The sequence below is a fragment of the Schistocerca gregaria genome, chromosome 3 (genome assembly GCF_023897955.1).
Source record: "Schistocerca gregaria isolate iqSchGreg1 chromosome 3, iqSchGreg1.2, whole genome shotgun sequence".
NCBI lineage: Eukaryota > Metazoa > Arthropoda > Insecta > Orthoptera > Acrididae > Schistocerca > Schistocerca gregaria.
The window spans coordinates 408443879-408567057 of NC_064922.1; the positions used below are offsets into that span (position 1 = coordinate 408443879).

General features: G+C 43.7%; 1 protein-coding gene across 2 annotated transcripts; it reads right to left on the minus strand.

The window, feature by feature from the left end:
- Nucleotides 1-1430: 1430 nt before the first annotated feature.
- Nucleotides 1431-83061, minus strand: LOC126354278 (uncharacterized). Of its 2 annotated transcripts, XM_050003819.1 has the most exons (3): nucleotides 82542-83061; nucleotides 74459-74554; nucleotides 1431-1598 (listed from the first exon to the last, which is right to left on the minus strand). In XM_050003819.1, the coding sequence occupies exons 1-2, from the start codon at nucleotides 82847-82849 to the stop codon at nucleotides 74461-74463; spliced, it is 402 nt and encodes a 133-aa protein (XP_049859776.1). In that variant the 5' UTR covers nucleotides 82850-83061; the 3' UTR covers nucleotides 1431-1598; nucleotides 74459-74460. The 2 variants fall into 2 exon arrangements, with proteins under 2 accessions (XP_049859776.1, XP_049859777.1); XM_050003820.1 differs by lacking the exon at nucleotides 74459-74554 and having other exon boundaries at nucleotides 82542-82950.
- Between the last annotated feature and the right edge of the window lie 40118 nt (nucleotides 83062-123179).

Genomic DNA, 123179 nt, shown 5'->3' on the forward strand with positions numbered 1-123179 from the left:
ATATTTATTCGTGAGAGTTATCCCGAGTTACTGTGATGTTAACTGAGCACAGACGTAATGAATTCAAACAAGAAGCGTACAGAATCCTTACGCACCAAAAATGAGACATCGATCTCTGTGAAATCTTGGCAAACCCTCCGTTGACTCAGGGAGAAAATCTTTGAAGGAGTTATCTCCAACAACATGTATAATAATATATACTATTGAAACGGTACAGTAGTTTCCGCTCCATAAGCAGCAAGTTTCGCTGCTAGCTCGCACCGGGAAATACAAACGGAGGCGGCTCCGCCGCCAATTTTATTACACGACGCGGCCGGCCGCAGGTGCAACTGAACCCACGTGGACGGGTGGAAAGAAATGTGCCAGGCTTCATTATACGTATTTATTTGTGGCGTGTATTATGCATTTCTTGTACGTGAATGTGAATCTGCATATGAACTTTCCTAATCCTCTTCACACCTTTCCGTAAAGCGTGGCCTAATATTAATTGGGAAGTAGTTATGTAGTATAGTAGTGCCAAACTTACTCCTGGGTAGGGAATCATAGAGATATCACAGGCAGGTAAAAGTCGAAGACGTTCCAGTGTCACAAGATTTGGGGTAGAGAGGTTGGTCACGCCAAAGTGATTCGACCATCCCTTCCACCGGGCCACAGGAAGACCTCTGGGTGCCCGCCATATTCGTGGAGTGTTACAGAAGACGGGTAAGTGAGCAGACGTGCCCTCAGTGCGTCTGTCTCAATGTTCACGCATGGAAGAGAGGTATTTGAAAATTTGTACTAATTCTTTTATTTCCAGCTTTGGATTGTGTAAGGAAATGAATGTTCTCGTTCAATTTCGGAAATTTGACCCCCTGTGTTAATGTATCTGGTCCCCAGTTTGCCTGTTATACTCCTCACATAGTGGATGTCCTATGTAAAATATTGGGAGACTTTGGTGGTATACATTTCGCCAACGCAATTCCGTCTTGCCCGTAGAAATGTGCGTGCAGATTAGTATATAATATACCCGAGCTATAAGTTGTAAAATTTCAATATCTGTAAACTGGAACAATTGCTGCAATCGCTGTAAAGTCGAGAGATAACGTTTAAAATAAATAGGTAATTAATTGTCATAAATCTTTTAACATACCTTAAAAATCACAAATAAGTCAAATTAAAGTAATTCATTTAAAATAAATTATACAGAATGCAGGGACCCACACATCAGCGTGTGAGCCCTCCAGCCCCTTGGCTAGTATCGTACAGAAAGGGCACGCTCTCTAGGTAGCGCTCTCAAGCTCCCTTCCCCAGTTATCCGTTGCGCAATTTTCATTCAGGGCTTGACGACATCAACTTTCATCTGGCGTCCCTAGGCAAGGAGGTTTGACGGTAATCTTTCACTATTATTGTCACTTTAAAAACAGAATTTAAAAAAGTCAATGAACATAATATGTGTTTCTGTTAGTATTTATTAAAACATCGACAAAGACTAATGACAGCGTTACATAGTTTTCTTAAAAGCTACGTAAATTAATTTTCCATTAAGTTTAACGATGAGATATCTAACAGCACATCTCCAAACTCCATGTAGGTTCTACCGCCTTGGCTTGGAGCTGTTCCTGCAAAAGATAATAACACATAGCATAAGAAAATTAATTCATTTCCTTATCCCACGCACACACACACTCACTCACATACACGAGAGCGCGCGGACACGAGCACGCACAAACCAATACACAAACACAAAAAAGGCATATATTCTCTGAAGGGCAAAACATCATGATCACGAAATAAATTTTTATTTGTTGGACAACGGCAACTTTCTTTCAACATTTTCATGGCAGACAAATCCGCACATAATTGTAAAATGCTTTCACTGAGCGAAGTCTTACACGACAGAAGTCACTGAACACTACCACGGTCCTCTTGCCGGAACCACACGGGTCACAGCCTGCTGTATCCGCATTCGACTGCATGCAGTCCCGGTGGCAATTTTCGGACAAGAGGCTGTTTCCCAGGGCGGTCTTCATAGTCGGGATTATTTCCAGCCACAATCTGCGATGCTGTTATGACAGACCAACTGCGGTAGACGTTTGCCTACTAGTTGTTCGGGCATGGGCATGACGTTGTAATGATTCTTTATTTACGTTACCATTATGGCACTCCACCCCCGTTCTCGATACCAGTAATATCGAACTACTTTTCTGCGAAGTAACAGACATATTTTTGGGACAATATTCACATTTGGTTTTATTAATGTATAGGTACTCCGATGTATCGATATATTACAGTGATAAGGTTCTTGTGTGCATTTTCTTTTGTGACACTGTTATAATCTTTGACTTACTTGTAATCGTTTTGGAGTGAGGGCGCACAGAGAAGTCTTTATTTCACTTCGCAGAAGTTATGTTGTTATTTCGCATTTTAAAAGAACAGTCAAGTCATGTGTTTGGCTAAAGTGGAAATTAAATATGTGAAGATTGATACAAAACTGTTTTCTTGATGATGAGACAATTAATAAGAAGTATATGTGAATTTACAAGAAGTTTATTAAAAATGTGGATCGTGAACACCAAGTCAAAAATTATTTCTATCATGCCATTGTTCCGGTCTGGGATTGTTTGATCATTAAGAATTTCCTGAAAAACGCATTTGTTAGTCGTCAAATGTTGCTACAACACAGATCCGGACCCTCTAGCAGCCAAAGTGGAATCACCCTAGAATCAACAAGATGAGACATAACGACTTCGACGAAATCTACGTGGGAATCCATTCAAGATAAGTGCCAAATTAATGACTTCTTTACAGTGACCTCATTATTTCAATTCTGACGATACCATCCACAGTCAATAGTTTTGTTGTTGCCTGATAAAACGAATATATGCTGAGTGAGCAACATTATTAATCTGATTTATAATCTACTTTGCAAGTGGTGGTATTGTTAGAACGTTCTACTACTGCTAGATTTCAGATGTACCTGATGGTGGGGCTGAGACCCAGAAACCATGGTAGTATTAAGCCACCTCTGTCGTGTAAGACTTCGGTCAATAAAAGCATTTTGCAGTTGTGGAGGATTGGCTTACCACTGCCCACTAAAAGCCTGAGGGTAGGTCAAGCGGTAGGGAAAATAAGCCTATAAGTGGAGCAGAGACGAGTGACGAATCAGCCTAGTGCTCATACAAATGGGGAAATATGAGCAACTTTGACGAAGTACGGATTGTTATAACTCGGCGACTGCGAACGAGCATTTTGGAAATGGTGAAGCTGATCATCTGTAGTGATCATCTATGGAAAATGGCAGAAGGACGGCGATACTGCAAGTAGCTGACGAGATGTTGGGCGCCCACACCTCATAACGAAACGTGCAGGTCGGATACGTGCCGCGCTATAAAGCAAGATGGGCGGAGATTTGTAGCAGATCTGTCGGTTCGGTGTTGATCCAACGTCAAGGTCAATTACTATTGAAGTAATCATGGAGTGTTCGAGACTGGACAGTGGATCAATGGAAATGTGTCACCTGTTGGAAGGAATCACGTTTTTTGTTATAGTAGGACGATAGCCGTGTCCCGATATGCCGACATCCAGCGAACGGAGCTCAAAATACGAACCTCACTACGAGGACATTCTTTTGGACTTCCATGAAACCTGTGGTAGAAAACAAAGGCACAAGACAGCTGTCGACTACGTGAACATTATTGCGGACCACCTGGATGCTTTCATGCTTGATGTCTTCCCCGCCGGCGATGGCATCTTCGAACAGGATAACTGCAGTGCAACCGAGCCAGCGATTTGAGGAACTTCACAGCGAACTCGCTTTGTGCCACCTGCAGTGTTGGAAACTGCGGACACTTTCGTTGGAGCTGATCACAATCCAGCACCTCGCTACTCAGCTGGACGACTCTGTTGGTAGTGCTGACATACTCGTTCCATAATTGGGGTGCTCAAAGGTGTGTGCCTTCTGGGGCCTTCGGCCCTAAAAGAAGACCATAAAGATCAACGAAGGACCTTCAATGTCGATTTGCTTGCGCGTTACGAGGCTGATCGTAAAATTTTTTTGTAAACATCGTCACAGGTGGTGAGGTATCAGTACATCAATGCGAATCGGAAGCAAAACTGCAATCCACGGAGTACCGCCAAACTACCTTTCCCCTGGAGAAAAAGTTCAAAGTCGCACCTTCAGCCAATAAGTCAGGATGACGCTCTTCCGGGACTTTGGAAGTATTATTGTGTTTCATATCCTCCATCCTTGTGCAACAATCAATTCTGAAGTGTACTGTGCTACACTCAGGTAACTATCTAGTCGACTTCAGCGTGAAAAAATGCAAATGAACTTCTCCTTCTCCATTACAACGCCTCACAAGTCTACACACCCAATAGGGTCTCATAAAACTTCATCCTCATCCATCCTTCAGCCCCAGTCTCACATCTTCCGACTTCAGTCTGTTTGGCCCAATGAAGGATGCACTTTGTGGGAAGCAGTACGTGGATGTTGGCTAGGGTTATTGATACAGGAAGAAGCTAGCTCCGATTGTGACCAGTAGACTTGTATTATGAGGTCATATAGGCCCTCCCAGTAAGGTAGAGTGTGGCGGTCGCATTGAACGGAGATTACGTTGAAAGGTAGGGTTTTGTAGCCAACGTGATGGGAAATAATTTGATGCTTTGGATTCTGTATAAAACCAGCCTGCTTTCAGAAAAAAATGTGTTGCATTACTTCTTGAATGTCACTCGTAATTTCTGCTGCTTCAGTGACAGTGAAGCGGTAGAAGTCATTTCATATGTCTATTTTTTATGAATGCGGCAATTTGTTCAGATGCACGCGTTCTCGTCAACCTTTGTAACCACTTCGCGACGTTAGGCCTCTGCATATCGGACAAAACTTAGTCAGCTCCAAGACACATGACGCTAATACCGCGTGCCATTGTCTCTAGCCTTGATAATGGCCTCAAACTGGCGAGAAAGAAAGCCCAGAAATTTCTTCATGTGTGTCGTATCTATGTGAAGCCAGTCATTGGTGATCAAGTCCCATACAGCCATGAAATCGTAGGAGCGTTGATTGCTACAATTCACCCGCTGATGACAGGAGTCACAAGGATGGTGAATGGAATTAATTAGCGGACCAGTGGAAGTTATGTATAATGCCTGTGTGCTCGTCAAATAAGGAATGCATGCATGCAATTCTCTGAATACGGCTGTTGTCTTCTTGAATAATTAGACTGTCCACAGCATGCTCATAATGAAGATGTAGAAGAAAGGCATCACTAGATCGCCCACAGCGTTGAAATAAGTGTCATGCTCATCTGAATGAGTGGAGGCAAGTCATGGTACAAAAAACCACCAAAACAACACAGAACCACCTCCAATCTCTGAGGGTTAAACTCCTTATTCGACAGATGGTACGTTCAAAGGTGTGTATCAATTCAAGAATGTAAATATTACATCTTATCTAGTCACACAATGGGGCCCCAGTCAGCTTGTGTCCAGGTTTTTTATTCTAAATTTAAGTGCCGCTATGAAGAATGGTCTTTTTGCAAGGTACCCGTCACCTAGTGTCCATCGCATGCAGTTCCCTTCGCAATGTTTGCCCGAAAACTGATTAAGGTGTACGTGCCTTCAAAGACAGCTGTGGTTCATGTCGGGTTTGAAATCGATTATCATAAAAAAGGCGCGAGATTCGTCTTCCGCCGATGTTGATTTGAATCTTTTTTACGACCGAAAGAACGGCCACCGCATATAGGGAAATAATTCAGACGAGCCGGTCAATGATCTCTTCAGTGCAGACGCACACCGGGGTCAAACTCTTACGAGAATCAGTGAAGTGCTGGGAGCATAATGGGCAAGGGGCACTGCATTATTAGTGTGTGCATAAGTTGAGAATTTGGGTCTGAAAGGAGGACAACGATCACTATCCCAGGATGGCTGGTCAGAGAATCTGCCTACTAAGCAGTAGAAACGGGTTCGAATCCCGGTCAGGCATAAATTTTCAGCTTTCACCTTGATTTCAATCAATGCCCGCTCACAGCCAATGTATGTAATTCCTTACTGTCTTACCGTACTCAATGCTGATAGTCATGGACATACAAACACACCGTCGTTGGAGAGTAAAGCTAGATTTAAACGACAAGAAGAGTACCCGTTAATCGTGAACCTTCTTTATCAAAATAACGGCAACGGTGCACTTTAGTTATTGAAACTATAGTGTACAAAAGGACTATGGAAGGCCTTATTTAGTAACTGCATTCATCACGTAATGAATGCACTATGAGAAACTGGAAAAATTTGTTCCCCCGGGATTAGACCAGCGACCAATTGTTACCCGTGTAGTTGACGAAAGATCTGTAGCTACGGCATGTAACACTAGTGCAGCTATCGAATGGTAAGTAGTGTGCAAATTATATCCGTTGCTTGGCAAAGCGGCAACAGTAGAGTATCAATGGAAATAACCATATACTTTTGACTTCATTAAGGCAATGCTAAATGTTGAAACGCAAGTATAGGACAAGTTCATTAGACCAGCCCACTAGATTCCTGACATGTTACTTACTGACATTTGTTGCTACTGAATTACTGTACAGACATATTCGGTCTAAAACATCGATTTGCTAGTACTAATCTTTGGAAATATGCAGATACGTATAAATTTACTGTGTTAGAAAAAATTAGCTAACTGCGTCACAGTTGGCTCGAAGACCTTGAGTTAAGTGGAAGCGACAGTACGTATAAACCTTTAGTTTTACCTCAGCTAAGTTTATTGCTATATGATAAATATGGAAGAAGAAACGATGAACCCCACAGCTTGATACAAGGTGTCTCAAAAGGTATACCACAACTTCAGATTCAGACTAATTAAGATATTCACGCGATGTTAGGTTTATGTGACAGATAAACTCACAAATGTTTGTCGTGAGTGAAGCATTATCACACAGTTCAAAAAAAGATTCAGTGTGCGGAATGGTTTATACAGACAAAATCGGATACGCAAGTTGAATGAAACATTCAAAGTATAGGAAGCAACCACCCTCGCAGACGTCGATACACCGTAAGTACAGAAATTTTATGGAGACTGGCGTTGTTGTGAAGCATCGTAATGGACGAACTGGAACAAGTGAAGCCGACGCAGAAGAGATACGGCTGACTTTTCAGCGCTCACCGCAAGACGCCTGTTAGAAAGCGTCGCAAGAGCTGCGTATCCCTAGGACGAGTGTGCACCGGATCCTTCGGAAACGTTGAGATGTGTCCGAGCTGTTGCACGCAGTGAAACCAGGCGACAAGCCACAACGTTTGCTATTTGCTGCGGAAGTTCTTCGAAGTTTAGAGGCGGAAGGAAATTTTGTATACAATCTCGCATTTTCTGACGAAGCAATATTCCACGTGTTTGATAAGGTAAACAGACCCAATGTATATATAGGGGCACAAGCAGTCTTCATATTGTGACGGAAAAGATACGTGATACCCGAAAGTCAATGTGTTGTGTTTGATGGTTGATCGCATTGTTGTACCATTCCTTTCTTAGAAAAAAGGAAGTCTAATAGTCACCTTTACATGCTGTAGCTGTTTGGGCCGCCAAGACACAGACGTTTGCCAACAAGATGGTGCACCATCACAATAGGTTCAGACTGTGCGAGATGTTCTAGAACAGTTGATTCTGGATCGCTGGATTGGCAGGGTGGATCAATTCCCTGGACCTCTAGATCGCCTGACATTGAACCGAAGGGCTTCTTTCTGTGAGGATGTGCGAAGGACAGAGCCTACCGAACGCCTGTCAACCATATTAATGATTTAAAGAACCTAACCGTTCCTGCCACGGCCACAGTTGAAGATGTTGCGCCGAGTGTGAATAGATCTTGAATACAGGCGGGATATTGTGCGTACCAGTAAAGGCGCACATGTTAAAATCAACTGAATGCCACGTGTCACATAAGCTACACAAGAAGTAAATATCTTCATTAGTTTGAATGCTGTAACAGGCTAAAGTTGCACTATACATTTTCAGATACACTATAATATTTAGTTTTGTGAGCTTCAAAAATATTTTTTTGATCACGGACGAGCGAATTCCAGAGATATATGGACTGCAGAGTTTTCTAGAGAATTGCGGATTCACCTTCGCCATGTAGTTTCAGCATTCTTCCCTCAGGACAATGGAAGGTCTCTCTCGAACTAACGGTGCCCGCAAATCTCTGTTTTGAAGCCGTCATGCCCAAATCTTTTCCGACACCATCATTACATGAGGGGCCTCCTTCGCGCATTCAGTATTTATTAACACCCAGCAACCCGCCCCGGCTTTGCACGGTTAGCAGTAAGTATCTACGGCCGAACTACTTGCTTATAACAACCTTCGTCAGGGCTCACCCTGTTTATTAGTAAACACCATATCAAAATCCCTACAGTAGTTCCTAATATTTGCTCGAACATATAGACAGAAATAGCATTGGGAGGCGATTTTAATTTAGGATATGGTTTGGTACTATGTCGTCAGCCGTTGAATATACTGATGCCACCATCACACCATGAGTAGCTATGTCAGTATTTTCATCTGGAGACGCGATTTCAGGAAGAAAACAATTATGCGTTAGTTGCTACTTCATCAACATTTACTGTCAAAAACACAATAACAAAACAGCAGACACGTGAGTGATTGAGGAAAAAGAACGACACACTCATATTTCCTCTATGAAATTGATGTCTCTTGTAGCTTCCGAAAATTATTAACGATGTCAAGGACAGAATTGAGAAAGAAAACATGATAATTCCAGAGTAAACTGCAGTTGAAGGAAAGTTATGAGTAAGTGAATTTTAAGGCGACAGGAAGTTTATTTGAGCGATGTTTCGTATTGTAATATCAGCAGACGCCAGCAGTATAGTCGCCGTGAAAACCTGCAAAGCAGTTATATCTATCGTGAACACCGTTTTCGGTAAATTAAAAGAAAGTAAAGAAACTATGTTTTTGTGTTTTGTGATTATTATTTCGTCTGGCATGAAAGCAGTGCAATTGTACAGTAAAATGCAGGCATAAACAAATAGGAACAAAAACTGAAGTATATTGAGATTTAGATTTTAATCAGCACGTAACTAGGTATTGCTACAACTGATTGCTCATAGTCCTTCATGGTTCGCTATAGTTTCGTGAGACTGACATGTATTTGACAAACTACCAGTTTCTGCATAATGTTGGTTTCGGAAGCAGTTGTCTATACCTGCAATGTGGAATACTGCTGTGACTTTATTCCACAAGTTAAAACTGTGTTCTGGTGTTTAAAGTCAAAGCAATGTTCCAGATAGTCATTTGTAACCAACATTACGAAGTATTAAACATAATTATTATTTCACAATCTTATGCCACTTAAGAATTTTGTGTTAAAATACTAATCAAAAAATCCATCTTATGATGTAGGTTTTAGTTCCTTTTTTATGATGTGTAGTACGAAAACACGCATGGATACTTATTCAGAGGCCAAAAAATGTTTCCTGCTCGTTCATAAACTAGAAAACATGGACTGTTTTTCAACAATTTGCCTTTTTCATGTTATACAGTACCATGCCCTGACTGGCTTAAGAACCAAAGTAAGCACTCCGCTTATCTGCGTGTTCGCGTATCTTCGGCCACCAGTGTGAGGGTCACTGAAAAATGATGTCGCCACAAATGGAGATATAGTTCGTTTGGTTCATGCAAGAAGGAGGAATCGATTGATATGTTGATGAGGGGTGACACAGCCAGTTTGCAAATAACAGCGATCCAAAATTTGATAATACGAAAAAAAACAAAAACGATCTATGATCGCAACTATTTGTTTTATTCAATGACCTTTTCCAGTCTAATGGTCATCTTCAGAGACATCTAGAAAATAATTGGAGAGTTGTGGTAAGTACCTGTGCGACCAAACTGCTGAGGTCATTGGTTCCTAGGCTTACACACTACTTAATCTAACTGAAACTAACTTACTGTAAGGACAATACACACACCAATGCCCGAGGGAAGACTCGAACCTCCGACGGGGTGAGCCGCGCGAACTGTGGCAAGGCGCCCAAGACCTCACGGCTAGCCCGCACGGCTAGAAAATAATGTATATATTTCCGAGCAATAGCTATATACTGACCCTATGACTTACCTTAGAAGCTAGATTACGATAAGGCAAACCTACGTTTCTAGCATTTGTAGACTTGGAGAAATCTTTTGACAATGTTGACTGGAATACTCTCTTTCAAATTCTAAAAGTGGCAGGGGTAAACTACAGGGAACGAAAAGCTATTTACAGTTTGTACAGAAACCAGATGGCAGTTTTAAGAGTCGACGACCATAAAAGGGAAGAAGTGGTTGGGAAGGGAGTGAGAAAGGGTTGTAGCCTCTCCCCGATGTTATTCAATCTGTATATTGAGCAAGCAGTAAAGGAAACAAAAGAAAAGTTCGGAGCAGGTATTAAAATCCATGGAGAAGAAATAAAAAGTTTGACGTAAGCCGACGACTTTTTAATTCTGTCAGAGACAGCAAAGGACTTGGAAGAGCAGTTGAACGGAATGGACAGTGTCTTGAAGAGAGGATATAAGATGAACATCAACAAAAGCAAAACGAGGATAATGGAATGTAGTCGAATTAAGTCGGGTGATGCTGAGGGAATTAGATTAGGAAATGAGACACTTAAAGTAGTAAAGGAGTTTTGCTATTTGGGGAGCAAAATAACTGATGATGGCCGAAGTAGAGGGGATGTAAAATGTAGACTGGCAATGGCAAGGAAAGCGTGCTGAAGAAGATAAATTTGTTAACATCGAGTATAGATTTAAGAGTCAGGAAGTTGTTTCTGAAAATATTTGTATGGAGTGTAGCCATGTATGGTAGTGAAACGTGAACGATAAATAGTTTGGACAAGTATAGAATAGAAGCTTTGGAAATGTGGTGCTACAGAAGAATCCTGAAGATTAAATGGGTAGATCACATAACTAATGAGGAGGTACTGAATAGGATTGGGGAGGAGTTTGTGGCACCACTTGAGAAGAAGAAGGGATCGGTTGGTAGGACATGTTCTGAGGCATCAAGGAATCACCAATTTAGTATTGGAGGGTAGCGTGGAGGGTAAAAATCGTAGAGGGAGACCAAGAGATGAATACACTAAGCAGATTCAGAAGGATGTAGGTTGCAGTAGTTACTGGGAGATGTAGGAGCTTGCACAGGACAGAGTAACATGGAGAGTCTTAGGACTGAAGACCACAACAACAGCTGTATGCAAGTTAACGCAATTAAAAGTAGTAGTGTGATTCACGGTGTCTGAGGAGGAACCAATAAATATATCCATGTTCTTGATCTTAACAAAAGAGGCTAATAAACTATACAGCCGTGCCTGACATCGTCACAGGGTATAATAACATAATAAAATTATTGTAAACACTCATGGTCCGTAACAGCTGGGTGCAAGGGGCGGGCGAGAGTTAGGGGGGGGGGGGGGGGGGAGGGCGTGTTGACAGCCATGAGCCATGTGTCGTTGACGGTAAGCACTGTTTACAATGGCTTGCTGTAAACTCAGAGGTACGATATTTAACACTCTAGATGAATCAGGATAAGATCCAGTTAAAAAAAGAGTTGAAATTTTAACATTGATGCATTGAAAAATGTTAGATGAAATGCAATTAAAAAAGACCTACGGTTTTTGTATGCATTCCAAAACTAACTTTACCACCAAATTAGAGACAAATAACGCTCACAAGTAGTTAGTCTTAACGGTAGATAAATCTGCAGCAGACATACGTGCTGCAGTTATAGAAAAATCTATATTCACAGATAACATTATTCGTGCCAACTCTTGTCGCGTACTGCGCTACCAAAGAATCTTTTTTACCTTCCTGATTTACAGACACATTCGCTTACCGTTATTAAGCCAAGTAAAACGTAAATAACTAAACGTATTAAAGGAAATAGCCCTCACAAAACGGTAACGGAGAATTTTGCCTTGCGACCATAAGAATAAAATAAACGAAGAACAAAAACACTCAGGAGCAAAGGAAGCAAACGAAAAGTAACAAAAATTTTGTTCTTGTGTCATATTATGGAAAAAAATTGTCAGCTGCTAGAGAAACAACTGAAAAAGACAACCGGCAGATTTGGGTTTCAAATGGATAATACTCTGAAGCTGCCACTGAGACACGAGGTACGCGAAAAACGTAATTTTCAAATTCTGGCGTCTATAAGATACGTTGCGATGTTTGTAAGAACTTTTACTTTTGGGAAGAGGCAAGAATTTTAATATTAGTCTTAGAGAACATCCACGTCCACAAAACAAAGCTGCATGTCGGCAACGTCTGACAGGGCACAAGGATATTGTAAGCAACATAGATTACAACATGCAAGCCGTACACGCAGTACCAAAGGGCTGCATATATACCCGTTTCGTAGTAGTACAGATCTGCGGGAATAGGAAACGTCCTCCCAAAAATTTCTGAATGAACAAACCGAATTTACACTTAGCGCCTATTTCTCGTTGTGTGACAGGCTGTGTACTTCTTGCACCTACATGTATTGTGATTTTTTTCTTTTATCTGCCCACGCACTCGGCCGCGCATGTTTTTTTGGCCCTGTCTTTGCAAGCCCGCTGTGTTTGTGCTTTTTTCGTTTTTTGAGGTTCTACTCCCGTTAACTTTATTGTGTACTTTATACGTCGCAGACACCTGTTTGAGAGCTACCGTTTCTAATTTTAACTAGCGTTTTACTGTAGACGTATGTTGAAGCATTTTAGCATTCTCACAAACATTTTACAGTGAATCCATGTTTAAGCTCGAGCTATTTTTACATTTTAGCTTATCTTGTTTTTATTCATGTAGAATGTTAAACATCATATCCCTGAATTTGGAATACGCTACTGTAAACATACCTCGGTCAGTAACAACTAGCGGCCAAGCTTCGTCAGCTGTTCGTACTGCAGCTGAAAGCACAGAGTGTTAACGACGACGCAGCATTACGTGCTTTGCGTATTTATCACAAGTTTATTATGGTTTTATAGTATGTGACGATGCATCTCATAGCTGGAGATTTTATTTGTCTCTTTTGATAACTCCTCAGACAATGTGAATCAAACTACTAGTCGTAACTGTGTAAACTTACCATAATACTGTTATTCAGAAGCAAGCATATTCTTTTTTTTTTAGATCAATCTGTAGATAATCGTTATGACTGAAACAAGTCACTGAAAAAAAAAACAAATAATTACGATCATAGACTGTTGTGGATTTTAGAGGTTATTATGTTGTTGGAGAACCACACCAGTGTCTTTCTGAATGTGAATTTGTAAACTGCTTCCCAGAAACGTGCTCAGAGTCCAAAAAATGGCTTGCTTCCAGTAAATCTGCTCCAGATAAGGAGAAGACGGTCAATTATCGGGAAAAGTTATGGCGACGATTTTTTATTTATATCCATCATGCTCAGATTTCAAGAAGAATATAATAATTCCAATTCCAAAGAAATCAGGTGCTGACAGATGTGAAAATTACCGAACTATCAGTTTAATGAATCACGGATGCAAAATACAAACGCGAATTCTTTACAGACGAATGGAAAAACTGGTAGAAGCTAACCTCGGGGAAGATCAGTTTGGATTCCGTAGAACTGTTGGAACACGTGAGACAATACTGACCCTACGAGTTAGCTTAGAAACTAGAGTAAGGAAAGTCAAAACTACGTTTCTAGCATTTGTAGACTTAGATAAAGCTTTTGACAATGTTGACTGAAATACCACTCTGAAGGTGGCAGGGGTAAAATACAGGGAGCGAAAGGCTATTTATAATTTGTACAGAAACCAGATGGCAGTTATAAGAGTCGAGGAGCATGAAAAGCAATGACATCTACATCTACATCTACATCCATACTCCGCAAGCCACCTGACGGTGTGTGGCGGAGGGTACCCTGAGTACCTCTATCGGTTCTCCCTTCTATTCCAGTCTCGTATTGTTCGTGGAAAGAAGGATTGTCGGTATGCTTCTGTGCGGGCTCTAATCTCTCTGATTTTATCCTCATGGTCTCTTCGCGAGATATACGTAGGAGGGAGCAATATACTGCTTGACGGTTCGGTGAAGGTATGTTCTCAAAACTTTAACAAAAGCCCGTACCGAGCTACTGAGCGTCTCTCCTGCAGAGTCTTCCACTGGAGTTTATCTATCATCTCCGTAACGCTTTCGCGATTACTAAATGAAGCAGTGGTTGGGAAGGAAGTGAGACAGGGTTGTAGCCTCTCACCGATGTTATTCGTCTGTATATTGAGCAAGCAGTGAAGGAAACAAAAGAAAAATTCGGAATAGGTATTAAAATCCATGGAGAGGAAATAAAAACTTTGAGGTTCGCCGATGACATTGTAATTCTGTCAGAGACAGCAAACGACTTAGAAAAGCAGTTGAACGGAATGAACAGTGTCTTGAAAGGAGGATATAAAATATAGACTGGCAATGGCAAGGAAAGCGTTTCTGAAGAAGAGAAATTTTTGTAACTTCGAGTATAGATTTAAGTGTCAGAAAGTCGCTTCTGAAAGTATTTGTATGGAGCGTAGCCATGTATAGAAATGAAACATGGACGATAACTAGTTTGGACAAAAAGAGAATAGAAGCTTTCGAAATGTGGTGCTACAGAAGAATGCTGAAGATTAGATGGGTAGATCATATAACTAATGAGGAGGTATTGAATAGGATTGGGGAGAAGAGGTGTTTGTGACACAACTTGACTAGTAGAAGAGATCGGTTGGTAGGACGTGTTCTGAAGCATCAAGGGCTCACCAATTTAGTATTGGAGGGCAGCGTGGAGGGTAAAAATGGTAGAGGAAGACCAAGAGATGAATACACTAAACAGATTCAGGAGGATGTAGGTTGCAGTAGGTACTGGGAGATGAAGAAGCTTGCACAGGTTAGAGTAGCATGGAGAGCTGCATCAAACCAGTCTCAGGACTGAAGACCACAACAACAACAATCCATCACACTCACAAGTATGTTAGAAATCGAAAAACAACCACTGGGCTACTTTGCAGTACGCTATTGACCGCCTCGACCAGGTACAGAAGAAAAAATCCGGAAAAGTGCAAGTACGACTCGCGAAGCTGGGGTTCCGTACTAACTTAATTATGTGTACAGACAGTTCATCCATACTGGGAATCTCGACGACTTTTGTTGCTATCGATATAGGTCCCGCAAGATATCGGTCCCGGGAATTCGAAGTTTTTCGAAAAGAGAAAAAATTTTTCGCACGTGATATAGTTATAAATCAATCATTTTCGGATTTTTTTCCTTTAGTTGAACAATGAATCTCTGCGTCATGCCAAATTTCATGATTATAGGTCAACGGTAAGTACCCTATAGGTTTTGATGAGTGAATGTGCAAATATGAAAATATATGACATAAATGGCCGTAACTTTTTACTACATTGTCTTAAAAGCTTATATTTACAGCATCGTCAAGGGGCCATAGACCTTTGTATGTCACACAAATTTTAACTTGATAAGTCAACCCTTTTCTGAGAAAAACTCATCTTAATTGACAGGGACTGTCGGATTAAATTTTTTTTTTTCGTTTGATATAATTCCAGCGTAAAAATGTCGGATTTTCCATTCATTTATGCTGTGAAGCTTTGCATCTTGTCAAATTTCAGTTTTCTAGGTCAACGGAAAGTTCCCTATAGATTTTGTTGAGTGTGCTTGTATAAAATATGTGATATAAATTTGTCTTAGATCGTCAAAGGAGAAAAGGGACCCACTTGCAATGTAGGGAATATACCGTATACCATGCACATGCGGAAAAGTTTATTTCGCAATGACTGGACGATCAATCGACACCAGGATGAAAGAACATAAGCGACATTGTAGGTTGGGGCTGGTGGAGAAATCGGCTGTGGCAGAGCACGCACTGAATGAGACCGACCACGTAATAAAATTCGCCGACACGAAAGTTCGGGCTGTAGAGAAGCACTATCACACGCGCTTGTTCAGAGAAGCTGTAGAAATACAAAAACACGCAAACAGCTTCAACAAGAAAGAGGCAAGTCTTAAGGTAAACGGATCGTGGCTTCCCGTTCTACAGCGAACGACCATCGCAGGCAGCAAGAGGAGAACCTCACCGGAAATGACGGAGGAGAAGCCCTCGGACGTAGGCGCGCCAGGTACATATAGTCTGCGGCCGCTAGCTCGGCTCCAGTTCACCACCGGCAATGGAGGGTGAATCTTTGATAATGCCGGCCACTCGTGCTGGCGAAACGTCAGTAAAATCATTAAATGAACGTCGGCCGAAGAACCAGAGACAGAAGCCAATAGGCAGTTTGTCAGATTTTAGTATATTACATAATTTCAACTTGGTACACTCACCCTTTCCTGAGACAAAGGGGTCTTCACAGACGGGCAGGCAGTATAACAAATGAGAAAAAAGTTTTTTCATGTGGTATACTTACGAATTAACTATTATCAGATTGCTCCCGTTACTTTTACAGCAAAAGTTTCCTGCTTACCAAATTTCATGATTCTAGGTCACCGGGAGGTACTCTAGTAGGTTGTGATGAGTGAGTTTGCGAGTATAAAAATATGTGACATAAATGGCCGAATCTTTCAATTGCATTGACTTAGAACTTTACATTTACTGCAGCGCTAAGGTAATAACAAACCTTAGTTTGTGCGTGAGCAACTATAACACTCAGATAACTCAAAATACACCTTTTTAACCGAATATTGCTTTTTGCTGTATCTACGAAACATGTTGCACGTCTCATTTGAAAGCCCGCTGCATTATGTTGGTTTGTTAGCTTTAGTGGCCCACTACGTTACGTTAGTTTTAGTGTCCCACTGTAACTTACTCGTTACTGAGCGAAAATTGACAAGTTATTTACAAAATTATAATTGAAGCATACAAAATTTCGTATCGCTTGCGTTCGGTTGACTTTTGAGGTTTAGTCATTCAGTTTTCTTCTGGTTCTCAGTTTCCGGAAAGTCAAAGCTTCGGTGTAGAAAAATGAATTTGCTCGTACGTAGTCTAATAACATATCAATTGATTTCAGCCCCTCGATGTGCGTGGTAACTGATTCCTGATCTAGAATGAGATTTTCACTCTATAGCGGAGTGTGCGCTGATATGAAACTTCCTGCCAGATTGAAACTGTGTACCGAACCGAGACTCGAACTCGGGACCTTTGCCTTTCGCTGGCAAGTGCTCTACCAACTGAGCTACCGAAGCACGACTCACGCCCGTCCTCAGAGCTGTAATTCCACCAGTACTCGTCTCCTACCTTCCAAACTTCACACAAGCTCTCCTGCGAAACTTGCAGAACTAGCACATCTGGAAGAAAGGATATTGTGAAGACATGGCTTAGCCACAGCCTGGAGGATGTTTCTAGAATGAAGTTTTCACTTTATAGCGGAGTGTGCGCTGATATGAAACTTCCTTGCAGATTAAAACTGTGTGGCGAACCGAGACTCGGACTCGGGACCTTTGTCTTTCGCGGGCAAGTGCTCTACCAACTGAGCTATCCAAGCATGACTCACGTCCCGTCCTCATATCAGCGCACACTCCGCTGTAGAATGGAAACTTCATTCTAGGAACATCCCCCAGGCTGTGGCTAAGCCATGTCTCCGCAATATCCTTTCTTCTAGATGCGCTAGTTCTGCAAGGTTCGCAGGAGAGGTTCTGTGAAGTTTGGAAGGCAGGAGACGAAGTACTGGCGGAATTAAAGCTGTGAGGACAGGGTGTGAGTCATGCTTGTGTAGCTCAGTTGGTAGAGCGCTTGCCGGCGAAAGGCAAAGGTCCCGAGTCTCGGTTCAGCATACAGTTTTAATCTGCCAGGAAGTTACGGTTCCCTGGTCGTCTAATCTTCCTCGGACAAGAAACCTGCCGCGGACATGTTACAATGGCCGGCTGGAGTGGCCGATCGGTTCTAGGCGCTTCAGTCTGGAACCGCGCGACCGCTACGGTAGCAGGTTCGAATCCAGCCTCCGGCATGGATGTGTGTGATATCCATAGGTTAGTTAATTTTAAGTAGTTCTATGTTCTATGGGACTGATGACTTCACAAGTTAAGTCCCATGGTGCTCAGAGCCAGTTGAACCATTTACCTGAAGAGAAAATGGGAAACAACGGAGACCAGTGGGATTGAGGTCCGCATTGTCTTCCCGCAGTAAAAGAAGGGTGACAGACATGACAGTTTATTCTAATCCGAAATATTAGTTCTAATTAGAGTGTGACACGTAATGCTTCGTTCTTATTTTTTCAAAAATAACCGAACTTTACACGAGTAAACGGCAAACCAGGTTTCCTGCAGCCAGATAATTCTGAAGTTGCTTCGTTCCTAATACGAGAACGTATTGAATAGCGGTCGTATAATCAAAATGTTGGGATTTAACAGCAAAGGATTTTACAGTGGCAGGAACACGAGTTCTCTGCTTGTTCTGCCGCAGTGATATGAGTTTGCACAGCACAAACCTGTAGACTTTACGGCACCGTTCCTTGAAGAACCAGTGGCCAGGAGGGCAGTGCGGCCTCCTCTGCCTCACGTTCAGAATCCTGGCGCCATCAACCTCCGGAAGCGCTGGTCTGTGCGTTGTCGGACGTCGTGTGACGGGCCAGAAACGACGCACGCCCACAACGTTAACTGCTCTCTGAGGAGCTACTATTGACAGGACGACTAGGACCACAGCTGCGAACCACATGTGGAGCCGCATCTTTACGGCCTGCCGATGGCACAAACACTGAGCGAAAAATCTCCCTGGCTCTCTCCGCACATGCGGCACTCTGCGTATGCGATAAGCAGTGTTTATATCGCTAGCACTGAATGTGTGTGTGTATATATATGTATGCATGAATGCGTGTTTGTATGTGTGTGTGTGTGTGTGTGTGTGTGTGTGCGTGTGTGTGTGTGCGTGGGCGCTCGCGCGTGTGGGCGGACGGGCGTATTTGATTACCCGAAAGAGACCGCTCAGGCAACGGCTTCTGTACGAGTCGCTTTGCGCCATTTATCTCCGTAATTAAAAGGACTCCAGGCGCACAGGCTCGGTGTCTGTATGAAAACAACAAGCCTCCACTGCAGAATGTTACACTCATATCAGCTCATCTACTTGTTCCTCTCAGTCAACAGCCTTTTCATTGATTTGCTGCCGGACTTTTTCAGAAAGTGCTAGCGCTGCGCGCCTAACGTGTGCATCCAGCTGTGCTTCACATTTGACCTTCGCCCTCCTCCGACATTTTTGGCCTTGAATTGCTCCTTTCATTTCAGAACCAACTACTTCTAGGTCCTCGGCAGCTTTCCAGGGGTCAGTATGACTGTGGTTTTACAGAAGGGACACCTCAATTTCTACTACATAAATTATATTTGTCTTCTAAAAAAGGATATTTTCGTCGTCGTTACTTCAGCGATGAGACGTCATTCATCTCAGAAACGATCAACTATGCGCCGTTGTGAACTACACTCGGTGTGGCTTTCTCGAGATGTAGAACTGGTAACTGAACAAGACGTATCGAATGAACTAGAAAAAATTGGCATCGAGTCCCAATTGTGCGCGAGTTGGCGCAGTGGTAGAGTTGCAGTTCAGATCTTCGTCCCATCACTCAAAATACACTACCTGATCAAAAGTATCCGGGACATAATAGTGAAGATTATAATGTGACCTCTCAAATGTTCGCCATTACGACAGCTTCAAGTCTGCTGGGGACACTTTTACTGAAGTGTGTGACTGTCAACTGTGGAGTGGTATTCCATTCTTCCTCAAGAGCCCAAACCAGTTAAGGTCGTGATGTACGCTGGAGTATGGAGCGAAATCGATGTTCTAAATCAACGGAAAGGTGTTCCATTGGGTTCAAGTCGGGACACTGCGCAGGTCATTCCATTTTAGGAATGTTAATCTCTGACAGATGCTGCCTTGCGGCCGGTTTCGTCGTCATGCTGGTGCAGCCAGTCATCGTTTCCGAAGTCAGCCTCTATTCTGCGCAGAATACATTGCTATAAAATGTTTTCATCCTTCCACATTTACCGCTTTCGTAATGACAGGTGAAGTTCTCCACCATTCGCCAAACCAGATCCTTCCAATCTCCGAATCAGTCGTTTCCAGTCATCCACTAGCCACTGGCGTCACTCTCTACACCACCTTAAGAGTAGCTTAGCACTGATTACACAAATGTGGGTCATTGAATCCAAGCTGGCCTAAGTGGCAGAGCGGTTCTAGGCGCTACAGTCTGGAACCGCACGACCGCTACGGTCGAAGGTTCGAATCCTGCCTCGGGCATGGATGTGTGTAGAACGCAATACACTCCCCCTCCGTTTATACTAATGGATCCACCTCTCGTGATACTTAGTGGTCAGGTCTGCATTACATATAGATTTTCCGTAGTTTCACTAAATCACTTGGGCATAAGCCGGAGTCGGCTCTTTGTAATGGACAGGACGGATTTCCTTCCCTGATTCAAGTTTGTAAATTGTCTGTAATGCCACAGTCTGTAAAGACCATAATCCTCCTCCCAATAAGAAGATTATGAGAGTCTGGAGCCAAAAATCCAAATGTGAATGATCTTCTTCCCAGTCTTTTCCCAATCTGTTCAAATGGCTCTGAGCAGTGTGGGACTTAACTTCTGAGGTCATCAGTCCCCTAGAACTTAGAACTACCTAAACCTAACTAACCTAAGTACATCACACACATCCATGCTCGAGGCAGGATTCGAACCTGCGACCGTAGTGGTCGCACAGTTCCAGACTGTAGCGCCTAGAACCGCTCCTCCACCCCGGCCGACTCCCAATTTCCGTTTGGGTTCCGTCTCTAGTGACCTCGTCAACGACGGAACGTTAATATTGCTTCCCAATCTGCCTTCGAATTTGAAGAGGAGTTTCTAAGAATCTGGTTGAGGACACATGAAGAATGTTGTTGTTGTTGTGGTCTTCAATCGGAAGTGTGATTTGCTGCAACGCTGTACATTAGTTCATCATGTGCTTTTCTCGAGATCCCTGTATAACTACTGGAGCCTGCATACACATGGACTTGTTTCATCCTTGACAGCCATTCTTGCTGAATCTCGTACAATATTCTGACTTCAAATGTAATGCGCTAACTCGAACAGAATGACCTCCTCCATGTCAAGCAACACGGTTTCAAAAAACGTCGATTACGTGTAAGATAACTGGCACTTTTCTCACATGACATCCAGAAAGCCGTGTATCACTGCACATAGATAGATGCCGTGTTTCTTGACTTCCAAAACGCATTTCCCCCAGTTTCATACGTACGCATATTATCGGAAGTACTTTCATATGACGTAATAAGCGAGATTTGTGGCAGGATTCAGGATTATGCCCCAGTGAAGTGCTGTAATTCCCTTGCAGAAAATATTAATAGTAACCTCTGTCTTTTCGAAGATGACACAGATATCTATAGTTAAGCCCCGTCTGAGAAAATCTAAACTTATATTCAGTCAGACGCTGATAGTATTTTGAAGTGTTGCAAAGACTGGAAATTCACTTCAAATTTACATAAATGGGAAATTGTGGATTCCACAAAACGAAAAGTCGTGGTATCCTCTGACTGCAGTATCAGGTGAGTCATATTTGAAATCTGTGAACTCATACATATATCTGGGTGTTTTAGCTGGAAGTGATATGAAGTGGAATGATCACGTAGGCTCAGTCATAGGTAAAGCAGATGGTACACTGCGGTTCATTGAGAGAATGCTAGGGAAATGAAATCAGTGTGCAAAGGAGATTGTATACAAAACTTCCGTGCAACCTGTTCTAGAATAATGCTGAGGTGTGTGTGGTCAGTATGAAGTAGGGCTGACAGGGGATACTGTACGGATAAAAAGAAGGCAGTACGGATGGTCAAAGATATGTGTGACGCACGGGAGAGGGTCGCGAAGACGCATACATGTTGAAAGAACTGATCTGACGGATGCTTTGACTAGCCCGTGAAAGCCTACTTGGAGAGTTTCTAGAGCTAACTTTATGTGAGACTCTAGGAATATACTACTGCTGCCATAAGGATCGCGAAAACAAGATTAGACTAGATACGGCGCGCACAGAGGCGTTTAAGGAATCATTCTTCCGGCGCTCCGTACGTGAATGGAACAGAAAGAAACCGTAATAAGTGGTACAGTGGGACGTACACTCTACAGTGCACTTGACAATGATTTGCAGAGTATAGATGTGGATGTAGTGGTCTTAGTCTCCCTCCACAAGTTGTACCAGCTATACGTCTCTCGATTATCAAATTAATTGTATCGTTATGCCTCAGGAGCATCCTATTAATTTATTCCTTCTTTTAGTTACGATACGCCAGAAATTAATGTCCTCCATGATCCAGTGTAATACCTCTTCATCATTTATACGAGACACCCACATAATTGTCAGCATTTTTCTGTACCGCCACGTTTCGAAAGCTCCTACTGTCTTGTCTGTATTCTTTATCGTACACGTTCTTCCTACGTGTAACACTGCATTGGAGGAAAGTAAATTTTAAAAAAGTCGTCCAAAGACTTAAATTTAACTTCAGTGTTTTCTCTTTTCCATTTTTGCATTTATATCCTTTCCACATCTGCCATCGTCAGTTATTTTACAGCCCAAGTAACAAACTTCGTGTTCTACTTCTAGTGTTTCAATTCCTAACCTAATTTCCCCAACATTGCTTGATTTAATTCGACTACATTCTTCTGCCCTTTTTGATTTTCATTGAATTTCATGGTTTAATTTCTTTATAATATAGAGATCAACCGGTCTACCAAACCATTTGTCGTCTCTGACAAAATTACAATATCAGCAGCAAACTTTGAAGTTTTTATATGTTCTAACTGAACTTCAATAACATCCCTAACTTTCAATAGCATCCCTAACTTTGTTTTTATTCCAGTTACACCGTCGCATCTCAAATCTATCACATTCAAAATAAAGCTTTAAAATAGTATGTAGGAAGATTATCTGAAATTATGTCTATGTGTGTTTTGCGTATATGACACTTAATTACAAAAATAATGATCTTCCGACTATAACCGCTGGGCCGAAGGAGTCAGATTACTCCCACGTCGTTGTAGATTTCGAGAAAAATTTTGACGACATACACTCGAGCGAAGTCTTTCAAATTCTGTAGGTAGTGGGGGTAAAACACAGGACGCGAAATGTTATTTACAAAATCTAGACAGCTGTTAGAAGAGTCGAAAGGCATGAAAGGGAAGCAGTGGTTGGGAAGGGAGTGAGACGGGGTTGTAGCCTATCCCCGATGTTATTCAATCTGTACACTGATCAAATACTAAAGGAAACAAGGAGGAATTTGAAAATGGAATTAAAGTTCACGGAGAAGAAATAAAAACTTTGCGGTTTGACGATGGCATTATAATTCTAACGGAGGCAGCAGTTGAACGGAATGGATAGCATCTTGAAAGGAGAATGTAAGATGAATATGAACAAAAACACAATAAGGATAATGGAATTTACTCGAATTAATTTAGGTGAAAATTGGAAATTTGTGATAAGTTCCTATGGGACCAAACTGCTGAGGTCATCGGTCCCTAGGCTTACACACACTACTTGATCTAATTTAAACTAACTTACGCTAAGGACAACACACACACACACACACACACACACACACACACACACATTCTCGAAGGGGTCTAGAACCTCCGGCGGCTCAGACCGCGAAGCTAATTTAGGTGATGTTGAGAGAATAAGGTTAACAAAATGAAATGGCTCTGAGCACTATGGGACTTAACTTCTGAGGTCATCATTCCCCTAGAACTTAGAACTACTTAAACCTAACTAGCCTAAGCACATCACACACATTCATGCCCGAGGCAGGATTCGAACCTGCGACCGTAACGGTCGCGCAGTTCCAGACTGTAGCGCCTAGAACCGCTCGGCCACCCCGGCCGGCTAAGTTTAACAAATGAGCTACTAAAACTAACAGATGAGTTTAGATATTTAGGTAGAAAAATAAATGGCAATAGCAAGTAAAGCGTTTCTGAAAAACGGATCGGTTGACAGGACACATTCTGAGGCATCATGGAATCGTCACTATGGTATTGGAGAGCAGTGTCAAGGATAAAAAAAAGTCTAGAGGGAGATCAATACAGTAGGTAGAGTCCTTTGGTTATAGGTTGCAGTCGTCACATAGAGACCGAACAGACTTGCACAGCTTAGATTAGCGTGTGGAGCTGCATCGAAACAGTCTTCGGACTGAAGACACTGTCAACAACAACATTCGCAAATGAAGCAATTCGATAACGAATCAGATGTTGGCTTACTAAAGGAACCACATTGTGTTCGACTGGTATGGTTTAAACTGAGGTGACAGAAGTCATGGGATACCTCCTAATATCGTGTCGGACATCCTCTTAACCGGAGTAGTGCAGCAACCTGGCGTGGCATGGACTCAACAAGTCGTCAGCCATGCTGTCTCCATAGCCGTCCATAATTGCGAAAGTGGTGCCGGTGCAGGATTTTGTGCACAAACTGAGCTCTCGATTACATGCTACAGGTGTTCGGTGGTATTCGTGTCGGGCGATCTGGGTGGCCAAATCATTAGCTCGGTCCAGAATGTTATTCAAAACAGTCGCGAACAACTGTGGCCCAGTGACATGATGCATTTCCATTCATAACATGAAATCCATGAAAGCTTGCAAATGATCTCCAAGTAGTCAAACATAATCATTTACAGTGAGTGGTCGGTTCAGTTGGACCAGTGGCCCCAGTTAATTACATGTGAACACAGGCCACACATTTATAGAACCACCACCAGTTTGAACAATGCCTTGCTGACAACTTGGGACTATGGCTTCGTGGGGTCTACGCCACACTCGAACCCCACCCTCAGCTCTTACCAACTGAGATCGGGACTCATCTCGCCAGCCCGTGGTTTTCCAATCGTCTAGAAGCCAACCGACATGGTTACGATTCCAGGAGAGCCACTGCAGGCGATGGCACTCACGTCGGTCAACTGTTGCAATAGCCCATTAACGCCAAATGTAGCCTTAGTTCCCTAACGGATACGTTCGCATTACGTCTCGTATTTATTTCTGTGGTTTTTTCACGCAGCACTGCTTGTCTGTTAGCACTTCCAATTCTAAGAAAACGCCGCTGCCCTCGTTCATTAAGTGACGGTCGGCGGCCACTGAGTTCTTCTTCGTGAGAGGTAATGCTTGAAATTTGGTATTCTCGTGACACTCTTAACCCTACGGCTCGCAGAATGTTGAATTCACTAATTATTTGTGAAATGGAACGTCCCATGCTTCTAGCTCCATCTACGATTCCGTGTTCAAAATCTGTTAATTCCCGTCGTGAGTCCTTATTCATGTCCGAAACCTTTCACATGAATCACCTGAGGACAAATGACAGCCCCTCCAATGCACTGCCCCTTCATACCTTGTGTACGCTATACTACCGCCATATATACACTGAAGCGCCACAGAAACTGGTTTAGCCAGGCGTATTCAAATACAGAAATATGTACACAGGCAGAATACGGCGCTGCGGTCGGCAACGCCTGTATAACACGGCAGGTGTCTGGCGCAGTTGTTAGATCGGTCCCTGTTGCTACAATGACAGGTTATCAAGATTTCAATTAGTTTGAACGTGGTCGGCGCAGGAGCTATACGATACAGCATCTCCGAGGTAACGATGAAGTGGGGATTTACCCATACGATCATTTCACGAGTCTTCCGTGAAGGTCAGGAATTCGGTAAAATATCAAATCTCCAATATCGCTGCGACTGGAAAAGGATCCTCAACAACGGGGCCAACGACAATTGAAGATAATCGTTCAACGTGACAGAAGTGCAACCTTTCCGAAAATTGCTGCAGATTTCAATGCTGGGCGATCAACAATAGTCAACGTGCGAAAAATTTAACGAAACATCGTCGATACAGTCCTTCGCAGTCAAAGGCCAACTCGTGTACCCTCGATGACCGCACGCCACAAAGCTTTGCGCCTCTTCTGGGCCTGTCAACACCGACATTGGACTGTTGATGACTTCAACCATATTACCTGGTCGGACGAGTCTCGTGTCAAATTGCATCGAGCGGATGGACGTGTACGGGTATGGCGACAATCTCATGACTTGATGGACCGTGCATGTCAGCAGGGGACTGTTCAAGCTGGTGAAACCTGTGTAATGGTATGGGGCCTGTACAGTTGAAGTGATATGGAACTCCTGTTAGGTCTAGATACGACTCTGACAGGCGACACGTACGAAAGCATCATGTCTGATCATCTGCATCCATTCATGTCCATTGTGCATTACGACGGACTTGGGCCATTCTAGCAGAACAATTCGATACCCCATTCGTCCAGAATTGCTACAGAGTGTCTCCAGGAACACTCTTCTGAGTTTAAGCACTTCCGCTGGCCACCAAACTCCCCAGACATGAACGTTATTGAGTATGTCTGGGATGCCTTGAAAAGTGCTGTTCAGAAGAGATCTCCACCCCCTCGTACACCTACGTATATATGGACTACTGTGCACGATTCATGGTGTCAATTCCCTCTAGCACTACTTCAGACTTTAGTCGAGCCCCTTTCCACGTAGTGCTCGCTGGGCCCCCCATACAAAAATGGTTCAAATGGCACTGAGCACTATGGGACTTAACTTCTGAGGTCATCCGTCCCCTGGAACTTAGAACTACTTAAACCTATCTAACCTAAGGACATCACACACATCCATGCCCGAGGCAGGATTCGAACCTGCGACCGTAGCGGTCTCGCGGTTCCAGACTGTAGCGTCTAGAACCGCTCGGCCACTCCGGCCGCCCCCCCCCCCCCCCCCCCCACCCTACATGGCTCTTCAGTGTATACTACTATCCAATTACTCCTGTCACAGGTGTGCAACAGAAATGTTAACCTACGATTGTATGTTTTCCTTTCCTGTTTTCGTTCCTCGTTTTTGTCCCATCCTATTTTCTGAATATGAAGGGAAATTCGGATTTATCATCCCTTCGATGACGAGATCATTAGAGACGGTGCAAAAGCTTACTTTGGGGGAGTACGGAGAGGGAACTCGGTCATGTACGTTTCAAACCAATCATCCTGGAATTTGGTTTGAGTAATTTACGGAAGACAGAGAAAACGTAAACCCCTCTCCGCCCGAATTCAGTCCAGTGTGCTAACCACTGTAGCACCCCGCACATCTTCGATGATTGGTCGTCGATTCTACCCTAGGATCCAGTCCTCATTAATTTCCTCCTTTCCAACAGAGCAAGACATTAATGTTGTCATCTGCAGACTACGTGACTCAGTACCACAACGTACCTGCTCTATCAGTCGATATGGAGAGGTGGAATTAAATAGATAAATAAAACAAAACGCGAGATGAAAAGGTTAAGCGAACCAAAAAAGGTCGTTTCCTACAATAATAACTAACATTTAGTACGTAAATGGTAACATATTTTTAACTTCAATATTTTATCTGAAACTGCTATCATTGTCTTAGATAATAGTTCTGAGAACGATGTTTATATTTACACTCTATTGAATAGAATTGCAACACCCACAAACAATCTTCCAAGTCGTTCATGAGCCCATCTTTTATTTTTAGATCGTTTTATGGCTTTTGTGATCGGTACTGATAAACACTCCAGTCTTATTAAACACTGATGCCTCTGCACGTCCCTTAAGAAGTAAACTAAATAATCTACCCATTGTCAGGATATTTAGTACACTAATTAATGTAGGGAGAGGTGAGAAGGGGACAACCACCTCATCAGGACCTTAAAACCCGCCCGATGGTTTTTTTCTTTTTGCAGGCCGACGACAAGGTCGTTAGAAACGGCTGAAAAGCTTACTTTGGGGAAGCACGGAGAGGGAACTCGGCCGTGTGAGTTTCAAAGCAACCATCCTGACAGGTGACACGTATGTAAGCATCCTTTCTGATAATCTGCATCCACTCATGTTCATTGTGCACTCCGATAGTCTTGGGCAATTCCAGCAGGGCAATGCAAACCCCAATTCCAGCAGGACAATGCGAACCCCACGCGTCTAGAACTGCTACAGAGTGGCTCCAGGAACTCTTCTGAGTTTAAACCCTTCCGCTGACCACCAAACTCCCCGAACATGAACGTTCTGAGCATGTCTGGGATACCTCGGAACGCGCTGTTCAGAAGAGATCTAAACCCCCTATCTATCCTAAGTTTATGGAACCATAAACACGAGGAACATACCAGCGTGAACATTAAAACGTGAATGGTTTTCTTGGCTCATGGGGAGCCCTTAGATACAGGCAAGTGGTCAGACCCTAATCTCATAATGTTAAGAAAACGAAATTAAAAAAAGAGGTGTCTTCTGTGATTAATAACATACGAAAATAGAAAAGCACTGATGTCTAACATCTAACTCGTTTATAAAGAAATAAATTTAATGCTACAAATAGAGGCTAACGACTACGTGAGTGGTTTTCATGCCAAGAGAAGTTTGCGAGAACAGTGAACTTGCTTTTCTTTGTTTAATTAATATAGGCTATTATCCCCCGACACTTCGAGTGAAATTTATACACACCATTGAAGAATTATTAATATAACTTGAGCCTCACTCAGTTCTCTTCATTACAGTTAATAATGAGATTGAAAATGATCCAAAGACAAGACTGAATGAGCTACGTAAAGTAAACCCTATATTTTGAATTATCGAACAAATAGGTTGACCGGCCGTCGTCAGTGGGGAAGCTTCAGTGACGTCGCACGCTGGTTCTCGTAACATTATTTATCGTTTTCGAGGATGTTGTACGTGCAGACATTACAGAACAAAATGTTTTCGTCAAGAAAAAATTACAGAGGAAGAGATGTAGAGTTACGGAAATGTCGACAGACAGTATGTAATCAAAACTATCCGGACAGCCCCAAAAACATACGTTTTTCATATTAGGTGCATTGTGCTGCCACCTACTGTCAGGTACCTCATATCAGTGACCTCAGTAGTCATTAGACGTCGTGAGAGACCAGAATGGGGCGCTCCGCGGAACTCACGGACTCCGTACGTGGTCAAGTTATTGGGTGTCACTTGTGTCATTCGTCTGTACGCGAGATTTCCACACTCCTAAAGATTCCTAGGTGCACTCTTTTCGATGTGACAGTGAAGTGGAAATGTGAAGCGACACGTACAGCACAAAACCGTACGGTCCGACCTCGTCTGATGGCTGACAACAGACCGCCGACAGTTGAAAAGGGTCGTAATGTGTAATAGACAGACATCTATACCGACCATCACATAGAAATCGCAAACTGCATCAGGATCCACTGCAAGTACTATGACAGTTAGGAGGAAGGTGAGAAAACTTGGATTTCGTGGTCGAGCAGCTGCCCATAAGCTACATATCACTCCTGTAAATGCCAAATGACGCCTCGCTTGATGCAAGGAGAAAAAACACTGGACGACTGAACAGTAGAAAAACGTTGTGTGGAGTGATGAATTACGGGAATCACGGTACCCAATGTGACCATACGATGGCAGGGTGCGGTATGGTGAATGTCCGGTGAACACCATCTGCCAGAGTGTTTAGTGCCATCAGTAAAATTCGGAGGCGTTGGTGTTATGGTGTGGTCGTGTAGTTCATGGAGGGGGTTTGAAACCCTTGTTGTTTTGCGTGGCACTATCACAGCACAGATCTACATTGCTTTTTTAAGCACCTTCTTGCTTTCCACTGTAGAAGAGCAATTTTGGGATGACGATTGCATCTTTCAACACGATCGACCACCTGTTCATAATGCACAGCCTGTGGCGGAGTGGTTACACGACAATAACATCCCTGTAATGGACTGGCCTGCACAGGGTCCTGACCTGAATCCGATAGAACACCAGTAAGATGTTTTGAAACGCCGACTTCGTGCCAGGTCTCACCCACCGACATCTATACCTCTCTTAAGTGCAGCACTTCGTGAAGAATGGGCTGCCATTCCCCAGGAAATCTTCCAGTACCTGATTCAACATATGCCTGCGAGAGTGGAAGCTGTCATCTAGGCTAAGGGTGGGCCAACACCATAGTGAATTCCTACACTACCGATGGAGGACGCCACGTACTTCTAAGTCATTTTCAGCCAGGTGTCCGGATACTTTTGATCACAAAGTGTACCATTCCATCATTGAAACAATGTAAAGTAGCCACAAAACAACAGCAGAAGAAAGCAAAACACGTGAGAATCACACATGGAACAGATGTTGGTTTGCTGGTTCGTCATGAATTTATTCCCCAAGGCGCCATTTTCAGCAGGAATTACTACTTTCAGCTGCTAGAACAATTGCCGGCTGGGGTGGCAGAGTGGTTCTAGGCGCTACAGTCTGGAACCGCGCGACAGCTACTGTCACAGGTTCGAATCCTGTTTCGGGCATGGATGTGTGTGATGTCCGTAGGTTAGTTAGGTTTAAGTAGTTCTAAGTTCTAGGGGACTGATGACCTCAGAAGTTAAGTCCCATAGTGCTCAGAGCCATTTGAACCATTTGCTAGAATGATTCAGTAACGTACTGCGGAAAAAAACGACTTTTATTGTGACAATTTAAGGAATAATTTTTCAATTGATCTTCACTAATATTTACTTATTTTTACTTCAAATTACTTCAGAGTAAAAACAAAAATATTTATATTGCAGGAGAGGCTCCAGGACGCTGTTATTCAGTAATTGTTTGAACCCTGCAAGACATGGGGTATGAAGCGCAATGTTTCAGACAAGTTTTAGACAATAACAAAATTTTTGCAGCTGTCCTGCTAGCCGAATTTGGTCGCCTGTTACTTTTTCTAGTTCCTTACGAGTATATTTTACGGCTGAAAGCAAGGGGAAACTACGGCCGTAATCATTCCCGAGGGCATGCAGCATTACTGTATGATTAAATGATGATGGCGTCCTCTTGGGTAAAATATTCCGGAGGTAAAATAGTCCCCCATTCGGATCTCCGGGCGGGGACTACTCAAGAGGATGTAGTTATCAGGAGAAAGAAAACTGGCGTTCTACGGATCGGAGCGTGGAATGTCAGATCCCTTAATCGGGCAGGTAGGTTAGAAAATTTAAAAGGTAAATGGATAGGTTAAAGTTAGATATAGTGGGAATTAGTGAAGTGCGGTGGCAGAAGGAACAAGACTTTTGGTCAGGTGACTACAGGGTTATAAACACAAAATCAAATAGGGGTAATGCAGGAGTAGGTTTAATAATGAATAGGAAAATAGGAATGCGGGTAAGCTACTTCAAACAGCATAGTGAACGCATTATTGTGGCCAAGATAGATACGAAGCCCACACCTACTACAGTAGTACAGGTTTATATGCCAACTAGCTCTGCAGATGACGAAGAAATTGAAGAAATGTATGATCAAATAAAAGACATTATTCAGATAGTGAAGGGTAACGAAAATTTAATAGTCATGGGTGACTGGAATTCGGTAGTAGGAAAAGGGAGAGAAGGAAACGTAGTATGTGAATATGGACTGGGGCTAAGAAATGAAAGACGAAGCCGCCTGGTAGAATTTTGCACAGAGCATAACTTAATCATAGCTAACACTTGGTTCAAGAACCACAAAAGAAGGCTGTATACATGGAAGAAGCCTGGAGATACTGACAGGTTTCAGATAGATTATATAATGGTAAGACAGAGATTTAGGAACCAGGTTTTAATTTGTAAGACATTTCCAGGGGCATATGTGGACTCTGACCCCAATCTCTTGATTATGATCTGTAGATTAAAACTAAAGAAACTGCAAAAAGGTGGGAATTTAAGGAGATGGGACCTGGATAAACTAAAAAACCAGAGGTTGTACAGAGTTTCAGGGAGAGCATAAGGGAACAATTGACAGGAATGGGGGAATGAAATACGATAGAAAAAGAATGGGTAGCTTTGAGGGATGAAGTAGTGAAGGCAGCAGAGGACCAAGTAGGTAAAAACATGAAGGCTAGTAGAAATCTATGGGTAACACAAGAAATATTGAATTTAATTGATGAAAGGAGAACATATAAAAATGCAGTAAATGATGCAGGCAAAAAGGAGTATAGACGTCTCAAAAATGAGATCGACAGGAAGTGCAAAATGGCTAAGCAGGGATGGCTAGAGGATAAATGTAAGGATGTAGAGGCTTATCTCACTAGGAATAAGATACTGCCTACAGGAAAATTAAAGAGACCTTTGGAGATAAGAGAACCACTTGTATGAACATCAAGAGCTCAGATGGAAACCCAGTTCTAAGCAAAGAAGGGAAAGCAGAAAGGTGGAAGGAGTATATAGAGCGTCTATACAAGGGCGATGTACTTGAGGACAATATTATGGAAATGGGCGATGTACTTGAGGACAATGTTATGGAAATGGAAGAGGATGTAGATGAAGATGAAATGGGACACTGACTGCGTGAAGAGTTTGACAGAGCACTGAAAGACCTGAGTCGAAACAAGGCCCTAGGAGTAGACAACATTCCATTGGAACTACTGACGGCCTTGGGAGAGCCAGTCCTGACAAAACTCTACCATCTGGTGAGCAAGATGTATGAGACAGGCGAAATACCCTCAGACTTCAAGAAGAATATAATAAATCCAATCCCAAAGAAAGCAGGTGTTGACACATGTGAAAATTACCGAACTATCAGTTTAATAAGTCACAGCTGCAAAATACTAACGCGAATTCTTTACAGACGAATGGAAAAACTAGTAGAAGCCGACCTCGGGGAAGATCAGTTTGGATTCCGTAGAAATATTGGAACACGTGAGGCAATACTGACCCTACGACGTATCTTAGAAGCTAGATTAAGGAAAGCTTTTGACAATGTTGATTGGAATACTCTCTTTCAAATTCTGAAGGTAGCAGGGGTAAAATACAGGGAGCGAAAGGCTATTCACAATTTGTACAGAAACCAGACGGCAGTTATAAGAGTCGAGGGGCATGAAAGGGAAGCAGCGGTTGGGAAGGGAGTGAGACAGGGTTGTAGCCTCTCCCCGATGTTATTCAATCTGTATATTGAGCAAGCAGTAAACGAAACAAAAGAAAAATTCGGAGTAGGTATTAAAGTCCATGGAGAAGAAATAAAAATGTTGAGGTTCGCTGATGACAACGTAATTCTGTCAGAGACAGCAAAGGACTTGGAAGAGCAGTTGAACGGAATGGATAGTGTCTTGAAAGGAGGATATAAGATGAACATCAACAAAAGCAAAACGAGGATAATGGAATGTAGTCGAATAAAGTCGGGTGATGCTGAGGGAATTAGATTAGGAAATGAGACAATTAAAGTAGTAAAGAAGTTTTGCTATTTGGGGAGCAAAATAACTGATGATGGTCGAAGTAGAGAGGATATAAAATGTAGACTGGCAATGGCAAGGAAAGCGTTTCTGAAGAAGACAAATTTGTTAACATCAAGTATAGATTAAAGTGTCAGGAAGTCGTTTCTGAAAGTATTTGTATGGAGTGTAGTCCTGTATGGAAGTGAAACATGGACGATAACTAGTTTGGACAAGAAGAGAATAGAAGTTTTCGAAATGTGATGTTACAGAAGAATGCTGAAGAATAGATGGGTAGATCACATATCTAATGTTGAAGTATTCAATAGGATTGGAGAGGAGAGAAGTTTGTGGCATAACTTGACCAGAAGAAGGGATCGGTTGGTAGGACATGTTCTGAGGCATCAAGGGATCACCAATTTAGTATTAGAGGGCAGCGTGGAAGGTAAAAATCGTAGAGGGAGACCAAGAGATGAATACACTAAGCAGATACAGAAGGATGTAGGTTGCAGTAGGTACTGGGAGATGAAGAAGCTTGCACAAGATAGAGTAGCATGGAGAGCTGCATCAAACCAGTCTCAGGACTGAAGACCACAACAACACGAGTATATTTAACCTAAAAGGTAAGCTTTTTCAGGACAAATAAGGAATCCCATGAACTTCATGTAAGCACATTGTTCTCTGATGTCCGTAAATGCGAACTGGACGGAAACAGGAAAATACGTGTACAAAAACAAGTACTCTGACCTAACTGATGATCTCGCTTGGATTACAGTTATAGTAGTGGCTCCCAACCGGAGAAAGGCCCTCTGAGAGCAAGAAAGAAATTATACTACTTACGAGTTTCCTCCATAAAGGACACGTAGAAAAGAAATTGCTACCTTGAAAGCAAAATTACGCATGTCGGAACAAGTACAAGAAGCATATTACCATAGAAAAAGATTGAATTCCTCTCTAAAGGAAACCTTGTGGTATTAAGTATAGGTGTTAAATTGAGAAAGACATTTCTGAAAATGTACATCTGGAGCAGACCATTGTGCTGTACTGAAACATAGACTGTGGGAAAACCGGAACAGAAGAACATCGAATCATTTGAGAGGTGATGCTACAGAATAATGTTAAAAATTATATGGACTAATAAGGCAAGGAATGACGAGCTTTTCCGCAGAATCGCCTGTCAATGGAATGCGCGAAGAAACCTGAGAAGAAGAAAGGACAGGATGAAAGGACGTGTTAAGAGATAACATCCTTGGTATTATGAGAAGCTATAGAGGGTGAAAACTGTTCGGATTTACTTCAAAATTTGTACACTTTTATTAGTTCGTTAGGACAACATAACGTGCAAGTAATAGAGTGTAGTACTTACACGCTTTCAAGAAAATCATACGAGAAGCTTTACGCGTCAATAATGTACCGGTGGGTTGCGACTCTCAGAACAGCAGGTGGCGAACATGTGGTTAGCGTTAAACCTCCGCAGTCCGTGGATCGCTGGATCGAGTCTTGCTCATCTTTTTTTTTTTCTTAAATTTTTTCAACACTAATCTTATTATTTCGTACAAGTTACATTTCAAAGGTAGTATAATTAAAAGACACGAGCATGTTCATGAACTTTTAGAGAACATGCAATGTTATTTGGCTGTTTATTAATTTTTATTATTACAATAATATATTATGCGTCTTTTATTTCTATAGGCAAGTTGAAAACTTTGTCAAGGACCTTCAGACTGGTTCATATTTGATTGACAACAAACAATAAATTGCTTCTTTTAAACATGCTGGTAAAATACATCCAATCATACATAGCAGATTTTCGGCACCGACATTTTCGAAAATGTTGCGTTACTTACGATTTGATTCAAAATTGTCGGAAGAAAGAAAATTTTTTTTCAGTGTGTCAACGAGCTTTGCTCAAAAACGGTATACATTCGATGTAGTAGATGCTGTGTTATTCTGTTTTCTGTGCCTGTATTAAAAATATTATCCTGCAACCTGTAATGTCGGAAGCAAGTACGACCATTAATCATATATTTCCCTCTTATTCTGGCATATTTTTACTCATTGTATTACTCAATATAATTATTTACACCTTTATTTATCGATGTTTCACTTGCTCTTTCCAAATCTGTCCCCCGTCCTTGAAACCTGTGTCTACAGATCGAATCGTCCAGGTGCAAAGCAGTTCTCGATACCTTACTCACTGCAGATGTAAGATGTTTCGCTAATCACGACAGGCACACATTTTCAGGAAAACTCCATGCGTTTGGTGGTTTACTTGTCGACAGTTATCAATATGACATTTGTTGCGATAGTAAAAAGTATCAAACAATCAAGTAACATTGGACATTCAATGAAAGTTCATGCACGTCCCTTTTCATCATATTGCCTTTCAAATATATATGAAATAATACTACTAATGTTAAAAAACATAAATAAAAGAACTTCTGAGCAGGACGCGATCCAACGACCCACCAATTACGGTGGTTGAACGCTAATCACATGACCGCCACCAGCTTGTACTCAAGGACGTAACTCACCGCTATATTACTTATGTGTAAAACTTCTTTTGCGATTTTCCCGATATCGCGTAAGTATTGCGCCTTACTACTTTCACATTATGTTGTCCCAATGCACTACTAAAAGTTTGAAGGAAATCCGTGATTCTAACGTGTTGGCCTCCCCTTGTGAGGTGAAGAGGATGTCACAGTACAGGAAGTCGTAGTGAGCGCCACCATACCCGTCCTAAAACGAAAGCCAAAATAGCTCTGTTCCGCTTTCTGCCCTGATATCGGTGGCGAAAATTTCTTGCACCATCAGGATTCGAACCAGTGACTTACAGCCGACTCAACCCCACTGCTGAGCAATAGCTCTCTCGCCCGTGTAATAGAGTACGTTAAAAGAAGAAAACTCTGAACTTATAATCTAACCAACGTGACAATTCAAAATGGTATCTACAGTGGTGAAGCGTCACCGAGGAGTGACTTGTTATGTAAGTATATTTTATGATGCTGTAACTAAGTCTGCAGCAAGAGAAAACCTATGGTAGGACCAGCGGCTGCGCACACACCTGATGACTACGCGGCACTTGCCCTTCAGGAACCTCTGACCATCTGGGCAGGTGGGATTCCTCGGTCTTACATTGATGATCTGCGATATTTTCGGAGTCGTCGAATTCAACGCCGGCGTCGTAGTCGTCTGTCGATAACCTCGCACAGTCACAACGTTGGCAGCCCTGTTCGAGGTTATCAGCGCGAACACAATCGCCGCCACTGCTGTCAACACACACCACAAGCGCATCTCTGCTTCACCGTCGCGGCGTCCGAGTCGCACTGGGAGAGAGGCCGTCTTGTCTGTGGACTGCGTGTGTCTCGGGTCGCTCGGAGATAAGCACAACAAGCTTCGCAGGAAGTGTGTGTGTCGATGTGATTACAGCTTGCATCCGCTCACATGGCGCCTTTATGAGTTTGTTATGTTGTTTCTGGTTTCTATCATAACAGTGTCAGTGAGGCGTATAGATTGCCAACAGATGTGACGATACTGACATCTGTTGGCAGCAAGCGCAGTATGCTGAGCATAAATTAACTCCGAATGTGTTTCGGATTCCGGGACACGTCAGTCAGTGGATACTGCTTTGCTTAACCTTTCGTCTGGACCCCCGACATGAAGCAATAGTCTCGAACACGTCACAGCAGCCTTGTATGCGCTTTCGTAACAAATGCACTGCAAATTATCGGAAATATCCAAATTTATATACTATACGTTTACCACGATTTTAGGCCGCGTGGGATTAGCCGAGCGGTCTGGGGTACTGCAGTCATGAACTGAACGGCTGATCCCGGCGGTGGTTCGAGTCCTCCCTCGGGCATGGGTGTGTGTGTTTGTCCTTAGGATAATTTAGGTTAAGTAGTGTGTAAGCCTAGGGACTGATGACCTTAGCAGTTAAGTCTCATAAGATTGCACACACATTTGAAAATTTTTTTAACACGATTTTTTACACTATTTATCTCCAATACAGTTCATTTGTCTACATTTGAGCGGAGCTACCATACACCAGATATTCAGTTCCTAAGTAGTGTGAGATATCAATGCCTTCTGGCAGTCGAAATTGCAACAACGTGAACGATTATCGCAGGTCGCATCAAACAGTGATTTCGGAGAAGAGTAGAACATGTAAATACTTCGCATAACACACTTATAGGACAGGTGTCGAAAAAGAATTGACATATGAATCACATTTATAAAGGATAACTGAAATATGTCTCATCTACGGTAGTAAACGTTCTACCAGAAATCACTGAACCTCTTATATAGGCATATAGACATACGGATTATAAACGAGACAACTGTTTTATTTTCTGGATTACCGTCAATGTTGGACTGCAAACCGATAAAGAACGTAGAACATATTTCAGGTTTGGGCACAAAGATGTACAGGATGATTGTAATTAAAGCTAAACTTTCAAAAAGCTGAAGAAATAACACCAACTGGTCAGAATGACGTCAAATTGGAAAAGAATAATACAGATTTACAAGCAGAGCGCGATCGTACATCGAGACAGACATGGCAAACGTCATGGACGAGAAAGGAGGTAAAGCGGTGTACCCGCCGTGTTTGTATCAACGTTCAGTGGGTCGTGCGCATGGCAGGTGTTCTCATTAAATGTCGTGTGCCTAGGGCCTCCCGTCGGGTAGACCGTTCGCCGAGTGTCAGTCTTTCGATCTGACGCCGCTTCGGCGACTTGGGCGCCGATGGGGATGACATGATGATGATTAGGACAACACAACACCTAATCCCTCAGCGGAGAAAATCTCCGACCGAGCCGGGAATCGAACCCGGGCACTCAAGATTGATATTCTGTCGCGCTGACCACTCAGCTACCGGGGGCGTACGATGTTTTCATTTACGTATTCTGACACACAGAGCGCCATCTATTGATCAGTTTCCACACTTTTCTTTCTTCTCCGATAATATTTCGTTGCAATTCGACGTCATTCTGACCAGTGGTGTTATTTCTACAGCTTTTTGAAAGTTTAGCTTTAAATATCATGACCCTGTAGATCTGCCACAGGTGTTATGTCTGTCATTTCTCATTCAACCGTATACAATTACGACATCATTTATTTCCTTATAGAGTTCCGTTTATCAATTGGTAAAGACGGAACCCTTATAAGATCAATTCGCTGTCCGTCTGTCTGTCTCTCCATCCACCTGTTAAGACCCCTTTTTCTCAGGAACGAGTAGAGAATGGTTCAAATGGCTCTGAGCGCTATGGGACTTAACATCTGAGGTCATCAGTCCCCTAGAACTTAGAACTACTTAAACCTAACTAACCTAAGGACATCACACACATCCATGCCAGAGGCAGGATTCGAACCTGCGACCGTAGCAGCCTCGTGTTTAACGGTTAGAGATATCTAGTTAAAATTATGTCACATACTAAGCTCTACGGTCCCTTGGCAGTGTAAGAGAGTCAAGCTTCTAAGTCAATACAACCAAAAGATGTGACCGTTTTCCATTTGTCGTTCCTCTGTCTAACCGTGCATCAGTTAAGACCTATATTATCAGGAACGGGTAGAGGTATCTAGTTGAAATTTATCTCAAACACTAAGTTCTACGATCCCTTGGCAGTATAAATAATTTAAGCTTTTAAGTCAATGCAGCCGAAGGATACGGTCATATGTATAACAAATTTTGAAAAAGTCGAAAACCTATAGATAAACTATATAAGTATATCTCGGTCCTGGTGTTCTAGGAGTAAAACCGAGTGCCTCGAAATTAAAAGATTCCGCATCGAATCTCTGTCGGATCACGGGTTTATCAACCTTCGTTTTAACGTAGCCCTCACCTCTCAATGACACGAGAAGCCTCCAGAAACGACATGTGGTTTGTATTCCACCTTGAATTGTAGGTCCCTCTTCCAAGTTGGAGTAAGTAGGGTAGGTTAGGGGCACACAAGTCGCTAAAGTGGCGTCCAATAGAAAGCCACACCTAAAATTATTGTCGTCTATGTTCATAATTAAGAGTGTACTGAATTCACAGAGCGCAAGTCCAACTCGCTCTTGACCAGTTTTTTTCTTTTCTGTTTTACGTGTCTTTCCACTGGTTTCACCCCATCCTCCGTCTTTTCCTGTCCTGGGCTAGTTGTTTTATCTCTACGTAACTGATACATCCAAATCTACATTACTAAATGGCTAACCCGGTACACGATGCACAGCTCCAGTTTCAGGTTGCATAGCGAACGGCGTCCAGTAGCCAAACAATTGATTTTCAGTATTTCATATAATTACTGACCGAACTTAAAAATATAAAATGCTATCATAATCTGTTCATTAAGAGATACACTGGTATGTCACATGGCAACGGCCTTGCCGCAGTGAATACACCGGTTCCCGTGAGATCATCGAAGTTATGCGCTGCCGGGCGTGGTCTGCACTTGGATGGGTGACCATCCAGCCGCCATGCGCTGTTGCCATTTTTCGGGGTGCACTCAGCCTCGTGATGCCAACTGAGGAGCTACTCGACCGAATAGTAGCGGCTCCAGTGACAGAAAACCATCATGACGGCTCGAGAGCGGTGTGCTGACCGCACGCCCCTCCTATCCGCATCCTCAGCTGAGGATGACTCGGCGGTCGGATGGTCCAAAGGGGCTACTTGTGGCCTGAAGACGGAGTGTTGACTGTCACATCAATGTTAATACTTACCAAAATCTAAATACCCTCTTTTAAAGCGTTTACCAGTGAGAGACGTGCAGGAAAACAGTCAATGAGGGTTTGGAAGGCACCGATAGGGATCTGTAACCATGCCGACTCCATTGTCGTGGCCAGCAACGCTAGGTTTCTCGGCTGAGAATTCACTGCGCGAACAGCCCGATCAAAGCAGTCCCACAGATTTTCTATCGGGGCAAAACACGGTGGGTTTGGTGGCCAGGTGAGAATAGTAGACTCATCGTGGTGCACTTCGAACCACGCACTTAAACGGCGAGCTGTGTGTTACTTTGCATTGTCCTGCTGGTAGCTGGAATTTTGCCGAGAAAAAACTGGCTGCTTATAGGGGTGGCCGTGGTCCCCAAGGAAAGATGCATAATTGTGTTGATCCATTGTGCCTTCTAGAATTAAGAGATCACCCAGGGAATGCCACGAAAACATTCCACATACCGCCGGCCGTAGTGGCCGAGTGGTTCTAGGCGCTACAGTCTGGAACCGCGCGACCGCTACAGTCGCAGGTTCGAATCATGCCTCGGGCATGGATGTGTGTGATGTCCTTAGGTTAGTTAGGTTTAAGTAGTTCTAAGTTCTAGGGGACTGATGACCTCAGAAGTTAAGTCCTATAGTGCTCAGAGCCAGCCCTCCTCCAGCCTGGACAGTTCCGACGACTGTTGCAGATCCGTACACGCCAATAGCCACCTGTCAGTTGGAAAATAAAACGTGATTCATCCGAAAAGACCACCTACTGCGACTCAGTGGACGCCTAGTTACGATTCGGCGTACTTTGGCATACTTTGTTGCTGGTGAACAGCAACCAGCACGGATCCATAAATCAGGCCCCTGTTATTAGCCCCTTCGGCCATTTGAGCAGCCAGTGGCTCAACAATTGCACATCTATTCGCCCGTACACATCTCTGGATTGAATGGCTCTGAGCACTATGGGACTTAATATCTGAGGTCATGAGTCCCCTAAAACTTAGAACTACTTAAGCCTAACTAACCTAAGGATATCACACACATTCATGTCCGAGGCAGGATTCGAACCTGCGACCGTAGCAGTCGCTCGGTTCCGGACTGAAGCACATAGAACTGCTCGGCCACAGCGGCCGATCTTACACAGGAGGGAAGGTCCCTGGTATCAGTGCCATTCGATCATTCCACTCCTCATAATTTTGTGTGTGTGTTTGTTGGGGGGGGGGGGGGGGGGGCACGGAGAAAAAGTTTCGTAACGGTTTGTAGTTATATGTACAGTTTGTTGGAGGTGTTCTCATTCTCAAGGGCTGAATGAAAATATTTCATGTAATTTGTCACTATGAATAACAACAACTGAAGTCGTACACCATGTTGCTAACTAATACCAGTCTTTCTGTGTTAAGCTTTTAACGTAAGATTATACACGGTCTAGTCGCATTAATTTGACCACCGCCTATGTTAGACGTTAACGTGCAATAGCCACTCACGAACGGCAGGTGGCAACACTAGCAGTGGAGAGTATACAGAGCTTGTCACGGGTGACGGGGGGGGGGGGGGGGGGGGGAGAGAGAGGGGCGGACGCGGATAACAGTGCAGTCCTTGTCGTAATGCAAAAACGGAGTGATTTGCCTAATGTCCAAAACGGCATCATCATTGGGTTTCCGGCCTAGGGTGGAAGCATTTCCAATACGGCTAAGTTCGCAAACTGTTCGCGTTCCGCCTTGAATAAAGTGTATTGTGCATTTTTTAAGATCGGCCGCCGAGGTGTAATTCTTCTCAGTTGACGAGACATTGGGCAGCTTGCGTGTCGACGATGATAAAGATAACACAAACCCAGTCTCCGAGTGGAGACCATCCCCGGTGCGGCTGGGAATGGAAGTGGAGCCCGCTGCCTGGGAATCATACACGCTGACCACGCAGGTAAGGTGAACGGCATGTACTAAAACTTCAGCATCAGGAATGACGAGTTAATTGATTGCTTCCTTATTGTCATCTCTATTTGAAACACGTTTTCCAGCCAGTAGCCATGTGTACCAGAGAATGTACTTGCAAAGTTATATCATTGTACGTAATGTGCTTCAGCAGGTATGGTGTCATAAACATTGAGATTCGGGGAAACTACTTACGCTTGGAACGGAGCTCACATTATCCACACAATACACATCCAGTATCAGATGAGACCACGTTGCTACTTCTAACAAACGTTAAACGTATTTTCAGACCTTTTGTAAACTTTACCTCGCTTACATGCTCAATATCAAATATGTATCACATCGACTCAGTTGTAATGCTATCAGACGTTTGGAGCTCCTTTATACACAGGAGTAAGATTCTTTAAAGAACAAGGGGTGGGAGGCTTAAGGGTCCTCCATAATCCGCTTTGCATGTTTCAGTCTCAGTCTGCCTCTACTATTGTCCCCCTCTGGTGCTCATTCCAGCACAAAGTTAAATCCCTGCAAGTCGTAGCGGCTGTCTCCCTAACCTGTCCCTACCGTTGGTAAGTAAGGTTTTGGCGTCACTTATTCTATGTCACACTTCTTCGTGTATTACTTTTTCTACCCACTTAATTCTTAACGTTCTTCAATAGCGCTGCATTTCAATTGCTTCCTTTTTCTTCTTCCCGATATTTATGATGGTTCAAATTCATTTCCACACAATCCTGGTATTCCATGACAATATCTGTTATCAGGACAGCCCTTTTATAGCAAAGACTGTCGGGAATTGCCACGTGATCTGAGGCAGCTTGCCAAATTTTGCTCGCCCCCTCCCCCGTCGGAGGTTCGAGTCCTCTCTCCGGGCCTGGGTGTGCATGTTGTCCTAAGTTTAAGTTAGTTTAAGTTAGATTAAGTAGTGTGTAAGCCTAGGGACCGTTGACCTCATCATGTGCTAAGTAAGCTGTCCATTCCTTTCGACAGTTCTTCTAAATCTTATTTAGAGTCGATCAGAAGGGCCACGTCGTCTTCAAATCTCTGCAATAGTGTCCCTTACCCTTCATCTTTGATTCTTCCTTCATTTCTCTTCAGCCTACAAGTTGAACATACGTGGATTGTGTGTGTATGTGTCTTTGACCCTGAGGCTAAACTAAGGACAGTATCCTTTGCACAGATAGTTTGCCAGTCTTTTTGTCCCGTTGATGCACCTCGTGCTACACAGTTGGCAGAGTGCGGTAATACGAAAGGATTGCCTATCATAACGACGAGGTAAATCGCTGGGCCGTCGAGTGGGAAAAGTTTGAGTAGGGTACAGTAGTACCCTCCTATCAACACACTCTTAACGTTGATACTATAGTCATTGCAAACGGTGTTGAAAATATCTTTCCTCCATTTTAAATATGGGCATATATGTCCAAGTACTCGTCTGTAGTTTCATTGGTCACCCCCTCGCTTGTCCTCCCTTCAGCGATTCATGTTTGGACTCGGGCCACAACTGTACCCCAGTAAATACTACCGGGGAAAGGTGACCTACATTTTAACATGGAATACACAACATGTGTCGTTCTCGGCGAATTTCCACGCCACTAAGAGGTGCAACCTGGTTTAAAGGCTGAGCGAAATATTCTGTAGAAGAACGTGGATTCCATAAAGCGACTACTCTCGTTTCTAGGCACACACTTTACCACTGCACCTGCATCCGATGAAAAACTTCCTTATGCTGCAGCACACTTAAGACAGAAAAAAGTATTTATTACTTTATAAGTATTTATTACTATATCGCACCCCGGTCGTGCAAAACAATCAATAAAAGCAAGAAAAAGTATCTAGCGTTTAGGGAGGTGAGTTCTAATTCGTACTGCCTTTTAAAAAGTGGCCAAATTTTGTTGCTCTGCGTCGTATATGGGTCAAGCTGTGTGTTCTCGTGCAGAGTGTTGTGTATGACTATTTATACAACACGGCAGTTGGCGGCGAGTACTGGCAGAGTACACATGTAGGACAACGTCTGCTATCCGCCCCAGTGACGCCCTGTAGTCCCGATAAGCCGAGATCGCGTTACATAAAGCGGGCGTTGTCCCTTTCACGCTTCAGACACATGTTCAGTTGTTCGACACAGCGTTGTACATCAGCCGCTTCCTTTATAGGGCGTTGGATGCAAAGCAAACAAGCTCCGAAAAGGAGATGCCTCGAACATCCTTGATTTTGGGCTCAGTTTGGTGACGTGAATCGTCTCTGGGATTATTATTGAAGCTTCTAAGGCATACTAACATGTTCTTTACAGTGAAGACCATATTACGATACGTTCTTTTTAATATGCACACACTCGAGAAGTAATTTCTCTAACAACTGTTCCTGCAGGAAGATACTGCCTGTCAGGAGACGCTATTTCATGAGAGATACATTTTTGTTCTTGTGGTTTCAGTCAAAATCAGGGTTTGGTGTGACTCTCCACGTTGGTGTATTGTGCGCGACCCCTCCATTTCTGCCTATGTAATGAAGTGACAAAAGTCATTGGATAGCGATATTCACAAATACAGAGCGCAGTAGTATCGCGTGCAAAAGTTACAAATCGGCAGAGCATTGGCAGAGTTCTCATTTGTATTCAGGCGATTCATATGAAAAAGTTTCCAACATGATTACTATTATAATTATTATTGTGGTGTCACCGCCGGACACCACACTTGCTAGGTGGTAGCCTTTAAATCGGCCTCGGTCCGGTAGTTTACGTCGGACCCGGGTGTCGCCACTATCAGTGATTGCAGACCGAGCGCCACCACACGGCAGGTCTAGCTTCCTAGCACTCGCCCCAGTTGTACAGCCGACTTTGCTAGCGATGGTTCACTGACTTCCACGCTCTCATTTGCCGAGACGATAGTTAGCATTGCCTTCAGCTACGTTAATTGCTGCGACCTAGCAAGGCGCCATTATCAGTTACCATTGATATTATGAATTATGTACTGTCACGAGCGACGTGCATCATTAATGGATTAAAGTTAAGTATTCCACCAGCTGCGTCCTTTTTTCTCAATTATAATTCCCTTGTCATGTTCCAGACCTGCGTGAGCTAAAACTCGTGCATTTCGGCCTCCTTTAGTAACACGGGGTTGGCTCTCCTGCCAACCACAACAATTATGTATATTATAAAGTTATAAATCGACAGTGCATTGTCAGAGTTCTCATTTGTATTCAGGTGATTCATATGAAAAGGTTTCCTACATGATTATTATTATAATTATTATGAAGGTTATAAAAGCTTTCCGACATGATTATGGTTGCACAACAAGAATTGACAGACTCTGAATGTGGAATACTAGTTGGAGCTAGATGCATGGGACATTCATTTTCGGAAATTGTTAGGGAACACAATATTCTGAGATCAACACTGTCAAAAATGTGGCGAGAATATCAAATTTCAGGCATTACCGCTCACCACGGATAACATAGTGGCAAACGGCCTTCACTTAACGACCAACAGCAGCGGCATTTGAATGGAGTTGTCAGTGCTAACAGACAAGCAACACTGCGTAAAATAACCGCACAAATGCATGTGGGACGTACCACGGACGTATCCATTGGGACACTGGGGCGAAATTTGGCGTTAATTGGCTATGACAGCAGTCGATCTCCGCGAGTGCCTTTGCTAACTACACTACATCGCCTGCAGCGCCTCACCTGCTCTCGTGACCGTATCTGCTGGACCTTGCATGATTAGAAAACCATGGCCTGGTCAGATAAATTGCAATTTCAGGTCGTAAGAGCCTCACGACTTGTCAACAAGCCAGTGTGCAAGCCGAGCGGTTCTAGGCGCCACAGTCTGGAACCGCGTTACCGCTACGGTCGCAGGTTCTAATCCTGCCTCGGGCATGGATGTGTGTGATGTCGTTAGGTTAGTTAGGTTTAAGTAGTTCTAAGTTCTAGGAGACTGATGGCCTCAGAAGTCCCATAGTGCTCAGAGCCATTTCAACCATTTCAACCAGTGCGCAAGCTGGTGGTGGCTCCGTAATAGTGTGTGTGCTTGTGTGGAATTGATTGGGTCCTTGGGTCCAACTGAACCGGTTATGGAATATAAATGGTTATTTACATCTACTTGGAGACCATCCACAGCCTTTCGTGAACTTCACGTTCGCAAACAACAACGGAATTTTCGTGGATGATAGCGCGCATGTCGCCGGGCCATAATCGTTCGTACTGGTTTGAAGGACATTCTGGACATTTCGGGCAAATGATTCGACCACCCAGATCACCCGGCATGAACCCCATCGAACGTTTATGGGACATACTCGAGACTTCAATTGGTGTAGAAAATCCTGCACCGGCAACAATTTCGCAATTATGGACGGCTACAGAGGCGGCATGGCTCAGTATTTCTGCAGGGGACTTCCAACGACCTGTTGGGTCCACGCCATGTCGAGCTGCTGCAATGCGCAGGGCAAAAGAAGGTCCGACACGATATTATGAGGTATCCCATGACTTTTGTCTCCTCAGTGTAAATCCCTATGAACTTTCTCGCTGCAGTGAGGTCTCTCTCTACAAAATAACGATCTAAGGAGGCGTCCTATCAGCGATGCTCCAATAAAGTAGCGGAAAAATTATTTTTCCCCCAATCGATGTAAGCATCATATATGGAAAGCTTATATTCTCTTCTTGTCTAAACTGTTTGTCGTTCACGTTTCACTTCCGTATAAGACTACATTTAGAAAAAATTTTCAGAAAAGATTTTAGGACTTAAATTTGTATTCGACATTGACTAATTTCTCGATTTTCAGAAACACATATCTGCATTTTACATCCTCTATACGTCGATCATGATATTACTTTGCTACCCCAGTAGCAATACTCAACTTCTGTCTTTAGTTCGTCGTTTTTTAGTGTAATTCCACCACAACTGCCCTGCTCTGATTAGACTACGTTCGTCTATAGTTGTTTTGCTTTTGTTTGACGTTCGCCTAATAACTTTTTCAAGACACTATCAATTCCATTCAACTGATCTTCCACATATTTAGTCGTCTCTGACAAAATTATAACATCTCTCCATCTTCTCCTTTTCTTCTCGCACAATATACGCATTGAAGAATATCGGAGATAGGCTACAACACGGTATTTCTCCCTCCTCAACTACTACCTATCCTTCATGTTCTTTTACTCCCATAACGCCAGTTTGATTCTTGTAGAAATTGGAGATAACCTTCCACTTTCTGTATTTTATCCCTGATATCTTAAGAATTGTAGAGAGTGTATTGCAGTGAACAACATCAAAACCTTCCTCTGAAACTACAAATTCTGTAAATACTCGTATGTGTCGTAAGATAGGTGGAAAGGTCAGTACTGCGTCGGAATCCCTGGAACTCAAAGTCTTCTTCTACCAGTCTTTCTATTATCTTGTAAATAATTCGCATTTGTATTTTGCAATCAGGACTTATCAATCTGGTGTTTCGGTAATATATACACCTTTGGTGCAACGGCCACCTGATTTCGCCCACGTCCAAACTCAAAGTTTCACTGTGATTCATGTTCACGATTATGATGCCCGAAAACAAGTATCAGAATTAGTACACCTGTATATGGGGCACTTTTACTATTATGGAACAGAGTCAGTGAAGAGACATGTACACGGTGTTAAACGAAGTACGAATGTTTTGAGGGACGGGTGATTTCATCGGAAGAAGAGTAACATGTGACAGCCTTGGGCTCGAAATCACGTGCTTTTTGAGATCTGAACAGTTGTTCATAGAATGAGCTGGGAGACTTTTGGTAGTTGATACGAGGACAGTCGCTGCTTTGGCGTTCCTTCAACTGGGTCGACTGAGTATTCAGATATCTTTATCACAGTGCTGTAGACACAGGTATGTCTGAGTCAGGTAGCCTGCAGTCAGTTGTGCGGTACAAATTGTATTATGTTTCATTTATATTTTATTTATAATAGCGTGTGTTAATATAGAGTAAACTACTCGCAACTCTCAGTAGACATATGGTCCCTAACCTTCTTACACAGGTGTCTTCATTTTTGTGATTACTAGTATTGTGCTGTTTGTACATACGAATATTCCTGTATTTTTCTTTGCTCGTTCGTGCCTCTCGTTACAAAGAGAAGCCAACTGATTGCTCAGTCACGATTCTCAGTTAGAATTCAACAAACGGAAGTAATCAGAGACGCCATGTCTTCTAAATGAAAAAAATATCGAGTGGAAGGATGCCATGCGATAAGTTGCTCGGCCGACTTTCCCAGCGTCTTATGAAAACAAGTCCACTTACAGACCGAAAACTAAATAACGGAAAGGCTGGCTTATTGTGCGCGTATGGGACAGAGGAACTAACTCTACACTTAGTGTGTGACGACTGACAGCACCGAAATGTCTGACTCGTTCCCTTTTCTAAGCAGTACTTCATGGACGATGCGAGATTCCTTACGGCGAAGGACAGAAGTATACTGACGTAACATCGACTAACTTCTATAAGCAAATGTTATGAATGGACGTCGTATAAATGCATGTTGATATCTAAGATAGTATGTGTTTCTGGACTCATGTTTATTTGACTTGTTTTCTCGTTTCAATGAGTATTAGCATCTTTCAAAATATTGGACTCAGACTTACACAGCACTGTGATAAAGATATCTAAACACTCAGTTGACCCTGTTGAAGGAACGCCAAAGCAACGACTGTCATATCCACAACCAAAAGTCTCCCATTTCACCGTATGAATAATTGTTCAGAATGTTCATACCTCAGAAAGTACACTGTTTCGGGCCCAAGGTTGTCACATTCTTCTCTTGTTCCGATGAAAAGCACCTTCTCTCAAGATATTCGTACTGTATTTAACACCCTAGATGTGAAATGAATTAAATACACAGCGTTGAGGGTAAAAATCGTAGAGGGAGGCTAAGGGATGAATACACTAAGCAGATTGAATAGGATGTAGGTTGTAGTAAGTACTGGGAGATGAAGAAGCTTGCACAGGATAGGGTAGCATGGAGAGCTGCATCAAACCAGCCTCAGGACTGAAGACAACAACAACAATGAATGGTACTACTGCTTATCCAGTGGTAGGTGGGTGTTGTTCATACACTGATCAGCCAGAATATTAGGATTACCTATCTAACAGCCGGTATGTCCACCTCTGGCACGGATAATAACGGCGACACCTCGTGGCGTGGAAGCAGTGACGCCTTGGTAAGTCCCTGGAGGGAGTTGGCACCACATCTGACCACACGAGTTCCTAATTCCCGGGCAGAGGAGTGACAAGCTCTGACTCCCCGTTCAGTTACATCCCCGATGTATTCTATCGGGTTCAGATGTGGCAAGTTGTGGGGCAGTACAGCAATCGGAAATCGCCACTGTGTTCCTCGAACCACTCCGTCACACTCCTGGCCTTGGTACGTGGCACATTGTCTGGATGAAAAATGTCACTGCCGTCGGGAAACGTGATCATCATGAAGGGGTGTACGTGGTTTGCAACCAGTGTACGATACTCCTCGGCCGTCATAGTGCCTTGCAGGAGCTCCACTCGATCCATGAATGCTCACTTGAATGTTTCCCAGAGCTAAATGGAGCCGCCGCGAGCTTGTCCCCGTCAAGGAGTTGTTCCCCTGGATGGTGGACTGGCGCCCACCCATTGGCATGATGGAGAAGATGTCGGGACTTATCAGATTATACAACGGTCTACCACTGCGCCCTTATCAGATTATACAACGGTCTACCACTGCGCCAACCTCCAATGCCGATGGTCACGTGCCCACTTTAGTCTCAGTTGCCGATGCGGTGTTGACATTGGCCATGCATGTGTCGTCGTCTGCTGAGGTCAATCGTTAGGAGTGTTCGACGAACTGTGTGTTCGGAGGAACTTGTTCTCTGCCCAGCATTAAAGTGTGATGTTGGTTCCGCCACAGTGCACCGCCTCTCCTCTTTTAGCGGTCTGCCCGGCCTACGGCGTCTGACATCTATAATGTGGGGTGGCCGCCGAACCCCATGACGTCTGGGCGTGGTACACCCTTGGTTTTGCCACGTGTTGAAGGCACTCACCACCGCACTCTTCGAATACCAGACAAGTCGTGCAGCTTGCAAATGCGCTTGCCGAGCCTCCAGGCCATCACAATCTACCGTTGATCAAACTCAGATAGCTCGACTTTCTCATTCTACAAATCGATAGCACGCACACTGATTCTACAAGCGCCGTGCGTGTCTCACTAGAAGCCATTCCTCGCCAGTTTACACCTATATCGCTTGGACGAGTTTATATCGATATTAGGTCAGTGTTCATAATATTCTGGCTGATCAATAGGTATTGTTCTTTAGAACTAACTTTAATTTCCTAGTAAATCGATGCCCTGCTTGAGACGGTTAGCTCTGTTCTGACGCAGTTCGGGAAAGATGGACTTGAATTTCAATGCTCACCGAACATAACCGAACAGCTTTGTAACAGGTCGTCATTACCATCAGCGATTTGATGTCCGTTGCTGTGTAAACGCCACCTCTCGACTCTTCAATGTATTACGGTGCTCAGATATACATGTCCCAGTTGGTCCTGCTTATTTTCAAATGTGATGCACCCCTCTCCCACTACGTTTAGTTTCGGTTTTTTCTTCTGACTGAAATCTGGAAGAGAACTCATTCGGTATATTTTAAATCCAAATGCGGTGTTACTTGTCCCGGCCACCTCCTTTACATTTTCACTGCAGTCGTAGATACTTCTTATAGTCCAGGCTATTCCTCGATCAGTTTATTTGCTTTCCTATCTCCTATCATGCCTCTCTGTTTATCACTCAGCTACTTTAAGTTTTTGAATTTTTTTCACTAAAATACAACATCCTATTTTCATACGTCAAAACTGACAGTGCACGTTGCTTGCGAACTTTCCGTTTTACAAGAGAGGCATACAGCCAGCGGGACACCAGTTTTGCTCAGTTTTCGCACTTTTGTATCGGGGGATACAGGGGTAAGTTGTCGATGTTAACGGGTGACCACCTTTAACAAATTCAATTTTGGAGTCTGGGTTCCTTTGCAGGTATTCATAAAGTGGTCGTTTATGGTACTGCACCTACATGTATTGCTTCTTATTTTAATACAATCAGGATTATTCTGCCGATTTTAAAACCTAATGTAAAAGTCATTTAGCACGCAACATACAAATGTGAATAATGTTATGCACAGCTGTGCGCTTCGGAGGTCGAGCTTCCACCTTCTATCTACATTCAACTCTTTATACACAAGCACTTTAAAAAAGCAAAATATAGTCGTAGTTATGAAATAAAATAAAATGAAATAAGGGTACTAGGACATAGTTCTCGTCTTACCTTAAAATGTGCAACACCTTATACTCTATTTACTTCTTCATACCAGCGCTCTTTCTCACTTGCTTACGGTGGTAACATCGACTGCATCTGCTTAACATCACACCAGGTGCTTCCCTGTTACTACACGGCTCCAGCTGACGACACTGAGCCAAGGCTATGTTCTTTCTTCATGTCCCCTCGGACATCTGTGGGTTAAGCTGGAACGGATTCTGGTTCAGTGTAGTCAGTTGGAGGCGTGTATTTGTGTACAGAACAGGAAGGCAGCTGGTGAGATGTTAAACAGATACGACCGATGTAACCATTACGTAAAAGGAAGATATTTGTCGAACTGGTAACAGTACAAAGAAGCAAAATAGAGCCGATTTTAAAGTAAGACGACGACTTTATGTCCGACTATCGCTATGACGTTTTATTTTATTTCATCACTATGTTGTGCTTTTTTAAATGCATGTGAAAAGTTGAGTGCAGAGAAACAGATGGTGGGAGCTTGGCTCTCGAAGCGCCTAGCTGCGGATAGTATGCCTCACATTTTCATATAGTATTCTAAATAACGACAAAGGTTATCTTCATAACCACCGCCTCCAATCGTTAAGGACTAAAATATTATAATCTAGAAGTGTAAGAAATACACTAATTAATTAAACACTGCGGTAGCGTTCTCGCTTCCCGCGCCCGTGTTCCCGGGTTCGATTCCCGGCGGGGTCAGGAGTTTTCTCTGCCTCGTGATGGCTGGGTGTTGTGTGATGTCCTTAGGTTAGTTAGGTTTAAGTAGTTCTGAGTTCTAGGGGACTGATGACCATAGATGTTAAGTCCCATAGTGCTCAGAGCCATTTGAACCATTTTAATTAAACACTCTTATGTACTTCCTATTGAATGGTATTTAGTGAAATAATTATTGTGTTCAAAATTAACATAAATTCAGGTTAGATTTTTACAGTAAAAAGTCACACACGAATTTTCCTCCTTTTTAAAGTCTGAGCAGTCCTTATCCCACCTATCTTGTCTTGGGTTCACTTGCAGAACATTGTACTATACCTACGTCGTTTTAAATATCCACGTTCGACCTTGTGTGCTTCATTGTCGGTCAAAATCATTTATTATGGCTGACCTTATTAAAACTTTTGAACTTTGCACACTGTAACTTTTCATGTTTTTCGAACATTTCTTTTCTTTAGGCAATGGCCTAAACTAGAAAGCACTTCGGCAGCAGTTTGGCGTAATGCGAGGAGCATTTGTTGTTCATTTAGCCCCGGCTGATGCTGAACAGAAGATTTATTTCGAGTTCCTATGTTTTGCTCTTTAAGTCCTGCAGCCTGAGCGGAAGAATTTTCAGCTTCAGCATGAGTCGTGACAAGAACACGATTTGTGTTATAAGAGCCAATCTCACATTCTTTTAACGTACAAAAGGACGGTGTTAGTCTGTAGTGGAGACGCAATGGTGACTGATACTGTGATCTGTATTTTGAAATCGTTAACGGCCCATAACACTTGCTGCGACGACTTTCTAGATCTGAAGATGGCCTGCACTGGCGGAAACCGACCATAGAAAACAAATTTGTGACCTAGACTGTGCTGTTCAAGCTGAAAAGTTAACGAAGTTGTCAACTTGCAGCAGTTAATAGCATCAGTCGGCTGTATTAAAATTCTGTAAACTTTGTAGTAGCATTAACAAGAATCAGACATGTATAGTGACAGTTAAACGCATTTTATCTGTTTGTTCGTCTGTAGCAAAGAATCACCAAATATCAGTTGTTTCGCTAGAGCTTGTGTTGAATGCCTTCAAAATTATAACATCTCTGGCAATGTACTTGACATTTATCTCACGGATTCTGAACTGGCGGCCGCGGTTTTGCTGTGATAGTTTATAATGTATCACCGTGTGAGCGTCTGTCGTATCCGTACGGTGCGGCTACCTAGAACTATGAATTTAAACTAAGGAAAGTCCGGGAGAGTAGGAGCAATTTTTTATTCAGTATAAGATTCTTCTATTTTCAATTTTTTTTTACTTCCGGCAGCATGTTCATATCGAGTGTAAGTACAATATATTTATGAGAGATAGAGATATGACAAAATGAAAATGTACATATAACATAGATGTTGTTGTTGTTATGGTCTTCAGTCCTGAGACTGGTTTGATGCAGCTCTCCATGCTACTCTATCTTGTGAAAGCTTCTTCATCCCCCAGTACCTACTGCAACCTACATCCATCTGAATCTGCATACTGTGTTCATCTCTTGGTTTCCCTCTACGATTTTTAGCCACCACACTGCCCTCCAAAGCTAAATTTGTGATCCCTTGATGCCTCAGAACATGTCCTACCAACCGATCCCCTCTTCTAGTCAAGTCGTGCCACAAAATCCTCTTCTTCCCAATCCTATTCAACACCTCCTCATTAGTTATGTGATCTACCCATCTAATCTTCAGATTTCTTCTGTACCACCAAATTTCGAAAGCTTCTATTCTCTTCTTGTCCAAACTATTTATCGTCCATGCGACCGTGAACAGGAAACACACCTAATCCAAGCGACATTTTTATTAATTCCATAACAGGTTTCAAAACACCCAACACATTCATATTTATATAGATATAATACATAATATACTGAGAAAGGTGGACAGTATAAAATGACTATACTTTAAGAAAAGGGTCAATTAAAATTACATATTCTTATCTGTAATATGTTTTAATGAATACAGAATTATAGTATTAAATATTTTAGTCCAAAACAATTTTATCACCTTATTATTATTTAATTTTGATTGAACATTGGCTTTTCTAATGAGATCTTCTTTTCGTCTAAGTATTAGATCATTTTTCTCGCATCGCAGCAATTATTCTTATTGCCAAATGTTCAACAACATACATGTAACCGTCGTGAAAAGAAAACACACTTAATCCAAGCTACATTTTTATTAGTTCCATGACAGGTTTCAAAACACCCAACTATTTCATATTCATTCCATTCATTCACGTAATTTTCGTAATCTTGTACAGTGTCTGCATCTGATGAACGTGGTGAGCTATTTAAAGTACATTCCTTTTTCAGCTTCTTCAGTCTGTTTTTCTCTTCATTACTTTTTTTCTTTGATGATCTGTTTGTGTCTTTTTTTCTGTTTCCTTCCTTTTCTTTTTCATTGCATTTCCAATATTTTCAGCAGAGTTTAGCACTTTTGATGCAGTTGCTGCCTTGCTCTTAAAATTCATCGTCTTATAGTAGAAGGAACAGGTGATATTTCTTCCAAAAGTCTTGCCTCTGTTGGCTTAGGAGTGGCAAGTTTTCAAGTGGTATTCTTGGAAGTTTTAGGTTTAGATGGTGTGGAGTCCAAAGGTGTGTCAGTGAAGAAACTTGTGCAAATAAATCTGTCCTTTAGATGTGCTTGGGATCACTTAATCCTTTGAAAAGCTTTGAAGTGGTTGGTTGGCCTGTGTGTGAGATTCTTCTCTGCCATTAGTTGGCGCAGACATATCTTCCTAGTAATAAGTTTAGTCTTTGAGTACAGTCGTCTTCAGTGGGATTACTTCACATTCCCGGAAGCTAAATTTAATTGCATTTCGTCTCTTCCAAATTAAAACACGTGTTCCATCTGTGCCATATAACAATGGTCCGCCTCTACTGATTGTCTGAGAAAGTGGATCACCGCGACTTCTGTCTGGAGGTAGCGAATTCGGTGGCCATTTCGGGTCTAGTTTCACACCTACACATTCTTCAAGCTTCCAGTAGGAAAACTGCGTCAATATTCTGCGAACTATGTGACTACACGATAATACTTTTCGGCTTGCCAGAATATAGAATGAGATTTTTCTTCAAACTAACACGAAGATAACAGCCACATTGTTGCACTACTCTCAAGTAGCGAGCGCTGCTGTCTAATGGTGCATTTGTGAAGTACGCCTCTGGTTCGTCTCAGCCAATCTTCTATCTCTCCCAGACTTACTCTAAGTCTACTTTTACCTTGCTCGTCAATTTGCCTCAGTCTCCCATTCACACTTAAATGTAACTATGGCTGCTATAATATTGTTTGCTCATCACGCGTTTTCGAGAAACCGAGATTCAAAGTTTTATGACACAGTTGAAGACCATACGAGAGCGCCAGCTGCCTAGCATAGGCCTAAGTGCAACCGTCTGAGGCGGCAGGCCACATTTCTGCCCATTACTGCCTTTCAGCGTTCTCAGCTCCCTTTTTATTTCTAATCTTACGCGAAACACTTGTATCGCTACAGCGAATCATGTTTCTTTCGAAAAGAACAAGAATTAAATGATCGTATTGCACTATCGGCCGGGAAACCTCGGCCGCGATAGTTAAGCCTCCTCGAACAAGTATTTCTATTCGACGCCATTTCGGCAATCTGCACATCGAAGAAAACAAGTTGAAATGGTGAGAACAACACTAATACCACATCCCTAAGCGAGGAATATCTCCTGTCCGGCCGAGAATCGAACCCGGCTACATAAAATGTTGAAATAAACATCGTGATTCAGGTAGGCGGTCGTTAGTTAGTTAGCTAGTTAGTTACATGTTCCGTACATCATTTTAACGATTCTTTTATCCAAATGATGTGGAGTGAGCCAGTTTACAGGATATTTATAGCTACATGATTAGTGCTAACATTAATGAACACATTATAAACTAAGTGATCAAAAGTATCCGGACACCCCCAAAAACATACTTTTTTCGTATTAGGTGCATTGTGCTGCCGTATACTGCCACGTACTTCATATCACCTACCTCAGTAGTCATTGGACATCGTGAGAGAGCCGAAGGGGGCTCTCCGTGGAACTCACGGACTTCGAACGTGGTCAGGTGATTGGGTGTCACTTGTGTCATACGTCTGTACGCGAGATTTCCACACTCCTAAACATCCCTTGGTGCACTGTTTCCGATGTTAGAATGAAGTGGAAACGTGAAGGGACACGTACAGCACAAAAGCGTACAGTCCGAGCTCGTCTGTTGACTGACAGAGACCGCCGACAGTTAAAGATGGTCGTAATGTGTAATAGGCAGACGTCTATCCAGACCATGACACAGGAATTTCAAACTGTATCAGGATCCACTGCAAATACTATGACAGTTAGGCGGGAGGTGAGGAAACTTGGATTTCATGATCGAGCGGCTGCTCATAATCTACATATCCTGCCGGTAAATGCCAAACGACACCTCGCCTGGTGCAAGAAGTATAAACACAGGATGATTGAACAGTGGAAAAACGTTGTGTTGAGTGACGAATCACGGTACACAACGTGGCCATGCGATGGCAGGATGTGGGTAAAGAGAATGCCCGGTGAACGTCATCTGCCAGCATGTGTAGTGCCAACAGTAAAATTCGGAGGCGGTGGTGTTCTGGTATGGTCGTGTTTCTCATGGAGGGGGTTCGCAACCCTTGTTGTTTTGCGTGCCACCATCACAGCTCTGGCCTACAATGATGTTTTAAGCACCTTCCGGCTTCCCACTGTTGAAGAGCAATTCGGGTAAGGCGATTGCATCTTTCAACACGATCGAGCACATGCTCCTAATGCACGGCTTGTGGCGGAGTAGTTACACGACAATAACATCGCTGTAATGAACTGGCCTGCACAGAGTCCTGACCTGACCCTATAGAATACTTTTGGGATGTTTTGGAACGCCGACTTCGTGTCAGGCCTCACCTACCGAAATCGCTACCTCTCCTCAGTGCAGCACTCCGTGAAGACTAGGCTGCCACTCACTAAGAAACCTTCCAGCGCCAGATTGAACGTATGGCTGCGACAGTGGAAGCTGTCATCAATGCTAGGGTGGGCCAATACCATATTGAATTACTGCATTACCGGTGGAGGACGCCACGTACTTGTAAGTCAGTTTCAGCCAGGTGTCCAGATATTTTTGATCACATAGTGTAATTACTTCTACTGATGCAACTACACTTTTTTTACTGGCTACCAGATACCAAGTAGAGATTCGTCAAAGGAATAGAAGGCTTTGTCTGGGATTTTAAATTAGATTTAAACCTTGTCACACATTTTACGTTATTTGCCGTATATTGAACTCCTTTCTCGGCTGTTGAAGGCTTTAGCAATGGATAATAAGGGTTATTTTTCGGTCTAGTGTTGATGGTATGGACATGACTGTTCTTGACACATAGTGATGGATTATTTATGACGAATTTCATTTGCAAATATATGTGTTGCGACGGCGCTGTTACAATGGCTAGCTCCTTGGAAATAAACCTATATTACCTATGTGGGTGAACACCTCATATTATTCTTACTCCTCGCTTTTGTGCAGTCGTTACTGTCTTCCTAAGTGATGAATTACCCAAGAAAATTATTCCCTTAGACTTTATTGAGTGGTAATGTGCAAAATATATCATGATATTGATATTTTTGTTTTCAAGACTAGTAATTACATGAGAAACAAAAGCAGCTTTACTTAATTGTTTGAGCAGCTGACTTTTATGTTTCTCGTTTTCATCTATATGTACACTTAGAAGTTCAGAGCATTCTACCCTATTTACTGTCTCCTGCTCCTGTTCTACAGCAATTACTGGTGTGACTCTATTTGTTGTTCAGAACTGAATTTAGTGTTTCTTTTTCACAATTTAGGGAGAGGCCATTTTCAGCGAACCACTTAGTAATTCTTTGGCAAATACCATTCTTGTTTCCTCCTGTGCAATGGGATTTACTATAACACTAGTATCGTCTGCAAAAGGGGACATTTTTGTTTGTTGAATGTTAAGTGGGATCTCATTCACATAAATACGGATTAGAAGTGGGTCCAAAATTGAACCCTATGAGACTCTGTGATTTCTCTCCAGTCACAAAAATTTTCTAACTTTTCTAACTTCTTCTCTGAATTATTCAGCACAATTATTTGCTTTCCGGTTGTTATGTATAATCCGAACCAGTTGAGTGTAAAGCCATCGATTACATGAAACTTGTATTTTTCTTAGACAGTAGCACGATCTACACAATCCAACGCCTGGAATGATCACAAAAAATACCAACCACCTATGTATTATCATTTAAGGCTTGTTCCATCTTATGACTAAATGTATAAATATCTTTCTCAGTCGAGCAATCCTTCTGAAATTCAAAATGTGACATGTTAAGGAAATTGCTTCCACTTAAGTATGGTACTGTTTTTGAGTTCATTACTTTTCGAATATTTTGGAAAAAAGATGTTAGTTAGGAAACTGGACGATAATTGTATAAGTCTGTCTTGTCACCTTTCTTATGAAGAGGTTTGACAGTTGCATGTTTTAACACGACCTGGTGTGAGCGGGCCCAAGCCGCGGTACGATAAACACGGCAAAACATACCAACACCACTTGCGCCTTGAAGTGCGCGCTCCACAGACTCCGGGTGAAGCTCCTTCCAGGTCTGTCAGAACTCTCGACACCTTGCAGCTTTTGAAAAGAAGCAATATTGCGACTCGCCGATTCGCACTACTCTCCCCTGATCAGCTATTGTGTAGGTCTCTGTCACACTGAAGACGTGCAACAGTATGTGACGCTTGAGCGACGACCTCTTGTCGCGTCCTTCATTCCATATGTCCATCACGTGCTTAGTAACATGCATTCACAATCTAATGTACCTGCATTCACTGACAACAGCAATTTCTGTCAAGTTTGGAATAGGTGTGTTGATATTTTTAAAAATATCGGTAGTCCGATATATCGATATTTAAGGAAATACAGCTAAATGGCATCGATGTATCGAAAAGAATGTGTCGGTATACGAACGAAACAATATAGACGTACCGGCCTATAAAAGCGTCGGCTGCACATTGTAAATGTACTGCCAAGCATTGATTTATTATTAGATATTCTGTACATCAACAAGCTAACTGCCTGCTTATCCCCGTTAGACAAAGAATTGAAAGGAAAACGATGTACGTTCACGCTTGACGATAACCACTTTGCTAACAATGGTAACTGTACATAAGTGGCACAATAAAAGGTGTCCGACGGGGTCCGTCGTTCAGTTTCGTCACATAGTGGATTTGTTTGGAACACTTCGTGTCGAATTTCCTGTTTTTTCCATTTCTGCAAACGCCAGCGACCTAGTAGCTGTAGTGTCAAAATTGCGTGGTAAAGTTAAACGTTGCAGTTTCTGTTAGTAGCGCCGAGCGCCAATTACGTCAGCATGTCCCCTCACGCTTACGTCAGCATATCCCCCCACGCGTACGTCAGCATTGCTTTTTTAACGCAACAGGCGTGCTCTGTCTCCACATCGGAAATCTTGTTATTCCATTCACACCGCCACCCCCATGCTGACTTCTTCGTTGTGCCACATATACTTGCTTCACACAGTCAAAGATAAAGAATGGACGTGATATGAGCTCAAAAATGTAGTAAGACTGCTTCACACAGTGAAAGTAACAGTATCTCCTACTACAGTGTCATAAGAAAAATATCATATATTTACGGAAAACTGCCAAAAATAAAAAAAATAAATATTGAAAAATATCGACATTCTATATGGCGATTTCGACATCGATATATCGGTGAAAGCTGACGCCCCTGTATATAGATATATTTTGGATAAAATGTCGATATATTGACATTTTATCAACAGCCCCAGTTTGAACCTGGCTGCCAGTGACAAGGCGGTACACTCAGACAACTTAATTCACGGTCGATAGTGGACACATCCAAACACGATAGATTCTTTGTGTCGTTATATTACCCTTCGCCGCTTAGCCATCTTACAGCGCCGATTCCATGAAACTGGCTGGCCCATATACACCACTTCGCTGCCACGATGTACATCAGCAATGAAGTGTCACACGACTACCTGCTACCAGTCATACACCACCTAATGAGCTCCAAACCGACCAGTGTGGTCTACTAACAGATGTTGAATACATACTAGCTGAAGATATTGTTCCTCATCACTGAAGATGGAAAGTAACTGATCAGACTTGGGTCCTTACTACCTGAAATCTGTATTACTAAAACTCTATCCCAGAACCCGGTACCAGTTGCAGAGTAGGGACAACATAAATCCGATTTTCAGCAGCTTGCATAATTATTGACAGAATTTAAAAATTTATAATGCTCTCATAATCTACTCATTAATAAGTAAAATATTATGTTAGAAGTTTAACACAATAAGAAAATATTAGAGTTAGAAACAAGGGGTTTTCATTAATATTTCTTTACTACAAACGCTATTCGCAATTCAGTTTGAAGACAGTATCCACCTATACTAATGAATTTACCTGCAAAATTATATCATTGTACAACTTTTAGTTCAGTAGATATGATGCCATAAACACTTAGATGCATGAAAAATGAGCTTTCGCTTAAATTGCAGTGCAAATTACCGCACTATATTTGCTCGATGGCTGACAATGAGCGCATCTACCGATCTCCAGCAAATATCAAACATAATTCCCAACATATTCTAAATTTTTCCTCGCTTACAAACTGAACGCCATACATTTAACACATTAACTCATTTGATTTCGATTCTTTAAAGAATCGAGGGTTTGCTGGTGATATCTCAAGGCAACATTATGGAATGTGTTACCAAATGTTTTATAATCAGTTTCGATTTGGTTAAGGATTAGAACATGATTGAAAAAAGTGACATCATCAAAGAATGGGTGGTATGTTCTCACATCGCACCCTTGTGAGAAAAGTGCCAAAATTAAAAAAAAGAACGTCGGTTTTTTAGATTAGGTCACTGGAAAATACGTGTGAAGCACTCCAACGTGCATCTCTGTCTTACAATTTTTCCACTCCAGGGCAGTTGTGCCAGTTTTGTTGCAGGCTATTTCATGATTCGTCACGATAAGAACCGTCTCATTTCAGGGTTGCAAATGGGAGGTGTGCATGGGTCATTCAAGAAGAATGGTACATTCTGAGTTGTGACATTTTTTATGTACAAGAGAGTTGAATGCACATTCGGATATCTTTCATTATTACAATGGCTGTGATTATACAGTGTCTTTATAGTGCATTGCGGTGTACTTCAGACAAGTTTGGGTGTCAGTAGAAACATGCGCTGTTTTGAGGATTCCAGCTGTTGTAAATATCACGACATTTCGTGCTTCTCAACGCGCACGAAAGAAACGGAAATTTTTACTATAAATAAAGTTTACTGAGTCGGCCGGTGTGGCCGAGCGGTTTTGGGCGCTTCAGTCCGGAACCGCGCGGTTGCTACGCAGGTTCGAATCCTGCTTCGGGCATTGATGTGTGTGATGTCCTTAGTTTAGTTAGGTTTAAGTAGTTCAAAGTTCTAGGGGACTGATGACGTCAGATGTTTCGTCCCATAGTGCTCAGAGCCAAAATTTACTGAACTCTTTTTGTCGGCGGGAAGTATTCCTACATTATGTAAGTTCATTTATGATTCTATTTTTCCGTAAATCGTGTTCCTTAAATTGTATCTAGTTGATGACCCTCCTTAAATTTTATTGATCTTCAGAAATTATAACTTTTTCATTGTTTATTTTTTATAATAAAACAATTTCAACTTGTTTTTATATTTTTCATTCTAAATTAAGTGTTAATTTTGTCTGATGGAGGTTCGAACGTCGTATTATATTACTGTAAGTAAAAGTGATAGATATTGTTTGGGATAGAAAAGCGGAAAAAGTATTACATGAGGAGTCGTAAAAAAAACAAAAAAGCTTTTGAAAAAGCAAAAAAAGTGACACAATTCAAAGAACTAATTAATAATATCCTGATGAAACCTCACATTCGACGAGAACAGAACTACATGTCCATATTACTGTAGTATAGAACATAAGCGAATTTATTGCCAAGAATGCTCATTTGAAATTGAAAGGATGCTTATACTATTTCAATATAAGTTTTATAGAATACATCAGGTTATTTTTCTCAAGTATTGCATTTTTGAGTTGTCCCTGTTCCTGCCGGGATGCGATATGACAACATGAACTGCGATGCGCGTGTGTACGGGCCACTTGTTGCTCGCTGACGCAATCCGTCCCTCTGGAACTGCGACAAGCAACAGGTGGCGGACCGTCCCTTGACAGCCGAGGGCATTAACGCAATTCTGGAATAATCTTCAGCGATCAGTGGCGACACAGAACTAATAGTCCGCCGTGCCCTCCCTGTTACTGACTGCGAAATTCTCGTCAGAAGGCACTGAAACCTAGATTTGTTACCCAAGCCATCTTCACCGAGTGCGTTTCGAAAATAAGGGGTAATGTTAGGAATTACCGCCGTGGTTGTACCAACACATCCCGCCTTCGTATGCACATTTCCACACCCTATCAAAACGAAGCTTGACCACCTCCTGCTACATCATCACATCTTCCCACATTTTTAATGCTTCCAGTTTCACCAGAATACCCATCTACCTTTCCATGATAGGTTACTATTCTCCGCACATTTCTGCCTCTCCTGTCAGCGTTCATACCATATTTTCTGTACCATTTCCCTTCAGAAATACTGTAAGACAAAATCCCTCATCACTTACCGCTCACTTTCTACACTGAAGAGCCGAAGAAACTGGTACACCTGCCTAATATCGTGTAGGGCCCCCGCGAGCACGCAGTAGTGCAGCAATACGATGTGGCATGGGCTCGAATAATGTCTGATGTAATGCTGGAGGGGACTGAGACCATGAATCCTGCAGGGCTGCCCATCAATCTGTAAGAGTGCGAGGGGGTGGAAATCTCTTCAAACCAGCACTTTGCAAGGCATCCCAGATATGCTCCATAATAACTCAGAAGAGTGTACTTGAGGCACTCTGTAGCAATTCTGGATGTGTGGGGTGCCGCATTGTCCTGCTGGAAGTGGCCAATGCCGTCGGAATGCGCAACGGACATGAATGGATGGAGTTCATCTACATCTACATCTACATTTATACTCCGCAAGCCACCCAACGGTGTGTGGCAGAGGGTACTTTACGTGCCACTGTCATTATCTCCCTTTCCTGTTCCAGTCGCGTATGGTTCGCGGGAAGAACGACTGCCGGAAAGACTCCGTGCGCGCTCAAATCTCTCTAATTTTGCATTCGTGATCTCCTCTGGAGGTATAAGTAGGGGGAAGCAATATTTTCCATACCTCATCCACAAACGCACCTTCTCGAAACCTGGACAGCAAGCTGCACCGCAATGCAGAGCGCCTCTCTTGCAGAGTCTGACACTTGAGTTTGCTAAACATATCCGTAACGCTATTACTCTTACCAAATAACCCTGTGACGAAACGCGCCGCTCTTCTTTTGATCTTCTCTATCTCCTCTGTCAACCCGACCTGGTATGGATCCCACACTGATGAGCAATACTCACGTTTAGGTCAAACGAGTGTTTTGTAACCCACCTCCTTTGTTGATGGACTACATTTTCTAAGGACTCTCCCAATGAATCTCAACCGGGCACCCGCCTTACCAGCAATTAATTTTATATGATCATTCCACTTCAAATCGTTCCGCACTCATATTCCCAGATATTTTACAGAAGTAACTGCTACCAGTGTTTGTTCCGCTATCATATAATCATACATAAAGGATTCTTCTTTCTATGTATTCGCAATACATTACATTTGTCTATGATAATGGCCAAGTGCTGTATCCTCTGCAGATCTTCTTGGATTTCGTTGCAATTTTTTAAAGCTGCAACTTCTTTGTATACTACATCATCATCCGCGAAAAGCCACATGGAACTTCCGACGCTATCTACTAGGTCATTTATATATATTGTCAAAAGCAATGGTTCCATAACACTCCCCTGTGGCACACCTGAGGTTACTTTAACGTCTGTAGACGTCTCTCCATTGAGAACAACATGATGTGTTCTGTTTGCTAAAAACTCTTCAATCCAGCCACAGAGCTGGTCTGATATTCCGTAGGCTCTTACTTTGTTTATCAGGTGACAGTGTGGAACTGTAGCGAACGCCTTCCGGAAGGCAAGGAAAATGGCACCTACCTGGGAGCCTGTATCTAATATTTTCTGGGTCTCATGAACAAATAAAGCGAGATGGGTCTCATACGATCGCTGTTTCCGGAATCCATGTTGATTCCTACAGAGTAGATTCTGGGTTTCCAGAAATGACATGATTCGTGAGCAAAAAACATGTTCTAAAATTCTGCAACAGATCGAGGTCAGAGATATAGGCCTACAGTTTTGCGCATCTGCTCGACGACCCTTCTTGAAGACAGGGACTACCTGTGCTCTTTTCCAATCATTGATCAGACACGAAGCTTACGTACGTGTCATCTGTCAGAGTTATATCTAGACGTATCAGTGGTCCCATAGCACTCCAACTGCACACACCCAACACCATTACAGAGCGTCCACGAGCTTGAACAGTCCCTTGCTGACATGCAGGGTCCATGGATTCATGAGTTTGTCTCCATATCCGCTCGCGTCCATTCCCTCAATACAATCTCAAACGAGACTCGTCCTACCAGGCAACATGTTTCCAGTCATCAACAGTACAATCGTTGTTAACGAACCCAGACAGGCGTGAAGCTTTGTGTCGTTAATGGCTCGCACGCTGACACTTGTTGATGGCCCAGCATTGAAATCTGCAGGAATTTGCGGAAACGTCGCATTTCTGTCACGTTGAGCGATTCTCTTTATTCGTCATTGGTCCCGATCTTGCAGGAGCTTTCCCCGACCGCGGCGATGTCAGAGATTTGGTGTTTTACATGATTCCTGATCTTCACGGTACCCTCGTGAAATGCTCGGACGGGAAGATCTCCATTTCATCGCTACCTCGGAGATGCTGTGTCTCATCGCTCGTGCGCCGACTATAGCATCACGTTGAAACTCACTCAAATCTTTATAACCTGCCATTGTAGCAGCATTAGCCGATCTAACAACAGCGCCACACACTTGTGGTGTTATATAGGCGCTTTCGACCGCAGCGCTGTATTCTACCTGTTTACGTATATCTTTATTTGAATAGGCGTGCCTATACCAGTTTCTTTGGCGCTTCAGTGTATAAGTTCACTTTTCTTATTGAGACTTCCATAAATTTTGGAATTTTAAAACATTTCATTTTTAAACCTTTCAATGTATCGCACAAGTGCCAAATTTATTAATTTTATAAACTTGCACATTTTTCATCTTTCGAATGTTATTGAAAATAGAAATCAAAGTATGGGAGAAAAGCAGGGAATGCCTTAATAAAGTGGATAAATGCGAATAGGACTCGCACTCTGTCGCTTCCATACAAACATAGTTACGCATATAGCTAATAATTTCCTGTGGCATCGTCCAAGTTGGTTGAAGGCCACTTCGGCGACTTGCCGTTCCTAGCCTACGCTAGTTATCCGACAGGGGGAAGGGGACCTGCAGTTTAACGTGGAATCCGAATCACGTGTTGTTTCTGGCGACTCCACATATCGTTGACCGATGAAAGCTAGGTTAAAACGAAGACTGGAAAATCCGAGGAACACCCGCGATTTCTTCATGTCCTGGCACGCACTTTACCGCCAGATCAACAGTCGTGATATGTATATAGGTAGTTCATCTATAGGTTTTTGATGTGTGAGTTTGTGAGTATCGAAATATGTGACGTAACAGGCCCTGTCTTCTGGCTGAATTGACTTGGAAGCCTAAATTTTTCACACCGCCAAGAGACGGTTGACAGCAATATGTTACATACATCTCCGCTTGATACCTCTAACCGTTCTTAAGAAAAAGATTTATTGACAGTCGGACAGAGAGAGGGACGGACGACAAAATGGTCGTATAACGCAGGGTCGGCCACAGCGTGCCAAGCTTCGCGTGTGCTGGATGTGCGGGCCGCATGCGGACCAAGGTCCTGCCTGTCGGCTTTGGTCGTTCCTTCCCGGAAGTACTCGGTACAGCACCGTATTTCATTTAATATTCCGCTGTAGCGTTCATCAGTCGCCACAACTCTCTTCAGTTCGGCATGGTCGTAGTGTCAGGGCTCTTTACTCTTCGCTGTTGTTCGTGGTATGAGATACAGTCACAGGTCAAGAGGCAGCTTGAACAAAAAAAAAAAAAAAAATCACAGGCAGTCTAGCCATCTATACTGACAAATCTTTAAAAAGGAATGGCAAAGAAGAGAGAGATGAGGGTTCTCAGTATATATGATACGGTCGTATAAGCGACGGGTGATGCAAATCTACTATAAAAGGTATAATAATACCATGCAGAAAGAATTTAAAGATTTAGCTGTCAGTGAAAGATCAAAAAATTACAACAATTGACAGGCAGGAGTCATTGTTTTGAAGCACTTTCTGCTTAATTTGCAGGCATGCAGCTTGCGAAGGAAATGGTGGTATGAATAATAAAATTTCTGAAGTTACATGCCTTAGTGCACTGTCATTTGCAACAGTTTTTGGTAGCACTGATCGAAGAGTATGGAGATTTTATATATTACCGCGAAGTACTCTGGTTCAGTCAAAGGGCGTACCTGGAACGATTTTCAGGTTTGCAACTAGCTATTGTTGCATTTACGAGGGAAAAACGAATGCAGGAATGAGAAGTAGAACATGCGGAATGGACTGCAGACCTCGCATTTTAAGTGGACGCAGTGGCACAATGTCCACAGTAAGACACTGTAACTTCAGAACCAACGTCTTTCTGATTTGAAGAAGATGCGATTAAAAAGAAAATAACGTTTTAGAAGGGGTACTTTCTGACAAGCACCAGTACAGCTCACCGCTGTTAAAGACAACATGAGTTCTGACGAATTCGTTGTAGCCTTGAAAGTATTACAAGGATAGTTTTCTAAACGTTTTGAGGTCACTGTCAATCTTACATCTGTTTTCGAGCTGTTTTCGACACGGTTCGCCATTTGAGTTGCAAGTGCACCTGTGCATGTGCAGATGTAACTGAATGACCTGCAAGGTAGTTCTCATATTATTGACAAATCCTTTTATATTAAAGGTATCCAGGATTTCTATATTGCTTCCCTTGAGTAGAGCTTCCACGTCTCCATAATGAGGCTGCAAAGGTGCTACAATATTTCGACCAACCTATTTGTGTGGAAGATCCTTTTTCGACTATGAAGCTAAATACATCACAGTTCCATGGCACCATGAGTGCGAAAGTCTGTCCATACCCCGACAGTTTCTACCAGATAAAAATTGTCTTCAGTGCGTTAAAAATTATTAAATAATATTGAAAATTTGTTTCGTTCGTGGCATATGTTGCTGCGAAATGTGAAATATAAGACGAAGTCGTACACTGTTCGCAATTTCCTCTCACCCCCCCTCCCCCCCACCGCCCCCCCCCCACCCTTACCACAATGTGTGGAGAGGGGGGGGGCGGTAGGGGAAGTGCTATAGCACTCATGCCAGGACACGTTTCGGAAGCTGAATTCTTGGCCACCACTGCTATAAGGGCTCAGTTTTTACCGGATGATATATGGAAACCTAAAATGATTTCGTTTATTCACAGAGAGCAACATATACGTTTTAAGCTTGCGCTGTAAAATATTCATCCCCTTTCTTTCGGCATTTGCAGTTCAGTTATATGATGTGGACGCCGCCTTTTTGCAGAAAGGTGGAAACCATATTCTATAAGTGCGCTTTAAAGAGTGGGTACTATGTGGTAAGATTCATCCTTCATTTGTGCGTCTTCCATTACTAGCAATATACATTTTACCAAACTTAAATACAGAATACACTCTAAGAAAAAAAGACGCCGCTTGACGGAGTTATCCAAATGGAACGGAAGTCGGTAAGTGTGATATACACGTACAAAGAAATGATTCATTCAAGACAACGAGCTCCACAAAGCGAACAAGTGAATAACGCGTTGGTCCACCTCTGGCCCTTAGGCAAGCAGTTATCGGCTCGGCATTGATTGACTGTGTTGCTGGATGTCGTTCTGAGGGATATTGTGCCACATTCTGGCCAGCTGGTGCCTTAGATCATCGGAATCCCGTGCTGGCTGGAGACCCTGCCCATAATACCCCAAATGTTCCCAACTGGGGAGAGATCCGGCAACCTTGCTAAGATAGTCTTTGGCGAGCACAAAAACAAGTAGTACAAACTCTGACTGCTGTGTGCGGGCGAACATTATGTCGCTGAAAGATGAACCCAGGATGGCTTGCGACGAAGGCCAACGAAATGGGTCATAAAATATCTCCAAAGTAGCAATGTGATGTAAGGATGCCAGAGATGACACCCAACCGGTTCCTGTCATGAAAATAAATGGCATCCCAGACCATCATGCATGGTTGTCAGCCCAAATGGCAAGCGACAGTCAGGTAAATATCCCACCGCAATCCGTGGCACTTCCAGACAAGTCTTCGGCCTGGAATTTCATTGGCTGGAGTACAGTTGTCTTCAGTGATGCGTCCCGCCTCGAACTGAGCCCCTCTGACCAGGGCTCGCCAACCAGCTAGGTTTTTTTTACGATCTAAAGCCCCAATTGGACAAAATTTGGCACAATATCCTTCAGGAGGCTATCCAACAATTTGTCAGTCAATTCAAAGCCCAAATACTCTTTGCATAAGGGCCCGAGATGTACCAAGGCGTTATTCACATACCTAATTTGTGAAGCTCTTTGTCATGAATAAATCATCCAATTTTTCTTTAATGGTAGTCATTTTTTTGTCTGCACATGTACATCACATAACACCAATTTCCGTCTCTTTCGTATAATTCCTTCGTGTTGCGCCTTTCTCTCTCTCTATCTCTCTCTTCTCTCTCTCTCTCTCTCTCTCTCTCTCTCTCTCTCTCTCTCTCTCTCTCTCTCTCTCTCTCTTTTGAGCGTGTTTGGTTTGTTCGTTTACCAGATATACACTTATTCTGTTTACAATCTACATCTGGTTCAATTCCTTCCCTTTTGCTTGATCTGCGTTGCTCGTAAATTTCTTTTGGGCTGTATTCGTAGTGATTAATTTATTAAAAGTATTATTGTCTTCCTATTTCATTCAGTCTCGAATAACACGCAGTTGCACATGACGCGGTTACTTGTGCTGTAGGTATGTCTTTAGTGCCCATCTAACTATGACGAATGGCGAACGAAAACTACAGCACACACAACGAAAACAGGTGAACTGCAGCACAACTGATATTCTGTGACAAGTTAAGAACCGGGTTCCAAACCTCATTCCCGTATTTGCCAGTCAGCGCTTCCCGGACACCCTGTCTGAGCTTCCAGCATGGAGCGTCAGAAAGCTTAAATTTGTCGAGTGGTCCTCCCCAGTCTCCATCACGCAGATTTTAACTTGCTGTACACTGTATTTGTTAAGTGCATTCGACATAGAGTAAGACAGTTCAGTTCCACTAGTAAACTGCTCAAAATATTTTACACTAGCTCCATGATTTTAAGTTTTCTTTATGATTCCGTACCTCAGCCCATAAAAAAGGATCATACATAACGTCATTTTGATGTCCGTGTTTCCGACTGTCTGTCTGCCTAACCGACTGTTCAAAACCCTTCTCCCCAGGAAGGCCCGATAGACGTATCAAGCTCAATTTTATGCCACATTCTGAAGTCTATGACCCCATGGCTGTGTAATAAACGTTAGCTGCTAAGTCAGAGCAATCAAAAGATGCGGCCATCTACGTCATATAGTCCGATACTCGCAAACTCACGCATCAAAACCTATAGGGCATTTCCTCATGGTCTAGAATCATGAAATGTGGCTAAAAGAAAGGTTTCACCGTAAAAATACACTCCTGGAAACTGAAATAAGAACACCGTAAATTCATTGTTCCAGGAAGGGGAAACTTTATTGACACATTCCTGGGGTCAGCTACATCACATGATCACACTGACAGAACCACAGGCACATAGACACAGGCAACAGAGCATGCACAATGTCGGCACTAGTACAGTGTATATCCACTTTTCGCAGCAATGCAGGCTGCTATTCTCCCATGGAGACGATCGTAGAGATGCTGGATGTAGTCCTGTGGAACGGCTTACCATGCCATTTCCACCTGGCGCCTCAGTTGGACCAGCGTTCGTGCTGGACGTGCAGACCGCGTGAGACGACGCTTCATCCAGTCCCAAACATGCTCAATGGGGGACAGATCCGGAGATCTTGCTGGCCAGGGTAGTTGACTTACACCTTCTAGAGCACGTTGGGTGGCACGGGATACATGCGGACGTGCATTTTCCTGTTGGAACAGCAAGTTCCCTTGCCGGTCTAGGAATGGTAGAACGATGGGTTCGTTGACGGTTTGGATGTACCGTGCACTATTTAGTGTCCCCTCGACGATCACCAGAGGTGTACGGCCAGTGTAGGAGATCGCTCCCCACACCATGATGCCGGGTGTTGGCCCTGTGTGCCTCGGTCGTATGAAGTCCTGATTGTGGCGCTCACCTGCACCGCGCCAAACACGCATACGACCATCATTGGCACCAAGGCAGAAGCGACTCTCATCGCTGAAGACGACACGTCTCCATTCGTCCCTCCATTCACGCCTGTCGCGACACCACTGGAGGCGGGCTGCACGATGTTGGGGCGTGAGCGGAAGACGGCCTAACGGTGTGCGGGACCGTAGCCCAGCTTCATGGAGACGGTTGCGAATGGTCCTCGCCGATACCCCAGGAGCAACAGTGTCCCTAATTTGGTGGGAAGTGACGGTGCGGTCCCCTACGGCACTGCGTAGGATCCTACGGTCTTGGCGTGCATCCGTGCGTCGCTGCGGTCCGGTCCCAGGTCGACGGGCACGTGCACCTTCCGCCGACCACTGGCGACAACATCGATGTACTGTGGAGACGTCACGCCCCACGTGTTGAGCAATTCGGCGGTACGTCCACCCGGCCTCCCGCATGCCCACTATACGCCCTCGCTCAAAGTCCGTCAACTGCACATACGGTTCACGTCCACGCTGTCGCAGCATGCTACCAGTGTTAAAGACTGCGATGGAGCTCCGTATGCCACGGCAAACTGGCTGACACTGACGGCGGCGGTGCACAAATGCTGCGCAGCTAGCGCCATTCGACGTCCAACACCGCGGTTCCTGGTGTGTCCGCTGTGCTGTGGGTGTGATCATTGCTTGTACAGCCCTCTCGCAGTGTCCGGAGCAAGTATGGTGGGTCTGACACACCGGTGTCAATGTGTTCTTTTTTCCATTTCCAGGAGTGTATAAGAAAACATCTGAAAATTGCTGACTTGTAATTAATTCACACGAAAAAAATATTTTTTTGCTCATTTGTGATCAGACTATCTGTCTCTCTATCAGTCTGTTAAGCCCCCTTTTCTCAGGAACGGGTAGACGTATCAGGCTGAAATTTATGATACACGCTGAGGGCTACAGTCCTTTGGTAATGTAAACACGATACGCTTTTAAATCAATGCAACCAAAAGTTACGGTCATTTATGTCACATATTCTGATACTCGCAGACTCACTCATTACAACCTATAGGGTACTTCACGTTGACGTAGAATCATTAAGTTTGGCAAGAAGAAAGGTTACACAGTACACCTAAAATAAAAAATTTGAAAATTGTTAATTAGTAATTGTATCACACGAAACAACTATTTGCTTTGCGATTTCTTATTCATGGACGATAAATAATTTGGACAAGAAGAGAATAGAAGCTTTCGAAATGTGGTGCTACAGAAGAATGCTGAAGATTAGATGGGTAGATCACATAACTAATGTGGAAGTATTGAATCTGATTGGGGAGAAGAGAAGTTTGTGGCACAACTTGACCAGAAGAAGGGATCGGTTGGTAGGACATGTTCTGAGGCATCAAGGGTTCACCAATTTAGTATTGGAGGGCACTGTGGAGGGTAAAAATCGTAGAGGGAGACCAAGAGATGAATACACTAAGCAGATTCAGAAGAATGTAGGTTGCAGTAAGTACTGCGAGATGAAGAAGCTTGCACAGGATAGAGTAGCATGGAGAGCTGCACCAAACCAGTTTCAGGACTGAAGATCACAACAACAATTCAACTTGAAACTGGAAATTACAACATTCTCCCAAGTCTTGGAATCACTGTGACCGATATCTAGCCAATGTCTAGAACAGGCAAAAATCGTCGAAATCCTCCATTCCCGGAGTGGATTGAACTGTCTCTATACGTAATTAAGTTTTTACGGGACCCTCAGAACTCGAGTCCTTCTTCCACCTGGTCAACATTTTTTCGTTGGTAGGCTAATCTCTACTACCATAGAACTTTTTTATCGCACGAAATCGTTACAACTTGCAGCTTTCTAAAGGAATTAGAAGAAGGCATAAATTCTCAGTTCAGTTGTCGAGCATGCTGTTTCTTGAATCGTGAACAACACGGCTGCAGTACACTGCTCAGTCCAATATGGCTCGAGGGTCAGTGTGCGCTCATTGCCACTTTACAGTAGAAAGAGGCAGCTGCATAGCAAGTTCACCACCGATTTGGCGTGTGTCACTCTGGTCGTCCGTGGTTAACAATACCAGTTGATCACCGCTATTTACTAATTTTGGCTCGAAGGTATCCCAAAGAGAAATAAGCAAGGCTACGAGGAGCCTGTGTGAAGGAATCTGGGAGAGGTGTCTCTGCCCAGACAGTACGTTACCGTCTACTCGCGGTCAGTTAGCCTGTAAGCGATCATTGCGATCAACAGTAGAAATTTCCCGGAACTTTGGGGCATGAACAAGGTGGACCAAGGAATGTGTTGAACTAAACCCCGATTCACCTGCGTTGCGTTCTCTTCACCGACGAATTTCAGATTTTTTAACACATGATAACAGTCGTGGAAGGGCGTAGAGACGACCAGTTACCAAAGTGTGTCTTGTGTATGCATTCCCACAGATTCACCATGAACTTGGTTAGTCAAATAAAGCCGCAATTCATGTCGGAAGCGTCTCATTACTGTCGAGGATAATTTGAGGGGGTTGGGGGCGCTTCTACTGTCAACATCTCTGCGACGATTGCGCACGAGCGTTTTCGACAGTGAGCAAAATTCAACCGAATGGGATGGCCTACTGTATCTGCAGACATGAAACTGGTCCAGTCTGCTTGGGGTGAGCTGAAACTTGCAGTGCACTGTCGCAGGAACACTCTTCACACACTGAATGAGCCCAGAGGGATATGGAGGGAGGAGGGAAGACACGCTAGTGTAGCACCGTCTCGACAACTTTGAGGACAAAATGTCAAGAAGGTTACAAGGATGTTATGCTGCACGAGGTGGAGCAATGCGCTACAGAATATCACCCAGATTTTGATTTACAAATGTGGCACGATATGGATTTAACAGAAGATTTCCTTTTTTTGGTTGTTGATTGGTTTTTATTTCACAGAAAAGCTTGTTGTTCGTAAACCTTATTGTTTCATTCCCTGCTCTACTTGAAACTAAGCCCACATACATTATCTGATCAAAAGCATTCGGATACCTAATAAAGGACATTAAGATGGGGTGCTTTTATGAAGTCTTGAAACCAGCTGAGTACACGTAAAATGGCGTGTCCAAATGTCTATGGAGGAACGGTAGCCAGTTCTTCCTCAAGAGCAGAAACCAGAGAAGGTAACGAAGTTCGATCGGTGGGCCTGCAGCGAAGTTGGCGCTCTAACACATCCCACGAGTGTTCCATTGGGTTGGGGTCTGCACTTTGGGAAGCTCAGTCCTTTCCAGCACTGTTATTGTCAACGAAACATTGCCTCATAGAAGCTGCTTTACGAAAGGGTGCGCTGTCATGCTGATACAAACAAATCATCCACTGTTCCTCTACAGTACGCGGTACACATTCCAGTAAAATGTGTTCATATCTTTCCACACTTAGCGTTTTCTTAAGCTCCATGAGGGGACAACACGCCAATCACGAAACACAACCCCATACCTTAACACCACCTCCTCCGTGCTTCCGTGTTGGCACCACACATGACGGCAAGTAAAGTTCACCAAGCATTCGTAAAACCCGTACACTTCATTAGGATTATCAAAGGATATTGCATGATCCAACACTCAAAGTCACTCATTTCCAGTCCTTCTCTGTCCAGTGGCGTCTCCCTTTACACCACCCCAAGTGTCGCTTAACAGCGACTACAGATATGTTCTGCTTACGAGGAGCTGTTTGGCCATTCTACTGCATTCTTTTTAAGCTAGCTGGACTGGTGGTGGAACTCATGACTGATTTCTTCTACTGATTTCATGTGATTTCTTACAACTATCCTCTTCAGTGCTTGACAGTCCGTGTGCATCAGTACATGGCGTCTGCGTGGTCTCTGTGTAGTTGTGGTTGTTCCTTCACTCCTTCACGATTCTGCTTCACAGTCATGTAACCGAAAGTAGATTTGGGAAGATTTAGAAGGATAGTAAAGCCCCTGATGCATTTGTCACTCAGCTGGCGTCCAGTGAGTAGTCTACGTCCAAAGTCACTGAGCTCTCCTGACCAACGCACTCTGCAGTTACTGTTTCTCTAGTGGCAAACGAGCACTCTCTGTCTCATTTCATACTGGTCGGTACGCCTCTTGTGACATTTAGTGGTCAATTCCGCATTACATAGGGTGTCCGGATACTTTGATCAGGTAACGTACGTTCGTAAATATGCGAATGATTTAAAAACTTTTTAAGGTGTTTGTAATGACGTATATAAAAATGTATTGTTACCAGTAATAATTTATTGTTGTTACCATTACCGGCTCCTGGGAGGGTACCGCCAGCTCTGTGCAGCAGCGAACGAGTTGAAAGGTCGTAGGAAGGTAACAGCAAACCACCTCCAGTACGACCTTGAGCAGAACAGCAAACGGTATAGCTAATAATGAGGCGAAAATACATTACTGTAAATGGAGCTTGCTATGCGTCAAACACATGCGCCACAGCTAGAACAGTTTGCTCTACGGAATTTATAAAACGGGAAGTCTGACTATCTCGGTCGCAACGTCTAAGACTGCGGCGAAGTCAGATTCTCCCTTGCAGCAAGGCGTGTACTATGCCATTTCCCTGAAGGTCTCAGCTTTTGGGAGAAACAGAATCGATGGCTCCAACCTGTGTTTACTGACTCTTGGTAATTCCTTTTCTTCCACCCCCGTAGTGAAGACAATATTTGGTGTGTGTAGGGGGGGGGGGGGGGGGGTGGATTTAATATCTTCTATAAAGCTCTGCATATTTTCACTGCCTTCCCTTCATCGATGTGTTGGTCCGGAGGAAGGAAAATGGTACTAACACTTACTTGTACTTTCAGACTGACAGCTGTCAACAGCCTGCGCAGCTTGAAGTGGTACTTTGTACTTCATGCGACCCATGTTATCTTCGGATAGAAAGTTTGTCAGCTCGGTTAGCCCACATTCAGGTTAACTTACCTTTGACTCGAATGGGTATCGCGCGAGAGAAATCAGATGCGCATTGCGTAATCGACCAACTCCACTACTGGCCATTAAAATTGCTTCACCAAGAAGAAATGCAGATAATAAGCGGGTATTCATTGGACAAATATACACTCCTGGAAATGGAAAAAAGAACACATTGACACCGGTGTGTCAGACCCACCATACTTGCTCCGGACACTGCGAGAGGGCTGTACAAGCAATGATCACACGCACGGCACAGCGGACACACCAGGAACCGCGGTGTTGGCCCGTCGAATGGCGCTAGCTGCGCAGCATTTGTGCACCGCCGCCGTCAGTGTCAGCCAGTTTGCCGTGGCATACGGAGCTCCATCGCAGTCTTTAACACTGGTAGCATGCCGCGACAGCGTGAACGTGAACCGTATGTGCAGTTCACGGACTTTGAGCGAGAGCGTATAGTGGGCATGCGGGAGGCCGGGTGGACGTACCGCCGATTAGCTCAACACGTGGGGCGTGAGGTCTCCACAGTACATCGATGTTGTCGCCAGTGGTCGGCGGAAGGTGCACGTGCCCGTCGACCTGGGACCGGACCGCAGCGACGCACGGATGCACGCCAAGACCGTAGGATCCTACTCAGTGCCGTAGGGGACCGCACCGCCACTTCCCACCAAATTAGGGACACTGTTGCTCCTGGGGTATCGGCGAGGACCATTCACAACCGTCTCCACGAAGCTGGGCTACGGTCCCGCACACCGTTAGGCCGTCTTCCGCTCACGCCTCAACATCGTGCAGCCCGTCTCCAGTGGTTTCGCGACAGGCGTGAATGGAGGGACGAATGGAGACGTGTCGTCTTCAGCGATGAGAGTCGCTTCTGCCTTGGTGCCAATGATGGTCGGATGCGTGTTTGGCGCCGTGCAGGTGAGCGCCACAATCAGGACTGCATACGACCGAGGCACACAGAGCCAACACCCGGCATCATGGTGTGGGGAGCGATCTCCTACACTGGCCGTACACCTCTGGTGATCGTCGAGGGGACACTGAATAGTGCGCGGTACATCGAAACCGTCATCGAACCCATCGTTCTACCATTCCTAGACCGGCAAGGGAACTTGATGTTCCAACAGGACAATGCACGTCCGCATGTATCCCGTGCCACCCAACGTGCTCTAGAAGGTGTAAGTCAACTACCCTGGCCAGCAAGATCTCCGGATCTGTCCCCCATTGAGCATGTTTGGGACTGGATGAAGCGTCGTCTCACGCGGTCTGCACGTCCAGCACGAACGCTGGTCCAACTGAGGCGCCAGGTGGAAGTGGCATGGCAAGCCGTTCCACAGGACTACGTCCAGCATCTCTACGATCGTCTCCTTGGGAGAATAGCAGCCTGCATTGCTGCGAAAGGTGGATATACACTGTACTAGTGCCGACATTGTGCATGCTCTGTTGCCTGTGTCTATGTGCCTGTGGTTCTGTCAGTGTGATCATGTGATGTATCTGACCCCAGGAATGTGTCAATTAAGTTTCCCCTTCCTGGGACAATGAATTCACGGTGTTCTTATTTCAATTTCCAGGAGTGTATTATACTAGAACTGACAGGTGATTATATTTTCACGACATTTGGGTGCATAGATCCTGAGAAATCAGTACTCAGAACAACCACTTCTAGCCGTTATAACGGCCTTGATACGCTGTACAGGTGCAGCTGCTCATGCAGCTTCATCACGATACCACAATTCATCAAGAGTAGTGACTGGCGTATTGTGACGAGCCAGTTGCTCGGCCACCATTGACCAGACGTTTTCCATTGGTGAGACATCTGGAGAAAGAGCTGGCCAGGGCAGCAGTCGAACATTTTCTGCATTCGGAAAGGCCCATACAGGACCTGCAACATGCGGTCGTGCATTATCCTGCTGAAATGTAGGGTTTCACAGGGATCGAATGAAGGATAGAGCCACGGGTCGTTACACATCTGAAATGTAACGTCCTTTGTTCAATGTGCCGTCAATGCGAACAGGAGGTTACCGAGACGCGTAACCAATGGCACCTCATATCATCACGCTGGATGATACGCCAGTATGGCGATGACAAATTCACGCTTCCAATGTGCGTTCACCGCGATGTCGCCAAACACGGATGCGACCATTATGATGCTATAAACAGAACCTGGATTCATCCGAAAAAATGACGTTTTGCCATTCGTGCACCCACGTTCATCGTTGAGTACACCTTCGCAGGCGTTCCTGTCTGTGATTCAGCGTCAATGGTAACGGCAGCCATGGTCTCCGAGTTGATAGTCCATGGTGCTGCAAACGTCGCCGAACTGTTCGTGCAGATGATTATTGTCTTGCAAACGTCCCCATTGTTGACTCAGGGATCGAGACGTGGCAGCACGATCTGTTACAGCCATACAGATAAGATGCCTGTCATCTCGACTGCTAGTGATACGAGGCCGTTGGGATCCAGCACGGCGTTCCGTATTACCCTCCTGAACTCACCGATTCCATATTCTGCTAACAGTCATTGGATCTCGACCAACGCGAGCAGCATGGCGCGATACGACACACAACAATCGCGATAGGCTTAACTCCGACGTTTACCAAACTCGGAAACGTGATGGTACGCATTTTTCCTCCTTACACGAGGCATCACAACAACGTTTCACCAGTCAACGCCGGTCAACTGCTGTTTGTGTATGAGAAATAGATTGGAAACTTTCCTCCTGTCAGCACCTTGTAGGCCATTGGCGCCACCCTTGGGTGAATGCTCTGAGAAGCTAATCATTTGCATATCACAGCATCATCTTCCTGTCGATTAAATTTCGCGTCTGTAGCACGTCAACTTCGTGGTATAGCAAATTTTAACTGCCATTAGTGTAATATTGATGGTGATATTATTAGCAGCAGTAGCAGAATAGTAATACTGTACTAATGTTTGATGTACATTTAATCATAGAGTTGTTATTTATTTTTAATGAAGAAGCATTATTGTAGACAGCATATATAGCCTATTGTAAAACAAACAAACCAATAGTCTGACAGCCAACATAGTAGCTGTTACAGAAGTTTAATATCGTATGGGTCGTTCCGAAAATAATGTCTGCAATTTGTTTTCATGGGAACTACAACAGGTAGAGAAAGCGCAACAGATTTAAACAGAACCAGATTTCGACTGTCATCCACACATCCATTACGCATTTTTGCCAACGATGAACAAGGGCGTGCAATCCAGTCTCGTAAAAACCCGAACCACCTGAGGCTAGCCACTGTATTGCAGCTTTCACAATAGTTCCTGCGTCTAGATAACTCTTGGGCACGTTTTTCATCCTTCATAGAACCATAAAGGTGTAAGTAGTATGAATGTTCTGAATTAGGAATGTACTACAAGGGCATAGGCCAAAGCCAGTGTCCATTGCCGTTTCAAGGGCGTTAGCTGCAGCTAGCCGATGCAGCGTTTTAGACATACCTCCCGCTTCCTCCATTACGACCCAGTTTTCCGAACAGTAACCAGCCTTCATGGAGTTTCAAAGGCCCTGAAGTACACGACTGTACTCGTCATCCGTATTAGCTAAGGAATGTGGCGGCGCTGAAAATATGTGGTAGTGCCTGTCTTCGAAGTGACAAGGCCACTCTGTCGAAATATTAAGGGGCCTTACGAGAAGATCATGAGCGCGGCATAGCCGGGAGTTGGTGACGAACTGCTGACGTAGATATCTTCGTCGCAGCTTAGCTGCGAGTGAACTGTTACCGTCACGTGACCAACGCTCTGCCGCCGTCTCCACGACACCATCTGCCCTGGTTCCTGCCGCCATCTCACGCTCTGAGTCCATGCCAGTTGTGGAGGTATAGTACAGTAAAAATTATCTTTTTTAGAAACATTTGAAATTATGAATTATTTGGCACTCTTAAAATTTCTATTGTTAATTACGCAATCTAGTACTGTTTAGTATGGTTATTTCTGGATTCATTTATGAAACAATAATCGAAATTAACAGAAATTCCTTTCTCAAGAAAATTGTAAACCCTTTGAAATTTGGTTATTACTCGTAGAGTGAAGAAGTAGCAAGCATGCCACTGATGTGATCAGACGTATTCCTGTATTTTGGGCGAACCATCTAATTTCCGCAATGTTAATGTGAAAATTCGTAAGACTGATGATGTACTAAAATGTGGCAAAATATATTAACGTAACCACAAAAATTCTGCACAACAATCTTCGGATTTACGGGGGTTGTCCAGAAAGTAAGTTTCGATCGGTCGCGAAATGGAAACCAATGCGAAAACCCGGTAAAGCTCTGCACAGATGCGTTGGCAGTGTCTCTAGTATTCCCGTCGATCGTGTCGCATCGCTCTTTTCAGTTTTGAGTGAACAGTGAGCACGTAAAGATGCATAGGGAACAGCATCTCTCGCCAAGTACGAGGCCCTGGTCAGAGATTTCGCCTGTGTAATGCAGCCCACATAACACAACTGTCGAGCAGTTCCTTCTTCATGCCAGTTCTCGGCCGCACACTGCAGGGGCAACGAAGACGCTCCTGCAGCGTTCCCGATGAGAAGTGTTTGACCACCCACAATACAGTCCGTAATTGGCTCCCCCTGAGTCTCATCTCTGCTCACATGAACCGCTGGCTATGAAGACATACTTTTCCCACAGACACCGAGCTGCAGACCAGTACAGATAACTGGCCGAAAGCACAGGCGGCTACTTTCTGTGACGAGGATATTGGAAAGTTGATACAACACTACGACAAAACTTGGAGCGGTGACCATGTAGAGAAGCAGGTGGGAGGCGTACCTAACCGCTGCAAATAAAACGTTTCTGGGTTTCACTGTGGTTTCCATTTCGCGACCGATCGGAACTTACTTTCCGAACAATGGGTCTTGATCAAACCACCGGTGATGATCGGTGGATTACGGCAGAGGAATCGTCTGCACATCTGAATATCGACTTTACTGCCTTAGACGAGATGTTACCCGGCCTCCGTGTGTGTTCCAGACGGGATCCTCGTGTTTAGATCAATTCAACCATGATGACCTAAAATGGGAGAATTTCAGCTTCAAGAATCAGAGTCATAGTCAAGAAGAACTCTACACGAAAATCTAAGTAAACTAGAAAGTTTATTGTAATCTTCATTCCTCTCTACTTTTCCATGAAAGACTTTGCTTATTGTGGATAATAACTTGAATTAGGAAGGGGGGAGGGGCGAGATTACACTCTCCACCTACCTCCAGCGGAGAGCCTTTCGCCCACTCCGTTCATCCCGAGAACTATAACAGTTCGATGTATGCGGTAGAACAGCCGAGCCAAATTTGGCAAGAGTTCCACGGTCACGAAACTGTTGTGTGGCGTTGCATTATCTTGTTGCAAGCAGAATGGTGTCTTCTTCTCTGGCCTGACTCTAGAAATTTGTCCTTACAGCCTAGTTAGTGTCGTCTTGTAGCCTTCTGAATTGGCAGTTACTTTATGCTTCAAGACATCCAAAAGAACCATACCCTGCCTACCCCAGAACGCTATACACACCACTTCGTCTGCAGATGGCCGTTTTTTGAACCTATTCTTCGTTAGAAGATATGCGTAACACATTTCCAAACATTGTTTTTTGCATTTCTGCTCGTGGATGGTGTTCAGAAAACTGTCGTCTCAAGCCTCAACACACCCGAAGGGCCTGACACATATCCATTCCACATCTGCATAAATATCCGAAAGGCCCGTCTGAAACACACCGAGCTCGCGTAACATCTCGTCATAGGCAGTACAGTCGATATTCAGATTTGCAGACGATTCCTCTGCCGTAATAATCCACAGATCATCGCGGATGATTTGATCGAGACTCATTTGTTAGGAGGGATGGCAGCTGAGCAGCAGCGACCGGGGCATTCCTTGTCTTCGCTATTTTTCAGTTCTACTGAAACGCCTCACTTCATTCACATCTACTGTATCATCTCCATGTTTACTTACCAAGCGTCGACAGATTACAATTGGCGTAATTTGTTGCGCAGTGAGGAACTAAATGACACACGTCTGTTTCCTACGCTCTTCGATGAAAGACGCCATTTTGCAACGCTCTCTTGCTGCTGCTGTTTACATCTTCGTCTACATCAAAACTCTTCAAACCATTGTGAAGAGCATGGCAGAGGGTGCTTCCCGTTTTTTTTTTTTTTCACATCCTAAGGCTTTCTGCCGTTCCATTCAAGTATAGAGTGCGGGAAAACGACGGCGTAAACACTCCTGTGCACTCTGCGATTTTTCTAATCTTGCCTTTGCGATCCATGCAGGAGCGATCCGTTGAGTTTTTGGTACACTTTTGTTATTTATTATTTAATTTTGGTTCCTGAAAATTACTAAGTAGGTCTACACAGGATAGTTTGCGTCGATCTTGAGGCGTTTGTCAGTTTAGTTTGCTTCAGCATGTCCGTCACGCACTCCAGTAGGTCAAACGAAGCTGTGACTGTTCTTGCTGCCGTTGTTTCCCCCCCCTCCCCTTTTTTAAAGAAAACTGGATTTCGGTTCGTGACCGTACAACCGTCTCAACAGTGGAAGGTCAATTATGACGATACGAACCAAAGGACAACACAACATCTAGTCCCATGGTGGAGAAAAATTCTTGTTGCCTTCGTTGTACACATTCAGTGTCCTCCGTGAGTCACATTTGGTACGCGTCTCAAAAACGTGAGCATTAATCTAAAATGAGCTCACAAATGATTTGTAATCAATCTCCTTTGTGAAGTGACTGCATTTCCCTAGTATTCTACCGATGAACCGAAGTCTGTTATCTGCTTTACCTTCTACTGAGTCTATGCGATCGTTCCTTTTTATATCCCTACAAACTGTTACATCCAACTTTACCTCACTGGTACTGTAGTCACAGAATAGTACTGGGGTACTTTTTCATTTTGAGAAGTGCAATATTTTGCACTCCTGAGTATTTAAAGTAAGTTTCCAATATTTGCGCATCTTTGAAATGTTATGACTGAATATTTGTACAACGTTTGTCAAACAGTATTTCATTTCAGATAACTGCATCATCTACGACAAGCCAGGGTTTACTACTCAAAATGTCCACCTGCCGCCGCGCGGGATTAGCCGAGCGGTCTTGGGTGCAGCAGTCATGGACTGTGCGCCTGGTCCCGGCGGAGGTTCGAGTCTTCCCTCGGGAATGGGTGTGTGTGTTTGTCCTTAGGATAATTTAGGTTAGGTAGTGTATAAGCTTAGGGAACAATGACCTTAGCAGTTAAGTCCCATAAGATTTCACACACTTTTTTTTGGTCCACCTGCCGCAGGACAACGAAACTAAGAGTACATTAGAAGATTCAAAAATTAGCACTACATCAGAAGAATCTGGACCGGGCATCATCACGGGAAAATAAGAGTGATTATTTTCGGAATGACCCTAGTAGAAGGAAGGAACTTGAAACGCGCCGCGTCCGATGAGTTTACCTATCTTTGTGCAGAGCAGTGGTCGCGACCCCGGCGCCGGCAGGCTTGCACCTCACGACACGGCGGCATCGGCCCTTGATCCACGCGGAGCCCGGGGGGCAGCGAGGCCGCGCGCGAATCACGTTGGCCAATAGGACGGCGGGTGTCGGCTGATGCTCTTCGCTACTGTCTTGCGCCTCCACCGCCGTCGCGATTTCCTCGACCGGAACGCAGTCGGCGTCGGGCTGCCTCACCGTCACCACGTTGGCAGCACTGCAGCACGTGGCGACCACCCACACCAGCGCCGTCAACGCCGCCAGCCGCTGCATCTCTGCTACGCCCACACTTTGATTCGGCCGGCGCAGATGAGCCAGGCGCACAGCTTACGCGACTCGGAGCGACCACGTGTGCGTCCCCACTCGTATCTCTCGTTCTCCGAAAAAACGTCGCCGCAGATAGGTGCGGTGACGTTATCACCGGATGCAAACTTCCGCCACTGGTGGCTGACTAACTCCTTGAAAGTCAGCTTCTCGCAGCTTCGGATGACGAAACGCTCTTCCAGGAATATAATCGTCAGGAAGCTTAATGTATCAATACGAACAGTGTTCTCCACTCGCTGTCGGTTGTGACTGCTCGCTGTCAAGTACATACACATAATAACCCTTAGTTTCTTTCATCTCTAAAATACAATTTTTTATTATAACACTGAACTGAGTGCACTTCACGCAATTTCGCACATAAATTAAAAGCACTCCGTCTTGAGGCCACAAGTGACCCATCGGGACCATCCGACCGCCGTGTCATCCTCAGTTGAGGATGCGGATAGGAGAGGCGTGTGGTCAGCACACTGTTCTCCCGGTCGTTTTGATGGTTTTCTTTGACCGGAGCCGCTACTATTCGGTCGAGTAGCTCCGAAATTGGCATCACGCGCCTGAGAGCCCCGCGAAAAATGGCAACAGCGCATGGCGGCCCGGATGGTCAGCAATCCAAGTGCTGCCACTCCCGACAGCGCTTAACTTCGGTGATCTCACGGGAACCGGTGTATCCACTGCGGCAAGGCCGTTGCCTCGCACGCAAATTAGATACACAAAATTATGCAAATTCGCGGTATAAACACCTTTTACAGGGTTTAAACAGTAACTGTTCACCACATACCACAGAGGTCTGTGGGAAGTGCAGGCGAACAGTTAGATGTAGGATGGTGGAGGTCTATCAAGCCGGGAGACAGCCTCAAATTGACTTACAAACGCAACCTAAGCTGCAGCACATGTACGCCACGCGAGATCCTTAATATCATTGTGAAATATATTTCCAAACTATGAATACAATTATACAACAGCTATTCAATTTGTAATACATATGAAAATTTGTTGATGTTCATCTAATACCCTCCTTTCAAGACACTCTCCATTCCGTTCAAATGCTCTTTTAAGTCTATTGCTGTCTCTGACAGAATTACAATGTCATCGGCAAACCTCAAAGTAGTAAAGGAGTTCTGCTATTTGGGGAGCAAAATAAGTGATGATGGTCTAAGTAGAAAGGATATAAAATGTAGACTGGCAATGGCAAGGAAGCGTTTCTGAGGAAGAGAAATTTGTTAACATCGAGTACTGATTTGTCAGGAAGTCGTTTCTGAAAGTATTTGTTTGAAGTCCAGCCATGTATGCAAGTGAAACATGGACGATAAATAGTTTAGACAAGAAGAGAATAGAAGCTTTCGAAATGTGGTGCTACAGAAGAATGCTGAAGATGAGATGGGTAAATCACATAACTAATGAGGAGGTGTTGAATAGAATTGGGGAGAAGAGGAGTTTGTGACACAACTTGACTAGAAGAATTGATCGGTTGGTAGGACATGTTCTGAGGCATCAAGGGGTCACGAATATGGTACTGGAGGACAGCGTGGAGGGTAAAAACCGTATAGGGACACCAAGAGATGAATACACTAAGCAGATTCAGAAGGATGTAGGATCCAGTAGGTACTGGGAGATGAAGAAGCTTGCACAGGATAGAGTGGCATGGAGAGCTGCATCAAACCAGTTTCAGGACTGAAGACCACAACAACAACAATGAAAATTTGTGTCGAAGCGGGACTCACAATTATCGCAGTCGGTCGCATAAACAACTTCGGCTATCCGAGCTCCCTTCTAGGACCCACTCAAACCTAGTACCTACGTCCCATTGCCCTCGCACGCAAAATATTTGATTCTCACTTAGGGAGAGACGTTCTTATTCGCATCAGATTGTCTTCCTTCGGTATTGTAAATTTGTGGTAAGGTCTTATGGGCCGAAAGTGCTTAGGTCATCGGTCCCTAAGCTTACACATTACTTAACCTAACTTACGCTGTGGACAACAACAGACACACCCATGCCCGAGAGAGGACTCGAACCCACGACGGGGGGAGCCGCGCGGACCGTGACAAGACGCCTGAGACCGCGCGGCTACCCCGCGCAGCTCCTTTGGTATGAAGCACAGTAGTGCAATGTCTGTACTTTACAATGTCTGCACAATTCTGTACAGACCCTGTAAAATACAAACACTGCACGACTAGATTTTAAATATCCTCTCGCTCTCTAACGCCACCGACTTATTCGGCTATTAGGTAATGTAAGAAAAAACATTTGTAAACGTTACGTAAAGAGTAATTACTTTTACTATTCGGTTAAACTTAACTCTTACAAGCATAGCAGTTTCATTGTAAGAAAGCCAGAGAAACTAAACAATTAAATTGTTAATTTTAAGCTGTTAAAATGCACAATGTTTTGAGAAAAAATTTACACAAACGTCAGTCTTACATTTTGTAAGTGGAAGAGCGAGGAATTACTACCATTAAAGGATGATTTTAGCCAAAAGCTCGTGCAGCGCACTTGCGCTGGAGCTTAGATGGCTACTGTAGCCGAATTTGAGGCTGAATCACTGCTTGATCCACAAAAGTAAATTTGTTCTTTTCGACTACACCTACATGTCCGTGGTACGTTGTAAACAGTTATCGTTTACACCCGGCATATAACTACGCGTATTGTAAAACGAATACCCGTGCTTCTATAAACTTTTTGTGATCTAGAGATAGCGTCATTGACTACCCAACGAAAATTCTTCTGTATCCCGTTTGATCCCAGACAGTTTAGTTTACGGATAAAATTATCACTTATGGCGGCCGAAAATTGCCCACGGCCTAGTCAATTACGACGGACATGAAGACAGAGTTTCAGGGCACTTTCTTTCCCCAGGATAAGGAGAGTCAGCAATGCGTAGAGAAGAAATAGACACTGTAGCATTAAATACAAATAGTGTGTATATGTTGGACATTTGGCTTGTACCTGAAAGTTTCAAGATCATATCTCCACTGGTAAAGGATTTCGATTTAGTTCACTATTCTTATATCCGGCAAGGGACGTCTGGATGTACATCATATCTCGGATGAAGGAAGTGAAGCGGCAAGTAGGTAACGATTTCTGATCAGACGAATATAGGGAAATTTGAAAAGCAGCAGAAATATGTTGCGTCTGGGATAGAATCGTTATAAAAAGGAAGACAGGATAAACGTTGACGTACTGTGAAAGTTCAGTATTAGGATTATTCTTATTAGAATCGAATCCAAACCAACGGTAACATTTGAAACCTACATACACACAACAAAAAAACTTTTGCATCACCTAGGTTCCGAGAGTTCCGTAACCTGTATAGAATATTGGAATAGAGATAAACACAAGCATCATTTTCGTTCTTTTTATTGCTCATGAAAACCATGCATTGCATAGTGTACCACCATACTGCGAGAACTTCAGAGGTCGTGGTCCAGACTGCTGTACACACCGGTACCTGTAATACCCAGTACCACATCCTCTTGGATTGATGCACGCCTGTATTCGTCGTGGCATGCTATCCACAAGCTCATCAAGTCACTCTTGGTCCAGATTGTCCCACTCCTCAACGGCGATTCGGGGTAGATCCCTCAGAGTTGTTGGTGACCCACGTCGTCCATAAACAGCCCTGTTCTATCTATCCCAGGCATGTTCGCTAGGGTTCATGTCCGGGGAACATGCTGGACGCTCTAGTCAAGCAATGTTGTTAATCTGAAGGAAGAGTCATTCACATGACGTGCGGGAATCATCATCCATGAGGACGAATGCCTCGCCAATATGCTGCCGATATTGTTGCACTATCTGTCGGAGGATGGCATTCACATAGCGTACAGTTGTTACGGCGACTTCCATGACGACCAGCCGTGTATGTCGGCCCCACATAATGCCAACCCGAAACAGCAGGTAACCTCCACCTTGCTGCATTCGCTGGACAGTGTGTCTGAGGCGTTAAGCCTGACCGGGGTGCTTCCAAACACGTCTACAACGATTGTCTGCTTGAAGGGATACGCCACACTCATCGGCGAAGAGAATGTGATGCCAAAACTGGGCGGTACATTCGGCATGTTGTTGAGTCCATCTGTACCAGGCTGCATGGTGTCGTGGTTGCAAAGATGGACCTCGCCATGGACTCCGGGAGTGAGGTTAAGCATCATGCAGCCGATAGCGCACAGTTTGAGTCGTAACACGACGTCCTATGGCTGAAAAAGAATTATTCAACATGGTGATGTTGCTGCCAGCGTTCCTCCAAGCCATAATCCGTAGGTAGCGATCATCCACTGCAGTCATAGCCCTTGGGCGGCCTGAGCGAGGCATGTCATTGACAGATCCTGTTTCTCTCTATCTCCTCCATGTCCGAACAACATCGCTTTGGTTCACTCCGAGACGCCTGGACACTTACCTTGTTGAGAGCCCTTCCTGGCACAGACTAATAATACGGACGCGATCGAACCGCGGTATTGACCGTCTAGGCATGGCTGAACTACAGACAACATGAGTCGTATACCTTTTTTATGGTGGAATGACTGGAACTTCTGTGCTGTAGGACCCCCTCCGTGTAATAGGCGCTGCTCGTTCATGCTTGTTTACGTCTTTGGGCGTGTTAAGTGTCATCTCTGTGAGCCGTGGAAAAAATTTGCTGTTTTGAAGAGCGCGCCGTAGCACGTTGTGTGAATCAGTCGTCCTCCGTTTTTGGCGGTGGCGCCGCTGTGGCAATCGCAGCTTTGGTGCCTCCATCTGGTGGGAAAGGGGATAGGTAGCCTGCTCACGTCCATTTAAGGTGCGCTATGAACTTGCTAGGAGGCGAGTCTAGTCAGTTGGTCAGCCGGGTCTGTCGTCCGGAGTGCTAGTATGTGTTATGCCGCCAGTCTGCTCGAGTTTGTTCAGGCAATAGACATTGACGGTTGGATTGATCGGTAGGTCGGTCTCTTCCCGAGGCAGGGATGTCGCGTAGCCTGAGGGCATGTTTCCTCTGCAGGGGTGGATCCGACCGAATGTGTCGCTTAGTCAATGTCGGTCTGCCGTCTGGAGTGCCAGGATGTCTGTCGTTCGGATCGACCTTAAGGCCGGTTGGTTCGATCGGTTGGTCGGTCGTGCACTGAGACACAAGATGACTTGTCCGTCTTGAGCGTCGGCGCATGCGAGGTTGCCACGCCATATAGTGATGAGTAGTGGCTTCGCGGCCGACACGACAGCAACAGGAGTCAACCCACGACATCGGTTTGGCCGGCGCGAGCTGCGACGCCGTTATACGGGAGATCGGAGCGCCTTCCTGCGTCCATTGAAGCGGCTGGCGGCGGACGGTTCGGGAGAGCGTTTTGGGGGTGCTGCGCCAGGTCTACGCCAGAAATCGCAGTTTATTAGTAGTTAATGATTGGAGATATGTTGTTTCATCTACTTGTTAAATTCTACTTGTTTTCTTGGCGAGGTCACCAGCCGCTTTGTTTGGGGGTCGTCGCACCATTCTCCTCCGTTTGCCACCCGCGGGAAGGTTGTTACTTGTGAATTGGGTGGTCTGTTATCCCCTTGTGGAATTGGGGAGTTTTAGCGCAATCTGCGGTTCGCCCGTCAGTCTGCCATACGTTGATAGCTCCCTCTGTCGTGTTTGTCGGATTCGGTGTTAACGAATTTATTGCTTAAAGGCCGAATCCTTGAAATATGTTTTTATCTTACCAATCATCTTGCGAGGTGTTATATGTGTAATCTAGTGCATGTTGTACATTTTATGTAAGTCTGCATTTATGGGTTTCATTTAAATAGTCATTTTAGGTTATAAGTTTGCCACCCTCCTACCGTAAGAGGCCTTAAAAAATGCTCTTTCGGTGGGAAATAATTTGAGTGTTGTACCATTTCCATCCCTTTTACGGGATGCATAGTTTACGTGTTTGTGTGAGTCGTAAAAATTTTTTTTTTAGTTTAAAGTAATCTGGTGTGTTGCAGATTTGCACTAGTGTACTCTTTCAGAGGTTGTTGTGAGCGCCGGCAGGAGTGGCCTTGCGGTTCTAGGCTCTACAGTCTGGAGCCGAGCGACCGCTACGGTCGCAGGTTCGAATCCTGTCTCGGGCATGGATGTGTGTGATGTCCTTAGATTGGTTAGGTTTAATTAGTTCTAAGTTCTAGGAGACTGATGGCCTCAGAAGTTAAATCGCATAGTGCTCAGAGCCATTTGAACCATTTTGTTGCTGTGAGCGGTCATGACTACGGCCGTGTTGAAAGGGAGCAGGCAAGCTTTTCAGCCCGAAGGCTCATACTGTTAATATTGTTTTTTTCTGCTTCTAAATAAAATTGTAACTTGATATTTCGAGGGTGCTTTCTGCTTATAAATTTTAACCTGTTTTGAAAAGGCTTTTATGAATAAAACTCCCATTTGTTAAAGGTAATTTCATTTTCATCAGTTACTCCCTGGCAACTACTTCCACGCTCACCTAGTGTGATTAAATGTGTTAATGTTCTCGATGTAAATAATGTAAATTCTTTAAGAAAAGATTTTGAAAGTAAATTCACGGTTCACTCTCAACAGAGAAAGGGACTGTGTCTGTGATACAGTATCCACAGTCAACCTCTATCTTCAGGAGTTCTGGGAATCGGGGTGATGTGTGTATGTAAAAGGCAATGTCCTGAATGACTGACTCATCATCGTCCTGTCCACATCGCAAAGGACAGAAATTCGAAATTTGAGGAGAGTGTTAGTCTTATTGTGCAGGCGTCGTTAAAAGACGAGATTTTTTTAAATTCCCCAACTAACGGGGTGAAATACAGGATGAGAGGTTTTTTGAAAAGATGCCCTATTAAGGCAGTTGTGAAGATAGACCTACGAAATTGGTATTTGGTTTCTGGGTCGAATGTAAATAAATACGTGCTTCAGCATTTTTGAAAATTCCGGTGTGAACTGATGGGTGAATTATTTTAAATAAATTGTTATTACAGAATGACTAAAGTGTTTTTAAATGTACATATATATAAATTGATTCTCTGTAAGACATAAAAATACATATGTTTTAGTGTTTTTGAAAATTCGCTTTCTAAAGTGGTGAAATAGGGGATGGAATGTTTCATGAACTTTGTCATTCTGAAAGCAATTTAAAAGATAAATATAGGAAAATTTGGATTTGGTTTCTCGGTTATAATTTTAAAAAAAATCATGTTCTAGTGTTTTTCGAAAATCCAACCCCTTTTGGAGTGTAATAGTGTAAGGTCGACATGTCATTCTGGTTTATGTTATCGATGTGCACGCCAGAGAGACAGCAAGTTACTTTACTGTTTAAAAATCTTTAATCTTATCGTGGTACATTCTTTGCCTCTGTGCAGTCGGATAAATTCCTAGTTTGTGTGTGGTAGGTGCTAAACGCATCAGTAGTGCTGTGTTGACTTGATTGTCTCTATTAGATGAAGAAATACTTATTGTAAAGGACGGCAAGAATGAATATGATGCATATGTTGAAAGGCAAAAAGAATGTACATTTTGAATAATGTTGTTTTTTAAGAGAAGAAGTGTGAGGGTAAGACTGCAGCACTGCATGTCTGATTTAGACAAATGATTATTGGCAGCAAGTTAACTTTGTTCAGTTGCTCAGAGCTGAGAGAAAGACCACCCCACTTCCCTGAATCATGCACTAACGTATTAACTGATTAGACTGATTGATTTTATAGGCAGTCTCTGTTAACAATGTACCCTCTTGAAACCATTATTTATTTTGTTAAGCTTAGTATTGTTCAGACCTACGTTATGTGTGAAGGTCACGTGAAGTTTTATTCTGTCTTTTTGAATATATACATCATTCTGAAATTTTTGTCTTAGAATATCATTTTATAGTAATAGTTCCTCTCCCCATCCCATTGTTTATCATAATGCATTACCATATGGTACCATGTGGTATTAAACAGATTGAGTATAGTTTAGAAAATTAATTTAGAAACAGAAATCAAGCTTAGCCGCTGCCTACTTACTGTTTGCTGTTACGATTTCGAGGAATCTGCAACACTGTTGTCAAGACTCGAGGTAAGTAGAAACCTTGTTTAAGGCCATATCAATGTTTTAGTTCAGTTTTGCATTTAACCCATTTAACGTAAAGAAGAAATGTATTCAGACCAGTTACAGTTCACTTCAAATTAGGTTCTGTTTAGTCAATGGTTAGCATACACATTTAAATTTGATTACAGTTATAGCTACATTGTTTTGGTAATATGTAGATTTTTATAGAGTGAGAGGTAAAGTCGGGCTAAATTTCATACAGACAAGAATATAGTGAGGATGTTACATACGGCGACCCTGTCAGGACAATTCATTGGTTCTTTTGGTAACACATAGTCACATAGTGTTGTATTCAACGAAAGCAAGAAATACACTACGTTAGTTTTACTAATGTTGTACTTCTTTTTCAGACAATTCAATTTTGTGTAGAGTTTGTGCAATTTTTGTGACATGTTACGAATATCAATTATTTTTTACATAAACTGTTCGCATAATAGTACAGGCTCTGCATGGATTTCATTCATTGTTTGCTATTTACGTACACAACATTACAGTTTTTGTTTTTTGATCATTGTAGCAATTTTGTTTTTCCAATACAGTGTTTCATCATGTTTGATACAACAGAAAACAATATGTTAATCTTTTGTAGCACAAGACAAGAGAGGGTGTTACAAACTAACGATTTAGTACAGGCTGAGATAACCCACATTGAGCTGTCAGCAACTACCAATAGTTTACATGAGACTACAGGAAATTGCGCATACATGATTATTAACCAATTTAGCGAAAAATAGTGAAACAGAAAAACGATTGTGAATGAACACGTAAATTCTGAAGTCGAGTCGGTCGGCTGTACAGCCTAGCGAAAGTTTATAGAAGTCGCCACAGTCGTGCGAAATTTACAACTAGTAACAGACGCATCAGAATAAGATTTGTGTCAATGTCTTTTGAACGAACACAAATCATCCTAGGCAGCGCTTATATAGAACTACACTGTGCGAATCCGGAAAATTTCCTTGCACCAATTCGTCAGATGCCTAAAGAAACACAATGTGAAATCACAGGAAATTAAAAATGGCCTTCAACTAATAATTAACAGTTTTGCAACTAGATTGCGTGACCTTGATACAAATCACGAATACACGAAAAGAAACCAGTGTAATGATAAGAACGAATTGATAGCTAAAATCAACGCAATAGTTTCGGTTGCGATAGTTAAACAGATGAGACAACAGAACGAGGAGCTTAACACAACGGTAAAACAAATTAACGAATATGAGGAAACTTTGAAATTATCTTCCGAAGAATAAAAATCAACAGTTAACAACAATTGAAGAAAAAGTAGATGACTTGACAACGAAAACAGCAAATTTATCATACAGTTAGATAGGGATTCAAGTGACACACCACCAGTATAATTTTCAGACACAGCAGAATATCAGTCATTAATAAATTTTGAAGACAACCAGGAGAAAATTAATCTGAAAAATAAATGTTACAGGAACACTGTGAGTAAAAAAGTCGAGCGTACTGAAAACAAGCATAACCGCGGAGACGAAAAAGACGAATATGACCGTTTACATTCATATTCAGAAAACTTTTCTGACCACACAAATCTAGGTGATTTTTCACGAGAACAGTATCACACATTCAGACAAGACAATGACTCGCCTATGTGGAGCAATAGAGCACACTCTGGTTCACCTAGAAACGGTTACTTCAATTACAAATAGTTTCTGACTTTACGTAAATTCAGTGTTTCCAGGAATTACAGCAACGAAATTCACCCCCAAGCTTGGATTGATCAGTTCCTACATTAAAATGAATATGCAGCAACAATGCGATCGATAGTGGGAGACTGCAAATGTGTAAATGATTTCGGGTGAAACATAGCACTATAATGATACGACACTTTGTACAATCTGAGTTTTCGAGCCCAGCAAAATAGTTTGAAGACACGGTAGGCAGAAATTAGTACTTATCAAATCCACACAGTCCGTCAGATCTAACTTCAGGAACTACAATTGGACAGTGACAACTATTTAACGAAAAGAGACAATAACAGTCACAGCATAAAGTACGACACGGATAACACTTTTGTACTATATAAAAACAAAAGCGATGGAAAGTCGAATAATAAACACAACCAGAGAACTGATTACAGACGGGATAACCGACACCGTCCGTATGACGAAAAATTCTTGCAGTTGAATAATGATTATTGTGGCACAAGTAAATTCTCTAGCTCTGATAAGGAACATAATAACAGACAACACAGGAATTAAGGTAATGACAACATCGTAATCGCAGCTATCAAAATAATCACAGACAATACTCGAACTCAAGTGGTAATCAAGTAAATTCTCACGGACACAGTTTAGGTAGACCAAATCCGGAACACACATGGCACGACAACAATAATGCAAATAGCAACCAACACAGTCAAAACCGACACAGTCACCGTAATCAACACCACAACTCACAGTGGCAAAATTGTGGAAGGAGAAGGCCAGCGCGAGGGATACAAATAAACCCACTAGATCCAAGCCGATGAAGTCAAATATCAGCAGTAAAGAGAGGGCGGCCATTCGTGATCTGAGGGAACGCTCTGAAATTGTTGTCTTACCGGCTGACAAAGGCAATGCTACAGTTGTTGTCTCCCATAAGGACTACACTGATAAGATGCAGAGCCTGCTAAATGACGATTCCTACCGGAAGATCAGCGTTGACCCTACAAAGAAGGTGGAGAACAAGACGAGGGTTCTTCTCAAGGACGCAGATTTACCGGAGGGTGACGCTAAGAAATTGTTACCCCAAGGTCCGGTACCGCCTAGACTATATGGACTCCCGAAGGTTCACAAAGATGGGGTACCATTACGCCCCATTGTCAGCAACATCAGGGCACCTACATATTTGTTGGCCAAATACCTGACGGGAATATTAAGTCCTTTTGTGGGTAAATGCCCTCATCACATCCGTAATTCCGTGGATTTTGTTAAATGCCTTGATAGCTTCAGGTTGGATGAGTCAGATATCATGGTGAGTTTTGACGTCGTTTCCTTGTTTACGAGGGTACCCCTGCGAGAGTCGCTAGAGTTGATTGGTCAGAGGTTTGACGAGAATACCACTGAACTTTTTAGGCATGTCTTGACTTCCACGTATTTTCTTTTTAATGGAGAATACTACGAACAAACGGAGGGAGTCGCCATAGGTAGCCCACTCTCACCGGTGGTAGCGAATTTGTACATGGAGAACTTCGAGGAGGAAGCCCTGTCGTCATCCGAATGGAAACCTACTTGCTTTTTCCGTTACGTGGACGACACGTTCGTCATCTGGCCACATGGTATGGATAAACTCCTTGACTTCCTTACACATCTAAACTCCATACACCCCAACATCAAATTCACTATGGAAACTGAAACGGAGGGTAAATTACCTTTCCTTGACGTCTTGGTCAGGAGAAGAGCTGACGGCACCCTAGGTCATGGGGTGTATCGAAAGACAACACACACTGATCTGTATTTGCACGCAGACAGCTGCCACCACCCTTCACAGAGGAATGGGGTACTTAAAACTCTAGTACATAGGGCGCGCACTATCTCTGACACAGAGAGTCTACCCCAGGAATTGGAACATCTGAGAACTGTGTTTCGAAAGAATGGGTACTCAGAGTGGCAGATCCAACGTGCTCTCCGCCCAACCACTGCAGCACAACCTGTTGAGATGGATGAAGTCACGAGGGAGGAGGTAGGCACTGCATTTATTCCATACACAGGCGCACTCTCGGGGAAAATCGCCCGCATTCTGAAGAAACACCGGGTTGGAACTGTGTTAAAACTCGTGCACTGGTGGGGAGCGCCAAAGATGACCTCGGTTTGAGGAAGGCCGGCGTGTACCAGATTCCGTGTCAATGTGGCAAGTCGTATATTGGTCAGACGATGCGTACCGTCGAGGATCGATGCCGTGAACACCAGAGGCACACTCGACTGATGTATCCGAGCAAGTCGGCGGTCGCTGAACATTGTTTGTCGTAAAATCACGCTATGGAGTATGACCGCACGAGGATTCTGGTACAGACGTCGAGATACTGGGAGAGCGTTGTTAGAGAGGCTATCGAAATTCGCACCAATGACGACCTCATATACCGTGACTGTGGCTATAATCTTAGCAAGGCTTGGGAACCAGCGATTGGGTTAATCAAGAGTAAATCGAGCAAACGCATAGTTGTGACGACCACGGCGGACAGAGCCATCACACCGACGTCATCTCAGACGCCGTCGCAATCTGTTCCACCGCGCTACCGTGGCGCGGGGCGCGGACGGCGGAGGGAGCGCGCCGCGGGCGGAGGGTATTTAAATCAGCCGCCGCCGCGACCGAACCCAGACCCCCCTGAGCAGCCATAGCGTACGGATCTCCGTGCCGGCACGTTCACAGGAACTCAGTCCGTCAGTTCACCTGATGATGGCGACATGTTTGATCGCCGAAATATTGTGCCCGTTGGACACTATAGACCGGCAGTACACCCGTGGATATTTTGATTATCAAATACGCCGGGAGAAACTCAAGAATCACAAACCCACTAGATAATCAACGATGAGGAAATAATACAGGACAAACACAGTCAAAAATTCCAAGAGATTCTCAGTGAGTTAACACACGATTCTACACTGTTATCTCCTTTTTTTGTCCTGAAAAACCAACAACCACCAGATCGTATCAGGAAGTTAATACCATTTACAGCTTCGAAAAAATTACGGCGTAAGGAGATATTAGATACAACGCTAACCTACATCAAAAAGACTGCAATAAGAAGAAAGAAATCGCATCAAGAACAAGTAAATACCAAATAGCTACTGGTTGGACAGAAAATTCTGGTTAAATCTCACCCCTAGTCACAAATTCTTTCAAGTGTGTAAGGGACCTTTTGGGATTTGTAGAATTGTACACGAGCAAGGGACTTATCATATTTCGTATATCAACAATATATAGAATAATTCATTTACTAAAGTTGCACCCAGATGACAGAACTACATGTCACCTATTTCTAAAATATTTTCAAAATATTTGCTGCATTACAGCTCAGAGCAACAGTTAGCGGGAAACAATGCTATTGCACCACATGCCAAAGCAAATCCCGTCGTGCGGCAGGCCACTTTTGACAGAACTAGGCAACTTTCGTCACGTAACAAACTTCATTTATCAGCAACAGCTCGAGCGATTTGCTGCCACAATGCATATGCTAAACAAACTGGTACGAACTTCAAAATTTCATCTAGAATCCGAATAATAAAATGAACATTGACAGTACATTGAAACCAATTCTGAGAGGATACGCAGGTTATCATAAATGTGTTGTTCACTTGAGAAATATTTTTGGCTGTACACAATGATGATAATATAGAGCCCTATAATATTTTTACCACTGCCGATGAGATATATGGACTCTTAAAATGGTGACTGTTTTATCTGGACAGAAGAGTGATCGCTATTTTGATGTAAGAAGTTTTCAGGATGTATTGTGAGGTGGTGAAGATGAGTTTACTGAAGTGAAATATTTACGATTACAGAAATAAGGTGTTGATTTTGTGGTAATAAGTGAATGATAACAGAGGAGGTTATTGTTATTTGAAGAGTATATTGAGACAAAGGCAGCAAACATGATTAATGTTGTAGTAGGATAATGAAATATATGTTGGTTAAGTATATAAGATGACAATTATGACGTTTATGATGTGTACTGTAATAGAATAGTCAATGATTGTGATGATTAATGTAGAGGAAGAGTGAGTGAATAATGGTTAGGACATTGGGGCCCTGTTTCTTGTTATAGTCAGTTTTTATGCCATGTGAATACATTCTGTGTTTATAAGCGTAAAAGGTAAGTTCTGGAAAAGACATAGCTGAATGACAGTAGTGAATTAAGGTACCATGATTTGAGACATCACAGCTATTTCTTTGATATACTGTTTATGATTATCTGATGCAAATTATTCAACCTTTATACTAAACATACACTGTCATTTTTTTTTCTTTGGGGCAACTCAACATGTAACAATCACGCATATTTTACAGCAACTTGAGAAGTGTGTGTTTTTATCTCCATTTATGCACGAAAAAATGTTTTGCAAAGATTTGGCTCAGCAATGATTGCTATCCTACACTGTGACACATGCTTTTAGCATATAGTACCTCACTGAACTGTATGTGACTTGTCTTTGCGGTGGTATCTATTTTTTTGCTTATAGTGATGCTTTTATATAGCTGCATGCACGCAATATTTAACTTGTACTGAGTTCTGTAGCACTAATCTTCCTGTTCTTTGTCTAACAGATAAACTTTACATATCTATGAAGTGATGCCATAACGATATAGTCCAAAAGTATAGGTGTTTGGAAAATTTTAAGTTTTGGAAGTGATGATGAAATTAATCACTCACAAGTTGCGACATGCACAGGAAATATGCAGAAAGTATAAGGAATAATAATGATCTTTTTTTTTTTAGTTTTCAGCTGTATTGTTTTTGCCATGACACAGGATAAGAATGTTTTATAAATATTTTTCTTAATGACATGTGTTGTTGCAAACTAGCTTTCTTGTTGTATTTACATAAGATGTAACATAATAACGTTCAGTGCTTTAGCTTAAGGAACTTTCAGGTTGTAATTGCCTCTTAAACTTACGTCAGCTAGTGAGTTTCTTTATAAAGGATATTTTCTGCATAAAGTGTTGCTATAGGATGTGGGGCCATCAGTATAACAATTATGTTAAATGTAGTACTGTAGTGAGCTCTCATAAGTCTTGAAAGTCATGAAAGACGGGTAAGGAGAAAGCAAAGAGATAAAGGTACACATGAGAAGAGAAAGGGTTACAGATACAAGTTTAAGATGAGAAGTGATGAGGCAGAGCAAATACGAGAAGTGAGTAGCTAGGGAAAATATGAGAAATGGTTACATAGAGCTAATTTGACAAATGGTTAAGTAGGGCAGTTGAGCTAAATTATATGAACTCATAACAATGTAAGAAATATACGACAGAAAGATGCACATGTTGGCTCAGCCTTTCCTGACAGCAGCTGTTGTGTTTGCTAATGTTTATTTTGAAATAATTCTAGAAACTAAAAACTGAAGGGACAGGTAGCGAGACGTCTGTACATTGTTCTCATACTAAATGAGCCCAGTTTTTTAGTGATAGATGGTTTGCTCATTGAGGAAATCGCAGTCTGCGCTGAATTCGAGTACGGTCTTCTGAACAGAGCATTGTGGCACGAGTTGTGCTCCAGCTTGGTCGACAAAGTGTGTTGCACAAGATAACACTCAGAGTAGCTGTTTGGATGATCTTGCATAGCAGCCAAAAGTGGCTAGATCAGTGATCATGAAAAGAAACTGAAACTCGGTAATTGATAAAACAATAAACCTCATTTTTTAGCTACGAAAGGGTGTCAGCTCCGGGATGAGGAGGGGAAGCCGGTAACTGCTAGTGGGTGTCAGTTACTAGACATGTCAACTACTGAGATTTTCCTCTATGTTACTTCGAAATGGTTACATAGCAAAAGAAGTAACACTCAGTCCTCCTGCTGCAGCAAAACTGTAACAAACCGCCTTATGTTACAGCAGAACTGTAATAAGTAGTCCTCATTGTTACCGCAAAATTGTAATCAACTGACGCGTCTTACAGCAATTTCCAGTGTAACCACTTTCCAGTGGCACTGCGTACATACTTTTGGCAGATTGGGGCGAGCGAGAGAATACGATTCCGTGACAGAATGGCCACTGATGATGAACTAAAAATCCGCTCAAAGGCGTTGGGTTTTCCAACCATGACGAGAAGCGACACCCATTTATCGGTGTAGACCTGCGTGATAAGACCCAGATCCTGCATATGCCTCAACTCTGCCGCTCCGTCCTCCTGAATGGCACGGAAGCTTTGTCAAACCGCCGGTAGGCAGTATCTTTCAAATTAATGTGGATGGAAAAATATTTCGCCATATCCCCAGTCATCAAAAAGCTCACAGTATTTGTCATGAAGCTTTATGGCGCTGTTTTGCAGAAATGGGAGCTGATCGTTGCAACATAATCTGAGATTGGGAGGCCGAAGATATCAAATGCGTTGCGGCCACGAATCTTAGGTTGTGTAAGAGTGAACTACCGTAATTGGAATTGTGTTATACACTAAAGAGCCAAAGAAACTGGTGCACCTGCCTAATACCACGTAGGGCCCAAGCAAGCACAAAGAAGTGCCGCAAACGACGTGTCATGGGCTCGACTAACGTCTGAAGTAGTGCTGGAGGGACCTGACACCGTGAATCCTCCAGGGCTTTCCTTAATTCCCCAACAATATGTAGGAAATGGAGATCTCTTCTGAATCCCAGACATGATCAATAATGTTCATGTCTGGGGAGTTTGGTGGCCAGCGGAAGTGTTTAAACGCAGAAGAGTGTTCATGGAGCCACTCGTAACAATTCTGGTGTGTCGCATTGTCCTACTGGGATTTCCCCAGTCCGTCGGAATGCACAATGGACATGAATGGATGCAGGTGATCTTACAGGATGCTTACGTACGTGTCACCTATCAGAATCGCCTCTAGACGTATCAGGGGTCCCGTATTACTTCAACTGCACACTCCCCATACCATGACAGAGCCTCCTCCAGCTTGAACAGTTCACTGCTGACATGTAGGGTCCGTGGATTCATGAGGTTGCCTCCATACCCGTACACGCCCATCCGCTCGCTACAATTTGAAACGGGACTCTTGGCACCTGGCAACATGTTTTCAGTCATCAACAGTCAATGTCGGTGTTGACGGGCGTAAAGCTTTGTGTCGTGCAATCGTCAAGGGTACACGAGTGGGCCTTCGGATCCGAAAGCCCATATCGATGCTGTTTCATTGAGTGGTACTCACGCTGTCACTTGTAGATGGTTCAAATGGCTCTGAGCACTATGGGACTGAACATCTGAGGTCACCAGTCCCCTAGAACTTAGAACTACTTAAACCTAACTAACCTAAGGACATCACACACAGCCATGCCCGAGGCAGGATTCGAACCTGCGACAGTAGCGGTCGCGCGGTTCCAGACTGAAGCACCTAGAATCGATCGGCCACACCGGCCGGCACTTGTAGACGGCCCAACATTGAAATCAGCAGCAATTTGGGGAAGGATTGCACTTCTGTCATATTGAACGATCTCTTCAGACGTCTTTGGACCTGTTCTTGCAAGATCTTTTCCCGTCCTGAGCGATGTCGGAAATTTGATGTTCTAGCAGTTTCCTGATATTCACGGTACACTCAAGAAATGGCCATATAGGAAAATCTCCACTTCATCCCTACCTCGGAGATGCTGTGCCCCACCGCTCGTGCGCCGACTATATCACCACTTTCAGACTCGCTTAAATCTCGATAACCTGTCATTGTAGCAGCAGTAACCCATCTACCAATAGCGCCAGCCACTTGTTATATTAAATAGGCGGTGCTGTTCACAGCACTGTATTCTGCCTGTTTACATATCTCTGTATTTGAATATGCTTGCCTATACCAGTTTGTTTGGCGCTTCATTGTCTGTAGATTTGTGTCGCTTCTTCCAAGGCTGGTGCTTTGTGTCGAGGGCCTGTGTCAGAGCTGCAGGCAGGGGGAGCCGAGCTTTCAAATGTACACCAACTGATCAACACAGAGGGAGCCCCAATATACTCTTGAACTGGACAACGTGGTTCTGAATACACAGCCGAATGAAAAGTTTCTTTGGCTGACGCACAAGCGCAGAGAGACGCTGGCCACGGGCAACTACCAGGGAACATTCATGCATACCAGAAATGCTGTGGCACGTTAGGACCAGGAACAGCTGGTCAGAAACAGAAGGTTTCGCGAAGTGGTAACGTCGACAATGGCCTGATGGACATCCACTGCCTCAGAACTGTAGGTGAGCACGTTAATACATGAGCCCCTAATTTCTTTGAGCAAACGTCTTGGACGTGCCCATCGTTTTTACATAACAAACAATTGGTTCGGCGGAAACGACAAGCGCCCCTTTCATGGAAGATGTAGCACTGAGGGCAGGGATGTAATTTTCTGCCGTTAGTGACTTCCGCGTGCGCGCTGTAGGTTGTTTACGGTGCCTCGTGTGGAGCAGACGGGCTAATGTCAAGAGCGGGCTCCACAGGCGGCGATGCTCCCAGCTCAGTGGTGTCATGCACTTCTTGTGCCACGATTATGCGAATAACTTCCTTAAGAAAAGGGTTTGATAGTTTATGGACTTCCGCCCCAAGTCGGAAATCAGTAACTTTTTGAACAATAGCGTCCGGCAACATGGCGTCAGCAGATGACTTACGACAGGTATAAACAAATATGAAGGTGCGGGTCATGCCACATAGCTCGACGAGCCACTACCAGTAGAGTTTGGTAGGCTGGCTTATACCGTGCAGCGGGGACAAATGCCTGGGAGTCGAAATGCTTATCGAGAGCTGGAAAGACTTCCAGGAAGGAAGAAGGAAAAGATTTCTTTTTTGCAAATGCACAAGATATCTGTGCCAAGTCTTGAAAGCAATATGAGCGTTTAACATCATTCGAAGTGTTGTAGGTCGCAAAGTGGTGAAACAACTACAATTTTTAATCAGTCCACTCCTCTACGGTAGCGCCTAACTTTGTGGAATGTCGGAGGCGACCAGTGTCTGCTGCCATTGTCATCAGCCTGGGAGACTCGGTGAAGTACAGCTTGCTGCAGAAGTTGTCGCTCCTTCAACAGCAGTCTTATCTTGTCCATCAATTGAGCGACCTGCATTGACTGAAACCGTGCAACAGCATAGGTTCCTCCTACTGGACGGTCGCCAGGACGAAAAAAAGAAGACGAAGCGACAAGCCGGTCGCAGGTTCGAATCCTGCCTCGGGCATGGGTGTGTGTGATGTCCTTAGATTGGTTAGGTTTAGGTAGATCTAAGTTCTAGGGGACTTATGACCTAAGATGTTGAGTCCCATAGTGCTCAGAGCACTAGCGACAAGCAAGATAAGGTCTGCTGAAGAAAAAAAAAAACAAAGAGAAGCTCCTTCAAAACTTAAAGTTCAACGTCATCTACTGAAAAGAAAAAAATGCACAGCGATCTCTCGTCGGAGACGGAGAGACACAAAACTGGAAAACAATAACGTGCAAACCAACACAAGAACCAGACTCTGTCGCTTCTAATTTATTGTATCTATGACTGGTGAGACAACAACACAAGGCGTGAGTAATCAACGAGGTTTATTCTTCTATAAGTGAAGGCAGGGAACAGAAGAATGCAACACTTCAATGACGAGGTTGGCGCTGACACTGGAACGGCGATCAAGGAAGTCCGTGGATGAATGCAGTGTCTGGAGTGCCGAGCAGTAGAAGTCCCTGAATAGTTCAGTTCCAAACGTAGTCGAAAGTTAGATGAGAGCGAACCGAATAGTGTGGCGTCGAGGTACCAGCAGCAGTGACGTCCAAGACGAGACTATCGCGTACATTTACAAAGTCCTGGTGGCTTAGGAATATGCCAGCCGTCGATGAGTCTACCGTGCGGTTGGTGAAGTACCTTCGGCTGTCTATCTGACTTCAGGCATGAGACCCATCCGCACTGTAAGCTGGGCGGTACTCCGCATCAGCTAGGAATGGCTGTTCGTGGGCTATGTGTCTTATGGCCACGTGGTAGCACGCGCCATGGCGCAGGCAGTGACAGTGCTACAGTCCTCAATGTGATGATAATACTGTTCTGAATCTACGACTTCTGCTGACTAATTGGGTTCACATCATTCACGTTTCTGTCGAACTCTCGTTACATTACAGGATCATCTATTTTATCCACACTAATTTTCTTCTCCACTTAGCGATGGAACAGAGAAAAATCAGTTCCGATTATACATCTCCTGTTGTTCTGGTCACTAGCTGACGTTTTTTAATCTTTCGAGTCCTCAACCTCGTTGCGCTGCACCTGCCACTTCGGAAACTATGATGTCAACCCACAGACGCACTGTCACACCCACTGATAAGCCTGTTCATTTCCACTTCTTGCACAGTCAAAGTGTCACATTATTTCCTTTCATTGCAAACCGTGGCATCGTGTAAATGATAATATTGACTGCACTTTGCAGCTAATGTACTGAAAGTGTGAGGGGTATATAAAATTGCGCAGGTCAGTGGGTCAGCAATATCATATGAGTACCTGGAGGTAATAATCATGCAAGACGGCACTGACGCCAGATTTCGTCGCACCGTCCTAATGGATAGGTTCGTCGTCCTTTGCACGTCGATTTCTACGGTTATTTCACGCAATGTTGCTTGGCAGTTAGCACTGACAACTCTACGCAAATGCCGCTGCTCTCGGTCGTTAAGTGAATGCCGTCGGCCATTGCGTTGCCCGTGGTGAGAGATAATGCCTGAAATTTGGTGTTCTCGCCACACTTGACACTGTGGATGTTGGAATATTGAATTCCTTCATGGTTCCCGTAGTGAAATGTCCCATGCGTCTAACTCCAACTACCACTCCACGTTCAAAGTCAGTTAATTCCCGTCTTGAGGCCACAAATCGGAAAACTTTTTACGATTCACCTGAGTACGAATGACCCCTCCACCAAAGTACATTGTCCTTTTATACCTTGTGTACACTACACTACTGCCATCTGCATATTCTCACCTCGCCATCCCATGACTTTTGACACCTCAATGTAAACTTCCTGAGGTTTAATAGGTAGTGGTCTTGCCCCTCTATCTCCTCTACACTCCGTCGAACCCCAATCTCCTCCTCCCCTCTCTTTGTCCATTTCCTCATCCCCCCTCTCTCTTTCTCCCCTTTCCTTCTTCAGTCCACCTCCTCTCCTCCCATCTCTGTCTGTCTCCTTCCTTCCTATCTCTCTGTCTATCTGCTCCACTTTCTCTTTCCAGATCCTGCTCCCGCCCTCTCTGCCCATCTTCTCCTCCCTCCCCTCTCTGTTCGTCTCTTCCTCCTCCCTCTCTCTGTCCGTCTCTACTTCGCCTATCAGTGTCGACTCTTTGTACACCCCTCTATCTCCACGTTAACACCCCTACCCCAACAGGCGGTTGCTGGTTCTTACCCAACAGTGTGCCTTCCCAGGCAGTAAACAGTATGTGCACCAAGTTTGGTTGAGATCGATCCAGAGGATTAAGAGGGGCTTTTATCCATATCTCTGGTCGTGTTGAACATCTCAGATGAATTTAACATACTTCACACTTATTTGTACACATAGTTCGCCTAATCTCTAGCGAATTTCGCCCTACAGTTTTGTTTCACTCAGGTCAATACTTACGACGTCACATCTCCGGAACTATTGTAGACACATTCAGCGGAACATTTGGATACTGTCTACGAAATGTCTTACAAATAGTGTTAGCAACAGAGAAGTATGTACGTTCCATACGTCCTTCTAAACCAATGGACCGATTTCAATCAAACTTGATGCTCGTATTGCTTACTGTCTGGAAAGAATCGAAGCGGTAGTTTTTTCAGGCGTCAAAATGTTTCTGACGTCGTATCTCCTTAACTATGTGTCGTAAAATGATATAATTGTGCACAGCATAAATGTGGTAAGAGACACACCATCTTCCTTTCATCATATTATGAGGGCGGTCAGCTTAAAAAAGTTTTGAAAATATATGTAAAGTTTGTGGCGAGTCACTAAGTCATATTATTTTCAGATATTGGATGAATACATTCTGGGTACCCGTGCATCGCGAGCTATGCTTCTTTTGACCAACAGCTCCACGCGCACCCGTTTGACAGGTAGGTAGCTCTTACAAGCACAACTATTATTTCCATATATTAGGTAACTGTTAACGCTCAATGAAAAGATGATGGAGATCGACAATGCCAACGAAGAGGCAAATCTTGGTGTTAGAGACTCCTACTCCCCGCCCCCCCCCCCCCCCCCCGCATGGACTTTGCCGTTGGTGGGGAGCCTTGCGCGCCTCAGCGATACAAATAGCCGTACCGTAGGTGCAACCACAACGGCTAACGGCTAAAAGCAAGGGGAAACTACAGCCGTAATTTTTCCAGAGAGCATGCACCCCTACTGTATTGTTAAATGATGAGGCATCCTCTTTAGTAAAATATATGTGAGGTCAAATAATTCCCCCTACGAATCTCCGGCCGGAGACTACTCAGGAGGACATCATCGTCAGGAGAAACTAAACTGGCGTTCTACGGATCGAAGCGTGGAATGTCAGATCCCTTAATCTGGCAGGTAGGTTAGAAAATTTAAAAAGAGAAATGGATAGGTTGAAGTTAGATATAGTGGGAATCAGTGAAGTTCGGTGGCAGGAGGAACAGAATTTCTGGTCAGATGAATACAGGATTATAAATACAAAATCAAACAGGGGTAATGCAGGAGTAGGTTTAATAATCAATAAATAATAGGAACGCAGACAAGCTACTACGCACAGCATAGTGAACGCATTATTGTAGCCAAGATTGACACGAAGCCTACATCCACCACAGTAGTTTACGAGTATATGCCAACTAGCTCCGCAGATGAGGAGGAGACTGAGGAACTGTATGGCGAGATAAGAGAAATTATTTAGATAATGAAGCAAGCTAGAATTCGATAGTAGGAAAACGAAGAGAAGGAAAAGTAGTAGGTGAATATGGACTTGGGGAAAGGAACGAAAGAGGAAGAAAGGAATGAAGGAGGAAGGTGCCTGGTAGAATTTTGCTCAGAGCATAATTTATTCATCGCTAACATTTGATTTAAGAATCATGAAAGAAGATTGAATACATGGAAGAGATCTGGAGACACCGGAAGGTTGCAGATCAATTATATAATTGTTAGACAAAGATTTAGGAACCAGATTTTAAATTGTAAGACATTTCCATGGTAGATGTGGACACTAACCACCTTTTATTGGTTAAGAACTGCAGATTAAAACTGAAGAAACTGCAAAAAGGTAGAAATTTAAGGAGATGGGACCTGGCTAAACTGAAGGACCACAGCCTGTAGAGGGTTCTAGGGGGAGCATTAGAGAATGATAGATGATAACAGGCAAAAGGAATACAGAAGATGAACGGCTATCATTGAGAAATGAAACAGTGAAGGCCGCAGAGGGTCATGTAGGTAAAAAGATGAGGGCTAGTAGAAATCCTAGGGTGACACAGGAGACATTGAATTTAATCGATGAAAGGAGAAAATATAAAAATGCAATAAATGAAGCAGGCGAAAGGGAACACAATCGCCTACAAAATGACATCGACAGGTTAAGCAGGTATAGCTAGAGGCATATGTAGAGGCACATATCACTTGGGGTAAAATAGATATTGCCTGTAGGAAAATTAAAGAGACCTTTGGAGAAAAGAGAACCACCTGCATGAATATGAAGAACTCAGACGGGAAAAAAGTCCTAATCAAATAAGGGAAAGCAGAAAGGCGGAAGGAGTATATAGAGAGTCCATACAAGGGCGACGTACTTGAGCGCATTTTTATGGAAATGGAAGAGGACGAAGATGAAGATGAAATGTGAGATATGATATTGAGAGAAGAATTTGACAGACCACTGAAACACCTAAGTCCAAAGAAGGCCCCGGGAGTAGACAATATTCCATTACAACTGGAAGTCTTTGCAGCTCCCAATTAGCATTTAGATTCCCAGGCATTGGTCTCCGCTGCACAGTATAAGTTCTTCCAAACAAAGAGCCAACCCACCCAGTTCTACTGGCAGTGGCTCGTAGAGCCATGCATCATGACCAGCACCTGCATATATGTTTATCCCTGTTGTACGTCGTCCGCGGACGCCAAGTTGCGGCAGGCTGTTGTTCAAAATGTTAATGATTTCCGACTTTGGGCAGAAGTCCATAAAATATCAGACCCTTCTCTTGAGGAAATTGTTCGTATAATCGCGGCACAGGAATTGCATGACACCACAGAGCTGGAAATATCGACGCCTGTGGCGGCCGCTCATGACATCAGAACGTCTTCGCCACACAAGGTACAGTGAACAATTTGCAGTACGCACGTGGCAGCCACCAACGGCGGAAAATTGCATTCCTGCCTCAGTTCTACATCTCCCATGATAGCAGCTCTTGTCGTTTCCGCCGAACCGATTGTTTCTTTTGTAAAAACGTTGGGCACGTCCAAGACTTTTGCTGAAAGTAATTAGGAGCTCATTTATTAAAGTGGTCACCTACAGTTCTGAGGCAGTGGATGTACATCGGGCCGTTTTCGACGTTACCACTTCGCGAAACCTTCTGTTTCTGACGAGCTGTTCCTGATCCTAACCTGCCACAGCATTTCTGGTATGCATGAATGTTACCTGGTAGTTGCCCGTGGCCAGCGTCTCTCTGCGCTTGTACGTCAGACAAAGAAACTTTTCATTCGGCTGTGTATTCAGAACCACGATGACCAGTTCAAGAGTATATTGGGGCTCCCACTGTGTTGATCAGTTGGTGTACATTTGAGAGCTTGAGAGCTCGGCTCCCCCCTGCCTGCAGCTCTGACACCGGCCCTCGACACATAAGTGGGGAACAAAACACCAGCCTTGGAAGAAGCGACACAAATCTACAGACAATGAAGCGCCAAACAAACTGGTATAGGCATGCGTATTCAAATACAGAGATATGTAAACAGGCAGAATACGATGCTGTGAGCAGCACCGCCTATTTAATACAACAAGTGGCTGGCGCTATTGGTAGATCGGTTACTGCTGCTACAATGACAGGTTATCAGGATTTAAGTGAGTCTGAAAGTGGTGATATAGTCGGCGCACGAGCGGTGGGGCACAGCATCTCCGAGGTATGGATGAAGTGGAGATTTTCCTATATGGCCATGTCTTGAGTGTACTGTGAATATCAGGAAACTGCTACAACATCAAATCTCCGACATCGCTGAGGGCGGAAAAAGATCATGTAAGAACAGGTCCAAAGACGATTGAAGAGATCGTTGAATGTGACAGAAGTACAATCCTTCCCCAAATTGCTGCAGATTTCAACGTTGGGCCATCTACAAGTGCCGGCCGGGGTGGCCAAATGGTCTTCAGTCTGGAACAGCACGACCGCTACTGTCGTAGGTCCGAATCCTGCCGCGGGCATGGATGTGTGTGATGTGCCTTAGGTTAGTTAGGTTTAAGTAGTTCCAAGTTCTAGAGGACTGATGACCTCAGATGTTAAGTCCCATAGTGCTCAGCGCCATTTGAACCATCTACGAGTGTCAGCGTGCGAACCACTCAACGAAACAGCATCGATATGGGCTTTCGGAACCGAAGGCCCACTCGTGTACCCTTGACGATGGCACGACACAAAGCTTTACAGCCGTCAACACCGGTATTGGCTTTTGATGACTGAAATCATGTTGCCTGGTCGGAAGAGTCTCGTTTCAAATTGTAGCGAGCTGATGGACGTGTATGGGAATGGAGGCAACCTAATAAATCGACGGACCCTGCATGTCATGTGAACTGTTCAAGCTGGAGGAGGCTCTGTAATGGTGTGGGACGTGTGCAGTTGAAGTGATATGGGACCCCTGATACGTCTAGATTCTGATAGGTGACACGTACATGAGCATCCTGTAAGATCACCTGCATCCATTCATGTCCATTGTGTATTTGGACGACTTGGGCAATCCCAGTAGGACAACGCGACACCCTAGAATTGCTACAGAGTGTCTCCATGAACACTCTTCTGAGTTTAAACACTTCCACTGGCCACCAAAGTCACCATGATCATTATTGGGCATGTCTGGGATGCCTTGCACCGTGCTGTTCAGAAGAGGTCCCCACTCCCAAAATATTCTTACCGATTTATGGACAGCCTTGTAGGATTCATGGTGTCAGTTCCCTACAGCACTACTCCAGACATTAGTTGAGTTTGCGACACTTCTTTGTGCTTGCAGAGCCCTACACGACATTAGGCATACGTACCAGTTTCTTTGGCTCTTCTGTGTATAACACAATTCCAGGTACGGTAGTTCACTGTTACACAACCTAAGATTCGTGGCCCCAATGCATTTGATATCTTCGGCCTCCTAATCTCAGCTTATGTGGCAACGATCAGCTCCCATTTCATAACAACAGCGCCATAAAGCTTTATGGGAAATACTGTCAACTTTTTAATGACTGTGGATATGGCGAAAGATTTTTCCATCCACATTAATTTGAAAGATACTGCCCATCGGCGATTTGTGAAAGCTCAAGAGGTCTTCCGTGCCATTCAGGAGAAAGGAGAGACAGAGTTGAGGCATATGCATGATCTGGGTCTTAACAGTGGGTGTCGCCCCTCGTCATAGTCGATAACCCAACGGAAAACTTTGCCTTTGCGCCAATTTTGTCCATTCTGTCATGGATTCGTATCCTCTCGCTCTCCCGAAACAGTTAATGGGCACGTTACAAGGGGTCATGTTCTTCTCGAAGATAAATCTCTCTTCGATGATGCAGTGAATTCCTTCCTCGTCATCAGCAATCATATCGGGATGTTCCACTATCAGCGTCTACCCTTTGACAGCGCTCCTTCTCCAACCATCTCCCAACGTTTTTACAGCAAGTGACGTCGCAGGCGCCTTCCTGCTCGAAATATCTGGACGACATCGTCATCCCAGGCAGTACTCCAGAGGAGCATCTCCAGAAGCTGGAATGTGTCTTCCAAACCTTAACCAAAGCAGGTCTCAGATACAACCAGAAGAAATGCGAATTTACCTGTCTTAAATACGAACACCTGCATTACGTCACTGACTCCCACAGTGTTCGACCTTCTTCGAAGAATCTCGCCAAACTACAGGCTGTTCTCGCCACGATCTCGAATTATCTGCGCCTCATACCTGTGCGCTGCTCAGAGCGCGGTACCCTTATGTGCTCTCCGCGGGAAAACATTCCTCGGATGGAATCTGGCCGACCTGAGCAAGGAAAGGCTTTACAGACTTGCTTAACGACCGATGCTCAGTCCACTTTGATCCTGCAAAACCTATGGTCTTCACGATGGATGCCTCTTCCTACAGCACTGGGATGGTGTTCTCCCACAAGACGGCGCCACAGAGCGCCCAGTTGCGCGGATATATCACAGTCAACTAGAGAGGGAGGCCTAGGCAGTCGTCCATAGCGTTTACTGATTGATCAGTGTCTTTATGAGCGAAAATGTTTCTTGCTAACGGACCACAAGCCTCTCACAAGTCTATTCCACCTTGAAAAACCTGTCCCCTTCCAGACTGCACCAAAACTCCAAAGATGAGTGCTTACCCCGACCAATTATAATTATGAGATCCTCTATCGTGCCACGTCACGCCACGCCAATGTGGATACTTGATCCCATCTTATTGTCGGAACAGATGTGGAATTCGATTCTTCTGAGGAAGCTGGCTTTCAGATTGACCATATCGACGAAGCTACAGTGGTTACCTTTCCGACTGACCATCATCGAATTACCATCACCATGGGGCAAGATGGCACCCTCCAACTCCTTCGCCAGTTCATTCAGTCAATGAGTCTCTCTGGCGTTGATTATTCCCAGTGGGACATCTTTTCGGCTCAAAATGTGGGTGTTATTCCCAGTATCTAAGTGGAAGTGGGTGTTCGAATTATTTCCTTAGGGAGAATGGGGCATCGCCTGTATGAAGCAATTGGCCAGGCGGTACTACATGTGGCTGGCGATGGAAAAGGTCATTGGCCACACGATCACGCACTAATAGGAATACTCTGAGAATCTTCATGCTCCTCACCAACAGTTTTTTGACTCATCCTGACCGAGGCCCCCCCCCCCCCCCCCCCCGCCACCCCTCCTGGCAATGAATTCACATCGAATTCAGAGGGTCATTTTGGGTTTCGTAGTGGCTTATCGTCGTGGACTTGTTACCAAATTTCCTTTTGTAATCCCTCTGAATTCCACAACGTCGACCAGCATGATTCGAGTTTTAGCAACTATTTTCTGGCAAGAAGGATTACCAACTAGCACCGTACCTGATAGTGGCTCACGACTGACTTCAACAGAATTCGTAGATTTCTGTAAGGCCAACAGCATCACCCCTGTCTAATCAGCACCTTTCTCACCACAGTTTGACAGTGCGACAGAACTATGTTGTATTGCTTGTGGTTGTAGCAACCTATGTTGCGATAGGTCAGGACGCTTTCATCATGGACACGAGAATCAGCTGCACTCTCGCGCTGTTACCGATCCTGTTGCCTACCTTTCTGTTTAGAGCATGCTCAGGTAGTCGGTGTCTCCCCCCAGCATTTATCCATGGAGGATTTTGTACCAGCTGCCCGGCATTACCATCAGGATTGCCACATCACGACCGCCAGCACCACAGCCGAAGCCCTTCTAGTCTGGGTCACCTCAGCCACAGCCACCACTCCCTCCACCGCTAAAATCCCAGCCGTCACAGCGCTATCTAGCCTCTGTAATCACAGCCCGTAGTGCCATTGGCCTATGCTAACCCTAATGTACGCTGCACCTCCTACCATCCCAGCCGCTGCCATTGTCTTCTTCACTGTCGTTTACAGAGACGCCCATGTACCTGGACTCACCTATGCCATCTCGGGATTGCTCATACCAGGAAGCATATGAGGTGCATTCTGCCTCAAGTTTTCATGCAGTTTTTCCTGGAGCCTACATAATGAACGCAAGAATACTGGTCAGCCATATCTAGACTCAGCTCCTGGACTGAACATTACTTTGCTGCCAAAAAGGGGCCTCCCACCGTCGCCATGACCTCTCACAGCACACTACCATCGTGAGACGTTTTTATAGGGAGGAGTGGGAGAGTGTGGTGCCATCAATGCCTGCACCATGGCCCTGTCACCTCGTGGACACAGGTCACATGTCACACTTTCCATGGGCACACACCCACAGTGAGACATTTTTATGGGGAGGGGGTGGGAGAGTGTGGTGTCATCACTGCCTGCATAATGGCACTGTCGCCTGGTGGCCACAGGTCACATGTCACACTGGCCATGGCCACACACACATGGTGAGATGTTTTTATGGGGAGGGGGTGGGAGAGTGTGGTATCATCACTGCCTGCATAATGGCACTGTCGCCTGGTGGCCACAGGTCACATGTCACACTGGCCATGGCCATTCACCCATGGTGAGACGTTTTTATGGGGAGGGGGTGGGAGAGTGTGGTGTCATCACTGCCTGCATAATGGCACTGTCGCCTGGTGGCCACAGGTCACATGTCACACTGGCCATGGCCACACACCCATGGTGAGATGTTTTTATGGGGAGGGGGTGGGAGAGTGTGGCATCATCAAAGCCACGGCCACTCACCCATGGTGAGACATTTTTTATGGGTTGAGGTGGGAGAGTGTGGTGTCATCAATGCCTGCACCATGGTACTGTCGCCTGGTGGCCACAGGTCACATGTCACACTGGCCATGGCCATTCACCCATGGTGAGACGTTTTTATGGGGAGGGGGTGGGAGAGTGTGGTGTCATCACTGCCTGCATAATGGCACTGTCGCCTGGTGGCCACAGGTCACATGTCACACTGGCCATGGCCACACACCCATGGTGAGATGTTTTTATGGGGAGGGGGTGGGAGACTGTGGCATCATCAAAGCCACGGCCACTCACCCATGGTGAGACATTTTTTATGGGTTGAGGTGGGAGAGTGTGGTGTCATCAATGCCTGCGCCATGGTACTGTCGCCTGGTGGCCACAGGTCACATGTCACACTGGCCATGGCCACTCACCTATGGTGAGACGTTTTTATGGATAGGGGGTGGGAGAGTGTGGTATCATCAAAGCCATGGACATTCACCTGTGGTAAGACATTTTTTAAGGGGGAAGGGTAGGAGAGTGTGGTGTCATCAATGCCCGCACAATGGCACTGTCGCCTGGTGGCCACAGGTCACATGTGACAGTGGCCACAGCCACTCACCCATGGTGAGACGTTTTTATGGGGAGGGGGAGGGATAGTGTGGTATCATCAAAGCCATAGCCACTCACCCATGGTGAGTCATTTTTTATGGGGCGGGAGAGGTAGAGTGTGGTATCATCAATGCCTGCATATTGGCACTGTTGCCTCGTGGTCACAGATTACATGTCACAGCGGCCAGAGCCACCCACACATGATGATACACTTTTTGTGGGGAGGGTGAGGGAGAGTGTGATATTATCAATGCCTGCACCATGGCACTATCGCCTCTAGGCTACAGGTCGCATGCCACACCAGCCATGGCTGGTCATTCCTGGCTCTTGTACAGCGCCACACAGCTAGACAGCACAGACACAGCCCATGCATAAAGTTGCCTCCTGGCCAGTGTACCCTCATCAAATAGCTGCAGATTGTACTTTATCAATCGGGCGATACCAAGCCATTGTAGACTCATCGACAGTGGGCATATCCCTACGCCGCCAGGGCACCTCACGCAGGCGGTCTCTTCTTGTACTTCACTACTGCAGATACCTGGACGCCACACCATACGCCATCATCCAGATTTCGAATATGCTTTTAACTGGACTATTCAGGAATTTCTACTAACTGGCAGACCAGACACCATATTTATCCACAGACTTTGCTGATTGCTTTCCCAGTAACAGCGCCAGTTCCGTGACTGAACTGTTATATTAGTCAGTTTCCTATCTTCACTTGTAGAGGAATAAACGTTAATAATTACTCACGCCTTCCATTGTTTGTTGTTCCAGCATTTACAGAAACGATAAGGATACATATAGTTAACTCTCAGACGTTTGATTTGTCAAGTCATTCTTGCAAACTGTTGATAATAATTGTGTATACAAGGAGAAAAGAAAAAAAATTGGAGATCCACTTAACGAAGACCGATGTTTCTTCTGGAATGGAAATGATACCATGGTATCGTAGAAGCAATATTGTCATTGTGATTAGTGAAGCAAAGCTGACTGAAGAAATATCAGGATATCTTCGTAGCATTTATGGAACTAGAGAAAGCTTCCACAATGTGAGATAAAATTCGAATTCCCTAATTGTTGCAAGATTGGGACTAATGTATAGAGAAAGACGAGTAATAGAGAACATTTAGAAAACACGTATGTGAGGTATGAAAGTCTTTCACAGCAAGGAAAGCAAATTCATGTTAAGAAGGGGTAAGGTAGGTTTTAAGCTTATCATGACAGTTGTTCAACGTATAAGTCAAAGAATCAATTACGGAAGTTTGAAAGGAAAAATTTCCGTTGTTAAGGTCCGGAGAGGACACAGCCCTTCTTGTAGGATGAGAAGAAGACTAGATAAGAAAAGTGTTTAATATTTCTGGAGTTAATAATCCTAAAACTCAATAAAGCTATTTTGCCACTAAAAAAAGCTTCATAGAACTCGAAAGTGTGTTCATGTGAAGGAACGTGAAATTATGAACCCCAGTTTTTTTAAACAATTGTTGCAAAATAGTGAGCGAGCACGTTGTGGGTAGGCAGAGGTCATATATCAGATCGTGGAACCGTTAGCTTGATGCTGGTGTTTGTTCTCACAGAAATTTGAGGGAATTTTCAAGGAATCACTAGCTGTATTAAGTGTCAATGGAGGACGACTTCTAGTGCAGTGGTCGGCTCAGAGTGTCTTCCTGACAGCAAATTAGAGTAGTGGCCATCTTAATCCTGTCTTGTAGGTCAAACCTAAGCAAATGACACTTATTAAAAATATTTTCGAAGTCAGGAATGCCGGAACTAATCTAGGACCATCGATAAACATTTTATTTTTATTAAGTTAATCAATAAGTAGCGCAATTTGTCTCGCATATCGCACGTAACATAGAGATTGTGATTATGCCGGCTGTGACCTGCATGTGGCCGTTAATCGAATCCAGGGCCCCTGTTTGGGAGTGAGCTGCATTGACTACTCGGCTACGGAGATAGACTGCTTCCTGTATGTACAGAAATAATTACAGTTCTGTCATCATGAACAAAAATTCAAACTTTGCACCAAAATAAAATTGTAGTATTTCTCAAAATGTGTGAGATTTAGAGCACAACACTCTAGTGACGCTACTGTTGTAACGTAACTGTTCTATAAGACTGCAACAAATAAGCGATGTTCGTATATTGCCACTGCTAATAAGACTTGCAGGCTAAGCAGCGTTTGCTGATGGCCAAAATTTGTTTGTTGTACCACACTTTGCACCCACAATATGTCTTCAAATTAGATATTTCCAAATATAAATTGACTATGTTATTTATTAAAATTCACATGGCATGCTTATTTTAACTGTTGAAGTGTGTTAGAGGATGATAGTGGTTTGATCTTTCAACCATGCATTAACATCACCTATTAAATGCATCAAACTACATAAAAGTTGACTTCTCATGGTCAGGTTTCACTGTATTTCTACAGGGAAAGCTCTAATCCTTGCATGTGGGAGAATTTTAAACTCTGACATGTGCTGAAGCAAAATCTTTTGAAGTACCACTTGAAAATAGTCCAAAGACGGTAATTGCAATTGTGAAATAAATAATTTCTACAGTGAATGACAAATATGATTCGTGTTAGAAAAACATAAAAAATGGTTTTACAGCATTGAAAAACGCCGGTTGTGGAACTCACAGCTCTAAGTGCACCTGCAGACTAGAATTACCAAAGTAAGCAATGTGACTGCTACATATTGGCACTGATAACATCCCAATGTCATAAGGAGGGTTTCATCTACTTCGTCATTCATCCATACATCTTTCGACCCTGAGTAGTTTTCAGTACTTCCTAGTTTCTACAATTCAAGTAGTCTTACAGCAAGTGACGTAACTTGAAAGTGTGTGTGCCAGAACTTAACGGTGGATATCAGATAGTGGATCTCAAAACTGTATTATAACACTAGTTGATGGCACTGCGTTTGTATGGCGTGTCAGATACTGAGGATGTCAGCTACCAGGGTGGCAGCTATTGGAAGCTGTCAGCTACACACTTAAACTGTAAAAACTCGCTCGAAGGTGTAACAGCTTGGTCCAATACTGCAAGGAAATGCCCAGAAACTGTAACATATTGGCACCATTACTCACCTCCCCCAACTATTATTGGGTGGGGCAGCGACAGTCTGCTTTGGGTCGCGTTTCACTGTTTTGAAGCAAGCTGCTACATTTTCAGGGAAGGTTCGTACAGTTTCAGAGGAAATTGTTACAGTTTCGGTATCAGGTGGCTCTCAAGTTTCTGACAATCCCATAGCTGAATCCTCTAGTACTTCACATCTCCACATCCCCAGCAGCTTACACCCAGTAGCCGAGACCCCCAGTAGCTATGTCTTGTGTAAAACATATTACATCGTTCATATCGTTCCCCTTCCCCCCGATAGTGGGTAGGAAACTAAAACAGCTCTCTAGTCGTTTTAGATTGCGATACAAGGTGGATGCATGTGCGCACTCTTTCGGGCATTTGGGACTTTCCGATATTTGTTCGGTCTACGGTGTTGACTATCTCTCACGCAATCCACCATTCACGTCTCGGTTATCTTACTGTCTGCGGACGGGTAGTCTTGATACGCCTGTAGATACTGGTCGAGTGAGGTTCGAGTTATAACATTCTGAGCGTGTGGGGTTGATCTGTAATTCTGCGCAACGGATTAATCTGAGATGCACCCTTTACCCTGTGGCTCCTGCAAGATGAAATTTCCACCCCCACACTACTACAGAAGTCAGGCAGCCTCTTCTAACGTTCTAAAGAGAAATGCCTGAAAAACTTTCAGCAATAAATATCTTCTGGAGTCGACCGCTGTAAGGAAATGACACAAAAATTCACAACATTTCTTACGTAACTAGTGGGATACATGGGTACTGGAGTAGTGCTAGTTAGTGTAACAAGAACATGAAACTAACGAAAGTTATTATTTATTGTGCAAAAATTCTGAGAAATCACAATGGCATTTTTAGTTATGAATTGAACAAGTTATATCCTGGTTCTTTTCGGAATGTGAAGATACCTCTCAAGGACAGGATTCGCTAATGAAATTTCTATACAAAGTTTAAGATGGTTGTTGACTTGCCAGAATGGCTGAGAGGCGCGCCTACTCAACTTGAATAATTATCCTTTAGAATGTTGCTATGTACTGTCGAGGCTGTTGCGTGTGAAATGAAGTGAAGTGTACTGTTGTAGAGGAAATATGGAGCTCACAATAGCTGTAGCACACAATACCGTAAGCTGTGATGACTGCTGTCTGCGCCGCTCGCTGCTGACAAATAAGATAACTCTCGTTCTATCTGGATTGACCTTCGCCAATAAAACTCTCCCTACGCCTTGATGAAGTCAAGGGTTCCTATTCGCCCCTAGTCTAACTATTGGCGTGGTACACTGGTCAGATAACCAGTCCACTGCAATGCCACTTAAAATTCGCTCGCAGGAGTATAACTATAACTCTGTCTGTTGACACCGCACAATAAGTGTGTCGGCCAACACAGTGTACAACTCTTAATCGCAAGGACTCAATATAGAGTAGCACTTCGATTCACTCTCCACAGAGGTGCTCTCCCAGTGAAGTACTGAGGAGAGACTTGTTCCTCGCTCCAAGAGCAACAACGGAACAGCTCCTCTCCACTCCAGATGTGAAGGGTTATATCTTTCGGTCTCTTCCATTACTCCTTCAGCTGAAGGCGTCAGAAATATCGTCTGCCAATCAGTATTGCTCTTCTAAAACGGGAGAATGACGTTTAGTTTAAGGTGACCAATCCGGAAACCTGTAGCATTGGCATTTGACGTTTACTCTCTCCCTATGAAAATCTCTGAAACTGCGTGCTATGTGTAAAGAATGCGTAGGCTGGCCACTCCCACACAATGTAGCGGAATTTGCTTTTAAGCTGAACACAGGGTTGTTCCCCCCTTTCACTCGGGCCAACGCTGTCTGTTACATGGGCGATCACTGGCCGACATAGGCTGGGTCGTCGTATGAAGGGACCGGCGTTCCGTTGTGCGGTTTCTCTCCCAAACTAAAAACTTTTGTGACCGTCGTCTCTGGAATATATGTGTGTACGCCAGCCCCGAGTATTTCAATCACGGTGCGCTTACTTGTTAATTGCATATCGTTTACATGAATTCATACAACATTGACTTTATCTTATCGAGTTTCGGTTCGAATGAAGCGTCTTGATGTGCGGAATATGATTGTTAGGGCAAAATATGTAAGCAATGAAGGTCAGGAGACCACGACGACTTAAAACATGTCCGTGAATTGTCCGTTATTTCGAGGAAGATAATGGGAAATTGCTGCAGGAAGAATGTGAAGAAATCGAAAAGCAAATGATTCTCGAAAGGGCTGGCTCAGCATAGAAAAATTAAAACAATTTTCGGTGAAATTAAATACTAGGATGGTAATATTAAGATTGCAACGGTTATTCCATTGTTAAATGCAGAGGAGACGGTGGATGGGTAGAAAGAGCACATTGAAGGTCTCTATGAGGAGGGCGATTCGTCCGATGTGATAGATGAAGAAACAGGAGTGGATTTAGAAGAGATAGGGGATCCAGTCTTATAATCAGAATTTGAACGAGCTTTGTATAGCTTATGATCAAATAAGGCAGAAGGGATAGCTAACATTGCATCAGAAATTCTAAAATGGTTGGGGAAAGTGGCAACAAAACGACTACTCACTTTGGCCTGTAGAGTGTATGGGTCTGACTTTCGGAAGAACAACATCTACACAGTTCCGAAGATAGCTAGAGATTGCAAGTGCGAGAATTATCGCACAGTCATCTTAACAGCCCATGTATCCGAGGTGCTGACAAGAATATACAAAATAATGGAAAGTTGAGAATGTGTTAGATGACGATCAGTTTGGCTTTAGGAAATGTAAAGGCATCAGAGAGGCAATTCTGGCGTTCCAACGTATACGGGAAAGAACACTAAAGAAAAGTCAAGATAGGTTCATTGGATTTATTGATCTGAAAAAAGCGTTCGACATTGTCAAATGGAGCAAAGTGTTCGAAATTGTGAGAAAAATAGGTGTAAACTGTAGAAAAAGACGTGTAATATACAACATATACCCAGAGCCAAAATGGAACGATAAGTGTCACAGAAAAAGAACGAAGTACTCGGATTAAAATGGTGTACGAGAGGTGTGTATTACTTTGGCTCTACTGTTCAATCTATACGTCGCAGAAGCAATGACCGAAATAAAAGAAAAGGCTCAAGAGAGTAATTAAAATTCAAGGCGAGTGGATATCAATGACAAGATTCACTGATGTAATTGCTATCGTCTCGCTGATAGTGAAGATGAATTACAGGATAGCATCCGTTGAACGGAGTGAGTACAGACTATAGATGGAGAGTAAATCGAAGAAAGACGAAAGTAATTAGAAGTAGCAGAGATGACAATAGCGAGAAACTTAACATCGCAATTGATGATCACGAAGTAGGTAAAGTTAAGACATTCTGCTACCTGCAGCAAAACATCTCATCATAGATTGACCAAGTGGAACATCAAAAACAAACTAGCACTGGAAAAATGGGCATTCCTGGCCAAGAGAAGTCAAGTAGTATCAGTCATAGAGCTTCATTTGAGGAAGATATTTATGTGAATATGAAATTTGAAGCAGAGTACTGTTTGGTAGTGAAACATGGACTGCGGGAAAACCGGAACAGAAGAGAATGGAGGCATCTGACAATGAGATGTGGTGCTCCAATTGTTTCAAATGGCTCTGAGCACTGTGGGACTTAACATCTGTGGTCATTAGTCCCCTAGACTTAGAATTACTTAAACCTAACTAACATAAGGACGTAACACACATCCATGCCCGAGGCAGCTTTCGAACCTGCGACCGTAGCAGCAGAGCGGTTCCGGACTGAATGGCCTAGAACCGGCCGGCTGTGGTGTTACAAACGCGTGTTGAAAATTAGGTGGTCTGATAAGGTAAGGAATTAAGACGTAGCCTGCAGAATCGGCGAGGAACTGAATAGATGGAAAACACAGACAAGAAGAAGGGACAGGATGGCAGGAGATCTGCTAAGATATCAGAGAATGACTTCCATGGTACTAGAAAAACTGTAGAGGGTGAAAATTGGTGAATAAGCCAGAGATTGGAATACATCCAGCGAATAATTTAGGGCGCAGATTGCAAGTACGACTCTGAGATAGAATGGTTGGCACAGAAGAGGAATTCGCCACAAAACTATCGACTCAAAAAAGGTCATGGCACATACATTGTCGCCATAGGTTTATGATTATGCTACACACAAGCATTGTGATACCGGCTGTCACCATGTCAGGTTCGCACCATTGCCCCAGTAGCATCCAACAAGCAGCTTGTGCATGTGCTGCTGTTTTACTGTAACGAGGAAGGAAAATTTTTACAGTTTTGTTGCAACATAGAAGGCAACATGTTAAGGTTGCTATGTAATTTGCAGTGGAACGTAATAGAGTTCAGCTGGTTTACTCAACATCATGATTAGACTTGCTGATGTTTACACTTGTACACTGATTCAGTCTCCGAGTATGTTACATTTCTGGAGTCTAAATAAGTGCACGTGCAGGGTAACAACAGTAACCATGTCAGCTGAACATTAATTTTCCAATGTTCCATCCAAAAGTATGTACGCAGTGACACTGGAAAATGGTTACACTGGAAATTGCTGTAAGACGCGTCAATTGATTACAATTTTGCGGTAACAACGAGGGCTAGGTATTACAGTTCTGCTGTAACATAAGGCGGTTTGTTACAGTTTTGCTGCAGCAGAAGGAGTGAGTGTTACTTCTTTTGCTATGTAACAATTTCGAAGTAACATAGAGGAAAATCTCAGTAGCTGACATGTCTAGTAACTGACACCCACTAGCAGTTACCAGCTCCCCGTCCTCATCCCGGAGCTGACGCCCTTGCGTAGCTACAAAATGAGGTTTATTGTTTTATCAACTACCGAGTTTCACTTTCTTTTCATGATCACTGATCTAGCCACTTTTGGCTGCTATGCAAGATCATCCAAACAGCTACTCTGAGTGTCATCTTGTACAACACACTTTGTCGACCAAGCTGGAGCACAACTCGTGCCACAATGCTCTATTCAAAAGACCAATCTCGAATATAGCTCAGACTACGATTTTCTCAATGAGCGAGCCATCTATCGCACAAAAACTGGGCTCATTTCGTATGAGAACAATGTACAGACGTCTCGCTGCCTGTCAATTCTGCAATCGATTCCTAGAATTATTTGAAAATAAATATTAGCAAACACAACTGCTGCTGTCACGAATGGCTGAGCGAACACGTGGTTACGTTGACGTAATTTCATGTGTGTACTCATCAGATTTTTTACTTTCTTGTAATTCTGCTGCAAATAAGTCACGTTTGTTGAATGAGCAAGAAATTTCAGAAGCTCAAGATAAAGAAATTGCTCAATAATTCACCACCACTTTTTTGGAAGGATAATTACACATTCTGTCATTATTTTAAAATTTGTACTCTATAAAAACTAAAGCACGAAGTGTGATTAAAATGTGAGGGTAATTTTTAATGTCGCGGGCTTTATATATTCGTTTTTAAATTATTATTTTTTTGGTGTACATGTTCCTGGTGTATGTTTGCATTTACAGCTGTTTTGAATATTTAATCTACTGTTGGCCTTGTTTCCGAGTGCACGACGAATGTTTACTTTAGTGCTTGAAAAATGGAGTAAAGTGCTGCACCGCATTCAAAGTGTTGACTGCGGCTTTTGGTGAAACTGGTATGAGTGAGGTAAGACCTTACGTGTGGCGTAAACGTTTCGATGGAAACGACCACGATTGTAGCAAAAATCAGTTCTAAAAATTCCATCAAGACAGTGCTCTCGCTAACTCGTCAATGCTCGTTCGTGTTCTTTTGGCATCATTTTCGGCAGACATGTTCCCTGCGACCTCTTTATATTTCCGAGCCTGAAGACAACCGCGGAAGGATATCGTTTTCCCACCACTGATGAGATAAAACAGAATCGCTGAAGAAGTTGTGCGTCATAACGAAAAGTGAGTTCCAGAAGGACTTCCGAGATCGGAAAAAGCGCTGGCATAAGTTTATCGCATCTGAGGAGGGTTTCTTTGAAGAGGAGAAAGTTGCTGTCACTGAATAAGTAAAGATTCTTAAAGAAAGCCAAAAATTCCCGTTATTTTTTTGATTACATATCGTATACAGGGTGAGTCACCTAACGTTACCGCTGGATATATTTCGTAAACCACATCAAATACTGACGAACCGATTCCACAGACTGAACGTGAGGAGAGGGGCTAGTGTAATTGTTTAACACAAACCATACAAAATGCACGGAAGTATGTTTTTTAATACAAACCTACGTTTTTTTAAACGGAACCACGTTAGTTTTGTTAGCACATCTGAACATATAAACAAATAAGTAATCAGTGCTGTTTGTTGTATTGTAAAATGTTAATTATATCTGGAGATATTGTAACCTAAAGTTGACGCTTGAAACCTCCGACGTTCAGTTGCGTGCTGTAACAAACAGGGGCCACGGTCGGCGAGCAGCATCTGCAGGGACATGTTTACGATGACGACCGTGTTTACGGGTGTGGCTGTAGTGCACTGTTGTGGTTTGGTCTAGCTGTCGCAGTGTCCGCATGTAGCGCTTGCTGCTATTGTTATTCTGCATTCGTCTCACGGAACATTGCGAGAGCCGGTGGACTGAGTCAGTGTCATGCGCATACTGCATCGTCACCGCTTTCACCCAATTTATGTGTCCTACATCAGCAATTACATGGTGATGACTTTAATCATCGAGTGCAATTCTGTCAATGGGCCTTAACAGAGAATGCGTTGCAGTTCTACCTGTTTACCGATGAAGCGGGTTTCACAAACCACGGGGCAGTGAATCTACGGAACATGCGTTACTGGTCCGTGGACAATCCTCGCTGGCTCAGACAGGTAGAGCGACAGCGACCTTGGACTGTAAATGTATGGTGCGGCATCATTAGCGACCGCCTCATTGGTCCTCACTTCATTGCAGGGGCTCAAACAGCTGCAACATACATCGCGTTTCTGCAAAATGACCTGCCAACGTTGCTCGAAAATGTCCCACTGGAAACGCGTCGACGTATGTGGTATCAGCATGATGGTGCACCTGCACATTCCACAATAAACACTAGGCTGACCCTTGACAGGATGTTCGACGGGGGGTTCCTAGGACGTGGAGGACGCATAAATTGGCCAGCCCGTTCTCCTGATCTTACACCTCTGGACTTCTTTCTGCGGGGTACGTTAAAGGAGAATGTGTACCGTGATGTGCCTACAACCCCAGAGGATATGAAACAACGTATTGTGGCAGCCTGCGGCGACATTAAACCAGATGTACTGCGGCGTGTACGACATTCATTACGCCAGAGATTGCAGTTGAGTGCAGCAAATGATGGCCACCACATTGAACATCTATCGGCCTGACATTTCGGGACACTCTCAATTACACTCCGTAATTGAAAACGGAAACCACGTGTGTACTTGTACCTCACCCCTCAGGGTAATGTACATGTGCCTCAGTGAA

What these genes read in the sequence shown, in the direction of transcription:
- LOC126354278 (XM_050003819.1), bottom strand. Translation starts at nt 82,849, where the DNA reads ATGCAGCGGCTGGCGGCGTTGACGGCGCTGGTGTGGGTGGTCGCCACG. An exon ending in ACTGCTCTGCACAAAGATAG is followed by an intron (nt 74,555 to 82,541) that starts GTAAACTCATCG and finishes GTTCTGCTCAAG; the next exon opens with GTCGTACTGGAGGTGGTTTG.